This window comes from Emys orbicularis, chromosome 12 (genome assembly GCF_028017835.1).
Source record: "Emys orbicularis isolate rEmyOrb1 chromosome 12, rEmyOrb1.hap1, whole genome shotgun sequence".
Lineage (NCBI taxonomy): Eukaryota > Metazoa > Chordata > Testudines > Emydidae > Emys > Emys orbicularis.
In genome coordinates, this window is record NC_088694.1 from 5460142 (window position 1) to 5582037 (window position 121896).

General features: G+C 44.9%; 1 protein-coding gene across 1 annotated transcript; it reads left to right on the plus strand.

The window, feature by feature from the left end:
• Nucleotides 1–47205: 47205 nt before the first annotated feature.
• MYT1 (myelin transcription factor 1) lies at nucleotides 47206–100915 on the plus strand. Its single transcript, XM_065414695.1, has 21 exons — nucleotides 47206–47260; nucleotides 52995–53097; nucleotides 53834–53896; nucleotides 54807–55054; nucleotides 56211–57086; nucleotides 58706–58840; nucleotides 60621–60711; nucleotides 64218–64331; nucleotides 65921–66135; nucleotides 68706–68830; nucleotides 70281–70550; nucleotides 72292–72446; nucleotides 76427–76489; nucleotides 76650–76718; nucleotides 84323–84385; nucleotides 84940–85023; nucleotides 94714–94935; nucleotides 95554–95645; nucleotides 98108–98211; nucleotides 98877–99020; nucleotides 100775–100915. The coding sequence occupies exons 1-21, from the start codon at nucleotides 47206–47208 to the stop codon at nucleotides 100913–100915; spliced, it is 3432 nt and encodes a 1143-aa protein (XP_065270767.1).
• Nucleotides 100916–121896: the final 20981 nt, after the last annotated feature.

Genomic DNA, 121896 nt, shown 5'->3' on the forward strand with positions numbered 1-121896 from the left:
ATGTTGTGATCTGGAGTTGGGAAGACGATCCGTTCTGCTCCCTGCACGTGTCAGTTCATGCTGCGCTCTGCTCCCTGCAAAGGGGACCCAATCTACAGTCCCCAGGGGGAGATTCGGCCTCTAAGGCAGAGGAATAACCGGGGGGAGGGGGGGTGTCTGGCTTTGCAATGCGAGCTTCCAGTAAATGTCGGCAGTGGCCTCGGCTCGGGTGAACTCATCCCGACAGACACACACTGCATTTCCCAGAAAGCAGAAAGTCAGCCGGCGCAAAGGCGTAGCGCGTTACCCATGCTGCTGTGAGGTCAGATGTTTGGGCTGAATTGCAAAAGGGATGGGCCTGTTCCGTCTGCCTGCAAGGAGGGTGGCAGACCCACCCCGGAGAAAGTCAGCGCTGCTCGAAAGAGCACGAACTAACTCCTGAAAGCCGGGAAGTTTTCGGTGAAAGCAGCCGGGGGCTGTCTCGCTCTAGCTCGGGGATAGAGCAGCAGTTACTGGATGTTTCAAGGACAGGTGGACAGGATCAGAGGGAGGAAATTGTCCTTATCCTGGCCATGAGCTCCGGGTATTAACCTAGACAGACAGACGCCACTTAGATCTGTTAGCGGTAACTACCTCCTTCTCATTGTACGTTTCTATACGTAGGATCGTGAATACATTGTAAACTTTACAAAGGATAATACTACACGTGAATACTACGTTGCTCTTGTCCAAGGATTTCAAAAGCCAATAAAGTGGTATTAATGCCCCTGTTCTGCAGCTAGGGCAATCGAAGCACAGAAAGGTTAGGTACTGGGCACAGGACCTAAGTACTAGACATCACTTCACCCACCACTGAGAGGCAGCCACCTCTGGGATGGATTGGGGCAGCTTTTGAAGCAAGGCACCACTAAATATCAGTTTATAAAGAACATTGTAGCAACTTGAAAGTTATTTGACTCTACAAGGGGACTTGATCTTTCAATGAGTTTTAGTAGCCTGGAGGGTTGGGGATATCATGCTATGAATAAAGAAGCCAGGCTGTACCTGCAGACTAAGGCCTGGTCTACACTAACCCCCAAATTCGAACTAAGGTACGCAACTTCAGCTACGTGAATAACGTAGCTGAAGTCGACATACCTTAGTTCGAACTTACCGCGGTTCAGACGCGGTCCACACGCGGCAGGCAGGCTCCCCGTCGACTCCGCGGTACTCCTCTCGCCGAGCTGGAGTACCGCAGTCGACGGCGAGCGCTTCCGGGATCGATTTATCGCGTCCAGACCAGACGCGATAAATCGAACCCGGAACTTCGATTGCCAGCCGTCGAACTACCGCGGTAGTGTAGACCTGGCCTAATTCACTTCTAAAGAACTACTGCTAGAGTAATAATGCATGCATTGTGTCAAGTATCAGAGGGGTAGCCGTGTTAGTCTGGATCTGTAAAAAGCAACAATGCATGCATTGGTACATCACCCTTCCCCAAGGACTCTCGCTACCTATTAAAAATGTAATTAAGGGATAAGGGCCACATTTTTTCCAATGGCAAAAAGAAAACCCACTCCTTTGTCATATCTTTTGCTGGGGGTGATGAAGAGAGGCAGGTAGGTGTGTGTGTGACCGAGAGAGAAGGATGCAAATTTATCATCTTGATGAGGTGATTCCATGGAAACTAGTTGCAACTTATTATATAGTCCCCAGATTTCCTATAGTCTCTTCTATGGATGGTATTATCTACCCTTCCTCTGCTTCTGAAGTTGCTTACATGGGATATCTGCACATTTGTCACTCTGCCTTTGGGGTTGGGAGGTGAGGCATGAAACTGATCTCCACAGCATCAGCCTCTCCCAAAACTCACTGGGATTTCCAATTCCCTGCATAAGACATTTTCAGCCTTATAAATCAATCAATCAATCAATGGAGATAGCCTATCTCCTAGAACTGGAAGGAACCCTGAAAGGTCATCAAGTCCAGCCCCCTGCCTTCACTAGCAGGACCAAGTACTGGTTTTGCCCCAGATCCTTAAGTGGCCCCCTTAAGGATTGAACTCATAACCCTGGGTTTAGCAGACCAATGCTCAAACCACTGAGCTATCCCTCCCCCCTTCATAAAAGATCCCTTATCTTTTGATGCTACTTGCTTCTCAAACCTGCTGTAGGCTTGAGGGGTGTGGAGGGCTTCTGGCAAGCCCAGACAGATCCACAAGGCTGCACTCTCTCTACCATGGGCTATTAGGGTGGAAGAGAGATGCACTGGGGAATATTGTGAGAGAAATAGGGTTCTGCCCCCAGGTATCAGCCATCTATGAATAGTCAGAGATTGGTAGGATATGCATGAGTTATGAGGGCTGTGCCCCTTGCCTTCTCTGACAGGTTGGCATTCCCTTGACGTGTGTGCACATCACATTGGCTGGATGAGCCCATGGAAACTCCACACAGGGTGACACTCATATTGTCCAAACTTTCCAGTTTTGCCACTGACTTCGGGGAGGCCAGGATTTTATCCTGGGGACCAGATGGTTGCATTCAGATTCCCTGCTTCCTTCAAAATCTCTAACTCTCTAGTGTGGCTTGTTAAGAGCGAAGTATCAGTGGTTTAATTGCTCTACGAAGCTTGTGTTCCTTGCTTACCTGCCCCATTGTCCCTTAACAAGAAACCAGAGCTCCCACAGCTGGATGGACGCTGGGAGAATGTATCTAACCAACTGGTGGCTTGGAAGGGCTGAGGCACAGGTTCTGGGGCCTAAGGCAGCTGGACAGCAGGGTCCCACTGCCTTAGAGTGTTCGGCATGGGGCCTGCACTTGGGAGCATGCCTGAGAGACCCAGAGCTAGGAACTAGTCACTACTCAGACCCAGGGGAGTTAGATGCATATGGACCCAGGAGTTGTCTGTTTACAACAAACTAGTGCCTGTCCAGTAGAAGACGGGTCCAGGGTTTCATGTTTGGTTCCAGTAGATCACCCCTGGAATACTGTCTTCCGATACCCACTGTACTGCCTGCCTCAGAGTTGCCCCTGTGCGTTGCCTGTGTGTGGTGCTAAACTTTGGAGGAAAAGCTGAAGCAAGGGGAAATTGTGACTTTGAAAGCCTCTATAGTGAAGGTCTTGGCAAAAGTTCCAGTGTAGTGTGGAAAGGAGGGGAGAAAGGCAAATGGGGGTTCTGTGAACACTTGAGCACACTTTTTATTGATAAATGGTATGTTGGAAGAGAAGGAGATCAGTGTCTCTGTGGTTAGACTATTTCAAGCAATTGTCAAGTCTTTAAAATAAAATAAGTGACACATTGCTTTAATACTGCCCTTTTTCTTTTTTTAAAACAAAACGAAAATGGAAAATATAATAATTTTCACCTGAATTAAAATGCCTTTGATCTTTGTCTTTCATTGAACTTTTTGCTTCAGAGAGAATAGATTAATAAACACTTTCAAATGGAAAAATATAGTTTGAAAAGGTCCCCGTTTTATCTTTAACAGAAAGCTTTAATGCTAATCTGTATATGGGCTCCAACTCTTCCCCCCCCCCTTCCCTTTTTATGTTAACAGTAATACATTTGCTTTTATTGTGATCACACTGGTCTTTCCTGGTCACCTTTTATTCTTTTCTTTTTTTCCCCTTTTTTAAATTTTGAAGTCAGCAGATTTTTTTAAAAAATTGCAATGTTATTTGAATCAGACCGAATGAAAGAGCAAAAAAGAGAATTTTAATCTGCCCCAAGCAAAACTGCCTTGTACATCTGTCATGTTTGGGATTAGTGGAACTCTTTAAAGAAGCTGAAGACTTTTTAAAGGAAGTATTAAACATTTGTGACCTGATTTCCATTCTGACAATATTCTCATTAATAAGAGTGCAGGCTGAAAGACATCTGTTAAGCCTTGGTTGTTTTATGAATATTGCAGAATTAAAAAAAAAAATCAAAATGTAACAGTTAGGGCCACAATCTTTTAGTCAGTTTCAAAATAGTGATTTTTCGAGTAGCCACTTGAAGATGTTTTAAAGGGATTCCACATCCTGTGAAAATTGGGCCTCTTTAAGGTGTTTAAAGATGAGCACCTAAAATCATTGATTACTTTTTGACAATTTAGGCCTTCCGTCCTTACTTAGGATAAACATCCCTCAAAGTCAGAGAGTTTTACCTAAGTCAAGAATGCATGTTTTTGCCCTCGAATTTGCTTTGCGGGAGGGAAGAATTTACCTCTGTCCCAAAATGGAAGGTTGTAAGAAATCTATTTCTTCTGTTTGAAAGCAGCACTTTACAACTCCAATAAAGCCTTTTCAAGTGGATAAACGCCTAACACCATACAAGGCGTAGCAGGCAGCAGAAAGCAGGGCCCTAAGGAGCTGTCAGTGGAGCAGACTAAGGCTGGGAGGTGCTTAGCGTTCTCAATTTACATTGATTTCAGCAGTAGATAATGGCTCACAGTATCTTGCAGGGCTAAGTCCTATCAAAATAAAAACCAAGGAGGGAGACATCCTTAGACACACATGCAGCATATTTGAATGTACCCAATGTTGCTCTTGATCACAATAAAACGGATTAAAAAGAAAGTCCTTTTGGGGGTTGCTCCTTGTGTTTTGTCTGATAACACAGATGTAGTAAACAATTCAGTTCAGACCCCGAGGAAAAAACATATGTGCTCAGTAAAGCACTTGCTGAAAGAATCTTTCAATAGTAACACAGGTACCTAGTTTAAAAAGGAGGTTGCTGTCGACGGCAGTCTCTGCATCCTGTTTATGCTTGCTGGGTAAAATATTAACTAAAGCATCTGAACATAAAGTTCTGGTGTGAAAGGATATCAGCAGGGGAGAGCCATATGGTGCCAGCATGCTAACAAAATACCAAACGTTGGAGATTCCTTTTTGCAGAAGACTAAAAACTCTACTTCCCATACATAATATATGAGTTCACGCCTTTGATGACTAATGTTTAGAGTACAAATGGTATAGGCAACTCCTTGGAACAGACGCAACTTAGGGCATGCTATTTTCCCTTCTTCCGCTGTATAAAAGAAATCAATCTTGAGCTGTTAAGATACATTTATCCAATATGATGTAAAACAATATGTTTCCAGAACTGCTGCATAAGCTGCCTTTGCTCCAATTAAATATAACTGCAATGGGACTTAGGCAAAAAAAGAAACCTACCACCTTGAAACCATTTGGGATAGCTCAGTGGTTTGAGCATTGGCCTGCTAAACCTAGGGTGGTGAGTTCAATCCTTGAGGAGGTCATTTAGGGATTGGGGCAAAAATCTGTCAGGGGATTGGTCCTGCTTTGAGTAGGGGGGTTGGACTAGATGAACTCCTGAGGTCCCTTCCAACCCTCATATTCTATGATTTGGAGCTGGAATAAATGCATCTAGGGCAAGCTGGCCTTTCCAACTGAGGCTGGGCTACTCTAGTGGGTTTGATCAGAGCCTGTTTGAAAGCAAAAGATTAGAAATAAAACTGTCTCTTGCAGCAGCACCTCAGACTTGTTTACGTAAGTGTTCTCTGCCAGCTTAGGAGTCAGGTGTATTCAGCAGAAATGAATTCAAAACCCATGTTATGGAGCTCCCATAGTGAGTGTTGTTATAAGGTACATGAGATGTCTCTGGGGGAGGTTTCATATATACACTACTTAAAATACTTAAAATCCAAGGTATCACTGGCTTAATCTGCAGGTAACCCTTACTGTGTGCTTAATTTTATTTTATTTTTTTAAATCTCTCAAACGCAACCATTTGACATTGAATAGATATACTGTGCACTTGTCCCCGGGATGTCCATGTAAAGCTTGCTGAGTTTTCTAGCCAAAATAATTACATATAAATGCCTGTATGTTGCACATAAGATAATTAAATAGAATGTCACCAACTGCTTTGGATAGTTTGAATGGCCTAAAATGTCCTAGAATCTGAATTTGCCATATTTTCAGCACCTGTGACTCTTCATTTCTCTTGAGCCTGAAGAGGGGGAGTTCTGCTCGGAGAAAAGGAATGGTTTATCTAGCAGGAAGGCATTTGGGACCCAATTTCGGAAATCCAAATCTCGCAGGTGAGCACTCAGATCAGCATTTGGGCACCCAGCAGCCCTTGGAAGAACTCTAAATATCAATTGTAGCATCTACATTCAGAATTTTGCTCTCCCATTTGGGCACTCACATTTCAAACTTGGGCTTCCCTGTGTAACCTAGAGGGAGGCCGCCCCAAGGACTTGCAGACTCGTGGTAACCAAACACTAGAGATGGACTAGTGCCACAAAGATGTGGATCCCAATCCAAAATTTCTCCATGCTCGGGGTGTTTGGAACACAGGTTTTGGTTCAGCCTATTTGTACATATAGGCACCAGTTGTGAAGTTGCCTATAATGGCATATGGCCCATCCGTGACTCCTATTAGCAAATATCTCCAACAGGCAGAGATAAGACACTAGAGGGGAGGGCTCTGATTACTGCAGAGAATTCTTTCCCAGGTCTCTGGCTGGTGGGTCTCACACTCTGAGTATGTGAGCAATGGGGATGCCATATTTGGAGTCAGGAAGGAATTTTCTCCCAGGTCAGATTGGCAGAGTCCCTGGGGGCTTTTCACCTTCCTCTGCAGCATGGGGCTTGGGTCACTCACTGGTTTGAACTAGAGTAAATGGTGGATTCTCTGTAACTTGACGTCTTTAAATCAAGATTTGAGGGCTTCAGTGACTCAGCCAGAGATTATGGGCCCTTTGCAGGAGTGGGTGGGTGAGGTTCTGTGGCCTGCAGTGCGCAGGAGGTCAGATTAGATTATCGTGATGGTCCCTTCTAGCCTCAATGTCTGAGTCTAAGTTGGTGGGGCAGATTCTCTGCCTTGCACAGGTTCTGCTGCTTGATGCATCACAGTTGGGATGCGGGACTGTTGGGGCTATGTGGAGGAAATCATAGGACAGTGTTTCTCAAACTGGGGTTGCTGCTTTTGTAGGGAAAGCCCCTGGCGGGCCGGGCCAGTTTGTTTACCTGCCCCATCTGCAGGTCCAGCCGATCGTGGCTCCCACCGGCCGCGGGACATACTGGCCGTCGCTTCCAGCAGCTCCCGTTGGCCTGCAGCGGCGAACCGCGGCCAGTGGGAGCCGTGATCGACCGGACCTGCGGACGGGGCAGGTAAACAAAGCGGCCCGGCCCGCCAGGGGCTTTCCCTACACAAGCGGCGACCCCAGTTTGAGAAACGCTGGCATAGGAGCTTGTTTTGTCAGCTCTACACTTCTAGAGACTCCCTTAGGCTGAGGGTTTTCCCAGCAAGGGTGTTATGGGACCTTTCAGCTCCCCTTTGCTCTGCCTTAATGATGCAAAGGGAGCGGATTGGGCAAAAAAACAAATCTCCCACAGCACCTGGAACTGTGCTGATTGGGTGTGTTGGTTCTGACCTATCTCTGTAACACTGTGATGCCGGTATCACTCCTATTGACTCCAGTAGGAACTGGCCCAAACACTAGAAAAGCAAGTCTGTAAGCGAGCCCTGGCCATGAGCTCAATTAAGAATTCTGATGCTCTTGCTATTATCAATCTGCATTCTCTATATTACAGGAAACCTATTGACTCATTGGTTGGAGCCCAGAAAAGAGCGAGGGAAATGATCAGGGGACTGGAGGGATTAATTTACGAGGAAAGTGCAAAGGAAAATTTGTGTGTCAGTTGGCTAAACAGTGACTTCTGTCTAAACTACAGACCTCTGGGGCATAGTTATGTCGGTCAAGGGTGTGAAGAGGTGTGATTTGTGACAGACATAGCCATGCCATCGGAAGCTCCTAATGTCAACCGTGCTTTTACCAAAATAGCTTGCCTCACTCAGAGTGTGTGTGATCCGGGCTATATTGGTAACCGCGTGTGAGCTCTGCTAGTATAAACTGTATTGCTTTCCTGGTATAGGAATACTGTATATTATACCAACAAGCACTCCTGGTGTAGATGTGGCCTCTGATGGGATGTGAGAACCATCCATAGTGGTGTAAGCACCAGGGAGGGAGTGGAATTATCTAGGGTACACAAGGGGTGTAACTGGGAGTAATGGGATGAAATTAAGAGAGGAACAATATAGGCTGAAATATTAGCCTTTCTTGACAGGGAAAGGGTCTAGAATGTGAAATAGCCTCCCAGGGGAAGAACATTTTTTATTATGACCATATCAAACAAGGATCTCTTGTGGTCTTCTCCAAATATAGGAAACACAATGGAGGAAAACTCTGCAAAAGGCTATGCTAACCCCTCAGGGGTCTAGAGTGACATCCCAGACTACTTCTGCTTTAGCTTATCATGGTTACCACTGTCCTCAATCTCTTGCCTGCATTTATTTACATGTGAAGTAACTCTCCAACTCCATCCTTGCTTTCTGTTCTCCATGTGTCTGTTTAATCACCATTATGCATGCATGTTTATGCATCAAAGTAGAACATATACCTCACAGTGCAATGAATAATGCCTCGGAGGTGTGGTACACGTTTTGGGTGGGGTTCTGAAAGGCAGGCAGCATTGGTTTACCTCTACTTTGCTAGCTGTCAGCAAAACTCCCAACTGGTTTCAGTGGGTCCAGTTTACTCTGGTATTACACTGGCTGATTACAGGAGAATAGCACTGGTGTAAAACTGGAGTCACCCCGTGGCAACTCAGGCCCAGCCCCTGTTCTAGTCACAATTGAAAAAATCACAAGTACAGGAGTCAGAGAAGATCAACTACCTGGCAAAGACATAAATATTACTGATTTGGTGAGAGTGGAGTGTCTTAGGGGGTGTGTGTGTGTGTGTGTGTGTGTGTGTTTTCAGAAGTTAGCGTCTCCTAAGGTGTTAATATAGACACCTGGCTGGAAGGAAAGCTCATGCTAATGTCTAGAGAGAGATGCTGTAGTTGTATTGCCTGCTGGATAGTAGCAATTCTACAGTCTTAAAGCTTCAAAATTATGGAAAATAGATGTTGTATCAACTGTAGAAATTGTGTCTCACTAGCTTCTGGCAAGTGGAATTAAAGTTTGTTTGTGGGCCCAACGTTTTGATTTAATTAGCAAGTGAGCAACTAGCTGCTTTGCTGAGAGAAATGCTTTCTCCAAGAACATAAGTGACAGGCAAGGATTGGTAGCCCTATAGAGATAGCTGCTCTGTTAAAAAGTGGCTGGAAGCTGTGTAGTTACTTTAAAGAAAAAATGACAGCCCGAGCAGTTAACTTTGCCCCAGGTGTCTCAAAGGAGCCCACGATGAGTTGTCATCTCCTCTCACACTTCCCTTAGAAACTTTCAGCTACACGGTGTTGAGAATGGAGCTTTCTGACTGGCAGAAAAACAGATTGCTGCTGGAGTGGCAAAGGATCCTTGGCATGTTCACTCCATCCATCACTTACTTTGCAGGATTCTAAACAGGACTGGGTGGTTGGATTTTTTTGTTTTTGTTTTTGTTTTTTTGTTTTTTTTTTAAAGGATAACAAGCATATCCAGTGATAGTAAAGATGTCGGGTTTTTTTAGGGATTTTGGAAGAAATATAAACTTTCATGCTCCAGAACATGAGACAACCTCTAATTAGCAAAGGTCAGGAGGAAACTTTCACTAGGGCCAGGATATCACATTACTGCCACCTGCAGGGTTTCGTGCACCTTCTTCTCCAGCAGCTAGCACTGGCCACTCAGAGGACAGTGAACTAGATGGACCCTGGTCTGATCCCGTACAGTAAGCCCTATGTAGCAATATTGCCCTTTCAGTGTTTGCTGGGAATGTAACAATTGCAGAGTGAAGAACAACATAGGTTTGATTGTGGCCGGATCTCAGAACCCCATGCAGGGGGAGGTGCAGCGTTGTACAGCTCTGGAAGGAGATATGGGAGGCTTCCTACCCCAGGAAGGAAAATGGCTCTAGGAGCCAATGTGCCATCCTTTTGAATAATGCTGTATGCTCTCCCCAGGTACCAGGATGGGACCGCTCAAGGGGCACAATGGTCCTGCTTTCTCTGACCCTTTAGGAAGGCCAATATTGTGGCTGCTGGCCTGGTGCAGTCTTTGCACTCAGGGAAGCACAAGAGAATGTCCTCGTGCCCTTTTTCCATCTGCCTCAGCTCCTCACAGGCAACTTACACACCCATGCCAGCCTGGCCTCTGATTCATGCCCAGTGATCAACTCTTCAGTCAATGGCTGCTTGATCAGACAGGTAGAATGTTGGTGTTTGTGAGGCCAAGGCAACTGGGGATGGGCTGGCCTGGCTGGAGGTCCTGCACATCCCAAAAGGAGCCTAGCTGGGCAGGATGGGGACTTTTCTCAGGCCTTTCCCCATAGAGCACAGAAGCTGGGGGGGAGGCCAGGACTAGAGAAAGTTCACGCTGCACCTTTAAAAGGGTTCAGTTCTGCAAGCCCCTCAGAACCAGAACTCTCACTGCTCTCAGCTGAGCTGCCATTGACTTCTGTGCAGCCCCATAAAGAAGGTCTAAAAGCCTCTTCTAAGCATGTTCCCCACAGCACCCTGGAGGCATTCTGTCTGCTTCAGCGCTCCGCAGAGAGAAGGCTTCTGGCTACTGCTCCTGGTGCCGTACGTGTTCCCCCTTCCCGGTGTGAATGCTTAATCATTAGCCTATTAACTCTACTTCACACTTAAAGAGCGATCGCGGAGTCTCCGTATAGCCTAACACGATAGATAGGAAAGTATCACACTTTCCTATTTCATTTCAATTAAGGGGATCTCCAGGAGCACTGAAAATGGCACCACAAGGAAGATGAAGTTAACCTAGCTGACGATTCTTCTTGCTTTTAAATAAACTGGGCGCAGCTCCGTGTGTGATGATACTGGCAAACTGGTACTTCTGTTTGAGGCTCCCTTTTTAATGTCTAATGGGGTCATTTATTGACTGCATGTGCCTAAAACTGAAACACGCTTCAGCAGCCGTACCAAGTGTGGAAACGGGGGGTGCTGTCGAGAGATGATTGACCCTCTTGAAGGCTGAGAGTCGTAGGGTGCTGAGTAATGCTAAGTTACCCCAAGAGAGTGATTATTTCATGATGATCTCACCTCCCATTATGCCTTATTGCTTCTGTCTATTTGACTCTATGACACACACTGATGTGTCAAATTTTCACTTCTTATATGACAGGAGAGAGAAAAGGCTTGATATCATAATGACAAGCTGACATTTTGGAAGGAGCCCACTTAGTCATCTAACTTTACGTCAGTGGCATGAACAGCCAGTCTGTTCACTGGCTGCTTAGCAGCCTGCCTTAAAGCCAGCCTCTCTGCTCCTTTATCCTTTCAACAACTGATGTGGCATCCAACATATACACACACAAAAATCTATTGGCTGCAGATTTTATGTATGGAACCTTGCCAACTTGACTCATAGGGAAATTTTCCCCAGTTCCTTGGGCACGGGTATTTGGTGGAGCAAAAATAGCAGAAATCTGTCTGAAATCTCGATTTTTGACTAATGAGGAATGGATCAGATTTAAGAAGCAATGAAGTGTGTCTCTGAAATTACTATATGTTTGCACGATAGGTCAACGTCTCAGTTGGTATAATTGGTACAGGCCCACTGACTTTGGTGAAGACACGCTGATTTACATGAGCTGAAGATCTGACCTGTGACTTTTCTTTTTAAATCAATCACCCTGTTTTTTAAAAAACTAAACGAAAACAACCCAAAGTATTTTATTGTTTTTTGTAAAACTGGATTTATCTATTTTTTTGGCTGTCCGTAAGAATGTTCTGCAGTTCCCTACAGTTTGTATAGGTCTGTCTTTGCTAGTAAAACATGGGTTGCTGGGGATGCTTGCACAGTCTTGCTATTGTCAGTACTGACAAGGGGTAAGATTTTCATCCTCTACTGCAGCTCCTGTGCATGGGGTAGAAGGCCTAGAATGGTATAAAGAAGCCCTGGTCCAGCTGGGGAGGACTTCCCCATGCAGGCATTGCAGGGCTCAGCCGTAAGTTGGCCTTCTGAGGGCCCCCTTGCAAGCCTTGGCATAGGGGATGTGCCAGACATAGGGCTGGGGGGGCGGGGTAGGGGTGTATTGGGCATGGAAATACAGCACGCAGGGCTGCAGAGATTCTGGACGGTACTGGGGCACATAAGGATCTAGGGATAGGCTGTCATAACTGAGACAGGCACCAAAACTGCCAGGGGCCACAGAGTCAAGAGGGGGGAAGGGTGACTTAAAGCCACTTTAACCTAGGGTGACCAGATGTCCCGATTTTATAGGGACAGCCCTGATTTTTGGGTCTTTTTCTTATATAGGCTCCTATTACCTCCCACCCCCGTCCTGATTTTTAACACTTGCTGTCTGGTCACCCTACCTTAACCTCCCCGTCCACAAGGCTGGGAGTTCTGCGCTGTGCCACTTAGAGACTCACCCTGGAAGTTGGAGGTTTTGCTCTGTGTGGTTGGCAATGCCCTTTTTTCCCGTCAAAGGCCTTTCAAGCAGAAGGAGACCTGAGCAACACACTAGACAGGACTGAAATTTGAAAGGGGCTTGTAGGTTTGGATAACGAGCATCCGGACTTAATTAAGGTTTTGAAGACCGCAGTGGAACATGCAGTAGTTTTGCTTACGAGCCATCGACTTTCTTCACGCTCACTAGTGTGTTAGGGATTTCATTTATTATGCTAAACTCCTTAGGTGCGGCTTCCCCCTCAGCACAGACCCACACTCGCTCAGGACCACCGCTACAGCTCTCTTCCTTTCCCCCGGCTCTTATATTGACAGCTCAGATATACTGTGCCAAATTCTCAGCTGAGTCAATGGGCCTCATTCTGATCTATCGGACATCAGCCTAAATGGGGAGCTACTCCAGTGAAATCAATGGCGCTGCGCCCATGTAAAACCAGCATGAGAGAGAAGGATTCAGGCTTCGCTCAAAGCTGATGTAACTTACACCTTCTCCTTGGCAGATTAGTTGCACTAGTTTAGAGACGCCCGGAGGCTGAGTGGGCTAAACTTACAGGTGCTGTGGAAGGAATGTAATTTATACGTGTGTGAGTGGAAAGGATCGAACACAACTGGAGAGACCCTAGCTAGATCTAAAGTGGTATCTCTGACATGCTGGATGAGGCTGGAAGAAGGCATAAGCTGCCTTCCTCTCAACTTAGCCCACTCTTCCAAGGGAAGGGGAAAAGCTGAATTCGCTGGAGGTTTTGAATCTGAAATATGCCTGAGGTTTTTTGGTGGGGTGGGGGGGAGAAGGTGGATCTTCCTATGGAAAATCTTTTGAAAAAGAGACCCCCTGTGGAAGTGTTTTAATGCCAAAAGCAATACAACCCTCATCTCCTTTCTTTTCATTCCCCCTCATCCCCAGTTTTCTGACTTTGGCTCCGGTGACTCTGCCTTCCTCTAATGCCACATATCCTGACTCGGCCAAAGTGGAAGCAGCGTCCTCTCTGCTTGGCTCTGTTTGATTAGGATGTAATCTGTCCAGCTCCCATCTCTTTTTTTCACCCTGCTCTTCTTGTTTTTCTATCCCCTCTGTTCCTCCCCAATTCTTTTTGCCCTCTTGCCCGCTTATTTAAGAACATAAGAACGGCCATGCTGGGTCAGACCGAAGGTCCACCTCGCCCAGTATCAGTCTCCCAACCGGGGGTAGTGCCAAAAGCTTCAAAGGCAATGAACAGAACGGAGCAAGTGTCCAGTGATCTATCCTCTGTCATCCCGTTCCAACTTCTAGCAGTCAGAGGTTTAGGGACCTCGCTTCTGTCTCTTTGCATTCTCCTTTCTTTGCCCATTCTCCACCTCATGAGTTATTCCATCTCACAAGAGTCTCTCTTCATGGTTTCCCCTCCTCTCCGCCCCCTCACATACACTATTGTTTATTGTTTGTATTACCACAGCACCTCAGAGCCCTAGTCACAGACCAGGACCTCATTGTACACACACAGCACATGTATGGAGGTGTCTTTCCACACCTAAGGTGTGAATGGCCCCTTCATATGATGCCCGCACCTGTGGGGTCAGGTCCTGTAGCACTTCTCATAGTGGCTCCTGTCTCTGCGCTGTGTGACGCACGTCTCCAGCTGGGTGGGGAACAGAGCGCCAAGCAGAAATTCCACAGGAGTCGGGAGGGCCCCAAGAGTGCTGAAGCTGTGTAAGGGAGGGGAGCTCCCACGCGGCAGATCAGTAGGAAGCCAGAACAACTCTCCATTCACGAAAGGGAGGATCATCTATCCCAATCGCCCTGTCCAGATATTCGCTGCCATAAAACGCATGATATAAACAGCATTTTGTTAAAACAGCAGGGACCACATCCCAAAAGAATAAGCTCGTACCCTTGCAAACCACCTGTCTTATGCATGCAAATTGGCGGCTGTATGCCGTTGCCTGGCTTGCCTCCCTGACTGCACATTTTCCACACGCAATTTGCATCCGTGTGCACGCTTTCCCCACTCAGTTTGTGCATCCTTGAACTCAGTCATGCAAAGTCATCCAGCGGGCCTGGACTCTAGATGTGTGCGGCAACAGAGATGCATAAACACATCCCCTATTTTAAATACACTGCTGACGCGCACAAGTCTCTATATGAGACAGAGCACTGGACTGGAACTTGGGCGACCTCGGTTCTATTCCTGTCTCTGCTACTGGCCTGCTGGGTGACCATAGTCAAGCCACTTTCCCTCTCTGTGCCTCAGTTTCTCTTCTCTAAAGGAGATAACGATAATGCAAAGCACTTTGAGATCTACTGATGAAAATACTGTATAAGAGCTAGGTGTTACTATGATACTTTCTGTATTGTCAGGTCTGTGTCAAACTCACACATATGTCTTATATAACAGAGGAACTATATGGTGCTTTTCACTGAGCCAACTGGCTTCTTCCTTCAAGAAGCACAATCTCATGGTGCTGGCCACGTCCCCAGGAGTCCACGACATGCTGGTCTTCCTAAATTGTCCCTCAAAATCTATCGGCAGGGAATTCTCCTGCTGTGTCGACATATTGGCTCCACAGAGGCTTTTGATTTGGTATGAAAAGTAATTATTATCGTGGTGCTGTTTAGCAGTTGTTTTTTACTATGCTGGTAAGGTTAAAAGAAATAATAATCATATAAGAGAGACTCAGCCAGAGTAACTGCCTGCAACATGCTATTTGCATTTTTAAGGAAATACTTCTTTGAGACAGCTTGGGTGAAAGGTCAGTATTTGCATATAAATGGAAAAGAAAGTGTATGAGGCTGGAAGTTACAGCTATATTATTTTCTCAGCAGTGAGCTGCTCTTTGGGAGATTAAGGGACAGGGCTTGTATTTGGCTTTTATTGAATAGAAAAGTTACCCGGAAAGCCAAATTAGAACAAAATAATGAGGTAAATGTGCAAGAATAAAGAAGCAACATCCCATTACTCCCTTCCCAGACACACTCATGTGCAAACAAGCGTGTAACACATCATGCATACACAGGTAGTGTACAAATGCCCCGACAGACACCAAGAGGAACCACACATGTAAAAGGGTATTGGAGGGCAAAGCAGGTTACAAGTAGGGACTGTTCTGTTTTTCCTGTACCTGGCAGTAGAAGGTATGTTGCGAATAATTGTCAGAAAATGATAAGCCAGTAGTTTAAATTTTGTTCATGCTCAGATCTGGTCAGTTGGTAATTATCCATGTGCTTATAGAAGGTTCCCGCGTTTGTGGTCAAAAGGGACAGGTGGGAAATCTAAGCCGCTGTTTGTTGCTCCCAGGTTACTAGGCTAATGCACGAGGTAGAGCCCAGGCAGCAGGACTAGGTGTTACCTAGAAAGCAGCGAAAGGTTCAAACCAAATGTCACTACTGTTGATCTCTCGTTGTCCCACAGAACATAAAGAAGGTCTCTAGGGATGTGGGGAAAAAATTAACTGGTAGGTTTAATATTCCTTCTTTGTACTCTTCATCTAGGCAGTCCTCTCCTAGGGCACCAACAATGGTATCTGGGCCACGCTTGCCTATAAACATGTTTAAATGGAGGTGCTAGTGGAGAAATCATACCAAAAATGTGCTATTTGGAAACAAATTTTAAACAGGGCAGCCAGTTAATTTATCTCTCGGGTTGCGTTAGATTTCCACTTTAAGCCCCCGGTTCAGCAAGCACTTTCGGATGTGCATAACTCTTACCCTATAGCGTTCGATGTGGCTACTCTCCTGAGTAAAATTAAGCATGCGTTTAACTGTTTGCAGGTTTGGGAGCTTACTTAGCCAAGCCCAGTACCATCCACTGTATAATAGTAGATTTGCTGTTCCTGAGCCCCACCTGAAACTTCTGTAACTTATATTTTCCTGTTCTTTGGCTTTTTCCCCCCTCCTCAGAAGGTAGAAGAGCAGGAAAAAAAATGCTGAAATACCAAAATTCTATTCACTAGGCAAAATGGTCTCTGTTTTTTTTTTAATCAACATATCTGAGAGAATGACATATAAATAGAACTGCTGCCATGCGCATGAAACATTTGTTCCCCCCTCTTGAAGAATGTGTGAGTGACGTGAACATCAGGGAGTGCAAGGAGAAAGATGTTGGGTTTGAACCGTATATAGCCTTTTTAAAGGTATTTCTGTCACACTCAGAAAAAGGTGTTGTCTATTTAACTGTTCAAGAACCCTGGACCCTAAATATCCTTGCTAATGAGCGGGGTCTATAGCTTCATTTGTTGTTTTGATATTGTGGGAGCATTTAGGACTCCATTCTGCTACGTGGTGTGTAAAGACAGCACAAAAAAACGGCCCCTGCCCCCAAAGTCTTACGCTTCAAGTGTAAGACAAGAGACAACAGATCTATACAGACAGCCCGGAGGACAGGACACAGTGAGACAAGATTGGTCAGCATTACAGGCAGTGACCTCAGCACACCCCTGGCCTATTCATTGTCAAGTTTTTTGTAGGCATCATGGCAGAGGCGACGGATTCTTCCTAAAAGTGGGGGCAGGCATGGGGGCCCTGCTCCCCAGCCAAGCTGGAAGCCAGAGCCAGGCTGGGAGCCCGATCCTTTCCACCTGCCCGGGGTAGGGGGGCCCGAGAGCAGCCCCAGCTTGTGTCCCTGTCCCCAGACCCGCCCCCCCAACCAGCGCAGGAGGGTCCACGGCTGCCCTGGCTCCCTGGGCCGCTGTTACCTGGGCCGGGCTCCAGCTTCTGGCCTGGCCGGGGTGTGGGACTTTGAGGGGGAAGAGGCGGGGCAGGAGGCTGGCCCCATGGCGAAAAGTGGACAGGCCAGACCCGTCCACTTTCAAAAGCGGGAGGGCCATGGCCCCTTGCCCCGTTCCGGCAGCCGTGCATCATGGCAAAGGAGGATTTGAAGGAGGACAATGATGTAGCATTGGGATGTTTATGGGGAGGTCCTCCTAAGTGTCAGGAGCAGAATAGGAGAAAATACAAAGGTGTTTGTTTAAAAATGTAACCAGTTGGCTATGAAGGTGTATTCCATTGTCTGATCAGAGGCAGGAGTCAACATCTCAGTAGTGAATAAGAGAGAAGTAGCGTGAGGATAGGCCATGAAGGGCTTTGAAAGAAGATACTTAGCTTATGTTTGATGTGATAGAGAAAGGGGAGCCCGTGGAGGGATGCAAAGAAAGGGGTGATGTGGTCAAAGTGATAAGCTAGGAAAACAATCTTTGCAGCAGCCTTCTGAATGGATTCGAGTGGCGAGAGATGGAATTTGTCAAGACCAGGGAGAAGGATGGTGCAGTAGCTGAGATGAGTCTGTGTGGATGGCTCGGAAAGGCTGTGTCTAGAGATGTCATACAGAAAGACTCAGCCTAGAAATCAGGATCTGAGAGAGGCCTGAGTAGAAGATGGTGCCCAGGTACAGGCCGGAGTGACGGGGGGATGACAGTGTTGTTCACTGTGATTAGGGCAGGGCTTGGGGGCGGGGGAATTAGAAGTTGGTTTAGGCCATGTTGAATTTAAGGTGATGGCTAGGCATTCATGAGATCTCAAAGTAACTGAATGGAGGACAACAGGGTGATGCTTCTGGCGCTAACGGAACAGCTGCATCCTGGTAGCAACAAACTCGTCTCTTTCCCTTGACACGGCCAGCTAGAAGCCCTTGTGTTCCTCTCTCTATCCTCTCACCCTGGTGCCTGCAGAGCTGAACTGGATTATACCCAGCTGTCAGCAGTAAACACCTCTGAGCCATACTTCTGCTGAGCTGATTGCTTAGTTGATAGCAATGCAAGCTACGCTGGGAGCATACGTTCAATGCAGAGAGAGTAAAAAGATCTGACCCTACTGAAATTGCAAACCTTTCCTTCCCATGGGGAAGAGGGAAGGAAAATATTCACAGATTTCACCAGCTTTGAATCCCCAGAAAAGTTAGGTGGTGGGTTAACATAACACTATTTCACCTTTGGAGGAGCGCGCTCAAAACTTAAGGCCACGAGTGAAATGATTTTGTTTGTCTCACCTTGATCCTTAATGGGCATTTGACTATGACACAGTTTTGCATAATTCACCAAGGGCATAGGAGATGCTGGGTATGAAGTAGCGGGGAGGGTAAGGATCGTGCTCAGTTGCATTGGCAGGCTGCATAGGGGCCCAGGACTATGGTAGCAAGACGTGTCAGATCAGGTATAATGTACACTGACCGAGCTGGGAGAGTCAGTGCCCAGGACGGAGGTGCTTTGGTGTAGAGGTCTGGGGGGGGTTGTCCCATGACCTCTGAACTATGTTTCTTGTAAGTGGTGTCTGTATTTCTTGTCAACGTGAAAGTCATTTGCCTAATTGCTTTCAATGAGATTTATTGGTCAATAAATAAATAAATAAAAGGTTTTGGGATGTGGCACAAATATTGTATGCAAAAGAGATGAGCTTGTATCTAAATGTCAGCTGTGCATCGTGGGGAAGTGCCCATACACATGGCTGTCCACTGGTAATGTGTACTGGAGAGCCACACTGCGAGGGCATTCCCAGAAGCACAGGTGAGCCCCAGCAAACCTGAAACTTCTGAGTTTGAGTTTCATACACGGTGCTCCACACCCTAAACACCAGCATGGGCTGGGGACCTGTATTCTGGGAGACTGGGGAACTGCCTGGGAGGGGAGGAGTTCAGGCCCCAAACTGGGGCTTGCATTTACAGAGCATGAGCTTTTAGAGCTACAACTTCTTCTGGTTCGTCCCCACCTGGCCACTGGAGAAAGGGGCAGTACCTCACTCACAGAAAGAGATGAAGGATTGTCTCACAGTTAAGGCTCTGATCTGGGTCCATTGCCCAGCTCAGCTAGAGACTCTTTGTGTGATCTTAGGCAAATCACTTAATCTCTCTGTGCCTCAGTCCCCCAGTCTGTAAAATGGGGATGATAATCCCTTCCTTTCTCCCACCCGTTTTCTGTCTTGTCTATTTAGACTGTCGGGTCCTTGGGGCTTTCCTAGGCGTACAAAGACCTACCAAGACTCAGCTTCTCCTAAACAATTGACTAGGCTCCTCTCCAGACAGGCCAAAGATGATGAACACATGGAAGAATCACCAGAAAGCTAGAACTACTAGCACTTCCATCTATACATCTCACTCTAATCTATTTCTTAAATCATATTTACTGATAAAGTAAGAGATCTGTATCTATTACATGGCTGTTTAACTTCAATTAGTGTTTTAATGATTGGTCGTTTAACCGGGTAATATATAGTTAGCATCCTGTATAAAATCTTAAATTAAATGCATGTTTGGGAAGCTAAATTCCAAACACTGGGCACTGCTTTTCTGCAGTACACGGGATGATATTCACATTGGATGGGAAATAATTGTGGTGCTTGAAAGGGGGTTAAACCTACATTCGCTGAGCCATGAATGGGAAGAATGGCTAAGGTAGCCATCTCTGTTGATTTTGAAACCAACAGAGGTTTTAATTCAGCTCCCTTGAAAAAGCACCCTGATGCAGAGCGGCTTTGCTACCGCATTCTTGAAGGCTAAACTGATACATGCACTCACAATGTATCAATTCAAGCAAATCTGTGTTCCCTGCGTGTGGGGATTAAGCAGGAGCATGGAGAAATGTAGTCGCATTTCAGGCTGGGTTTCATTGTGCTACGTCCTGTCGACTGTATAAGAGGGGTTCAGTTGTGCAGTTAGGATCCAACAGACAGCAACCTTAAATCAGTGATGAAAGGATCATTAGTGATGCCTGCAGGAGCAAAAGCCCTCACTACACCATGGCTTTGACCACACAGGAAAACAAATTCTGGTTAATAATGTTCTCCAGGTAGCTGGAACTTACGCTGCTGAGAACCAGCCTCTACCTGGTTGTAAAGGGCAGTGAGGCGAAGCCCTGTTGCTTTCATTTGTGGCAATCTTTTCACAACATTTAACACATCGCTTTATAAAATATTAGGAAGGTGCATTAATAATTCGAGGGTTTTCAAAAGAAATCTGCATTGTTAATTGCAAAGAAAACAACCAGAACTGCTCTTAGTAATCCCTTACCTTCATGCAGTGCGTGTGTATGCAGTTTATTACACAAATAAAGGAATCATCCACCACTGTAATGCAGCTGCCTCTGGTGTGGAGTACAATAGCGGGTGGTGGTTTTTGGTGGTTGGTTTGTTTTTTGAAACAGTGCACAGCAGCCATGTCTGCATGACATTGCTGGAGGGATTTGAGTAAGTATATTGTCATTAAATGCAAAATGACTCCCTCTCCTTCATGCCCATTACCAAAGAACAGTGTTCAGAGCACCTCTATGGTAGACTCTGGGAACCTTTCCATAAAGGGCACATAGGCTGCACGTAAAAAAAAGGCCTAATCCAGAGCCCATTGACATGAAAGGAAAGGCTACTGCTGAGTTCAGTGGACTCTGGATCAGGCTCTAAGTGCAGCAAACAAAAGTAATATGCTGCTTAGAGAGTTTTTTACACACAAAATGAGATTCAGTTTCTCTTGAGACATACCTAGCCCACTCCCATTTTATGAGTTCCCCAACGTAGCCTTCATAGCGCTTCTAGATCAGCTTTGGGAAGGAGGCCTTAATTCACCTCACTCCAGCTTCCGATCCTTGGCCATGCCCTGATGTGTGTAGTATAAGAATACAGCCTGAATTTTCCAGACTGAGGTGTGACTGGCTTGGCTGAAGCATTAAATAAACCCTCAGAACATTCCAAGTCATGCAACCATAGGGCTTCCCTTTGCCACAACAGCATCCTTGAATAGCCATGTGGAAAAATCTCATCCTCTTCCTTCATTTTATTTTTTTTCTTGTGTCTGTGGGAATAAAAGAAGCTTGATGCATACTTAAAAAACAAAAAAGGTAACCTGGTGCCAACGCTGTGGTGCTATAAAGTACTGGTTGTCCCTGTGCTGAATGGAGTTGGGTAGGGTGTCATTAGTTGCACATAGAATTGCAGGCTTGCTGATCTTACCCCTGGATTCAGCAGGAAGAGCTCTCATTTTGAAAAGGTTTTCCTTCCACTCCCGTTTCTTTCCTGGTTTTCCTTCCACTCCCGTTTCTTTTCTGGATGCTCGTTGAGTTTTTTACGGTACTGATGACAATATATCAGCGAGGAGAGACATGGTAACTGGGAGTCAGGAACGCCTGATTTCTAAACCGGTGACTCACTCTCTGTGGTCTTGGTCAAGTCGCTTAAACTTCCTGCCTCCCTTTCCACAACTGTGAATAGTGGGATGGAGCAGAGAATTGTCAGATGCTACGGTGATGGGTGGCAGTATAAAATCCTAGGATAGATGGATGATACTTATCTACCTCACAGGACATTGCACTTTACTGTGACATAAAATGTGTAGAAGTAGCAGTAACCCTTTGCCTTTAAGGAGTTGTCTTAAACACTCGATCATTTATTAAACCACCAGACACATTTAGCCCATGTATACAGTGACTTAAAATCATGCCTTGAAGAAAGATTGTAATGTAATTTGCTTTATAACGGTGCCTTACAACATTTTCCCCTTAACGTATTACTAATGCCTTTTATAACACCCTTAAAAGGAAGCTCCATTTCCAGAGGGGCTGCTACACATATTTGGAAGTAAAGCCTTTCATAGTGATTGGTATTGCCAAGCCTGTATGTGGCGGCCACCTTGTTTTTAAAAACAAAACAACCCCCCCCCCCAAAAGTGTGATATAATTTGTGACTCAGGCAACGTGGACACTTGATGCCTTGCGAGGGATCGCACATGAGATCCCATCCTGCTTGGTTAGTTTAACAAGCTTAAAATATGTTGTTGTGGACTAATCAAACCTTTTTCATTTTGAAACATGAAAACTTTTTAATGCTTGCTGTATCTATGGGAGCTTCCCCAGTGCAGATATGTACAGAGGGGGTAAATGGGACTAGTTCTTTGCCATATGCTTCCACGCAAGGAGCAGAGGGGATTCTGGAGCTTTCACTTGAGGAGCCGGCCCCCAGTGTAAATGCAGAGCAATTCCATTGAAGTTGGTGGAGTTAGACTGGCGTAGAACCAGTGTGCAGTCTTGCCAACTCTTGTGACTTTTTATCGGGGACTCATATTGGCTTTTCTCAAAGCCTCAGCTCCTGGAGTCATGTGAACATATGAGAATCTTGACTTTCATTTAAAAAATAGTAAGTTTCTCGACCTTGTGGTTGTAGATCCAGACAGAGATTAGAAGAGCTAGCGAGATTGGGAGGAAAAGTGGAGCCATGATGCCACAGCAAAACAGAAGTGTTTTTTTGGCACGATGCAGTATTTTGTGTGATCACAGGGTACATATTTTTATAAAATAGAGAGGAGCCCAAGCTGTGAAGTTGGGGTCAAGATCTGAACTTCTTCAAAGTCATTTGGAGGTGCCAAGATCCAGGGTTTGAAAATGAGCCCATGCCGGAAGGAAAACACAGATTGTGGTGATGCATACTGCTCCTAAGGGAACACAAGGAGAACCCCGCCCTACACGATAGATGACCTAAGGCAGCACAAAGCAGGGATGGGGAAATTAGTCCTATGAGTGGCAGATAAGAATCTGGATATTATGCAGTTTCCCCCATCCGCTGTCTGGCAATGATGCTAAGTACCCACAAGAGCCACTGATTTCATTTGGAATTGTGTGAGCTCAGCACCTCTCCATATCAGTCCTTAAATGAGTTGGGTAATGTGTCAGATCATTTCTCAGTGGGCAATTCCATACATCCCAGAATCTCTATGCCACTTGGCAATTAACTTCTTCAGTTCAGCACTTTCTGCTTCCCCAGGGAGACGTGTGCTATAAAAATCAACCCGGCCTTAGTCCATTTTGAACTAGAAACTCAATGCAGGGTTGCATGGAGTTCTCTGCACAGCTTTTCAGCATGCTTGGTTCACTGCAGCCTAGACTATTTGCTTATTCTACGTGGTGTTTTTTTTTTCTAAAATGCTGAATGAAATAAAATACCTTCTTGTATCTTTTAGAGGGGAAGTTTTACTGTTTAACTTTCGGGGACATCTCAGGGAACTGGATTAGCTGACGAATTCCTGGGTGAAACTTATTCTGTATTTTATTTAACAGAAATACCCCAAAACATTTCTATGGCCATGGTTCAAAATACTGTAGGCCAAATTCTGCCCTTGGCTACACATGCACAACACTGCCTGTTAAACACTCCAAGTAGGGTCACAGCAGTGGGCTGGACCATGATGGAATAATGCTGGGTTTTTAAAAAAATAAGGGGGATTCCATCTGACTTAAAAGCAACTTGACAGAGTTCAGAGCTGCTGGAAAGTGGGAGGAAGGTCACAAGGCACAGACATTGAATCTGATTCCAGCTCACCCTCGTCTCAGACAATCTCTGAAGCTCATAGTCCTGCAGAGTGCAAACAGCTGCCTCTCCTCTGGGGTGGTCTGGGAAATTTGCTAGGTGTAGGAGGGACCTCCTTTCACACCTTGCAACGGTAGCCACGTGAGCTGTGATTCTGCTGAATCCAGAGTTTGGGGGTGAGGGAGGGTGCAAGCTGCTGCCGTCTGGGGAGTATCCACGTCAGCAGTAGGGATACAGGAAATACGATTAATGTGTTAACAAGGTTATCCCAGCTAACTAAATTCAGGATGGGGAGATGAGGGCTGGAGTGTAGTGAGCTCATTGTGACAAGCAGCTCTCCGACAAAACCTTTCTGGCTGTCAGGGTTTTCCTAACACACATTGCCCGTTCCCTTCCCTGCTACTGTTCGATCACATGGCATGGCCGAGAGTATAAGGAGGTGAAGATAGGGTCACCTGTACGTGTCAATAACTGGCCAATGGACGTGGAATTGTGGCATCAGGTGGTCAGATTTACCCAGGCAGTTGCCTAGGGTGACAGCTGTGTCATTTTTACCCTACAACTTGGACACATGTGAACAAAGCAGGCCCGTTGGGGGTGGGAGCTATGCTTTTTCCTCCTTAAGGACGTCTGACTCTTATAAAGTCTGAGGCTTTTTGCAAACCCCTCAAGCCATGTATAGGGGTTGCAAAGACATCTTGAGTCCATGAACCTTTTTTTTCTGTAATTTAAGCCCATTTTCCCCAAGAGTGATTGTTAGTTTAAAACATGTATTTGTGGTTTAAAGGGAAATCTGAGTCAGGTGGAGAAGGACACACAGCTCCTCTGAGATAGGCTGGGACATTTGGGTGCCCTGTATATGGTGTATGACCCGCATTTAGTTTTCATTTAACTTTTGCCTTAGTTTTCATATATCCATCCCTCTCCCTCCACTGTCCCACAGTGTCTTGTCCACTTGCTGCTCCATTTTCACCCCACTTATGCCATCTCTCTTTCTTTGCTCCTCTTTTCATAGAATCATAGGACTGGAAAGAACCTCGAGAGGTCATCTAGTCCAGTCCCCTGCACTCATGGCAGGACTAAGTATTATCTAGACCATCCCTGACAGGTGTTTGACCAACCTGCTCTTAAAAATCTCCAATGATGGAGATTCCACAACCTCCCTAGGCAATTTATTCAAGTGCTTAACCACCCTGACAGGAAGTTTTTCCTACTGTTCAGCCTAAACCTCCCATGCTGCAATTTAAGCCCATTGCTTCTTGTCCTATCCTCAGAGGTTAAGAAGAACAATTTTTCTCCTGTCTCCTTGTAACAACCTTTTATGTACTTGAAAACGGTTATCATGTCCCCCCTCAGTCTTCTCTTTTCCAGACTAAACAAACCCAGTCTTTTCAATTTTCCCTCATAGGTCATATTTTCTAGACCTTTAATCATTTTTGTCACTCTTCTCTGGATTCTCTCCAATTTGTCCACATCCTTCCTGAACTGTGGCACCCAGAACTGGACACAATACTTCAGTTGAGGCCTAATCAGTGCAGAGTAAAGCGGAAGAATTACTTCTCGTGTCTTGCTTACAACACTCCTGCTAATACATCCCAGAATGATGTTCACTTTTTTTACAACAGCATTACACTGTTGACTCATATTTAGCTTGTGATCCACTATGATCCCCGGATCCATTTCCGCAGTACTCCTTCCTAGGCAGTCATTTCCCATTTTGTATGTGTGCTACTGATTGTTCCTTCCTAAGTGGAGTACTTTGCATTTGTTCCTATTGAATTTAATCCTATTTACTTCAGACCATTTCTCCAGTTTGTCCAGATCATTTTGAATTTTAATCCTGTCCTCCAAAGCACTTGCAACCCTGCCCAGCTTGGTATCATCCGCAAACTTTATAAGTGTACTCTTTATGCCATTATCTAAATCATTGATGAATATATTGAATAGAACCAGACCCAGAACTGATCCCTGCGGGACCCCACTCGTTATGCCCTTCCAGCATGACTGTGAACCACTGATAACTACTCTCTGGGAATGGTTTTCCAAACAGTTTTGCACCGACCATATAGTAGCTCCATCTAGGTTGCATTTCCCTAGTTTGTTTATGAGAAGATCATGTGAGACAGTATCACAAGCTTTACTAAAGTTAAGATATACCACGTCTGCAGCTTCCCCCCATCCACAAGGCTTGTTACCCTGTCAAAGAAAGCTATCAGGTTGGTTTGACACGATATGTTTTTGATAAATCCATGCTGACTGTCACTTATCACCTTATTATCGTCTAGATGTTTGCAAATTGATTGCTTAATTATTTGCTCCATTATCTTTCCGGGTACAGAAGATAATCTGACTGGTCTCTAATTCCCCGGGTTGTCCTTATTTCCTTTTTTATAGATGGGTACTGGATTTGCCCTTTTCCAGTCTTCTGGAATCTCTCCCGTCTTCCATGACTTTTCAAAGATAATCGCTAAGGGCTCAGATATTTCCTCAGTCAGCTCCTTGAGTATTTTAGGATGCATTTCATCAGGCCCTGGTGACTTGAAGACATCTAATTTGTCTAAGTAATTTTTAACTTGTTCTTTCCCTATTTTAGCGTCTTCTGATCCTACCTCATTTTTACTGGTATTCACTATGTTAGACGTCCAATCACCACCAACCTTCTTGGTGAAAACCAAAACAAAGTCATTAAGCACCTCTGCCATTTCCACATTTTCTGTTATTATTCCCCCCGCCTGCATTGAGTAACGGGTCTACCCTGTCCTTGGTCTTCCTCTTGCTTCTAACGTATTTGTAGAATGTTTTCTTATCACCCTTTATGTCTATAGCTCGTTTGATCATGGTTGATTTCACGGTTTCTGCAAAACCGACTGTGATCTTAATAACTCCTGTTTAACTTTTGACCCCCATGCTATTCTGAGGGCTTCTAATTGAAACAAAGCAGCTTCTCTCATCACTCACTAATCTTCTGAATCCAAATTTTGGAATGAAATCTCTAACTTGGGGGTTTCTGAGGAGTCATTGATGCAAAACCAGAAAAATAATCTGACCAGATGACCTAACAAAAGTCATATTTAGGACAAACAGTGGAAAGGTCGCCTTATGGTTACTAATCTTAGGTCCCATTGGTCGCCGTTACCATAGTATGTGAGCACCTCACAACCCTTAATGTCACAACACCCCTGGGAGGCAGGGCAGTGCTGTTATCCCCATTGCACAGGTGGGGAACTAAGGCTCAGAGAGGCTAAGTGACTTGCCCATGGTCAGACAGGAAGCCTGTGGAAGAGCAGAGAACTGAACACAGGATTCTGGAGTCCCTACCTAGTGCCCGAACCACTGGTCTGCCTTTCATCTCGCAATGGCTAAGGGACCAAACTGAGACTCGAGAGCTCTGGTTTCAAATCCTAGCTCTGCTACAAACTCCCTGTGTGACTTTGAGCAAACAGTTTAATCTCTCAGCGCCTTAATTCCCCCGTGTGTAAAATAGGGAACATGATCCTTTTTCTCTCATGCTTTTCTGTTTTGTCTATCCAGACTATAACCTCTTCCAGCAGGGAGTAAAATTTACCTTGTGTATGTGCAGCACCTGGCACAATGGGGCCCAATCTCAGTTCGGACTTCTAGAAGCTACTCTAATAATCAGGGTGACTTTCAGAGACACAAATGGGAATTAGATGACCAACTCCCATTGACTTTCAGTAGAGGATTGGCACCAACTGTCCCCGGTGTCACTTAAACTCTCCTCCAGTAATAGACATAACCAAGCCTAGAGAACATGGAAATGCACCGTGGCAATAGCAAATGCAACATATCCCATTAGCTCTTCCCCAGGCTATAAACACCTAGTGACGATTGAACTCAAGTACGGAGTGGAGGGCTTCCCCGCCTGGCACATTTCCTCCTTTTAATCTGTAGGTTTCTTCTTTTGTAATTCCTCTTACGTTGGTGGAAGATAAATGGAGCAAGGCTTGTAAAAAGGGCAGTAAATTATTCAGCATGAAATACCATAGGGAACCACAGTTAAAGATTCAAGGGGAAGGATCGTAGCAGAATCGCCCAAAGCAACCACAGTTTGCCAAGGTAAGCTGTGACATTCAGGGCCCTGAGGCCAAAAACTGGGGGCATCCCTTCTGATCTGATTATGCAAAGGTATAACTGAATACAGGGGAAGGAAGGCAGCCTAAGAAACTGATGCTGCAGCTCGCACATAGGAGCAGATCCTCAGTTGGCGTGAATGGGTGTAGATCCATCGATTTCAATGGAGCAACTGCAATTTGCACCAGTTGAAGTCGTGGCCCACAGAATCTATGGGTATATCTACACTTCAGGCTGGAGATATAAATTGAGCTAAAGCTGTGATCCGGTTAGTGCACTAAAAACAGAATGGTGGAGGGCTAGCTGCCCTGCATACATACCTAGTGTCTCGGACACTACATACTGGGGACAATTAGCCCCTCCCACCACTCATCCTGCTGCAGCGACGCTCTGGTTTTAGCGCTCTAGCATGATTGGAGCTAGTGCAGGTATGTCTCCATGAGCTGGAATTTACATTTCCAGCTCGAAGTGTAGACATACCCAAAGTTAGAATAGATGAAGGAAAAACATCCAAGAAATTGCCCCTCTTACTCAGGTTTCAGGTACCCCCTGGTATTTTTCCAAGTTAAAATGCATACAATAATAATAACTAGTTCTTACATAGCACTTTTCATCCATAGAACTTTAAGGAAAAGAAGTAACAATCCCCATTTAACAGATAAGGGAAGTGAGGTGCCCACGGTCATGTAGCAGAGCCAGGCATAGAACTGAGATCAAGTGCATCCCAGTCCCATCCATGGGGCTACCTGCTTTTCTTTAGAAAGATCTCAGACCTTCAAGTTCAGAAACCATGGGTGTGCGAAGCCCAAATGTAATGGAACATGGTAAAATGCCTTTTATTATTTTTTTTTGTATTGGGGAAGGGCAGGCGAAGGATTGTTTCACTGAGTGTATAACAGCATTACAAAAAATGCTGCTGCTGTCAACAAACGGAAAAGGAAGTTGAATTGTGCTGTTTGTGGTATAGTACCCTTTGTGCATTTGATCCTTGCCTTTATATCCGGATCTTTTTGATACTGGGTGTTCTGGAATAATTACACACTCCCTTTTCCAAGTGGACTTGATGCTTCTAATAGTATGTTTCTATCACTGCTTTCCTGCCCAATCCAGTGTTGGCTATGAGATCACTCTGGATGGCATTACAAGTGCAGGTTATGACTCCAATAGTAGCAGCTCTTGCAGCTCAGGATTGAGAAGAACTGGTAATGACTGGTCCAGGACTGGACTAGCAAAGCAATAGCAGGTCCAGACTGAGGTTTAGTGGCAGGGTTGTGAAGCGGGCCTGAGCCAAGGATGGAATATTATGGGCGCTGCAGGCCTGAACCGGGAGATATGGCATGGCACAGCCATGTGTGGAGAAGGTTTACATGGAGCTGTGCTGTCCCCGCCTCTAGTCAATGCTGTGAGTCCCTCATAAGAACCAAATCCACTCTAAAATGGGGGTGAAACAAGGAGAAAGCGAAGGGACTAAGCTACATGGAAATGGGGGGGCCGAATGGTGGCCAGCACAGGTGGACTGGGCTGGTGAATGGGGAGAAGTCTCATGAAGCCCCTTCCTGCTCGAGTGCTAACATGCAGGGGACATCGATGTGCCAGCCTGAGTAAAGCCGGGGTGGGGGGGGGGAACCTCAGCTTGGGTAGGGGTGAGGCCAACAGGCCTTCCTGGAGAAGTGGTGGAACAAGGGGCAGGGCCATGGTTCAGGTGCGGGAGGCCCCCCCAATTCTAGGGAGAGCAGTGCTTCTGGGTGAGGGGGTATGTCGGCAGGGGTTGGGCCATGGGTTCCCCTCTTCCAGCATGCCAGCAAGTGCCAGGAGGCTGATGCTAGGTGGGTGTAGGGTGACCAGATGTCCCGATTTTATAGGGACAGTCCCGATTTTTGGGTCTTTTTCTTATATAGGCTCCTATTATCCCCCACCCCCTGTCCCAATTTTTTACACTTACTGTCTGGTCACCCTAGATGGGTGTGGGAAGCTATCTTTCTCCTAAAGGCGATGCAAGAGTCAATAGTGAGTCTGGTCCTCCCCTATTCAAGCAGGAGGCTGCCAGCCAGCCTCCCATCAGCCGGTGGGCTCGGTCCTCCCTCGCTCCAAAGTGGCTGTGTCTGCAGGAGCCTTCCCTTTGAAAGCCCTGGTTTTGTATTTTTAGCGTGGGTTGGTTTAATGACCCGCTCCCGAAGTGCTGGTCTTGTAAAAGACAGTTGTCATGGAAACCTGGGGTGAGAATAGGGACGCCACATGGCTCTTTGCATTGTCCAGTGGATGGGCTCGTTCTCTGCTCAGATGTGTGAATGTTTGTGAAGGATTAAAATTCAACGGGATCTGTGTCAGTGGGGAAAGGGATTGGCAGCAGGAGCTCAAAGACCATAGAGAGGAAATCAGAGGGTCAGCCGTACCACAGACCCTTTGGTGTGTTTTGTCAGCAGCCCCACCCTGGAAGGCATCATTACATTTCCCAGGCTGATGTGGGAAGTACCATCTCCCATCCTTAAAGCTGGTCTGCACAAGTGGAATTCACCACTGAAGAGATGAGTAGGAGCAGAGTGCTCTTTACCTAGGTTATAAACTCTTTGAGGCAGGGACCATCTTTTTGTTCTGTGTTTGTACAGCTCCTGGCACAATGGGCTCCTGTTCCTGACTGGGGTCTCCAGGTGCGACTGCAATAGAAATAATAGTACATCTAATTCTGCAGCTTGTCTCCTCTAATTGGTACGAATGGGTGAACTGCAAATGCTCGGTTTTGCATTTGAGTTTAAATAAGCCAAATTTTCCCTCAAGAGCCTCTGGCCTGCGAGACGGGGCTGACCTCTCATGAGACTGGTTTATCTCCTGTGCTTTCTAGCAGAGTTGGTTGAAAATGTCTGAATTTGAATCACCCCACGTCCACTACAAATCAGGGTCATTTTTTTCGCCAAACCTTTGGTAAAAAATGTGCTTATTTTCAGACCTGCCCTACTTTTTGATAACTTGAAATGCTGTGAGAATATTCCCCTGGAGTTGTGTGGATTGGTCCCAGCTTGGAAGCTACAGCAGAACAGTACCAAAAATCCCCCCAAATCCTGGAAACATAAAGGCTAAATTTCAGAACAGTCAAAGTTTAGTCCAAGTTTGGCTCCAGGCTCAGGGCTGGGAGTTCTTATATTTCTGGACCTGACGGACCATCCTTAGGACCATATCTTGATGTCCTTACTCAGTCTTCATTCGTGCCAAACTCCCTTTGACTTCAATGAGCATTTTACCGGATTAAGAAGTTAGGGTTGATCTCCCATGGGTTTCACTGTGGAAAGGGATGGTGGACACTGGGCCAGCAAATCTCCACGAGGACCCCCTTGCAGACCATCGCCTTCTGCTGCCCCACTGGGGGACAGGTTGCACCTGTGCTGTAAAAGAAGGCCCCAGGGCCTACCCACAAACCCAACAGCTCTTCCCGTATCCTTAGAAACCAAGGCCATCTGCCTGGAGGCTCTGTGCCTCTGGCATGCATCAAGGCCGCCGCTCCAGCACTGCCGGTGACCGCCCCCTGGTGTTGGCTCCCAGTTGTGGTGGGCTCGATGGTAAGGATCAGACATTCCCAGGCCGTATTATCTCTTCTGACCAAGCTCCACAGGGCGTATGTATCCACCCGATCTCCACCCTCTCCCCTGGCACAGACACCAGGCCCACCAAGGTCTCTGTGGATTCAGAGGGTGGAGGGACTGAGCCATGTTAGGCCATGCCCCTCCCTCCATGCAGGTTGGGGACGATCCCTGTATACTGGGGTCGCTCCGTGACTGGACTGATTTCGCCTTGAGGGGAGAGCTCCGGGGCTGACTCTTAGCAATTAACCATAATGCTTTGGAGGAGGATAAATGCTCGATCCAAACTTGTTATGAATGCAGGACCAGTGACAGCAACAAACCCAACAAGAAACCTTCAAGTTATTAAGAGGTGGGCCTAATGTGTATAATGAAACGTGTCACCGGGGAATAGCAGCATGTAAAACACCATTTCCAACATCCTCTTTGCCCAACAACCCAGCACAAGGAAAATTATTTGGTGGTGGTAAACATAATTTGTTTTTTTCCAGTCATCATCCTGTCTTTGTGCTTGGGCGGCGAAATGCTGAGGCAATTGTAGTAGGCTGGTTTACAGTTCTCTAGCTGTTTGTTGGTTCTCTCCCTCTACCATGTGTCAAGCTGTAGTCACAGGGAAGGAAATTCTGCTTTGCCGGTTCTGGGATGTCGTTCCCACTGTCGAGTGCCAAGAGGATGTCTTTGTGCTAGAAGCCAGTAGCATGTAAGCCCTTAGGGGGAGGAGCCATCTTTATGTTCTGTGTATGTACAGCACCAAGCACATTGGGGTCCCAGTCCAGTGACTGGGCTCCAAGGTGCTACCACCGTACAAATAATAACTACGGTTCCTCTTTCTCAGTCCTGATGGCTCTGCTGAAGTGGCGTGGCCAGTGGCCACAGGACTGGTTTTGTTTCCTGACACTGTATTTCTCTTAACCCTTCAGAAAATGAGTTCCGGGGCGAGCTGCTGAATCAAAGGTGGACACGTGGAGAAAAGCTCAGCAGTTGTGAGACAGCAAAAAGCCTACACAGCAGACACATCAAGGTGAGCAGGCAGGGCAACCTTGCCAGAGCCTAGCAGCAAAGCAGTCTAGAAGTCCTATTCCCCCTGCTTTGTGGGACTGTAGACTGCACCATTAGAGAATCGTATTACCTGACCTTCCCTGCAGCATAAAAAGATGAAATACACACACCCTGCACAAAGGCCCATGCACTGTTTCAGGCTCTATGGAGGCTGTGGGTTCTACTGATGTAGACAACCCAAAGTGAATTGTCTCCAAAGCAGGAATTAGCAGAAGTGCCTACCCATCATGAATCCCAGACACCAGGTATAAAAGGAGAGCGGGCCTCCAGCTGTAAAATTTGGATCCAGATCCATGTCTGGAATTTTTTCAATCCTTTCATCCCCCATGACCCGTCGTTTGGGTATTCTTGGGTCTGGAGATCTGGGTAAGGCCCATCTCTGATTAAAAAGGCTCTTTCTCTAAGACACAGGCTCATTGGAAGAAGCCCCTTGTACACCAGGTGAAACCTCAAAGCTTTAGAAGGAGATAAATGGGTCATTCATTCATGAACCCAGCCTGTTAGACGTATGAGGGAGAGGAAAGCAACTCTGATGTTCTCAACACAGCAGCTCTTTTAGGGAAAAGTGTCGCAGCTGTGACGCTGTGAAACACTGTCAAAACTCATGGCCGATTCGAAAGCTTTAATTCAACATAAAACCGGGCTGCTCGCTATACAAATGACACTTCCTGCTTTCTCTTTGGCCCTACCAAGAATTGTCTTGATAACAAAACATCGTCATGTGATGGACTATCAGTCCATTCGAATAGCCGAGAAATCCCCCTGTAACTGACGTTCATTTATTTCTCCCAAATCGAAAATTAAACCTATCTGCAGAAAAACCTTCTCTGCTTAGCAAATTGTGGGCTAATGGTTAGTGCTGTCCGGAATGCTCATGCCCTGGGAAAGCAGAGTAAGCAGACGTTGCTATATTTAAAACGGGTTCATTATGACTTTGATACTGGACCTGCCAGATAAGCACTTTCTTTGGCTTTAATAAGACTATTGTGTGTGACTAAAACAAGGATTAAAAAAAATTATTCCTAATAATACTTATCATTCAGCATTTGCAAAGCAAATATTCACTGATTGTCACAACACCCTAGTTGTGGTGTGTTGTTTATCCCCATTTTGCCAATGGGAAAAGCGAGGCAGAAAGGTGAAGGGATTTGCCCACGGCCACAGGATAAATCTTACCACTGGGATTAGGACTCAGGAGTTTGACTGAGGACTGACAACTGGTAGATATCTTAAAAATACAACCCCACAACTTCAAAAGTTCACAGGCAAGTCAGGAAGTGGTCATGATAGGATTAATGGGTTTACCCAGAGTATTATGGAATGGAGTCATTTTACTTCCTGCTTCGTCATTTGTGAGGGTTGAGCACCCACCCCTCTTCCCCATCCTTCCTGTGATGCAGTAAAATAAAGCAGCAAGTTTGCAGCCTGCAATCCTGAGAGTGGATTTATTTTTTGTTGCACGGAGCAGTCCCTTAAGGACTGCATGTGCTCACCTGCCCATGTCCATGAACAGTTACATTGTGTGTGTGCAGAGGTTGGGCCTGGACACACATATGCGCACACTTGTGCAAATTTGGACCTGATCCTGCAAGTCCCTACTCATTGGACCAATCCTTGCATTGGTAAGAACTGCTCCCCTAGGCAACAGTTTGCAGGTCTGGTCTTATATTATTAAATCTAAGATAACCTTTACTAAAAGGATTGCCGGCTTTTCAGACAGCTTTCCTCTATATATCACACCTCTGAAGTCAGGTTAGGAACACTTTTAAAGATGTAGCTCCGCACATCAATGCAATGAAGTATCCATATACTGTTACGCAGCTACGTAAACCTTATGGAAGCCCAGCAGGAGATCGTAGTTTGGACTCGGATAAAGTGTTAGATTTCATGTCTGTGTTTATGCAGATATATAAAATATAAACATCTCTTTTGTTATGAGGTTCGGTTATGATTTGTAGTCCGTAGAACGGTGCAGCGGAGAAGGACAATGTGTTGTGTGGTGGGTTTTTACAGGTTTGAAATGAGCTATCAGAAGAGTGATGGGTAGAGTTACTCTTTAAACAGATCCAGCTGAGCCCATCAGTCTGGAAACCACAGTTCATAATTGTCCTGGGCCCTGGCACAGCATAGGGAAAAGAATCTCTCTCCTTCTCCCCTTCTCCACCTCTTAATTCTTTTATGATCTTGAATGCCAGGTGAACAGACTATTGAATAGCAGGACGTTTGTGTGGATGAAGGCTGGTAGAGATTACATGAATAGGCCCATCAGAACCCATGCTTTGGCATAACCTCCTGGCACTAAACCTGGTGGCAATTTAGGGGAGGGACATGCAGCAGCATTGTGACAATTTCCTGAGCTTGTACTACATGGGTGGTGGGGGGGAACCTTATGAAAATGCCAGCTTATTACAGAGCTTGAAAACAATGGTGTTGAAGAACTGCAGTTTCCCTTTTAAGGATGAGAGAATTGTTTGTACATCCTAAACCACTCAGAGCCCTGGGAGGATGAAGTGTTTGGATTGCATGTTGTAGCACTTTCAGTAGGAAACTATATGTAAACCTAAGCTACCGCATAAGAAATTACCTTGGCCTAGTGCCTAAATGTCAGCCCTGTGAATGCAGATGATACAGCTCTGGCGATGTCAGATGTGATGCCATGTAGCAGCTTTTCTGGTCTGTTTCCCCCATGCTCTGCTCTTGCTACAAAGCATTAGCACTTGGTAAATGTTTCATTTGTGCCGTAGGTTTTAGCAAATGAAAACTGACAGTACAGCTTCATTAGGATGTTTATTATCCAGCTGTAATTTTTAATTTGGGGGTTGGTATGAGCTGCAATCTTACACATAAAGGTGTCAAGGAGAAATCCTCCCAAGACTTGAAGCCGGAGAAATCCACGCGGGGTGTCCTTTCTCTAAAGCAGCGAGGGAGCAAAAAGCAACCGCTAGTTTATTCAGCTGCGAAGGGGACTCACAATGGGTGGAATGTCAGGAGGATTTAAATCAAGCAGCAGGGAGGACCCTAAAGGGGAAGAAGAGGGAGGGGGGAACCAACCTCTGAGTGTGGTTACAAAATAACAGCTGGGAGCTACAGGGCTGATGTGCAGGCTTCAAGATACATTCTGCTTTTTAAAAGTAGAGGGGGCTTTAAGCTAATTCCCCCCCCCCTGCTTTTTTTCCTTTTAATTAACAGCTACAGCGGGCCCATGGTGCCAAAGTCATTATCATTTCATGGAATGTTTGCTGGAAAAATACTTTTGGGGGAGTGGGAAGGGAGGTTCTTAGAGTCTGATCTTTAAACTTTTGGTTGATGTAATGTCATTGGGCCGCCTTCTGATCTCACTTGGACCAGGTGTAACTGCATTGAAGTGAAAGGAGTGATCCCTGGTGTGAGGGTGGGGAGGAAAAAAGTGAAATCAGAATCGGGTCCCTTGAGCCTTATCCTGGTGGTTGCACACTTGTTCCAAGGGACATTGTTGATTTCCGGATGCAAAGCTAATTCCCCAGCAGGGCAGATAACTGAAACTCTAGCTATCCCTATTCTAGTTGACTCACACTGATAACGTCAGGAGGCAGAAACTAAGGGCTTGATGGTGCCTGGTGTTGAGCTGCCCCAAGAGCTCTTCCTGCCAGATGCTGCGTGTGTTAGTTACCTGCACGGCCAAGCTCGCTCCCCTCCATTCAACCTACTTCTGGGGACAGGCCCAGAGCTTCAAATGAGCATGTGCCTGCTCTTGGAGGGGGCGCGTGCTGGCCTGGGGCCCTGTGATAGTGCCACCTCTTGGGGCGTGGGGGACATGTGCACACGATAGCGCTGGCTGCTTTTGAAGGAGCAGGCGATACGTTAGTAAAGCTTAATGAAGCTGCCAGTTAAACCGTCCCCCCGTCTAGCAATGTTTTGCAACCAATAAATTATCTTAGCCCAATTGTAATGACATATGTAATTTAAAAGCGTCAATCTATTAACCACTTGTGTGGGTTGATCAGTGCTTTAATCTTCTAAGGGCTCTCCTGGAGGATGTGGCACTTATGTGAGAAAGCGGCCTGGCTCTCTCCTTCCTAAATAGGATCTGGGCTGGCTTACCAAGGGCTGGATTGTGGCCTGGGGATGGAGTGGCGGGCAAGCTGCATCACCCTGGCAGGCGCTGTGCCTGGGACACACCCCTGGGAAGCATAGCTTCTCCAGAGCGCCCCTGTGCAGGTGGAGACGTGGGGAATACCATATTGCTTACTGCAGAGATGCAGCTCTCTCCTCTCCAGGCTGTTCCACTGCTCAGCCTGGGGGAGTGAAGGGACTTGCCCACCCCTCGGGGGGAGGGAGGGATAGCTCAGTGGTTTGAGCATTAGCCTGCTAAACCCAGGGTTGTGAGTTCAATCCTTGAGGGGGCCACTTAGGGATCTGGGGCAAAGTCAGTATTTGGTCCTGCTAGTGAAGGCAGAGGGCTGGACTCGATGACCTTTCAAGGTCCTTCCAGTTCTAGGAGATAGGATATCTCCATTAATTATTACCCCACCCACGTGCTTAGGGAGGCGCAGTGGGGAACAACAGCTGCACTGAAGACCTGAGATATGTAACACCTGATCGAGTGGCGCTACTTACTCCCCCTTGCTCCCCTCCACAGCTGGGTTAAAGTTGGGTGTAATATTACTGCCTCCTCCTTGAGGGAACTGCCAAATGGCCTTTTGGGGTAGGGACGGGAGAAGAACTGAAAACATCGGACCAAGAATTATTATTCAGTCCGTTTTGCTGGAGAAACATGATGTTTCTTGTATCATTTTCCTTATCAGCTTTTGCTAGGCTGGTTTCAGGGTTTTTTTTTGTTTTTTTTTTTAAACTAAAATGAAAACTTCCTTTTCTGTCTGTAGATGAGACCTAGGTTCTTGTCAATGGAATTTGTATATACCTACAAATGAACAGTAATAGAAACTCTGTTTTGTTTTTTGCTTTTTCTTTCCATTTAAAATCAATATTCCATTCAGAATCCCCACCCCTCTTTGTCGAAACGAATGCTTTCTAAGTAGGTTTATTTCTTCCAAGCTCTGCAGTGCTCTTGAATATACATAAAGTATTAACGCTGACCTTGGGGAATTTCAGCATGGCCCTTAATGATATATTTGCATAGAGCTGTCAAAACGACAACAGGGGCTCCACCCGATGAGTGGTTGAGAGGTGTACAAAGGCAGTCACACGTGGGTGTCTTAAAGAACAAGAGATGGAGCATGAGCTTAAACAAGTTCAAATCGTGTTTAATACTTCCGTTAGCACCAACAAACATTTGGTGATTGTTTCATTGGAAGATAAATGTGGGTGTTTAAAAAAAAAAAAGAAAAAGAAAAAACCATACATATTTCATCAATTTAAGCTTCAGATCTATATTGTATCATTATTATTATAGCACTAGAGTAGTGTTTTAATTATTATACTCATGTAGTACTAATGTGTGTGTTTGTTTACTATCAGTTTCGATTCATGCCTTACTCAAGCAAAACTCCCATAGAAGTTTATCTGAGTAAGGGCCTCATGGTTTGGCCCTATAGTATTAAGATGTTATTAACATTATTCAGCTTAGGGAAGGGCCAAGGGGCCCCAACCCACATCAGGGGTTCGTTGTTCTAGGAAGGGGAAACAGAGGTGAAGTGACTTACTCAAGGTTACACAGCCAGTCAGTCAATGGCAGAGTTTGGGAGAGAGCCCAGGTTTCTTTGACATCCAGTCCCAGTACCCTATCCACAAGGCTGTACTGTCACATAGCACTGGGATAGGAAATCCACTAGGGACTTTGCTATTGGTGTTGATTTTACATGGAAGTTGCTCGTATATTATGGTAATAGATAGCCCTATAAAATTCTAAGGTAGGTAGCTAGTTCTATAGTGTCCTTGTGGTATTATGAATAGGCTATTGAGCTCATGTACTATGGGGTTAGCATTCTGTAGTTCTTTAGTGTAGTGCAGTATTCAGATCATCAAAGCCGTGTTACATCATTACAAGATCCAGGATAAAAGATTGTTGCAGTGCAGGGAAATGCCGAGAGGTTTTCATAGAGGGGCAAGGGAGATAGTTCTGTTTTTTCAGTCTAAGTTAAAATAATAATAATACAAATCTGGGTAGCTTTCCAACCGGGTTATTATGAACACTAGTGAGAAACCAAATGGAAATACCCTGTCAGTCTCCAGGACTGCCAACATGCTCTATGTGACCTGAAATTTCATGTTAAAATGATCTGTCTAGAAGACTTCTCATTGATGAGGCAAAAACTAAAGGACAGTGGTTTCGTATAAGCCTCATGCATGTGAGCCTGACAACACTGAGATCTCAGGATGTTCACAGTTGGCACTGTCAGCTTAAGCCACCAGAGAAAGGTATAATGGGGCTCAAAGGAGAACGCTTCCTTGTATTTTTGCACCTTGCTGGGAAATGTCACCCAAGAAAAAACGGTTTATTTTCTAGTCTAATGATCTTTAAAAACCTGACAGATGTTTGTGTTTGCAGGACTCTCATTCCACGCTGCTTTATGGGCTCCGGGTATGGGCAGAACTCTATTTCAGACAGGCCCACCATTTCAAAAGTGCATGCCTGTGCGTGCATGTCTTCCAGAACTATTAGCCTCCATCTGAGCGTGCTATTGGAAATCCATCAAATTAGGAGGGCAGTGTGCCATATAGAGGCTCTCCCCTTTCAGCACTCCACCAACAGGCCCCCTGATAATCCAGTAACCATTTAAAGGGGCTTTCGTGGGCTCAGGGGAAAGGCACATGCCATGCGGCTATGTCTCCTTCCCCTACATACATTAAATCTCACGTGTGTTGCATCCCCAGTGTAAAGCAGAGGAATACATCAAGCTCATGCTTGTAAGCTAGAATTGGAAGTCAGAAGGTGATGTTTTTATCTGACTCGAGCAGAGAGAAACCAATGATATGAAAATACTGGTGGGTTTTACAGATGGAGAAGAGAGCAAGAGAATTCTCTTTCCAAGCCAATGCTAGCACTGACAAGAGCTGGGTGAAATTTGTAAGACGTCTTTTTTTTTTTTTCCCCCACCAAAAAATGCATATTCAGATTGACCAAAACATTTCACCAGTCGCCAAATTGTTTTTTTGGGGGAAAAGGGCACGGGAGGGGGGAATTAAAAATTTCAAAAAAGAGTCGAAATCTTTTATTTTGACCGTTTCTAAATGAAATGTTTTGTTATTTCCATTCCAAATGCCCTTTTTGTTTTGAATTCTGCATCATTTGAAAGTAAAACCCCTCAAACTAAACGGTTCATTTTGAATGGAATGTTTTGTTGGACTTTTTGACTGTCGTTTTGCAAATAAAATAGTCATTGTGAGTTGACCCACAGTTACTTTTTGTTCGGTTATTTTTGGTGCAGCTACTGCACCAAAAAATCTGTTACTTGCACAATTCCAGTGCTCCCCTAGGATTTGAAACCATGTTCCTCCACAATAGTAAGTGTCTAATGTAAAATATTGGGCTAGAATATACAGAATTTAGAAAGTTTTTAATTCTGCTTGACAAAACATGTTAAATAGGTAGGTAGTTGAAATATGGGATTGTTAATGCAAGCCACACCCTAACTCATTACTGCCCCAATGCCCACAGCAAATCTTATTAAAGAGCTCAAAAAGTCTATTTATCCTATTTTGATGAGTTCCCCAGTGCTGTAGCCATGTGAAGCTCTTATCAAGAAATAGAGGGTCTTATCCATGGGAAAATGTGAAAAGGATACATTGCAAAGCCAGCTGATCCAGCCAGCCCATATAACACTTCCTCATTCCAGTACTTGCAATACCAGCAGGTCAAACTGCCAATATCCCTCTGCCTTTTCCACTTGTGGTCATGTGATGGTCCGTCCAAGCTCTATACAGTTATTTCTTGTAGTAGCTGCAAAAAAGCAGTGGTGCCAATGATGATGACCTGTATGTGGGCAGGAAAGCTGGGTGGCTTGCCAAACCTCTCTTCCAAGTCCCAGTGGGATGCATTTGCACCCAGACACTTTGTGCATGCTCCAGCCCTGGCCATTCAGAGTTCCGGCCTATTTTTCATCCTGTGTAAGTGATGTATGCGTTCTCCTTTGAGGATCGAAGCCACTGTGTGTCTGCAAAAGAGCAAAGACCCAGAAGTCCCTCCTGCACTTTATGCAAAAGGTTGTTTGAAAATATGGGCCGCAGTGCATACTCCTTCCATCTCAAAGAGAGGGTCGGTAGTTCAGTCTCCATGGTGACTTAATCCATGGTCTATCTTCTGAGTTTGCTAACAAGAATGGGTTAATTGGTGACTGGCTTTCTGAGTGATTAGGAGCATAAATACGTTGCACATACTGTGTATGAGGGTACCAACTTCTGGGCACTAGCAGTGCTTAACTGGCACAGTTATGAACACGCTATCTAGGCTCCAGGCTCACTTTCCAGTCTACCTTCCTCAAAAGGCAGGATTAAGACCTGAATTTTTGTCCCTCTGTATTTTATTCCCTTTAAATTGAAGCTTTTCACACCAAAGCGAAGAAATGCTTCCTGTTGTCCTTTAAAAAAAAAAAAAAAAAAAAAAGTCGATACATTGCAAATGGCAAGGTGCTCTGGAAAAAGGAATACCACAGCTGTTAGCTCCATCAGTAGGAGTTAGCAGTTTGCAAGCAGCGCCCATTACGCTTTCTGCAGCCCTCTCTATTCTCTGCTTTTTGAATAATTTATCTGCAGGAAATCCAAATTGCCAAGGCCCCAACAGAATGCTTGCCAATTTCTCTGGGAAAACTGACAAAAAAAAAAAAAAAAAAAAAGCTCTAGATTTCATTTCAGCTGAACATAGCCGCCTAGCAATCAAACATATTAGTTCTATTGTACAGCATGCATCGGAAGGCATTAGCAAGCTAGCTGAGAGCACGGCACATTTGAAAGGCTCATAAATGTAATGAAGTCCTGTTGACACCTGCTCCTCTCCACACTTTAAATGTGAGCCATTGGTCCATGGGGAACCAGGGCTTTAAAAATAGAAATTATAGTAATTGTCTTCTGGGTTATTGGGAAGGTTGTAATAAATGTAGAAAATAATGCTCTGGCACCACAAGACTATAGCTGACAGGATGCATAAATTACTCCAGGTTTTGATATTTTCCAGCCCCCCAACAAATGACATAAATCACTGGATGCTAGTGCTGCGTTACCAGGGGGCGGAAGGGAGGGCTACGCGGGGAAATTTCATCTTGCTGATTTGAGACCTTTTCTTCAGCGGTGGCACCTCAGGGGGCTTTGTCATCTCCTGGCTTTTAGAAACTAAAATAAACACCTTCGTATGAAAAATACAGGTGCAAATCGCACTTTCTGCCCGTTCACTTCTTACAGTAAAGAAACACACACACACACACACACACACACACACACACACACACACACTTTTTGAAAGGATACGTTCAAGAACTTAGGCAGAATTAGAGTAGGCATTTTGAGTCATACAGCCTCTCCTGCTCCTCATTGAAGAACAGATCACGTGGCCAATAGCTGGCTCTTGTGCTGGGCTTTATTCCAATGAGGAGCCAGCATGCTTTGTTTTCATTATACACTATGCCGGCAGAGCAACAGAAAAGGGAAGCAGCACCATACTGCTCATTACAGTGCATGCTCCAGCTGCACTTTCCAGTTCTGTTCCCTTCCTTCTCCGTTTGAATGTATTTAACCAATGCTAGGATTCCACACACCCGCTATTTAAACCGTGGTTTTAGTTTTTCGAGCCACTTCATTTTGTTACATTGCAGAAGCTCATCACATGATGGCCAGCAGGACTTTGTTGAGATGAGAACACTTAGTCAGGGACATTCTGTGCAGAAGGTAATTCACCCTTATTAGGACAAATCGGGTTTGAATGTTCTTGTTCTCTCTCTAAACCAGACATGTATGATAATCATGGGGATGGAAATGTATTATCTTCTCCCTCCTCCTCCATGCAGCTGTTTTAAATGGACACTAGAATCCCAATTCTCTGCACCACTTTGATAACGTTAAAGATGCTTGGCTAGCCAGGAGTTCAGGTAATCAGGAGTCAAGGCATTGCAACAGAAGCAGAGTAGTTCCACACTAATGCCTGGTGTCAGGAGACAGACTGACAGCTCAGTGGAAAAGGAAGTCCGGCAGTCCTAATCAGGAATCCACTGTACCTCATCATAAACACTTACATCCATATTAAAAAAAAAACTTGCTTGGTTCCTGCTCCGCTTGAGTCCATGAGAACAGACCTCTGCCTCTACATGGAGTTAATAGAAGATCAGGATCCAAATTGATGTGTGTGTGGGGGGGGGGATCTTGCTCCTGGTTACTTCTTTATATATCTGGATTGGAGCCGATATAAAGAAGTTTCTAACTTCATACATCTCTTTGACCATCTTTAGGATGAGATGTAAAACTGATGCCCTGCACGCTTTTGAAAGTTTTTAAAGATCCATTGGTGTGTTTCATAAGAGCCTATTCCTATTCTTTTAGCTTCTAACTCCTGTTGTTATACTCTGCCTATTGAGATTGCTTGCGAGAGGGCGCTGGTTTTTACTGGGGACTGCAGGTGCTGCTGTAATAGAAATAATTATTTCTCCTCATCCTGCCTAAGCTGTTGCATGGTACTGACTGTTCAACAGATGCCCGCTGCACCCCAGAGGTGGCTGCATGGCAGCTTTCACTACTTCACGGTTTGTTGTGATGCTTAATTAATTAACGTTGAGCACTTTGAAGTCCCAAGTATTATTTATTCATGTTGTCATTCCCTACTGAGCATAATATTTGATGTCCACAATCTAGAGGTCATCAGGATGCCTCCTTCCATCTGTGTAAAATTTCTCTGAGTGAAGGTAGAGGGGTGCTGTCAAGCGCGCCAAGGAAAAAGCTACACAGAAGATGCTATTCATAGTGCACAACAACAACTTTATTGAATATAAAGACATATGAACAATACAACATGCCCTATACTCTCATGCCAATTGATGGCGATTTTTATATACACTAACGCTCTACAAAAGTGCAGATGCCACTTTTATTGTCTAGAAATTTCATAATAGAGGGAATTCATTTAAGGCTGCACAGAGCAATCTTCAGAGCTTGTGGTTTTAGACAAATAAGCTATCTGTCCTAATCTTATTGCTCACTCAAGCCCCTGCTTGCAGCCTGCCAACAATAACAGCCTTGATCATCTGCTTCTCCCACAAGCATCTCTGTGCTGTCTCCCACAAGTCCCCTTGTGGGTAAGATAAAGCTCCCAGTCAAAATACAGCCACTGTCTTACCCGCCTTCAAAACCCTCCTCAAAACTCACTTCTGTTGCAATGCACACAGAAAGCTGCCGTCTGCTGGAAGCCGGGCAGATGGCGAGTTGCTATTACGGGCGAGACAGTGTAGCCTAGTCGACAGTGAACTGGATTAGGCATCAGAAGACCAAGGTTTTATTTCTGGCTCTGCCATTGGCCTGGTGGATGACCTGAGGCAAGTCACTTCATGCCTCAGTTTCCCCATTTGGGGTAATGGGATAATGACTTACCTCCTTTGAGATCTACTGATGGAAAGTGTTACAAGAGATAGCAGTTATTATTATAACCACTACTGATTGGCTGAGAACTGCACCCACAGCTGGGCTGTGCGAAACCATCCCCTTGCATTTGTTACCCGTCTTCCTCCGTACTTTTTAGTCTTATCCACCTGATATGTCTCATCTTGTAAACTATGAGGGGTACAGACTGTCATTTTACTGTACGTTTGTACAGCACCTAGCACAATAGGGCACTGACCTGGTGGAGATTTCTAGGCGCTACACCAATATAAACGTTATAATAATAATGCCTGTGCAGATCCCAGTGACCTATTAAAATGATGACACATACATGTTAAATAATACTCCTTAAAAGCATATGGAAAGAGTTGCATGGCACCTTGCTGAATTTTTTTTTCCAGACATGAGCCCCGCTATGTCTGATGCAGTGCTGGAATATCCACATGACCCAAAGAGGGAGTGAAATGCCAAAAATGTGGTGGTTGCATTCAGATAAAGTTCTAAAAGTTTAGATGCTAATCAGAACCTCATCCAAAACTCGCTGAGGCTCGGTCTTCACCGCCAAACAATAGGGACCGCTTTGCATCAAGACCGCTAATGCCATGTAAAATCCTTGTGGAAACAAGGCACAAATAGTTATTATATTGATGTTGTTAGGCAAGGTCAACCCTCACCTAGGGTGAACATAAGAACATAACATAAGAACATAAGAATGGCCATACTGGGTCAGACCAAAGGTCCATCCAGACCAGTATCCTGTCTGCCGACAGTGGCCAATGCCAGGTGCCCCAGAGGGAGTGGACCTAACAGATAATGATCAAGTGATCTCTCTCCTGCCATCCATCTCCACCCTCTGACAAACAGAGACTAGGGACACCATTCCTTACCCATCCTGGCTAATAGCCATTAATGGACTTAACCTCCATGTTAACGGTGAACAGATATCCCGATATTATCAGGACCATCCCAATATTAGGGGCTTTGTCGTCTATAGGCAACTATCCCTTCCCCCTCCCCCCAAAAAACAGTGTCCCAATTTTTCACACTTGCTATCTCTTCACCCTATCAACACCCTACCCAACTTGGGATTGACCTCAGCTGGCTACATACAGGTAAAAACTACTGTGCCTTGCCTCAATTAGGGTTTCACACCAATTTAGCTGTCTCTCTGGAAAAGCACACACTTTTCAGTCAAGGCATAGCCTTGTCTGCAAACCTGGGCCTACTGAAGTCAATGGGACTGCTCCATGTGGGTAAAGGTAAGCATGTATGCTTGCAGGATTGAGACCCTAGTCTGTAAATCTCACGGGAATGGGTTGGCTTGCAATATTCCCAGGAGAGACTGGTTCACGTCGGGCTTGGGATAGTGCAGTATAGCCCTCTTTGCAGGTGTGCCAGCAATTCTGGGGGACGTGAAAGCAGGAAGCACAAAGGTGCATGTATGTGTAAATGTTTTTCCAGAAGGTCTGCTCTAGTACAGAGAGGAATTAATTCAGGGAAGTCCTATGGCTGGCAGGATACATAGGCTTGGCAGAATTTGATTTTTATTTTTGTATAATTTTGATGGATAATATTGATATTTGTTTACTTTTAAGGCTCTTTTTTAATTCTGATCAATTTAAATGTTCTGAGTTGGACAAAATTATGGGACATCAGGATTTTTTTTTTCTATTTTTATTGATTCAAATGTTCACTGTTGGGGGAAGTTATGGGAGGTCAGACACTAGGGGGGGTCTGACACTAATTATTCAATGACAGTAGACAGTGAGATACCAAAAGTTAAAGCTTTATAACCATTAAAACACAAGCTGTCAACATGTGTGAAAATATACAAAGTAAATATCTTGAAATCAAACTCCAAGTTCTCAAGCAGCGTTTTTCTTACTTTGCCTATCAGTGAATTTCAATGATCATCGATAGGAAATATTTTGTCATCGGTTTGTGTGTGTATGATGAAATCAACATTTACCAATAAAAATCCAATCCTTCCAAGCCGAGGCATCCAGGAGGTCAGAAGAGATGGTCACCCTAGTCCCTTCTGACCTTAGAATGTATTACATTTTTCTGAAGTTAACTGAATATCTGGTCATTTATAAAAGGATTGATTTGAGTTTGGGGGAAAGGTTCTGATATTCCCTAGTTACCATGTCTGTTAATAGAGCAGGATTGTTGTTTGTGAAGGGAAAATGTCTTTGTACCTTAGTCCAGCGATTACAACACTAGGTGGGGTTTTGAAGACCTGTGGGTAACATTTCCCCTGTGCAGAGGACCAACACAAGCCCTCTTCACCTCTTAAGTCTCATTAAAACCCTTACAATGGGGTTTAATGATACTTCCAGGGTGCATAGACCTGGAGCTGGGCTTGTGCAGAGGGGAGAATTTCACCCATTATGATTTTACTCCGTTCTAAAGTTCATCTGGTCATGCTGAAGTTCATCTGGTCCCTCAAGGCTGTAGCTATTTTCCTTCATGCATGCAGCTGGGAAAAGAAGTTGGTAGGTTTTTGGATAGAGATTTAGGCCCTCATCCTGTGATATGGCGTCGCTCTTCCACTCTCGCTGCCTTCAATGGTTCCTGAGGTGCTGAGTACCTCGCAGGCCCCTTTGCACAAAACAAAAGCCGCATCTTGACAAGCCTGGCTCAGATGAGTAATCTTTGCTCCTGGGAGCAGCTTCCAATAACATCCATGGAAAATCATTGCTCACAGGAGTAAAACTTTGCAGGGTCTGGCTCCAAAATGGTGTCCTTATAAAGTCCTTTCCCCCACCTCCCCCCCAGGATGAAAACATGCAAGTTGTTTTATACTTGAAGGGGCAAACACTCAGCTGGTTCAAGGAAGTCAGTGGAACAATGCCATTTTGCACAACCCCTAAAAAGCAATGTCTGCAAAACAAAGCCAGCTATTTACTTGGTGGGCCAGAATATCATATCCATTCTCCCACTGAGCAGCACCTATCTTAGAAGTCCTATTGACTTCAGTGAGATCACTTGGGGTTTAAAATACTATCTGATGATCATCAGGGTATCACAAGCTGACCAAACAAATACTTTGGGTGAAATTCTGGACACATCAAAATCAATGGTAAAATTCCCACTGACTTCAATAAGGCCATATTTTCAGCCGTTTGGTCCACAGAGCAAGAGAAATGCTATGTTCCTATTGGGTGAAGTCTTTATCTGATAGGGAAAAGACAAATCAGGGCTCCTTCCCTTAGAGTCAACCCAGCAAAGTTAGTCTGGCCTTAATTTGAAAAGTAATACAATCAGTATCTTTCTCAAAAAGACATTACAGCCTCCCCAGCTCCAGGCATTTATATTGGGTAACTGTTTCCAATACATTCTATGTGACTGAGACTTTTTTTTTTAAATGCTAATTTTGTCGCTGTTTGATTCCAGATGAGTTTAGAAAATGATGATAAGAGAGCACGCACACGATCAAAGTCTATCAGAGGTGAGCCATTTATTCTCCTGTGTGGAATTACATACATTGGCTATATCTGAGGTTAATGTGCTCCGGTTTTTCCAAGCAGGCTCTCCTTTCAGACCCAGAATCTCATTCTTTCAAGTTTTTAAAACACTGCTTCCCCGCCTCCCCCCAGCCCAGGAGATCTGTTCACAAAAACAGCTCTAGCAACAAACACTTACACCCCACATAGTATTTAACCTTCCCTCCTCCCCCCTGTAAAAAAAAAAAAAATCCCTTCCATGCTTAGTTCTATAGGAATCGTGATAGCTTCAGATCACTTCCAGAGGCTTTCATCATGTATGCTCTGCTAGAGGCTTTGAAGTTGAACATCTGAGAGTTCCTGGCAGAGGTTGTACATGCTGCAGAAGCAAACAGGCCGTCTCTTGGCGGGGACTTGAGGACAAATGACTTGTTAATTTAAAGCTTGATTGCTATTTATTTTCCAGCTTTGCAAAAAAGTGTATATTTCATCCTCTAGATGCCTTTTCCCCGCAAAGAAGGAAGGTGCTGTCATCTATACTGCAGTGTGTAAAGTCATATCCAGATCATTGGTACCCTGTGTAATGATTACAGCTCAACCTCTGAATTTATTTTTTCTCTTTTCTGTGTGTATGGATCTGATGCAGTTCAAAGGTCACTGAAAGAGAGGAACTAATAGCACTGGTTAAAATGAAGGGTGATGTGGGAAGGTATTTATGCAACTTCATCCACACAGCTGGGCCATTGTGCCTCACTCCATGCTGACCTACATCATTCTCCTTCTAGGCATTTGCATCGCTCAGAAAGCAGATACAGCCAATTGTGCTGAATCGTGCCACATTATGTGGTAGTTTTGGTAAGATATGTAATGCTCATTAGGGATTATAATGAGACCAGCCTGATTCTGCTTATTTTCCCACCTTAAACACACTTAAAGCTAGGTCTTCCGATGTGAAAAGGTAATTTCTTGGATACACCATGCTACGTACTGTTGCCTCCAGTTTGTTGAAGTTTGTGAGTCACTCCATTGAGATTTGGATCCCCCAGAAACCCAATTAGCTCAAATAAATTGAGCAGCTGTGTTATGCCTTTTACCCTGTGCCACATAGCATTTTTTTTTCTTCTTCTTCTTTTTTTTCCCTGGCTGTTTGGATTCCTGGCTGGACATCAGGTTTTCAGTAAAGATACAGTAATGTCATCTGTATTATTCAGAAATGAAGAATCATCCCTAAAAATCTAGATCGGGGTGGGCTAACTTTTTGGCCCAAGGGCCACGTTGGGGTTGCAAAATTGTATGGAGGGCTGGGTAGGGAAGGCTGTGTCTCCCCAAACAGCCTGGCCCCTGCCCCCTATCCACCTCCTCCCACTTCGCACCCCCTGACTGCCCCCCTCAGAATCCCTGACCCATCCAACCCCCCCTGCTCCTTGTCCCCTAACCGCCCCCTCGAGGGCCTCTCACCCCTAACTACCCCCTGAGACCCCACCCCCATCCAACCGCCCCGTTCCCCGTCCCCTGACTGCCACCCTGACCCCTATCCACACCCCCGCCCCCGACAGGCCCCCCGGCACCCCACGCCTATCCAACCCCCCCGTTCCCCATCCCCTGAGCCCTATCCACACCCCCGCCCCCTGACAGTCCCCCCAGGACTCCCACGTTTATCCAACCCTCCCCGTCCCCTGACCGCCCCCTCCGAACCTCCGGCCCTTATCCAACCCCCCGGCCCTGGCCCCCTTACCATGCCACTCAGAGCAGCATGTCTGGCAGCCACACCGCCTGGCAGGAGCCAGACACACTGCTGCACTGCTCTGCAGGAGCACGCAACCCCACCGCCCAGAGCGCTGCCCGCACGGCGGCGTGGCTGCGGGGGAGGGGGGGACAGCAGGGGAGGGGCGGGGATAGCCTCTCCGGCTAGGGTGACCAGACAGCAAGTGTGAAAAATCGGGACGGGGCTGGGGGTTAATAGGAGCCTATATAAGAAAAAGCCCCATATATCGGTACTGTCCCTATAAAATCGGCACATCTAGTCACCCTATCCCCGTCCAGGAGCTCAGGGGCCGGGCAGGACAGTCCCGCGGGCTGGATGTGGCCCGTGGGCCGTAGTTTGCCCGCCTCTGATCTAGAGCCTGTGCTATCGTTACAAAAGGGATTAAAATGAGAAACTAGAAAAATGCAATATTTTAAATGCATCTGAACTGCCAAAAAACTGAAGAGACACGAGATAACTCATTCAGTTCCTTTACCGGTAGCGGTCCAGATCCTGAGCTGGTTTAAATCAATGTCGCTCCCTGGATTTCAATATTGCCACGCTAGTTTAAACCAGCTAAGAATCTGGCTCAGTGTGTGTGTTTGTGTCTACATAGAGATGTAGGCCCTTACCCTGAAAACACGACATGCCTAATTGTAACACGCTTAAAGTTAAGCAAGTGTGTAAGTGGTAGCAGGCTGAGGGCTGCAGAGAGTTTATGCTTTTCTATTTACTAGGTAGCCTTGCCTATTTTATGATCTAGGATGGCTTAGCTCAGCGGTGGCAGAGGAATCTGTGTTTTTACTAACAACCTTGTGTTTCTTTCCACTTTTGTTTCCTGTCCCTCTGCTCAGTGCCCACGGAACTCATAGGACAGGAGGTGAGGTAAGAAAAGTTTCTTCTCAGCCCCATAACTTGGGGAGGGGGAGGGATTCTGGCGCATTCCTTAGAGAAATAAAAGCTGTGGAAAGCATTAGACGGGGCAAATCTATTACCAGGCCCAACCCTAACTCCTCCTGCAGCCCCTTCTTCTGCCCCTCCCACTTGGCGGGTCCCATTTTATGGCTATAGGGAAGAAAAATGAACAGGATTTTAGCTGTGTTACAGTTCCTTGTACATCATGTAGCCAGACACTCAGGGCTTGGCCCTGGGTAAGTCCCCTTTGCACCAGCCCAGAGCACAAAGGGACCCCAGGAGGGTTATAGCAGAGTTATAGCAGATTGAAACAGGAGGGGAGAGTTCTCATTGAACCAGTGTAGGGGGAGCTGTAAGGGAACACTGTTTACCCACGCCAGGCAGAAGAGAGGGAGCTGCCCTCTGCACTTCCCCATTCCCACTTTCTTTAATGGCGGGGAATCTGGCTTTTACCATTCACTACCCCCTCCACGCAAGGTGAATTCTATGGTGGGCTGAGGGCGGGAGGCGGCCGGATAGGGTTGAGAAGGAGCAATCTTTGGCTGGCAGGGAAGCCCCTAGGGGACTGTTCCAGCTGGTGTTAATTAGAGCGGCCCTGTGACTGCCCTATTGCTAGGCCCCACTCCAGCCCATAACCAGTCCCAGGAGCAGAGGAGGTGAAACGATGCTCAGGGTCTCCTCTCTCTGGGCTGCACCAAGGGCGAGGTCAGCCTAGTATCCAGTCCCCAGAGGGAACTGCAGCCTTAAATAATGGCACTTGAAAAAGTATCGTTATGTACAATGGTTAACAGCAAACCTCCCCTTCTGTCTCGGGTGTCCTCCCCCTGCTCCCATTCCTGGATCATCCGCTGGTTCCCTGCCCCTCTCGTCACTTTGGTCCTCCTCCCCTGTCCATGTTCCTGGTCTCCATCTCCCCTTCCATCCTCTCCCCTGCCTTACAGCATGGATTTTAAAATTATTTAGCCCCACAGGTACAGGATAAGATTTTCCATCGGTACAGATCTGATGCCCACACCCCCACCCATCAGCCTGGCCATCCCATAGCCCGATGCCTGAGATGTTCAGGCGGTCCTGTTGTTCATTTGGTGTCGCTTGCATGCCAGCAACAGCAAGAGAAAAAAACTGGCGCAAACCTTTGCAGTCTTACAAAGCTTTTTATTATAAATCACAGGCTCCTGGATCTCTCAGATCTCTGTAAAACTGACATAAGTGCTTATGCAAGAGGAGGATTCACTAACCTGGGCATGTGCTAATGGCTGGGGCTGCATTTCCTATGGCCTCTATTAGAAAGCTTTCCATGTCAAAGAGTAATTGGACCTTAACTGTCCTAATTTCGTAGAGTTTCTGCTCCTACGCTCTGCGATGACTCCTGAGAGACTAGCATGGGGGATGCTGGGCATTACACTTCCCTAACTTTTATTGCTGAATACTTGAGTGGAGGTGGTAATTGAAGCAGGTGACATATTTCAGGGGCAGCACAGAGTGCTCCACACAGCCATCTCTGCAGCTGTCACCTAATTGCCTGATTAACTGGACGATTAATCGACTAATTGGAAGCTAGGCATCGTCTGCATGACAATAAGAAGGCTTTTGTAAAAGTATTAAAGCTGTTGAGAAAGAGAGAGAGAGAGAAAGAGAGAAATTGGTGAATGTTACAAAGAAGGGGGAACCATTAACAAACCACGGAGCCCTTTGCCACCAGTGACCCCTGCCAAGATGTAAGAAATTTCCATCTCTAAGGATTTCACAAATCAAAGTCCTAGACCAAGATAAAATGACCTGGCATTCCAGAAAGCACTGAGTGCCCACCCTCTGAATATTGGACACCTTTGAAGTTGTCTAAAGCTAGGCACCAAAAATGGGCCACCTAAAATCACTAGTCACTTTAGATACATTTGGCTCAGAGCCTCTGGGCTATTCTCTCTCTTTTTTTTTTTAACCACAGGCTGTAATTTACTGCCTTAAAAAAGGGAATCAACCTTAACTGATTTAGCAAAGTTTAGAAATGCCCATAACATCTTCATCAGAGCTGTTCTTGTTCCACACTAAATAAGCCTTTTTATTTTTTCAGGCAAGTCATTGCTAGCATAACCACTGCTCCGTGTCTCTGTGTGCAGTCACTTAGAGTGTGTCTGGGGCTGTTCAGAACAGAGCGATCTCAGTCATGACTGAAGGCAATTAAAATTAAATAGACTTTAAGATCATCAGTAAAAGGGAGGGGGACCCTCTTCCAATTATGCACATTAGCCTGGAGAGATCTTCTTATGTATGATCTCGAGCACATCACTTGGAAGAACCCTCTGAGCTGCCACTTCCACTCAGCCGAGGCACCCCGTGAAAGGTGCAGTTTGGTTTGAGCGTATGCACCGTACAGAGGCTAAGAGGCTAAAGAGAACGCTGGGCATCCTCCCAGTTGATCGCGTGAGTTAAAGGAGAATCATCAGCTCAGATATAAAGCAGGTCACAAGTCAGCTTATTGCAAAAGGCAGCCCTGGGGTTTCAGTGTTACAAGGACGTGTAGCAGGACCAGGAGGGTTTTGAGATGAGATAGGTCTAGGGCCTCTCTGGGAGTTCAGAGTCTCTGGCTTCGGCTTTCCTTCCAGTCAGCAAGCTCCCAAACACAAAGTGCTGCTGTTCTCCTAGGGCTCCCTGCCCTGAATTTTGGTCAGCAAAGCGTGGCACCACATCTGCTTCCATCTGGACCTTGGCCAGGAGTTAACCCTAACGACCTCAGAAGTGCCTGGCTCAGCTGGGCTAGTTCATAGGGACACCCGCAGAGGAGGAGGGGAGGGAGGATCCTGAAGAGTTGCTGCAGTTTCAGCAGCCAGCAGGGGGCAAGGGCCTGGCACAGGGCACGCTGCACGTGCAGAGCAGGCCGCAGCACCACTCCCCGCCGCACCGTGCACGGATGCTAGTTACGAGATCACTATGCGTGCGGCTGCATGTGCACCCAGCCAACCCCCACCGCCCCCCGGCAAATTGCATCTCGTGACCAGCAACTGGCAAGAGAGTTGAGAAACCAGCCAGCCCTGTCAAAAAGTGGTCAAGCCGTGTCCCGGGTGGCCCCCCTGGCTTTGCAGCCTATGGCAATAGCCAAAGCCTAATGTACATCCGCCAGGCGAACTCGCTGAAGCTGCTTTTCAGCCTCTGGAGCCCCTGTGATTCCTGGAGACTGGCCTATCTGTAGGGGTGACATTTACCAGGGCAGAGGAGCTATGCAAAGCAGCATGCACCACTTCAGTCTGTGTTAAGGGCTTTAGAGGGCACAAGTCGTGCCTAGGGTTTCTGGAGCCCTCTGCGCTGAGACTGTCGCTTCAGCTGAGCAGAAGCCAGGGCAGGGGAGCTAGTGAATTTTGTCCAACATGCTCTGACTCCTATCACCAAAGGCCTGACTCCCCGTGTCCATTCCTCAACCTGGCCTTCTCAATAGGTCCCCCATTCCTAGCATCCTCAAACAATGCTTGTCTGACAAGCCATAACATGAAATTTAAACCATGATTTATAAATAAATAAATTTATTTATTTATTTTGTACACTAGTAAAAAAAAAAAAGAAAAAGAAAACTAAACAGTGGCAGTGGGAGGCAGGGTACGGTAGTTGTCTGGTCTTTAAAGGCTTGCTTTTACACATGCAAATCTTTAATTAAACATACTCATAAAACTATAATGAACCGTTCATTTAATTAAATGGGGTGACTCATTTCATTAATTTTTAGCAAACTGCAAAGCCGCCATCCTGCCCTCCTTGCTTGGAATTCAAAGGGATGAAATGAACTATTTAAAGGAAATTATCTTCCCTTTTGCAGTTTTTGTTCCTTCTGCACAGATTCTTTTTAACTCTCCCACAGTTTATATACTTTAATTAAAACGCATTCTTCAAATCATCACCGTTCTTGTTGCTTGATTGTTTCCCCCTCAAGCTGCCCTACCCCAGGATGTAATGGCTCAGGACACATCCGTGGAAAGTATGCAAGACACAGAAGGTAAGATTTGGTCTGGCGGATTTCCAGTCTAAGGAACCTGAATGCCAGTGGTAGAGAGACGTAGGAATCAAGACAGACTGACACTGATCCAGCTCCATTGACTACAATGGGAGTTGGATCAGGTCCTAAACGAGCTTCCCCAAACTCATGGCCGATGCAGAAAGGAGGAGGCTGTGTTGCTATAAAATGAGTTTATTAATTCTGCTGAGATGTCTTCAGGCTGAGGACTTGGTCTGCTTGCTACTTGCGTGCATGGTGGAGGGAAGTAGGGTGGGAAATACCAGTTTGTTGCCTGCCTTGGAGTCCATTCTTCTGCTAACAGATTTTTCATCAGTGCATTATACTATGCAGATCTGGACTCCTGGTGCCCATGAGTTAAATATGCCACAATGGCTGGATCTAAATACCAGTTCTTCTGGACTCCTGGTGCCCATGAGTTAAATATGCCACAATGGCTGGACCTAAATACCAGTTCTAGTTTTATAGCTAGAAGCAACCAACAGCCTTTAGTATCCAACAATGTCCAGGTTAGAAATAACTGGGCCTAGCGTAAATTGTGATGGCAGATATAAGATGCAATAGGACTAAATGTTTTTACTGGGCCAGGCAAACTCCCAGTGATCTCTGAGCAAAAACTGAGTAAAGGCATCAGGAGCTGGTCCATTCATAGGTGAGTTTCTTTAGAGAAGAGTGAAAAAGAATGAAGGCCAAATCTTCAGCTTGGTCAACAAAGCTAGGACAATGTAAACCAGCTGAAGATCTGGCCCTCCCTATGCATTGCCCAAAGTTGACCCGTTTCTCTTCAGTCCTTAAAGGACTTTTTTACCCCTTGCTGCATTGAATAAAGCATCCATTTCTGAGGTCTTTCTCAGACATGCTCCCTCATGCAACGAGTCCTCTTTTCCTCTAGTTTACAAAGCTGCCCTCTAGCAAAGAAGAGGAAACTTCAGGACGCTGAGGCCGAGCATCTGGTGTCAAAGAGAAAATCCCATCCCCTGAAGCTGGCCCTTGACGAAGGCTACAATGTGGACAGCGATGGGAGCGAGGAGACGGAGGTGAAGGAGGAGTCTGTCACTGATGAATCAGAGGGGACTTTGGAGGAGGAAGAGGCAGAGACGATAGAACAGGAGGAGACCCCCAGCCCTGAGCCAGCGGAAGGTGCTTTATCATTATTGATTGCAGAGCTTATTTTACAGATGGAAAAAGGGCAGTGAGTGTTAATAATGAAGAGTTATAGTGCTTCTAAATTATGTATAGGATGGGTTCTTCCATTATTATATTCAGTGGAAGAACAACAGAAAAACCCTGTTTAATCTGAGAAGGGCTGTTCCTGGCTATGCTGGTCACAGACTGTCTCCAACATCTTAAAAATAAGAGCTTTCCCATCAGTGACGATTCCTGGGGAAGGAACTATGGAGAGTATAAAAGCACTTCTCTGTGCGGCTCAATAGGTAAAGCAATGGGAAAGGCACACTGGCGTCTTGGAGCCTGATCCAGAGACAAGTAGTGAGCTTTTCTGTTGTCTTCAACCTGTGGAACTCATTGCCGGAGGATGTTGTGAAGGCCAAAACCATAACCGGGGTCAAAAAAGAACTAGATATGTTCCTGGAGGATAGGTCGATCAATGGCTATTAGCCAGGATGGGCAGGAATGGTGTCCCTAGCCTCTGTTTGCCAGAAGCTGGGAGTGGACAACAGGGGATGGATCACTTGATGATTCCCTGTTCTGTTCGTTCCCTCTGGGGCACCTGGCATTGGCCACTGTTGGAAGACAGGATACTGGGCTAGATGGACCATTGATCTGACCCAGGATGACTGTTCTTATGCTCAGTGGTCACAGAGTAAGGCCCCTAGGCCCAAATTTATGCCACTCTCATTGGCTTTGGGAGGAGGTATATGTGCGTAACCCGGGCAGAGTTTTGGTCCTGTGACCTTAGCCTTCTCCCTTATCTCTTTCCTTGTAAATGTATTTGTGTATCATGGACCCCTGTTTATTGAGGCAGTTTGCATCAGCCTCCAATGGGGTGCTCTTTAGCATGAAAACATCACCTTGGGCTAGTGCAGACAACGTGCAAAAATGTGTAGCTGATGGTTTCTGATGGTTCAGTGGAGAAAATAGATATGTGAAGGTGTTACTCATCTTATCAGTGGGAATAATTTTAAAATGGAAATCCCTTTTTATACCTGCCATTACTAAATGCAATAAATCAGGCTTCACCCAGGGCATAACAGCAAAACTTGGGGTTCAATTAAGCTGAAAGGAGACAAAGAGCTCTTTATGAGCTTATAACGTTTTTCCTTCTTCCTTTTTGCAGTAAGAAGCCCAGCAAAATCATCACACTATGGACAAAATGCAGCTACCAGTACACCCGGCCCTAGCAAGGCCAATTACAGCAGCTATCAAGAAATCATTGCCAACTCTCTCCTAAATCTAGGCCAAATAGCAGAAGAAACCCTTGCAATAGAGGGGCAGATGCCTGAAAATGAACTGCAGGTCTCCAAGCCTCCTGTTAATGTTGTGCACCTGGTCCATGAAGGGGCGGAAGAAGAGGTGGTCGAGGAGGAATGTGACAAGGAAATTATCATCCAAACTGAGGATGCGGAGGAAGTCATTGAGGTCACTAGTGAACGTAGCAGTGAATTGTGTCCAGAGCATCGGGACGATCTGAACTGTGAGGAGTCCTGCAAGTTGCAAAAGGCCATGCAAGCAGAAGCAGAAGAGGAGGAGGAGGAGGAGGAGGAAGAGGAGGAGGAGGAGGAAGAAGAAGAGGAGGAAGAAGAGGAGGAGGAGGAGGAGGAGGAAGAGGAAGAGGAAGAAGAGGAGGAGCTGGCAACTGAAGTCATCTGTGAAGAAACTCCTCAGACGTCTCGGGACTCCCAGAAAACCCACTGTGAAGGGCGGTTCAGCCCAAAACCTGAGTACTCAGTCATCGTGGAGGTCAGGTCAGACGACGACAAAGATGACGATGCTCGCTCCCAGAAATCTGCCGTGACCGATGAGTCTGAAATGTACGACATGATGACCAGAGGGAACCTGGGGCTACTGGAGCAGGCCATTGCGCTCAAAGCCGAGCAGGTTAAAATCATGAGGGAGCCCAGCCGCCTGCCAGGGGAGCACATAAAGCATTTCCAGGTGGACGAAAAACAAAGCAAACCTTTGGACACTATCAGAAAAAACTACTACAGCAAAGGTGGAGTATCTGAACAAGCTTCCATGCACCATCTTCCTCCCCAACAGCCTTGCACTGTGAAAGAATCTGAGCTTCACTGCTAAGTGTCCCATGAAAACTAGCTGGTTGTGGATTTTCAAGCTCGGTTAGGTGATTGAGCCATATAGTTCCTATTACTCTCAGTGGGAATTGCGTGGCAAGTCCCCTAGTTGGCTTTGAAAATCTCAACCTGTACCTCTAAAACAGAAATGGGAAAAGCGATGCAGAGTGGATAATCTGGGAGACTATTTATATTCATTTTATTTCTTTCCATTTATTAAAATGTTCCCACCCAGTCTTTTGGCTATAAAGTCTTCCCAGTGACAATTAAGACCAAAATCCATAAGCTAGGACCCTCCAAAATAAACTCAGAATAAAAACTCTCCCACCAGTGCCACCCTTCTAGTCATTCTTCCCATTCCAGAAAAAGCCTGTGAGACCAGATACTATGGACCTTGTAGCCTGATTTTAAGGGCATTTGGGCTTTGGTGCCATATTTTACTTGAGCAATAGATAAGTAGAAGCCTTCTCCATGGGGCCATGATGAAAGTGTTGAATAGACACATGGAGAAAGTTCCATCAATATCCTCAATCCATCAATTTCATCAGAATCTTTAATCAGCACCAGTTTACTTTTAAATAGATTTTTGAACTAAAACTACAAAGGAAAGCTGTAGACAGGAACCACCTGATTCCATGCACACCTCTCCTACTGAGAGTTTGTCATCCTCTTTCCTAGCATAGGGCAGGAAAGTGGTGGTGGGGGGGAATATTTGCAAACGTTTCCCCCTTTTCATTTTTAAATTAAAAATTTTAACAATTTTTGAAATTGAAACACAAACAAAATCAACTAGCTCTATCAATTTCCATTTGAAAAGTGACTGAAAACTTTCATGAAGAATTTCATTTAAAATGTTCCTAATTTATGAATCAATGAATTAACTTTCAAATTTCAAAACTATTAAAATTTGAAAAATTTCAACTACTTCTGCATAGGACTCATATGAAAATATCAACCTGAAAACTAATGCAGTTCACGTATTTTTCAAGCAGGGTATCACTTGCTGAGCCTTTCTGGATTCTGCAGGAAGTATTAGACACTAAGTGGGCAGGCCTATAGAAACTGAAGCCTGGCCTAAGATCAATAATTTCTTTTGGCTTGGCTTGGTCCATGATTGAAGATGAGCCAATGGGATTATCCTGGCATAATTCTTAGATGACCTCACTGACCTTATATAGCACATTACACGATACATTTTCAGTCACACTGAGCATGGCCTCCCTTTTGTATCCACCCGCAAAACTTGCACCTGTATTTTTAAACCTATAAAAATGTAATTGGGTGTGCAAATCAGAGTATTTGCACCACTAACTACCTGATGTGCTCCAACAATCAGGCAGCTAGTGATGTGAATATTCAACCTTGGACTCTCACTTGAACTACAGATGCAAACATACCCCGAAATCTTGGCGATAAACTCTATCACAGCAGTGCTGTACAATAGCTCCTTTTCTTTTATCCAGTCATCATGATTTGTACCCCGTTGCTGCCCTTGCCTTGGGTAATATTTTTCCCACATCCCCCTCCCCATATTTCCTAGATCCCTCAAGACCTGAGAAGCGAGAGATCAAATGTCCTACTCCAGGTTGTGATGGCACCGGTCACGTCACAGGCCTCTATCCTCACCATCGCAGTCTGTCTGGTTGCCCACACAAAGACAGGATCCCTCCAGAGAGTGAGTATACTGTAGAGATTTCCACACCGCAGAAAAAGGGCTACCTAACCTGGGGTGCCGAGGCACTTAGCAGGTTTGCACCTTAGAGCACATCTGTATTACAGTCTTGAGTATGAATGGGAGCTTGTCTAGATGCATCCACACTAGCTGAACTCTAGTTAGGCCACTAAAAGTAGAAGTGAGGACACAGTGGCAAGGGCTTCAGTGCAGGTTGCACAAGTGACTATGTACCTGTGGGGTGGGGGGGAGTCGGGCAGATTTGTGCAGCTCACCCTGCAGCATCCTCACTTCTATTTTTAGTGAGCTAGCTAGAGTACAGTTAATGCAGGTCCGTCTACACAGGTTGCCATTTTACATCCCTAGCTACAATGTAGATGCACCCTTAAAGTGAAATTCACCCCTGTGCGGAAGAGCCCCATCACAAAGCCAGGGCACCACTGAAGTCGCACGTAAGCCCTCCAAATACAACTTAAGTGGTGCACAGCTCATGTGCCGGCCTTCTGTCCTGGCGTAATTTTTGCCTTAAGAGCATTGTTTAATTTCTCGTGTTGTGTGATGCAGTTACAGTGTCTTACCCTTATGATGACAAAAGTTATAGCTACCCTTACGGGAAAGTTCTGGAGAATTTAATAGAAAATAATAACTTTTTTATAGGCTTTTAGATCCATCCCATACAGATCTCCCTACTATAGAATTCTATAGGGTGGCTTAAAAAAATGCTACTTTTAGAAAGGATCTCATTCTCTGTTAACTTCTCTAGGTGTTGTCAGTAATTTCTATAGAACCCTACTGATCTTCTGTTGAACCATGTCGGTTTGGTCCCTATATTGAATCCCACAGATTTTTTTCCCCCACTATGGAATAGCTTGTCGGGAAGAGGGAAGAAGGGTGGGGGGGGAAAAAAATCTCTACAGCAAATTTTTTTTTATTGTATAGCAAAAAAAAGTAACCATTTGATATGTGCACTAGAGTCAAATCTCTTTTTTTAATTACTCATGACCCTGACAGTTACAACATACCACATAAAGATTCATATATTCTGCAGAAAATATTTATCATTATGCCATTGGCTTTTTTTTTCGAATATAGATTTTATTTCTATTTGTACCAACATCCTAAATAGAATTCTCTGTACATGTAAATAAAGTTCAGTATTGTGTGCTCATGATAATGGAATAATGGCCAAAAAAACCCACAACCGCTGCCTTATCTGTAATTTCAGAGGTTGCAGACCTGCCATAAACACAGAACTGCAGGAGACAAGGCGAAAGTAACAGTTATCTTCACACAAATGTGCATTCAAAAAATAAAATAAAAAAGCAAGCTGCGTGCTTTCTAAAGGCTTGCAAATCAAATTATTTTCTTTACTTTTAAGGTCAGCGCTGCAGGGAGCAATAATCCTGAAGATTAAAATTTTTAAAAATCAAACAAAGACTAGTCCTAAGGATAAAAGCATAGATACAACTCCAATCACTTAAATCCACCTGAAATGGGCAGGCATGGCTCCGGAATGAAGGGGGAGGAGGAAAAATGGATTGCAATCAGCTAACAAGGAAAAAAGACCAAGCTGGCCTGTGCAGAAATGCTAATCTAGTGCTGACCTGAGCAGTGTTGGCTTGTAACTCTTTTCTGTAGGCAGACAACTTTTAATTGCACAGTTTCATATTTGCTGATTTCTAGGAAGCCACCATCAAAACTTGACTATTTGTCTTTTTTGCTCTGTTTTTATAAAGTTGTTTTTACTTCCCTCCCCTCTTCCCTTCCTCTCCTCGCTACAAAGTCTTGGCTATGCACGAGAATGTGTTGAAATGCCCAACACCAGGCTGCACAGGACAGGGTCATGTGAACAGCAATCGCAACACACACAGAAGGTACTTACTTCAAGTTCTAATCAATAACCGCAGGGGCTGAAACGTCGTCAAGGCAAACAGCAAAAATTACATTGGTTTTATCCCTGCATAATGAACTTCACACTGAGATATGGTGTAACTAAGACAGATTAATTATAGATGGCTATAAAGAACTGGAAATCAGACAGAATATCAGGTATCAGATGGAAATGGGCAAGAAGGCAGAGCAGAGTTTCTTGGTTTAGGTGCAGGCATTTAGTTAGACTGGAGTCAAGGAGATGGTATTCAGCTGTAGAGGAAGTTTAAGATGAGGTTCTAGTCCAAATGAGGGTTAGCGTTTGATGGAACAGAACACTTGTGAGGTTTTTGGTTGGTAGAAATATCATACGATCAGCTATTGTCACATGAATTTCTGCCATCTCAGCATGAATTTCATCTGTAGCTCCACCAGAAGTGAAAAATAGCCCCCATCTAGTTTTGGATCTCATACAGAACTAATCAGTAGAGATTGGTTCAGATTTGGAGATCTGAAATTGTACGTACCTCAAGTTCTGGTTTTGCCCTCGCTCTAGTGTAAAGAAGGTTATTGGTGGAGGAGAATTCTGAGGTGATCCTCAGAAGATGTTTCATTAGTCAGGAGGGCTTCTAAGAAGCTTGTTGTGCAAAGAAATGCCAGTGGTGTTGCCTTGGACAATATAGGCTGTATAACAGAGTGCTGGGGTTATCTAGCTCAAGCTTAGGACTGTCTTGGTCAAATCATTTGACTTTAATGGACATACAGATTGGCTGACAGAATCATAAATGTTAAATTCGTTTGCAGGCGCTAGGTGAGTTTGCGTAATTATTTATTCATACGTTGTGGTGAGGTCATGAAATAAATTGATGTGATGAATGCCTCCTCACAGCCTGAGAGGCCAGAGGAAAATGAGTGAAATGTTCTCACTTAATTGAGAAGACCCACTTTTCATGCACACTAACTAGCAGGTAGCAGTGAGCATCTGCAACGCAAGTGGAAGCATCCACCGTTACTGACAGATGCGCGTAGGTGGCAGTTGGCCCAGAAAAGAGCAGCAAGAGAAGTTCATTTTCAGTTTACCTGCAGGTCAGCCCAGTGATAATACAAGGGACTGTCAGGTGTTTTCAGTCTGATAGTCGATGTTCAGCGTGGGGGGGGGGGGAGTGGTTGAGAGTTGGGTTCGTGAACTAGATTTGAGTCTAGTGGCCTGAATTCAAATGCTGGCTTGGGTCACTGGTGATAATAAGTACGAGGGCCTTAGTCAACATCACAAAACTGCCACATAACCTCTGCGCAAAAGATGTCTGTGACTGGAATAGCAGGGGTGAGCCCGGCCAGTATTGAGGTTCAGATGCAGAGCTCTGTAAGGGAAGATCGTGGAGCGCCTCCTGTACTATGCCTGCTCAAGCCAGCCCTAGCAGCATCTCTCCTAAAGGAACGCTGAATTCACAGAAGTCAATAGAAGTTTTGCCTGACTCAGGACTGAGTAAACATGGAGGGCCTGGAGCCTGTCTCCATGGGAACAAAGCCTCTCCACCCATAATTCCAGTCAGACCCTTGCACAAGGAGGGGAGCAGGAGTACTTCCTTCAATAAGCTGAGGTTCCATGCCCCTCAAAGGCATGAATCCCCTGAGACCATGACAAAGAGCATCTGTACAGAGGCCCTTTGCGGCTGCATTAGTGCCAGGGCCCGCTGGCTCCCACTTACCCTGGAGAGAATCGCTTCTACAGGGGCCAGGTTGCTAATGGCTGCCTTGGCATCAGCTACTTCAGAGCCATTCTTTGGGCTTGAGGGGGATGTTTTCCAAGCCACTGAGAAGGGAAGCCATCTAAGTTGCTGCAGACTCTCTCCACAGGAAATTCCACCAGCTTCCCCTGCAGGTGTGAAGGGGAGAATCCAGTGTCAGCCTGCGGGCTGCCTACGCCAGGCCCTACCCTTCACCTGTTCTTGCCCCGCCAGCTCCATGTGTGTGGAGACTGAACCCTGCAGAGTTCTGACAGAGGAGCTTCCACAGTGGGGACAGAAGAGGGGTGCTTGACACAGAGGTGGCCCAAACCTTCCCAGGACCTCCGCGCCCCCAAGCTAGGATAGGAAGGGGCGGGATCCCCACTGCAAACATCTGAAGAGGGGGTGGTCAAGGCCTGGAGGATCCAGCTGTGCTAAAATGGGAGCCTCTCCTGTAATACTGAGTTACAGCCAATCATAGCAAGCATTTCAGGATCTGCCTGGCCTAGGCTGTGAGTGGCTCCTCTTCAGCCTTTCCAGGGCAGAATGGGGAGTAAGTAGCTTCTCCTCCCCACCCCTTTCATGGCTGCCCAAAACAGCAGCCCCTTCACTCCCTACACGGGGTGGGCGTGTTCTGTTCCCCTGCAGAAAACAGGACTCCACAAAGGGTCCTGGCTCCATCACCCACCCTTGTAGCAATGGCCCATGGAATTGAGCTCATGCACTCAGGGGTGCAATCTGTCCCATGTCCAAGGAGCTGCGCCAAGAGGGACTGTGCCTCTCTCAAGGCAGAATCTTTTTGGGACTCCTTTGGGACAGGGCAGCGCCACACCACAGCCTGTAGACAGCTGTGGCTTAAAAGCCACACTCAGGCCCCATCCATGTAGGTCCTGGCAAACGTGTGTAAAAGTCACACTCAAGCCCCCCAGTACAAGTAGATGTTGACACAACTGCACATCTACAAAGCACATTTTCCATTGAAATCATCCCTGGAAATGTTTGCTTAAGCAAGGAACCAGAACAAGTAAGGAGAAGGAATTCCATTTATTTATTAAAACTTCTCCAAATGAACCATACCTCCCTCATTCTCTCTTTGAGGAACTCGACCCAGTTTATTGATATTTTTTTATCCATATCCTGGTTCTTTGAATGCTTCTGAACTTTTGTTTCTGAGCAATGTCACTGTGGATGCCTGAATGCTTTACAGGTTGCCAAAAAATAATAATAATAATAATAATAATAATTAATAAAGTATCAGAGGGGTAGCCGTGTTAGTCTAGATCTGTAAAAAGCCACAAAGAATCCTGTGGCACCTTATAGACTAACAGACGTATTGGAGCATAAGCTTTCGTGGGTGAATACCCACTTCGTCAGACGCATGTAGTGGAAATTTCCAGACACCATCAGCTCAGGATTAAACAAAGACTGTGAATGGCTAGCCAACTACAAAAGCAGTTTCTCCTCCCTTGGTGTTCACACCTCAACTGCTAGAAGAGGGCCTCATCCTCCCTGATTGAACTAACCTCGTTATCTTTAGACTGATTCTTGCCTGCCTCTGGAAATTTCCACTACATGCGTCTGACAAAGTGGGTATTCACCCACGAAAGCTTATGCTCCAATATGTCTGTTAGTCTATAAGGTGCCACAGGACTCTTGTTGCTAATAATAATAAAGAGATTTTCTCATGGGCTCAGTGCATATCCTGGTCTGTAAAGCATATGGAGATCTTCATCCCAGTTCCTCATGCTTAGCTTTTTCTTTCTTTCTCTTTTAATTCCATACAGTTTATCTGGGTGCCCCATAGCCGCTGCTGAAAAATTAGCCAAATCTCATGAAAAGCAACAGCCGCAGGCCGGTGACCCCTCTAAGAGTAGCTCCAATTCTGACCGGATACTCAGGTATGCTAGATTTATAACAAAGGATTTGCAACAACATTTCTTCCAACCCCAACTCCCACCCAAAATAAAATAATGTAAAATCTGTTGCAAAAAGCACCCTGTCACAATCCATCCATGTACTGCTGTATCTTGGTACTGCCGATGCCTGTTATTGTGATCATAGGTCTCTCCAAGGTGCGGGGATATTTAATTGATGATCCCATGGAGGGCATCCAGGACAATGAATTGCTTCTGTAGCATCAATTAATGCTGAGGCTACAGGCCAAAGGGTTTTAACAGTACAGCAGAAGGCACTTGTGCTGATTACACTACAATGCAAACTGCCTGAGAATTATGGCTATTATATTAGCATTATAAGTAGGGGGTTGGTTTTTTTTTTTAAGGCCACATACAAATTATTCAGTCGCAGCTTTTTTTAAATAAACCTCAACACTTGTCTTTCTTTGACTACATGGCTTGCAGAAATGGGACCCCGTTGGTTCGAAGGGAGTGTAATCATTTTTGAATGATTTGATTGATTTGTTTTGGTTTTATCTGATCTGCCTGGGATGAGGACTGGCCAGCACTAAGGATGTCCCTGATGATTCCTTGCCTACACAGTTTTGTGATTCATGATGCTATACCTGGATTGTAATATGGTTAGTTAGTTTACAATGAGAGCACTAAGGCAAGACTGCTGTGCAAACCCTTCTAAATGTTGATGTGCCACAGCCCAGCGAAGCATCAAGCTCTGATGGTTTTTTTTTTTCTTTCTCCAGAACAGCTGAAAACTCAGGTCAGCTGGAGTTGTGAGTGCTCAGCATCTTTGGAAGAAAAAAAAAAAAAGACCATTAGCATTATTTATTGATTTATTTATTTATTTGTGGTAGTCCCCACTATGTGCTAAGCCCAAGGTGCTCACAGTCTAAGGAATAACCAGTGGAAAGAGGTTAGAGGAAGGGGAATAACAATAGGCAATTTATATGCAAGCCAAATTGATTCACTATGGGCTGCACAGCAGAAGTGGGTCATTAAAAGGGACTCTGCAGATAGGGTAGCGGCCTTCCCTTATTGTGTGTTCATATTCACTGTGGAGTCAAACCTACAGTGGTGACTTGAGCTTAACTCTGCTCTCTGTGTAATATTTAATGCCATTTCTTTTCAGCTCTCCCAAAGGACAGCACTACCCCAAGATTTTATTTCTATTGGCAAAGAGAAAACATAGACACTGTGTCCCACAATAAAAGGTTGCATTGTGATTTATGCAATTAACATCACTGGATCCAGTGCAAGAATTACGAATGTGAAATTTCCAGCCCTACTCTTTAGAAGCTCAGGGTCAGATTCTGATCTCTGTTTCTCTGGTGTGAGTCTGGAGGAAATGAAATCAGAATCTGGCCCACATCGTATTTTGTAAGGAAAACCTGATAAACCCATGAACGGAGTTATGAAGAAATGATCCTGCTTTGTTTTGGGCATAATATTCGTAAACCATTCTCTGGAGAAAAGTTATGGCTTGGCGCTTTCACTGTGAATCACTTACAAAGCGGGGAAATGAAAGAGAAGTATTGTTGATTGTTAGGTTTTGGTTCTTTTTTTTTAATCTGCAGGCCTATGTGCTTTGTGAAGCAGCTGGAGATTCCTCAGTATGGGAGCTACAGGCCCAACATGGTTCCAGCAACCCCTAGGGCCAACCTGGCCAAGGAGCTGGAGAAGTACTCCAAGGTCACCTTCGATTATGCAAGTTTTGATGCTCAGGTTTTTGGCAAACGCATGCTTGCCCCAAAGATTCAGACTAGCGAAACCTCACCGAAAGCCTTTAAATGTAAGTTGGGACGAGTGAGGGGTTTGGTGCTGAGTGCTCTGTACTTTATCAGCAAATATCACAGGCCAGAAAATACTGTGGCTCTTGGGAGGGTGTGTTTGAGTGAAAGGGATGGGACAAATAAGAACAGCTGTCTATGGAGTCCTTAGCCCAAAGGACAGTTTCTTTGGCTTCAGCTTTGGGGAGAATTGCATCCAGCCTTGGGTACGTTCATCTGAACAATATCTATAGGTGGGATAAATTACACAGTAGCCTCCAGTTTGTCCCCAATATCTTACAACTCATATATATTCCTCCATTCATCCATCTGTTTCTATTCTAGCTAGTTGGCTTATATTTTATCTCTTCTCTATCTGATATCTAACTAAGATATTCTGTTTGTCTCATGTATTATATTGTATTAATCATACACCGTCTAGCCATCAGTTATCTAACATCTTATCTATCTTATCTACCTACCACTCTTATCTACCAAGGATTTTGCATGACTTGGCAGAGCCATTGACCAAAGGAAGCCTCCAATTAGATGCATGTATAAAATGAAATGATCAAATAACCCCCCTGAGGATGGACCTTTAGGTGTAGGAGTTGAGATGGACATGGTGGGCTAAAATTAGCAATCGTATGTTACACCTCTGTAGTGGATGGCCAGTGCAGACTCATGCGGTTTCACTGTTTAATGTTCCTACTCCGTTAGTCTCCACACATGCATGCTGAATCCATCTTTTAAAGCATAAAAAAAAAAAAGATTTAGGAAACCAGTTTGCAGAAGTCAGTAGCCTCAAGAGGGCTTTCTCTTTGTAGCTAATCCCACTTTCAGAGTCCTGTTTAATCCTGACGCAGCTGCTCTCTAAAAAGTGCTCATGCTTGAAAGCATCCTGGTTGTTGCACTACAATGGAAGCTCCCTTTTATTACAGTACTAAATCTGTAAAGGATCAGACAATGAAATTGGATGGAGGCCAGAGAGCACAACTGCCACTGTCATCCTGGGTTAGGGCTGATGGAAAAGTAATTTGTTTCCCAGCACAAGTGATTCTGCTGCTGAATAGATTGTGTTATTTGCAATATTCGCAAAGAATTTTCAGGGTAATTGTACTGACAAAAATAATTCCAGCAGCCCCACTAGGATAATCCCTTCTATTTTTTCTCATCACTCATTTTTACTAATTTGCTGATTGCAAGTCCATTAGTGCTAGCAATACTTATGAAATGGAAAAGCATCGCTGAGTGTACAGTGTGAAATTGAAATTGGCATCTCACCATTCTGGATATTGTCAGGTTATGCTTGCAAATACCCCGACCCCACCAAAATACATGGATTAAACTGGACTGAAATTAAAAAAAAAAAAAAAAAGTAACGCACCAGAATAACCATTTGGGCAAGACTCCCATGGGTTAATCAGAGCAACAAGATTAATATGATTGCCAATCATAGCAGGCAAATCTGTTCCTTTCATTAAGGACTTACTTTAAAGAGCTCTTCATCCAGAGGGATGTGTGCACATAACTCCTATTAATGTCAATAGGCATTATGCACACACACAATGAGGGGGGAAGCGGTCCTCGAAAAGCTTAGCAGTTTATATTGTCTTATTTTTAGAGTTCATAATGGGAATAATAAAATCATTTTGCTTTGCTATGGCACCTTCATCTGAGCTTGTCAAGCTGCTTCGTGAACATAGGCCAAATCTTACAGGCCTTTCGCAGGCAAAACTCCCACTGACGTTAATGGGAGTTTTGGTTGGACAAGGGCAAAGGAAAAATTGACCAAGAACATCAGGATCTGGCATGTAAATTTGGAAGTACAGAGCCCATCCTGCAGGTGGATCCATGTGAGAAAACCCCTCCGCCTACACGGAGACACGGAGTTTCAATGGGAGTCGAGGGTGCTCGGCGCCTGGCAGGGTCAGACTCAGTATATAGTAATGTACAGGGCAATGTAGTTCTAGACAGCATGAATATATTCTAGGAGATTTAGTTCAGCTACACCAGCTGTCAGAAGAGCCATATTTCACTGCTGTCATCATCAGAAAGTCACATTTTATAGCTGTGATTGGCATGGTTTTGCTGTTAAAATGTGATTTTTTAAAAAAAAAATACAATTATATATGTTTGTATAATTATATGATGTAAAAGTTTTGAGAAAGCAAAGGAAAAAAAAACAGGTGAAGATTCACTGTTGTTTCCCCTTTGAAGCCCTCAGGATAGTAGAGGAGTATGGTTTTAATGAAGAGGGCTACAGTATTCTGGGAGTTTGATGGTGCAGTCAGTTAATGCAGGAACCTTTCACCTTAGCACACCTGAGCTTGAGTCCCCAGCTATTAGCACCTTCAGTTCCAGGAGCACTACATTTGCTGACAGGTTTATAAGAAGTAAAGGGTGGCCATTGCAGTATCCATATACACTGAAATCAGTGGCATGGGGTTGATTTGCCTATAACACTCATGTGTAAGTTATATATCAGCCCTGTATTGTTCCCTTTTTGCAGCTAAACCTTTTCCAAAGGCCTCTTCCCCCAGCCACAGCCCTTCCAGCAGTTATGTGAAGAGCACTTCATCTTCCTCTACAGGCTTCGACTACTCTCATGATGCCGAGGCCGCACATATGGCTGCCACCGCCATTTTAAATCTCTCCACCCGCTGCTGGGAAATGCCAGAAAATCTCAGTACCAAGCAGCAGGATCTTCCCAGCAAGGTGAGCTTGACTGCAAGGAAATGCAGGGGGCTGAGGGAAAAATCCACAACAGCAAAGACAATGTAAACGACACACTGTTCAAAAAAGATTTTCAGGTAATTAACTTCAATGTACTTAAAACCAGAGCTGGTTGAAAATCAGAATTTCTGGCCTGAGGGAAATGTTGATATTTTGACATCAGTTTTCATCCCGAATCAGGACAAAATGCCAAAACTTTACACAGAACAAAAGGCTCTGAAAAGTTTTGATTTCTGAAATGGCAGAGGGGAGACCCTGATGCATGGTGGGAGATGTAGTTCTAGTCAGGAAGCCCAGCCAATAGAGGAGAACAGGAACAGGAGGCATCTTAACTACAGCTCCCATGAAGCACCACATCATAAGAACATAAGATTGGCCCTACTGGGTCAGACCAAAGGTCCATCTAGCCCAGTATCCTGTCTTCTGACAGTGTCCAGTGCTAGGTGCCCCAGAGGGAATGAACAGAACAGGTAATCATCAAGTAATCCATCCCCTGTCACCCATTCCCAGCTTCTGGCAAACAGAGGCCAGGGGACACCATTCCTGCCCATCCTGGCTAATAGCCATTGATGGACGTATCCTCCATTAATTTATCTAGTTCTTTTTTTTTAACCCTGTTATGGTCTTGGCCTTCAAGTGAATGCAGGTTATTGTCAAACTGACCCTCAATTAAATGTTTCATTTCAATTTTTCCCAGTGGAAAATCAGTGTTTTTTTTGTTGTTGTTGTTGTTGCAAAATGGAAAATGTCAAATTTGAGGAAGCCAAATTTTCTGTGGAAAAAACATTTAGAGAGAAAATTCCTGACCAGCTCTACTTGAAGCCTAGATGGGACTGGTACTATTGGAGCTTGACTTCACAGGCCCCTGGTATGGCAGGGAGTGGAGCACTTCCTTAGTAGTAATGCATGCTTGTACTTCTTAGCACCATCAAAAGGCACTGAGCACCTTGCAGAATGAGGCCTAAACTGAAAAATTGGGAGTAACACGCTGGCACGCTAAAATAATGAATGCCTGTGCTAGCTCCGTTGCCACTTTTGCTGTACACTGTACATCTTTTGCCTATTCAGTATGTCCTGTTTTGAAGAAAAAGTCCTTGATTGTTCATTTGGAAAATAGGTCAGTATCCACAACAGTGTCTGTAGAACATGGTATGGAGACGTGACTATACAAAGTCCCTGTCCAAGACAAGCATCCCTTCCAAACAGATGTTGCATTCACTGCTGGGACATATTCACGTGGGACATTTCTGAGAGGAAATCCCATTCTGCTCCATTCCATCCCATTGACTGTCAGAGCTTGAAGAAAGCGGGTGGCATGCTAGTGCCCACTATTCCATATTGCTTTAGGCCCCTGACTGCCCTGTAAAGCAAAAGACACACTCCGAAAACTGATTGCAGTGGCTCATTTAGAATCTTGTCCCCAATCTTTCAGTCTATGGACATTGAGGTGGATGAAAACGGGACGCTGGACTTAAGCATGAACAAGCATCGCAAACGGGAGAGCACCTTCCCCAGCAGCAGCAGCTGCAGCAGCAGTCCCAGTGTGAAGTCCCCAGATGTGTCCCAACGCCAAAATAGCACGAGTGCCACTAGCAGCACCATGACCTCACCCCAGTCCAGCCAGACCTCCCGTCAGGATGAATGGGATGGCCCCATTGACTACACCAAACCAAATCGTCAGCGGGAAGAGGAGCCAGAAGAGGTGAGCAGTGATGGGACCTTGCAATTAGGTCCCTTTTCCACTGAGATGCAGAGAGTGATCTGTAGCAATAAGTTTCCACTCTAGAGACCAGGGACTCTTGGCTTCCTGAGGCACTTTACACCCATTGACTTCAATGGGGGAAGAGTTAGGCCAGTGCTGAGTACTTTGGAAAATCCCACCCATACTGTATTTAGTTTTACTTTCTGTCTCTCTCTCTCTCTCTCTCTCTCTCTCCCTGCCTCTCTATCCTTTTTCAGCCTCTCTGTGTTCACTTTTCACTCTGCCCACTCCATTCTCCAGTTCTCATTCTGGTATTGTTAGTTGTTTTCTTCCTCTTTCTTGCTCCTTTTCTCACCATCTCTCCCAAGCAGAATGCAGACATGATAAGGTTGAAGTTGCATGCAAATTTTAAACCCTCTGGCCCAGATCCCTGGGTCCAGTCAGACTGCACCCAGCACAGGATACAGGGTGAAAGGGGAAACAGCTCTAAGCCACCTTTCTGCCACCCTAGTCCTGGGGCTGAATCAGCCACCCAGCATAATTTAGAGCAGGGGTCGGCAACCTTTGGCACACGGCTCGCCAGGGTGCTTACCCTGGCGGGCCGGGCCAGTTTGTTTACCTGCCACGTCCGCAGGTTCGGCCGATCGCGGCTCCCACTGGCCGCGGTTTGCCGCTCCAGGCCAATGGGGATGGCGGGAAGCGGTGCGGGCCAAGGGATGTGCTGGCCGCCGCTTCCCGCCGCTCCCATTGGTCTGGGCTGGCGAATCGCGGCCAGTGGGAGCCGCGATCGGCCGAACCTGCGGACGTGACAGGTAAACAAACTGGCCCGGCTCGCCAGGGTGCTTACCCTGGCGAGCCACGTGCCAAAGGTTGCCGACTCCTGATTTAGAGCAACCTAACAGCTGCTCTAAATTATGCAGATTGGAGTGATCCCTTAGGGACTGTTCCCCCAGGCAGGGATCACCACAGTACAGCATGCTCAGACCATGCCCCCTCCTATCCCAGCCTGCTCAGGAAAGCCCCTCTGCAGTAGATGGCATAAAGGTGGCTATGCCTGCTTTGCACCCCCTAGGAATTCTTTAACGTCACATTAGGGCCCTTCTCCTTCTCCTGTGTGTCACTGGAGTGGGGCGGAAAGGCTGGAGCTGGGGACCAAGATCTGACCCAAAATGTGCAAGTGGCTGCAAGGTCAGGCAAAAAAGAGTTTCCCCACTCCTGACTGAGAGGACTGCAGTGTGAATTAATGAGCCAAGCGGAGGGGAGAAATAATCAATTACTATAAACCCAGCGGCCTCATTCTGATCTCAGTGACATCAGGGTAAATCAGCCGCAACTCAAGTGAAATTACACTGGCGAACATCCAGTGGGAGCAAGACCTGAAGCAGGCACTGGACGTTTAGAATTCCTGACAGGAAGGATGATCCAGTGAGTAGGGTGCTTGCCTGCAACTTGGGACACCTAGGGTTAATTCCCTGCTCCACCAGAGACTTCCTGTGTGACCGTAGGCTAGCTGCTTACCCTCTCTGTGCCTCAGTTTCCCATTTGTAAAAACGGGCTAAAAGCACTTCCCTGCCTCCCAGAGCTGTTGGAAGGATAAATATACTAAAGATTGCGAGGCGCTCAGATGATGGGAGCTATTGAAAGGCCTGCGATGGATAGACGGACTCTTTTGATCCCTCAGCCCTGCCATGTTCACAGGATGTAGATCAGTAAAGGTATTATTCCCGCTGGTTTCTTACAGTCAGAGCCCGCCGCCCATTCTTTTGCCTCCTCGGAAGCAGATGAGCAGGAAGTGTCAGAGGAGAACTTTGAAGAACGGAAATACCCCGGGGAAGTTACCTTAACCAACTTCAAGCTTAAATTCCTTCCCAAGGACATCAAGAAGGAGCTACTCACGTAAGTCCTGCCTCTTTGACGGCAGAGCCAAAGTGAAATGTATAAAATGCTCAGGATTGCCGGGAAGGGTGGGGAGGTGGGACTCAGTTTAAAAAAAACCACACAACTAAAATGTTCAACATTGTTTCATACTGTGATGGTCTTATTTAATCCAAACACTTCAAACCAAAAGCTTCAAGAGAAATCTCATCCTCTGACTACTTCTCATTATCAAGATGACGTGTTATCCCAGATGGTCTTCCTGGAACTGTGTAATGATTAAAAGAACCTAGTTGAAAGTTCTGTAGTCCCAGGATTCATGAAAGTGTCTGTGAAAACGTAATTTCCGAGACCATTTTCCCTATATATTCCCCCTTAAAATTAATACTTGTGCAGTGACCGAGGGAAAGAGTTTGCCCAGCACCCTGCCTCCTCAGGTATGAGATGCTAAACTATTCTTTGAAGTCAATGTGGCCAAGGGATCTTGGTACCTCCCAGCTGGTGCTCAGAACCCAGTGCATCATGCTCAGAGTTGAAAAGGCAGGTAAGCAGGCAGTTTTGCAGCCATCTCAGCTAGTGGAACAGTGTTTTCTGGCAACACAGAGCAGTGAGTACAGTCCCCTTGAAGAAAGCTATAAAGCCCCTACAATGTATACTATTGAAACAACGCAACTGTATACTATTGCACTGTGTGCTACATTTGAGAGGGCCCTGAACCAAACCCCAGAGCTGAATGCCCGTAGAAACTTGGAAAGCTTGGATCCAGAACTTTTCAGCTGGATCCCTCTCCTTAGGAGAAGATGAAGCACCCTGGATCCGTATTGCTCATGTGAACAAAAGGGAGAATTCAGATCCTGATCCAAACACTGCAGCTTGGACCCAGCTCTACTCTAAAGGAATGCTGGAGTAAACTGTTCAGATGCAAGGTGTGGCAGGCTGATCCCCAAAGTAAAGTAAACTTGTCAATGGAGCTATTATTCCTAGGCTTATTTCCAGAGTAACTCTGACCTTTGTAAATATAAGGTAGGAAGGGCTCAACAAGCTTTCATTTCGCTAACCTCTTTCAGTCTAGCTCATTATTTGGCTATGCAAGTGGGAGGTTTGAAGGGGAGTATTTGATGCTGGGAGGAAACGGGGGATATGTGGAAGTCCCAGGTGAGCAGAGGAAGAGGGGAAAGAATACTTCCTACATGAGCAAGACACATAACGAACCCCATAGGCAAAATTTTAAAGTTTTTTTTTTTCCAGAAATGGTGTGAGCATCAATTTCTGGGGTGGGTAAGCCAAGTTCTCCCTGACCCCTGGCAGTATTCAAAGAGAGACTGTTTCATAGCAATGAACAACTCTGGAAAGGAATCTTCCTGGTGTTCTAGGCAGCTCCAAGCTTCCTTTCCATACCAGGGACACAAGTCCTCTTTGATCCTTCTGCCATGAACTACATGCACTGGATGCAGCCCATTCATGAGCAAACTCACTTGTCATGTAGATTTAAGTTTTCATGTCCATGTGCTCCCTGCGTCACCTCAAGATGCTGGTAGCAAGTGTCTGGGAAAGTGTTGCCCATTTCTGTCATGTTTATGGCCACCGTACCCATACAAGTTTCTAGTGCCACACAGCAATGTATATTGTTGGTTGAACATCTGTAAATTAATTGTAGTTCCAGTGATGATATTTTTTTTATTACTGTGAGGGGGACTTTAGGTTGATTTTCCTTTCTGTATCTTGGTGTGAGTAACCTTTGCATGTGCCCCTTGTCCCATAATGCAGAGGGAGTGGAGGCAGCAACAGCAGAGGGTATAAAACAAGTTGTTTTGTGGGGCATCAGAAACGGGAGTCCCAGGACCATCATCATGGACAAACTATGAGGTAGTTGTCCTGCCCTAGTACTAAGAATCTATCCAGTTCCTGTGCACTGTGTATTGATGTGGGTTGCTTCTTTCTGTGTTCAGAGTATAGCCATCTCCTTTCCCCCAACCCATTCTTGATATTTCTACTCTCCCACACCCTCAAAGGTGCCATGTTTTTCAACCCTCTGACCAGATCCTGTAATTATTGCTTTGTGCATCTACCATGGTTGCTCCAGGCTGATGCAAGACACTCCCTCCCCATAAGGGTTGGGGGCATTGTCTTTGCAGAACTCCCACAATCCCTTCAGCTTGGGCAGTTAGGGATAGGACCAGGCCCCAAATTTGGAACCATGAATAATAGCGTCTAATGCTACCATTAAGTCATTGGGCTTGTTTCTATGTAGAGAGCTGTACCATGGCTGGGCAAGCTGTGCTATGGAAGGGCAGGGAGGGAGGCCATATTACAGGAGTGCTGAGGCAGACACAATGCCTGTGGCCTGCTGTGGGAATTCACTGAGAAGCAGATCTTGCACCTCTCTTTGGAGGTGTAGCTTGTGCTCCCCCAGCACTGGCCTGGAGGCTGGTGGGCTTTTCCAGCAGCCAGGGAAGGGAAGCAAACTCCACACCCAAGTCCTTCAGAAGTCCCTTTCCTCGGGGTGCTTTTTATTGTTTACCACGATAGTCAGACAACAGAATAAAACAGCTCTGCTGAAATCACTGACCATAATACCCAAAGGCCTCAAGAGGTCACGATCTTCCCTTGTGATACCTCTGGACCCAGCTTCTTCTTCCTTATATACTCCACCCAGACATGTGACAGGCAGGGATCTCTCAACCCTTTCCAAGTTGCTGCTTTTACCTGGTCACATGGCCTCATTCCACTAGCCATGGCCATGTCCCGACCCATTTGGCATATTGACCACTGCTAGTGGAACTCTGGCTCTCCCAGCATTGGTCCTTATGGAGCACCAGGGATGGAGGAAGATGGCTCCCTAAAACCCCCAGCGTACCTTGCAAACCCATGCAGGGGGAGCCAGAATCCAGCCCAAAGTATTTCATTAGCGCTAATTCCCAGATATGGTCCTGAACCCAGGAATCCATATTTGAAGACTGTGTTTGGCTACTGTTATAGTAAGCCCCACCGTAAGCAAATGTAGCTGTGCAATCACATGCAGCATTATGGATTTTATTTCCTGAATACCACAAACCACTACATGTGTCCCATTGCCTATAAGATTCATTGGGAAGCAGTGGGAAGGTAGAGAGATATAAAACAAAGCCAGGATAAACCATCTGTCTGCAGTATGGCCAACTCGAAGTATTCAAGAATGATGAGTGAAGCCCCAGATATCATGAGATTTATTTTTTAAATTGAGGTCTTTTAATTTGCCTTCAGGTGATGGAACATTTAGGATTCACATTTTCAAGCTTTTCTCTGCAGCCTTGAGCGCTAGAAACTGAAAGAAAGCAAGCTGTAATAACTAGACCATCACTTGTCAGGAATGGTCTAGTTATTTATCTTAGTCCTGCCTTGAGTGCAGGAGACTGGACTAGATGACCTATTGAGGTCCCTTCCAGTCCTACACTTTTATAATCCTATGAAAGCTGAGATTCGCAGATAATCACCTGATTCCAGCAGCTGGGGATTCTAACAAAATGTCACAAGACTGCGATAAAAACCACGAGAACTGGCAATACTGAGTCTGTAAAGCTGGTTTTCCATTTACAATGCCATTCAGGCTGGTTTAGTTCCTCCTTTTACAAGCACAAACAAAATACCCCAAGCAAACAATCTTTTTACTCATTCTTCATATTTTGCCACAAATTCCTTCAAAGAAGGAAAGGTCGCCATGGCCTTTTGGGAACAAAGGGAAAGAGAGCAGGCCAAAAAGGAAGCAGTTGGGTTTTTTTGTACAGATTTCTACCGGCTGCTAACACTAATAAGTAAATATCAAGGCCAATGCTAAGTTGTGCTAACAAAATCCAGAACACACACCGGTATTTCACCTACCCAAAGAGCCCTGGCCCACACACCAACCAAATTTCTTTGATTTTTCAACCAAGAAAGGTTTCTTCCCTGTTTTTACCCATGCATGAATCTTTCAATGAGTTTATTTCTTTTTGGCACTTACACTTTTTATTATTTTTGTTCAGTTGCCCTACCCCAGGCTGTGATGGCAGTGGACACATCACGGGAAACTATGCCTCTCACCGCAGGTTTGTTGACCTACTGTTTCAGGTTCTGACTCTTTAGACTACATATTTTTTTAATCGTGTGGATGGTTTGGTTCTGTTTCCTTCTCCCCTTCCTTCGCCCTTCCCCTCTTTTTCTTAATTTTTTTGGGCTTATCCAGATATTCCATCTCTTCTCTTTCAGCCTTTCTGGTTGTCCTCTTGCTGACAAGAGCCTCAGAAACCTCATGGCTGCCCACTCTGCTGACCTCAAGTATGTTTGCGCTAAACTCAAATCTCCTTTTTTTTTCTCCCTTGTGCTATGCTCTTGCTTTCCACCTACCCCTCATCTTTAGAAAACCCAATCAAAATCTGCCTGCATGGATCCCCAGTGTGTGAGCCAAACATCTTCCCTTGGCTTGGGGAGGAGGGAGAAAGGTTGAGATGGGATCTTGGTCCATGACTTGGGCTCCTAGGCGCTGTGGTAATACAAATAATAAATTATAATAATATTAATAATAAGACAAGAGCATCAATGCTCAGAAAGTCTCATTGTGAAAGATGAAGTTCCATGACGATGGTCAGATGTATGATTTTAACCCCGAGGCAGATTTTTGTTGGCTGCAGTGGAAATGTGCTGTTTTCTTTTCACTTGATGTCTCCTTCTGAGCTCCTGTAGCCTATGTAACACTATTATCTTTATCCTAAAACACTTTATATAGTGCCATAGCTGTCCTGTACAGAATTGCTGTTGGTAAAATACTTGTTACCCATCAGTATCAGAAGGAAGCTAGCTCTTTGCAAGCAACCTGACAACCTAATTACATGCAAAACGTTGGGTGTTGTTCACAGGGGTGGCTCTATGTTTTTTGCCGCCCCAAGCAGGGCAGTCAGGTGGCCTTTGGCGGCATGCCTGCGGGCAGTCCGCTGGTCACGCGGATTTGGCGGCGTTTCTGCGGGCGATCTGCCGGTCCCGCGCCTTCGGCGTACCCGCCGCCGAAGCCGCGGGACCGGCGGACCTCCCGCAGGCATGCCGCCGAAGGCTGCCTAACTCCCGCCCTCATGGCGACCGGCACGCCGCCCCAGGCACGCGCTTGCTGCGCTGGTGCCTGGAGCCACCCCTGGTTGTTCATTACCAAATGGGAGATAATTCCATACTTTCAATGGGAATTTGATTTGAGAGAGAGGGAGCAGAAGCACCATCATTCATAGGGCCAGATTCTCAGCTGCTGCAAATAGGTACAGTTTCAGCAAGGTCAATTAACTGGCCCAAATCATTTCATTGGAGTTCAGATTTGCACTGTTTTCATATATGATCCTGAATCAAGGAATCCATATTTGAAATCTGCATGCAACTCTACTCTACCCACGGTTTCACCCCTCCCAAATCCTTATTAACCTTCATGGAGCTACACTGAGTTACCCAAGCTGAGGTTCTGGCTCAGAATCTTTAATAAGGGTCCTAAGGCTTATAGGAGAGTTTGTCAGGTTTTGTCATAACTTCTCTCCCCTAAGGAAAATTCAGGCCAAACCTCTAGATTTTTTTTTTCAAAGGTGTGGCAGGATACTTAATATCCCTCCAATAAACCTGGAAAATAAAGCGTTGTGAATCATTATTCTATATATATTAGATGGAGCCAGTCTGTGCCGTTTGTTTTCTTGTTGGTTGATTTTTCACTTCGGATTCAGCAAAGCTTTGTGTGGATATTATAATGATTATTATGAATTGAATTTGTATTACAGTAGCATACAGACGTCTCGGCTGAGAGTGGGGTCTGTTTGTGCTAGGCTCTGCACAGGCCCATAGCAAAAGGCTGTCTCTGCCCAGCAGAGCTTACCATCTAAATAGGCAAGACAGAGAGGATAGGAGGGGAAACAGAAGAATGGGCAAATTACTTAAATTTTCAAAGGTCACATAGATGGTGAGCGGCAGAGCGGAGAATCAAACCCAGATCTCCTATCTATACACTACCTCCCAATAGATAATTCAGTCAGGCTGATTGAAATTTTTGCGTTGAAACTGTTTTTCTATGGAAAATTGGGTTTTCAACTAACTGAAATTTTCAAAAACCTATTTTCCAACCAAATTTGCAATTCAGCCTTATCCTAGGACATGTCTAAGTTGTGAGCCTCCCTTGGATGAAACAGAAGTCTAATTTATATAATTATTGGAAAGCTCCTTACTCCTGCTGAGGCATAACCTACTTCTCTCTCCCCCCATCCTAACGCATGTTGTGCCTTCTTTAACATCTGGTCAGCTATGTATTCACGCTTACCTGTTTAAATACCTCTAAACGTTCTAGTTAAGAAATATTGAGAGGCTTAACAGATACTCAGGTGTGTCTTTGGGTGAATGTATTATTGACTCAGAATTATCAGGCTCTTCACAATCACTTTTTCTCTCACTTCTGATCCTACAGTATCGAATTTCCAAACATGGCTGCCCAACATGTGGCTGCACAAACAACAACAAAAAAACTGAGTTTATGTGAGCATGTGCAACAAATGTGCCATATGAGCAAATGTAAATTGGTCAATTGCATATAAGCAGCCGTTGTATCCACAAATACTATAACCACTTGAAAATACAGTTTTATAGGTGGTCCTTGAGGCTTACGTGTTAAAAATGTGGCCCCATGTCATGTTAAAAATAAAAGTTTTATTACAACACGAGGGATTCTTCCATAGTCAGACTGGTGTAATTCCTTTCTCTTTGCATTTTTCCTCATGTCTGTACAGCTTTTGGGGCCTCTTCCAGAAGTGCCAAGTTAAAAATAGGGACATGGCTTTTAACTGCACTGAAATACTTTGGGCCAGGAATGCTTAATGGAGGGACAGGAGGGGAAAATGGTAAATATTTTATTCAAAAACCTAGAGACTGTCCTACCTAATTAGGGATGTTAGGTATGCACAGCTATAGCTGCTTTACTAGCATGGTATTAAAACCTATTCCACCCCCTTAACAACAACACCCTCCCCCCCGCCATATCCTAATACTACCCTTTATAGCAATACCACCTTGGAATCCTGAATCTGAAATGTGTTTCCTCATGGAATTGGTTTTTTTTCCATCACAAGGTAGGGATGGGTAAAAGTAGTTTGGATAAAATAAGAACTGAGCTGAAACATCAAACTAAATCAAATTCAAACCTTTTCTGAGATTTGAAAAGGTGGTGTTTGTGGTGTTTTTTCATTTTGTTTTGTTTACATATGTTTTTCTGTCTTATAAAATGGAGGGGGAAATGACTATCTACCTCACAGAAGTATTGGGAGGTTGAATTAGTTAATGTTAATACCCTGTTATGGAGGTGGAAAGCACAGTATCTATATGGTCAGTGCTAAGTACAATACAGATAATATTTTTTAAGATATCTTTATTTAAGCAATATTCCTCCGTGCTTTATATAGTAGCCCAAAGAATGATCACTGGATTATTTCACCACTGCTAAAAAACATTAAATTTTATTAGGAACATTGACCATATTCGCTGTGGATCAGCAAAAAGGTATTGGCTGCAAGTGTATCTGAAACTGTAATTTATTCAGAAAATTTGTTGGTCAATGGATACCCCGAATTGACATTTTTCACCTGAACACATTAATGGTCTGGTGCTAACACCAACCCGTGATACAAACCAGAGAAATCCTGGCTAGCACTAAATCTCCAAACCTAATACAGTATTATTATTTGTCTGTGCTTCTATGCTGGTTTAGCACATTTATAAAAGGGGAAAATAGATTCCAAAGATATTACTGATATTATAGTGTCACCTTTTTCACAATTCTAGATAAGGCTATGTCAGCACCATTATAAATTCTATTTCAGGGGTTAATCTCTCAGATATAAAAAATTAGCTGCAGGCCAAAACATCCAATACAAGGTATCTGTCAGGGATGATTTCTTTGAAGATAATTAAAAATAAAAACCAGATAATTCTCTTCACCTCTTTAAAGGCACTGAGAGGCAAGAAGGAATTAGACGTCAGTGATACATATCTAAAACAATCCTAGAACTACAGAGAAATAGCTCTACTTTCAGATTTTAAAATGCAAAATCCTGGTGCCCTGTAGTCTCCCAGGCCTGTAGTTTGAAAGTTTTAGACATTCCAATCCCAAATCACAGCTGGTTGAAAAAGGTGAAATTTTCTGACAAAACAGGGATAAAATTTTCACACAAAGTTTTTTTATTTTCCAACCAGCTCTAGTCCAAATGCTTAGGCAGCTTTCAAAATCTCAGCTTTAGTTGGTCTGGACACCTATAGAAAAGGTATGAAAAAAAGGCATTTATCTTAGGATTGTGCAGCTTTAATCATGGTAGATTCCACGCTGACACTCAAATGTATTGCCAATAAGCCAGAGATGTACATCGCGGTAGTAGGCAAAAACGAAATTGTTGACTGTGTGGGATGTGACTATGTAGTTGTGTTCATAATAGATTGGGCTCAGGGGCCACATTCATGTTACACATTTGAGCAATATGTTATGGGGACATTTTGGAGATATTTAAATAGCTGGACATTTAGGGATGAATTCTACTCCCAGTGAAGCCAGTGGCAAAACTCCCATGGGGTTCAGTCACACAGGATCTGGCCCATATGCCTTAAAAGGAAGGGACTAAGAAAATGTCCAACCAGTGTAGCAAGGTTCACACAACACGAATAAATGGTAAGATGAAGGGTTCACCGTCTAAGGGTTTGTCTACCCTGGGGATGTGACCCAACCACAGCCACCTGGGTAGCCTGAGCTGGTGCATCCCTAGTGTAGACAGGCAAAGCCACTATAAGCAGTAGTTTGTAGTGGTGCAACCTACCCTGGCAGCTAGGCAGGGAGAGCTGCATTCGTGTAAATTCTGGCTTATAGCACTCTGCCTGTCTACACTAGGAGTAGGGTCTACACCTGTAATTAGCCACCAATGACTGTGTTCTCTAGTGTAAACAAGCCTAAGTGTAGGAGACTGGATCTTCAGGAAGGAGTTCTCTCTCATTCTCTCTCTGGTATTCAAACTCCCATTGGAAATGAATGGCAAACCTCCAATTCATTTCACATATCCCTAGTGAGTTCTCATTCAGATACTGAAACTTGACTCAAAACTTTTGTTAGCTAATTTGCAGGCTGGCATGCAGGTAAATCATTTCCTCTGCTAAAGCTACTCGCATCTTTTGTGTGTCCCCATGACAACTTTTATTTCTGCCGCATTACCTACAACATTCGCAACAGAGCGTTCTGCTCATCACAGTTCATATTCCAACACTTTTTTCACTGCTTCCATGGCCCTAATTACTCACTGTTCGACTTGCTCAATTATCTCTTGCTTGGTAACAGTTTAAGCCAAAGCCAGCTTTCATGCCATTTTAAATGATCATAGAAAGGTTGGGAAATGAGCTGCATTGACGTGCTCTTATTTTTTTCCTTTCATGCTTTAATTTCATTTATGTTTTTGAATGTTGGATGCTGTACCTTCAGATGAAGAACAGCTGGCAAAAGCTGAGCATAAATGTACAGCCAATAATTTCTTTATAGCTGGTATATGAAGGATTTGCAGTATTGCAATGTTAAAAAAAATCATAAAAAACTCATGACGCCCCATGTGAAGTGACTCGGGCTACAGCTTAGGTCAATATAACTAATGTCGCTCAGGGGTGTGAATAAGCCACCCCACAGCACCCCGAGCAACGTAAGTTACACCGATCTAAGCACCAGTGTGGACAGCGCTGTGTTCCACCAGCATACCCCCAACGAGCAGCGGTAGCTGGATTAATTAAGTCGACTGGAGAGCTCTCTCCTGTCGGCTTACAGCAGGGGTCTCAAACTCAAATGATGACGAGGGCCACATGAGAACTAGTACATTGGCCCGAGGGCTGCATTACTGACACCTCCCCCCGTGCCGCCCTCGGCCCCGCCCCCACTCTACCCCTTCCATGAGGCCCTGCCCATTCCCTGCCCCCATTCCAACCCCTTCCCCAAAATCCCCACCCCAACTCTGCCCCCTCCCTGCCCCCAGGGGGTACAAGAGGGTTGTGGCAGGGGCTCAGGGCAGGGAGTTGGGGTCTGGGATGCAGGAGGGGTGACAGGTGCGGCAGGGGGTCAGGGTGCAGGAGGGGGCTCAGGGCAGTGGGGGGAGCTGTGCGGGGTGGAGCAGGGGGTTCAGGGCAGGGGGTCAGAGTGCAAGGTGCGGCATGGGGCTCAGGGCAGGCAGGCAGGGAGCCTGCCCTTCCCCCGCTGCGCATCAGGCCCGACCCGCTCTAGGTAAATGCGGGGGCGGGAGGCCGCGAGGAGCTCGCGGGCCACAGAAAATAACCCCGCAGGCCGCATGCGGCCCCCGGGCCGCGTGTTTGAGCCCCCTGGCTTACAGCATCCGCACTGGCAGCGCAACAGCGGTCTTAGTGCCAGCTCTTACTGAGAACGGTTCCACAGACGAAAGCAACTAGGACCCTGATTGGTAGTATTACCAGAAAGGAAAAGGACTGAATGAGCATGGAGACTGAACTAGCCTTTCACCTCTAGATAAGGTACTGTCAGACCAGCGATAAGGCACAGTCACAATCAAATGGTCTTGTGGTTAATTTGCGGGCTGGGGATTTAGAGATCTGGGTCCCTGGCTCTTCCACAGAGTAACCATGAGCAAATCGCTTGACTTCTCTGTGCCTCGGTTCCCCATTTGTAGAATGGGGATAATAATATTTCCCTGCCTCATGGTGGCACTGTGAAGCTAAATTCACTGGCATTTGTGAAGTGCTCAGTTACCATGGTGACGAGTGCATACAAATGATAATACACACATAAAAATGACAATTAGATTACAGCAGGGGGGACTTGCACTCTTGCAGCCCTCACTTTACCTGTTCTGTGTGTAAACTTCAGTCTCCAGAGTTGTCCGTCCTGAGCTGAGACCTACTCATCAGCCTCCTCCTGGCACTGGCCAAGATGGTCATCTACCAATCCACGAGAAGGGAACTTGGCAGGGAGGTTTTCTGTGACTATGGGGCCTTCTTCCATTCCCTCATCTTTTCGTGTCCTCTGGGTGGCATCCACTGGCTCCTTGGACTCCTTCACCGAGCAGTGGGCACTGTTTGGGGTTCTCTGCTTAGAGTCCCCATCCAATACCCTTGTTTTGAACCCTGTATCATTTGTTGTCCCATGGAATCAGTTGTTTTCTGGGCTGAAGGAGCGGGCCTTTTGTCCTGGTGTATTTAGGGCCACCCTCCATAAATTCATATAGGCCTGAGCCGAGACCTTCTCATCAGCCTCGCCATCCATCAATCCAGGAGGAGGGAAGCTCGATGGGGAGGTTCTGTGTGGCTATACAACTTTTTTCTAGTCCCTTGTACATGCACAGACCTGGGTAGAGTTACTCTGGGTGGTATCCCCTGACTCCTCAGGTTCTTTCTTGGAGCAGTGGGCATTGTACAAGGTTCTCTGCTCGCCTTCTGATTTCCCTTATTTTCACCCTATGACCTGCATCCCCAGCCCTGTTCATTTGTGTGTGTGTGTGTGTGTGTGTGTGTGTGTGTCTTCCTGCCCCTCACTCAATTGATACCTGGATTCTGTTCCCACAGCTAAAGAAACAGGCCTTCTGCTGTTTTGGGCTCCACCCACCAATCCCCATCATCAAATAGGCCTGAGCCTTTCACTTTATTTTTGTTTAAATTGTACAACGCTATCTACCAGTTTTCAAATGGTTTCCATTTGGATTTGCGGTGTGAACAACGTGGGTTGTGTATTATTACGAACTATTTTGGAGGGGCTGGAGGGAAGGAAAAAGAGAGATGCATCCAGTTGGATGCTCTCCAGTGCTTCCTTTAAAAAGTGGGCTATCCTAATGTTTCCTTCAATCAATCTGCCAAGCCCTTGCTAATCATTGTTTCCCATTGTTCCTCAGGTGCCCAACTCCTGGCTGTGATGGTTCTGGTCACATAACAGGAAATTATGCATCACATAGGAGGTAAGAGCTTCACTGAAATTAGTTTGTTCCATGGCCTCTTTTTATATTTTTCCTCTGCAGTGGGCAGAGTTGTAAAGTTCTGAATAAAACATTAATGTTACTGACAACTGAAGCCTATTTTTGTCTCTTTAATCTGACTTTTTTTTTTTGATGTTTCCAGCATTTGATTAGAAGCTCTCTTCAGCAGAATAAAAGACAAAGGGTCAGATTTTAGCTGATGCAATGTTCCTGTTGATAATGCTGCCTATTTATGACTTCTATTATGACTTTAGAACATTAATAGAAGAGATCTAAGCCTTCTGTTTCAACAATTCCATTAAACATTGCAGTCTGTTAGCAGATATCGCCTTATCTAGACACCATTAATTACTATCCATCTCCCTCAAAATGTGCTCTTTTTTCCCCCTCCTCACTTCTCCTCATGATGTGAGACTCCGAAATGAGCGAGATCAAAACACTACAGTAAATTCAAGGGAAAGATGAGTGAGGCAGGGGAATATTAGAAGCGGTAATTCTGCCAATGAGACGGGCCTTTCTTCTCTTTTTAAACATAGTCTGTCAGGCTGCCCCCGTGCCAAGAAAAGTGGCATCAAGATAACCCCCACGAAAGATGACAAAGAAGACCCGGAGCTGATGAAGTAAGTCCCGAGGAAGTTCCTGAGTAGATCCTTTCAGGATTTGGAAACTGATCAATTTCAATAACTCATGCAGCATTACATAGATTTACACACATGTGTAACTTTACACCGTCCATGGATGTCAATGTGAATTCTCGCTGTGCCTAATGTTAAGCATATGCGCAAGTCTTTGCAGGCTCAGGACCTTAATTTGAAGTGGTGATTGGGGAGAGAGGTAGATATTGTAAAATATTTTCCATTTTTTCCTGTTTAGTCTTCCCCACAATCCAAAGTACTTTTGAAATTTGAAGAATTTTGACTAATCCTAGAGCTGGCAACAAAAAAAAAAAAGGGGGGGGGGGAGGGAGAATTTGTGGTCAATTTTTCCCACTTATTTTCCAAATTTGAAATGTAGAAAATTTTTCACCAGCTCAATTTATTCATTTCCTGTCACCTTTTCTCTTAATACTTCATAAAGAAATTGCTGTTCTTATAACTGACCAGAGTTTCTGTCTAAGGCTACATCTACACTACAGGGGGGGGTCGATTTAAGATACGCAAATTCAGCTACGCGAATAGCGTAGCTGAATTCGACGTATCGCAGCCGACTTACCCCGCTGTGAGGACGGCGGCAAAATCGACCTCCGCGGCAAAATCGACCCCCGCTGTGAGGACGGCGGCAAAATCGACCTCTTACTCCCACCTTCGCTGGTGGAGTAAGAGCGTCGATTCGGGGATCGATTGTCGCGTCCTGACGGGACGCGATAAATCGATCTCCGAGAGGTCGATTTCTACCCGCCGATTCAGGCGGGTAGTGTAGACCAGGCCTAAGTGTTCTAGGCTTCCGTCCTGGCAAAGAGCAGTCCACGGGCGATGCTGAGTTCCCTCAACTCCCATTAATGCCAGTGGGAATTGAGGGCATGCAGCACCTCACAGGATTGGGCCCATGACAACACTGAACAGGACTTAATTAGTTTGGCTATTTCATGTTGTTAATGTATGCTCAAAGAAGCGCTCCGCCCCTCCCCCCCCCCCTGCTCCCGCACTTACAATAGGCCCTAGAGCAGTGGTTCTCAGCCTATTTACCATTGTGGGCTGCATATGCAGCTCTCTGTGTTATGTGAGCTGCATCCACACAATATATATACTACCTGTATGGACCTGAGGATGTCACGTGGGCTGCAGCTGTGTGCTGATTGGGCCGCAAGTGGCCTGCGGGCTGCAAATTGAGAACCACTGCCCTAGAGTCTCTGGCTGAGATTTTCAAAGCATGTAGGGGATTGAGGAATGGAGATTCTAAATCCCTTAGGCCACTTTGGAAAATCTCATTGACTGTGAAGTACCTTGTACTAGTTTATAATAAATGTGTGACACACAGGAGTAGTGGTAAGTAACTGAAATTTATTTTCTAGCCTCTGTCACCTAACATGGGTTACAGAAGGTTAGACCTCTGACACGTGACAAGAGTCAGATACCTTAACAGACAAATCTTACACCTTTGTACCAGAATGACCACAAAAAACAGCTGTTTCAGAATCCCGCAACCCTTTTGCGGGAACCAGGAAGCGTAGAGGCAAGTGAAAATAATAATGAGCAAAAACATTTCAAACCTCCAAACAGGTTTTTGGAAAATTCTGTGTTGCCAACTCTCTTGATTTTTATCACTGTGCTCATGACATTTGGAGGGTGTTTTCTTACGACTCAAATCCTGGATTTATTTGATTATGAGACAATCTCGGTTTTCAGTTTTTTAGAAGTAAGTTACTAGCCATTGTGGTTGCAGAAAAGTTAGAAAACATAATCCAAGTGTACCCTAAGGTCTCAAAAACTGGAAGGCAAATTAAAAGCACCCCATTTTTTTTCATTTAAAAAAAATCTCATTATTTTTAAGACAATCTCATGGTTTGGAGGGGCATGACTCATGATTTTTGAATATATGAGGTTGGTAATACCGTATTTTAGCCAAAACGATTTGTTCAACTCTAAATGGAAGTACCTAAAATGGGCATATTTTCTGTTGGCCTGAGTTCTGGCTTGTGTTTTTGCGGGTGTAAAGTTTGTCCTTGCAGCATGTAATGCAGGTGAGTAAATCTGAGTATTTGTGCCTCTATATTTCCAATTTCTGCCCTCAGTCAGGTTGATAAATTAGCAATTTGTGCTCCCTTTTCAGCTGCAGGTGCAAACATGTGGATGTGTAATGTACCTAAAGTGCTGTGCAACGTCCTGTCATGAACAGGGAAAATGACATATTGCTACTCACCAATGGGTGTCCACGGTAAATAGAGATGCAATAACTGATAGGATGTTTAAAAACTAGATGATATTTGAGCCATCTGCTCTGTTTTTAGTCTTCAATCCACAGGAAGAGAAGTATTTGGTTAAATGAGCTGTGTGATAATTAGCAGGAGTTTATTAAAAATTAAGCAATCTATTCTAAAATCTTCAGAAAAATCCTTTTTTGACATAAATGTTCTAAATTGCTAAAGGGGAAAAAAATCCATAATCTGATTCCATTAACCAATGGCACAGAGAGGGGAGTGAAAATCGAAAGACAGCACTGGCAAAGTGCTGACTGGCTCAATTTTGGCCCTGTAAGCACAACTGGCAATCAGCTACGCCGTGTGTGCCATTTTGTTTAAATGTTTACTTCGCTGAGTTTGTCCCCTGAGATCTAAAATAGGGCTGATGCTGCATGAGTGAAGACACAGGACATTCAAATGAAGGCAGAAGTGTGGGCAAAGTATGCACAGGAAGCACAGTATAAGGGATCCATGGGAAGCTCCAATCTACGCATATGAAACTTACATACACCCACAAATATATATACAGAATAGATCACACATCAGTAAAAAGGAGAAAGAGGTCCTTGGTTGGACCATTGCATCATTTTGCAGTTGTTGTGCATGTGTGCACACACTCACACGTGCAAAAACATACATACACACTTTATGATGGCAGCTGAAATAACTTATATAGTCGAGCTGCTTGGAAACCAGAATTTTGACATTTTGGGGGGAAAATGGTCCGAATTCTGAACAAAAAGCTGAAATTTTAACATATCCCACAAAATGAAAATTCCAAAGAAATTCTGTTCAGGACCATTGAAACATTTTGTTTTGATATGTTTGAATCATTCTGTTTAGATAAAGTCAAAACTTTTCATAAGTCAAAAACGTGTCATTTCAATAATGTTGAAACTTTTTGTTCAGATTTTATCATGTTGGTTCATTTCGCTTAGACTTTTATTTTATAAGAAAATATTATTAAGTATAATATGTTCTGTCTTTTTATAAAACATACTATATACAATATTAAAATTAATATTTTAATATACTATAAAAGACTAAACAAATCAAAATGCTAAAGTTGGAACAAAACGTTATGCCACTCCTGAGAAGAACTATTTTGATGTTAACAACACGAGACGGTTGAAATGATTCAGTTTGGCTTTTCTCCTTCACAAGTTTTATTGAAATGGAAATGTTTCAGTTTTAGCAAAGCTGCACTTTTTGATGGAAAGTTCTTCCATAAACATTTTTCGACCAGGTCTCTCATCTAGCACTTTACAGGTTAGATCCTCAGCTGTAAGTGAGAATTGCTCAGTGCAGCCGTGGGGGAAAAAGGGGCTTTGTGCTATCCAAAATCATGGGGCCAGCAGCCTGATTTATTCCAGCTGTCAGTGGCCCCCAGGGGCCATTTCAGCAGCAGCTCAGTGAGGCAAAAGGAAACCATGGTCACACTCCGTGCGTTGCACCAGTTCCCAGTGGAGGGGTGTGGCATAGGAGTTGTTATGCTGGCCTTACGCTGCCTGCATATTCCCCCCCATGCAGGGGGAGCCACAGGGAACCAGATCTGCCAGCTTTAAGGTGCATTGCAGTGCTGGAAACAGCACAAAGTAGCCCCACCTGGCCCAAGGATCTGGCCCTTTATATTCAAAGTGCTTTACCAAGTTTTTCTAATGACCATCCCAAAAGCTCTGTGGCATAGGAGAGTAAGAATTTGACCCCACTTTTACAGAAAAGGAAACTGAGACAGGGGAGTTAAAGGACTTAAGTGAAAGAGCTGGGATTTTCTGACTCCCAGCCATACGTGCTGGATAAAACATTGCACCCAAATGGGGTAATGGGGGAAGATTCAGGACCCTCCTCCCCAGACTGGCATAACCCTTCAGCCCGCAATCTGAGCGGCTCATCTGCATTTGCAAATATGCCCTCCTGTGTAAGGGTAGCACATTTGTGCACTGCCCTAGGAGCAACCCAGGACTTCTCCCTCCCCCCCCCCCCCCCCCCCCCCGCCACATTGCTCTAGGAGGAGAATAGTTCAGATCACTGTACCACACCACCTCTGCTAGCAGCATGTTGTTGGAGGACAGAGCTAAGCACCACCCACTCCATGCCCCTCCCCTACTTGGTCAGGGGAGTATCAGGCTTGCAGACCCGGGGCCCAGGAAGGCCATGCCGGGCTGTAAAGGGAAGCGAAATCCCCCATTATGCCACTGTATGGGCTTCAATATCTGTCCGTCCCTCAGTTCTTAACACGTGGAAGTGGCAATCAGAATAAAGGGAGCCCATCGGAGATGACTTGGGGGCAAAACAGCAATAAGAGGAAATGATCCCTTAGTTGCTGAGTTACCCTAGTCCTTGGGAAGTTAGCATTTTGTCTTCTATAACGAGGTACGCTCTGGTGAAGGTCCCAGCAGGTTTGCATTAAAGAGGCTTAACTGTAATTCCATTACTCCATCTGTGTACCAAAAGGCACTTGGAACTGATCCGAGTTTTGCACATTGCCACCGAGGAGAAAGTAATTTAGTCCCTGTTGTTTTGTTGCTCATCCTTCAAGTAATTTACTACAGATGTGATTGAACAGATCACCTCAACCTTCAGCCTACCCCGGCATTAAAAAACAACAACAGAGAATGGCTGTCTAATTGATCAGCCATTACTAACACTTCAGTTAAATAAAAAAAATTGAAGTCCAAGCCAGCTGTTTTGCACAATAAGGCTCTGGTTTATTTTTTACAATAAAAGTGTAATGAAAGTTAAATTAACAGTGTAAAATATGTAACGGTTGGGCCATAGAGGCTGCATTCTAAATGCTGGGGGGGGGGGTTCTTTCTTTCTTTCTTCTCTCCGCCCCCACCCCTTTTACTCCTGGGGATTCAGTAATTTGCTTGTGATCATATAAAAGCAACGCTGTTATGAATTTAGCAAGGCTCCTGCTGGCAGGGATATTATAAGTGAATTGTGCTGCATTTGCAGATGATTAAAATTGAGCTCAGCGTTTTTCAAATTATCTTGGAAAAAAATGGGTGTATAGCTCCCTCCTCTGCTGTCAATTTCTTTTTATACAATATAAAAATAATAAGGGTAATCATTTCATTGGTGAAACGTAGGTTGTGATTTCCAGGAACAGCTCAGTGAATATTTTGATAGGAATGCTTGAAATCCCTAATTACGTTCCCAAAGAGGATGAGGGGGTTAGCTCTGCCATTTCATACCTACTTTTTTTTAATATATGGCATTCTCCCTTGAGTAATAAACTTTTAACTGTATTTATAATTGACTAGCATCTTTAAACAAATGCAAACCACAGCAGAAACCTTAGCAGATGCACCAGGTTTCATTGAATGACTGCTGAATTTAGTTAGCATGCCATTAGCCAGTGAGTTTGGAGGCGGGGAGGGGGTGAGAGATTCCTTTGTATGGTGGCACTTTTCCACATGGCTACTACTGTAAGTTGTGTCTGCACTTCCATTATGAATCCCTACCTCCAGAACTTTATAGCCAGCCTTAAACATTTGCTGAAACATGGCCTGCAGAATTGCCACAGGGTCACAATCCAGAAACAATAGCTATTATTACTTGTATACATCTTTTTAATGTATCCCCTTAGATTTTTTAATTCTGAGTGTCAGAATAAAACAATGGGGCCCCAATCCGAAAATCACACCTTTGTACCTGAGTGGGTCTGGCTGCATGATGAAGGTCTAAACAAGTGACTGATCCATGGAAATGTTTGTGTTTCCACAACACAAAAGTAGCTTTTAACAAATTATGATGATGCTAGTACTTTCAACCCCCCTTGCCTTGACCTTTAGCAGAATTCTCAGCAATTATTGTCTTAACTGTGCTTGTTTTGGGAAAAGGGATTTAAAAGTCTGGATTTCCTGGCAAGAATGTCAAGTATGATTTGCTGTAGCTATGTAAAAACAGGTGCCCATTGGTTTAGGGTTACCGTGGTGTCCATACAATCATTCCATCACCTACAGATAAAGTCCAGTTTGATGAGTGACTGTCAATCTTTGGAGTCATTGATGTAATCAAGATGTGTGGTTTGAGGATAAGGATTCTGACCTGGGTTTTAGTTCTTCTGTTGGAAGTTGAAAAGGATTAATGCTAATGTTCTCTACCGAAGGGATTTTTCGGTTATCCAGTTAACAGATATACTCCAAATCTTTTTTACTTCCTTTTCTTACCCTCCAAGGTACCTCTCTTCCCAGACCACAACCCAGCGCTGCCTCCCAATGTGTCTTACTCTTTCCACTCCTCAAGACGGACCAGCCTTGTCCCAAATGTGAAGAGTGGCACAGGAGAAAGAGGGTCACATTTCAGGAGAAACTTAGTCTGGTGTCATGAATGCAAGCCATGGCCAGGCTGCTAGCATACAAACTCTAGAGCCTCCAGGTGTAACACTAGCCTCTCGGCATCTTTAATCAAATTCTGTGCCCGGCAACTCTGTCTGCCTGATCTGTCAACTTATTACGAATGAAACCTGTAAATCTTTGTCTCCTGCTCCCCACCTATGGGGAGACAGAGAGGAGAAGGAAAGGAGAATGTAGTGAACTGAATTTGAGAGATGTGCTTTCCATCATCCATCCATGTACCCTCCATTTGCTCTCCAGCCTATCCACCCTTCAATTTCCCATGCCACTCCTCCTCAGTTGTGATCCGCTCTTGGTCAACTCCCCAAATAACAAAAACTTGCTCACCCAGCAAATAACCTCACACTTCCACCTCTCGGCTGACAGCAAATTGAAGTGCTCTTGATTAATCTGTAATTTGGCCAAAAATCTACAATCAGTTTATTAGATTAAAAAAATAAAGGAGGGGGGACAAAATTCAGATGGTTTCCACAATTGCACCCCACGAAAATTGGCTCAACATCTATTTTGTGTTTGTAAAACTGACGCATTGGCCAATGTTGCCATTGTAGTTAAGGAGATACCCCATCACTGTGGCCCTTTCTATGATGCCTTTACATTTAAACACTCATTTATTTTTTAAAAAACAAACTAGAACAGTCAGTCAAAGTAAACCCTGAAATTGGTTTAAACATAAGTTACGGTCATGAGAAGGAGAAGCCACCGGAACGTTCAAAGATGAGACTTTCTCTCTGTCCCTGTCTCATGTTGTTCCTCACGTCCCCCATTTCTGAGCTTCCCTGTGAATTTCTCAGTGAGTGCCAAACGCCTCACTGAAAGCAGTTGCGGATGTTAAATGATCACTAGTACGTGATGTGATGTTCATTCTGAGCTCTGCGTTGCTGTCCCTCTATATACAGGGTAGCCAAACACTCAGGGCATTATGGCCACCCAGTCATTATAAATTGATGCTGTGGGCCCACCGTTGTCTGGGGGCTGCTGCTCTGTTCTTATCTACACATTGCACCACCTCAGGCCACTGTTTCTTTGCCTGCCCATCCATTGTAGTTCTTATCATATATTCCCTCTGCTCACAAAGCTCTCTGTTATTTATGCTTTGTGCTGGACCCATCCCCTGCTCCTATTACTCTTTACCCTTGGCAACAAAAGGAGCCAGTGTAAGGAGATGACTTATCGTTGGCTGCTGCCCTGTGGAGTAGCTGCTATGCAGAGGGCCACACATGCCGAAATCTCTACAGCACTATTGAGTTATGCACTAGGGCTGCATTAGGAAAGCTGGAGGCTGTGTCACAAGAAATCCCTTGGCTATATCAAGATCCATGGCAAGAAGACTGTAAAGCCTCAAGACGACAGTATTTAGGCCCCAGCTCAGCAAAGAACTTAAGCAGGGTGAGATTAAGGCCATAGGCCCCATAGGCCCATAGCTGGGGGGCCCTGGCTCCTGCAGGCAAGTGATCGTGACAGAATCTCAGCTTTCATTTAAAAACAATAGAGTACGTCTCTAGCCCTTGTGGTTGCAAAGAAAAGTCTGAAGCATGAAAGGAGCGTAATGGATGTAGTGGTGTCTGCACAGCAGAGTGTAGCCGATGGTGAGCCACGCCCCACCCAGTTTGCACCCAGGCCCACCCAGATCTGAGCAGTGGTGTAGCGCTTCCGGAGCGGTCTGGAGCATCGCTCCAGCACCTGAAATCCAGGACGGAGCAATGCTCCGTCACTTCGGAAAGCTACGCTCTGGCAGCTCTGCCTTGTCATTTTCTAAACCACCCCCTGCTCGTGCCCCTCTGAGCAGGCCGAGCCCCCTGTCTAGCGGTGTCAGGGCCAGGGAGGGGGTGGGGCCCTGTGGCACGAGGGCCCCACTTGCACATGGGCCTGCAGGTCACCTGATGCTGTGGCAGGCTCCTTTGAGTCTGCGAGAGCCCACAGGCTGGACTGGGGAGCTGTAGTGGGGAGGGCTTGGTCTCCAGCCTCCCAACCCACCCTTCAGGCTTCCCCTCCATTCCAGGCCTGGATAGAAATTGCACAGTGCACACCCCCACACACACACACACCAGGGAGCTCATCTTATGCGCACAAAGAGACCTTCCCCACAGAGCTGGGAGCCTGGTCGCTCCCTCCATCCCAATAAACAGCTGCCTTCACAACAAGCAGAACCCTCCCAGCACACATCCCTTCTCCTTGTGCAGGTGTCAGGGCAGCTCCTCGGCCTCCAGGGGCCCAGGCTGCATCCCATCCCTGTGTTTGTCCCCAAGAGGCCACAGCAGTGTGTATCGGGGGCCGGCACCTGCTTTAGCCAGTTTAGTTTCTCCTGCTTCTTCCCCACCTCACACCCAAGGGTCTGGGTGAGCTTAGCCCATCCACCATAAATGAGGCCCAGCCAGATTTCTACTCTTAGCTACGCCAACTGTTGCCTGAAACAGTATCTCTGAGGTGTGAACTGCCCCGTGCATTGCAAGGATTTGTTAACTCCAAGCACCACAGCTATTGAGGGTGCGGGGGGGGGGAGGCAACAGCACCCTTTGGAACACCCTAAGCAATTCCTCACCCTCCTTTGGTGTTTAGACTGGTGTAAATGGTGATGGAGCTGTGACCGTTTACTGCAGCTGAAGATCTGCCCACTCCAGTTGAGATGAAGTTCAGATCCAGTGGTATGCCATCTCTGTATGCAAGACATGCATTGCATGCCCCAGAATTCAAAAAACATGGTCCAGCTGGCAGCCCGTAGGCTGATTTTGTCTGGCCCCTGATCGTGCACTGAAGAACAAAATGGTGTCCTCCGCACAACATGACCTCTCACGCACCTTATGTGAGAGGTCACGCTGCATGGAGGACACCATTTTGGACCTCTTAAGGCATGTAAGTGTAGAATTGCATGCCTTACGAAAAAGGTCTCGGCACTCCACAATTTAAATGAGAATCTTGGCTTTGGAGTACTCACCTCAGAACCTTATTTGGCTTTCCCCATCACTAATTTTATCATAAGTGTGTTTGCACCTTTAAAATCCTGTTTGTTCCCATTTTCATTATAACTTTTTGTAATTCTCTGTGGTTAGGTGTCCGGTTCCTGGCTGTGTTGGGCTTGGACACATCAGTGGCAAATATGCCTCTCATCGCAGTGCATCAGGATGTCCTCTTGCAGCCCGCCGGCAGAAAGAAGGATCACTCAATGGCTCATCGTTTTCCTGGAAGTCACTGAAGAATGAGGGGCCTACCTGTCCGACCCCTGGCTGTGATGGCTCGGGTCATGCCAACGGAAGCTTTCTCACTCACAGAAGGTAATAACTGGGTACACAGCAATCCTATGCACAACTACACTCAGCAAGGAAGTAAATGTTGTCAGGTGGCCTTAGTATTTTTGATTTCTTCCATCCTTTCTGGAGATGGTGGGCTAAAAATATTCAGACCTTCAACCACAAAATAGGCTGGAAAAGTTCACACTTTTGGTCTTAGGTTTTGCCCAGTTTCTCATGAACTTGAAAGGGGTTTTCTCCAGCAAAACAAATAGCCATTGTGCTGTGAAAAATTATGAAATCTGACTTCGGGCAAATTGTGAAAAATGATAATTTAATTGAATTAAATTAGCATATCATGGCATATTTTTGACACTTTTGAATGTCTTTGTTAGTCAGAGCTGTCCCATAATCTGTCATGTCCACTCCTTTAGGGGATTTGCATTTCCTAATCTTTGCACAACAAAAATCGCTCTTGTTTTATAGATGAGGATGATTGTGGTGTTATTCATAATGCAATTTCCTCTCTAACCTTTAGTGTAGGATGTTTTTAGAAGAATCGCCTCATGGCACAAACTCAGCCAAATGGTGTGAACCATTGTTGGGCACATAAACATCCATAGATGCTAAGAGTTTATGAAACCCATTTTTACTTGCCTTTAGTTTATCAGGGTGTCCAAGAGCTACTTTTGCTGGAAAGAAAGGAAAACTCTCAGGGGATGAAATTCTCAACACTAAATTCAAGACCAGCGATGGTAAGGATATTGCACTTGGTTGCTTTATCTTGCATATGTGTTGATAAGCTGACTATTTGTGTATTGTATCCATATTGTATTATTATTAGAATCAGATGACTCATGCAAAAAATGGCTATTTTGCCAAATGTCATTGTTATCAATTAATTATTGAAATAATTGTGTTCCATTCTATTCTATATAGGTCCTTACACTGCGCTCATGAGTCTAATATCTGAGCACCTGCCACTAGTACTTAAGCAACATGACTCCACAGTTGTCACTTGTTTGTTCTGTCATCTTCTCCCCGAGGGGAAAAGTACGTGCAGAGCAGTGTCTTGTTTTGGTAGGGTTTGTTTATTAGTTTTTGTTTGACCAGCCATTGACCAGCAGAGAAATGCAAAAAAATTATTTGGGACTCACTTCTGCCACCTTCTCTCACTTTGAGTAGTACTTACTCACACAGTTAGTCCTGGTTTGCTCAGTGGAACTGCCTGCATGAATAAGGGTGGCAGAGTCAGGCTTTTGATGCATAATTTATTTAACAAATAACAGCAAAATTGGCGAATACATTTGACTATCTCTAATAATTATCAGCCTTTGATCATCAACATATGAACTTGTTGTCTTAGTATAGTGATAGCCCTACTATTCGTTCAGCTTCTCCCTCCCACAAATTGATCAGTTACATCATTTCTTTGCATGCTCACCCAATTTAGGGCTAGATTGTGCTCACCACCGTGAATAGGGTCGCTCTGTCTACACTTATCCTGCTATTTCTTCCTCCACCTATACTCTTATATTGTTGAAACTGGAGATTGCCCCAATTTTGTCTTTATGTTGTCATAAAGCTCAGTGTCAGATATGCAGCGGTCACGGTCATATAATATTTATTTAAAAAATAGATATACAAGTCTAATGTGCAGTACAAATTTCTGAATGCTAAACAGAGCTGACGAGAGTCTTCACGATGAGAAAAGTCCTTCTTAATTTGTGATACTGCGGAAATTGCAGATCCTGCAATATTGGGCTTCCACTGCAATTTTGATTTTAATTAGCTTACTTTGCACAGTCCACAATTTGGCATACATTTTGAGGTTTGCAACATATACTTTTTTCTCCATTAGTACCCTAGAATCCCATTTATCTGAGCTGATAGCAGCTGGGGCTTGAGCTGTCAGTCCCGGTCGGCTTGGGCTCCTGCTGTCAGCCCTGCACACTATTGACTATAATGTAGTGGCAGCAAAATGTCCTTTTACCCCCTCCCCCCAAATAAAAAATTAGCAGGCATAACATAATACTTGAGTGTTTATATTGTTCCACCAAATTTTTCTTAAACAAATCGATCTTCTCAGGCTTTTCCAAATTAGCCCAATAAATAAAGTTCCGTTATTACTTTTCCGCTATTTTCCATATCTTGTCCACAGCTCAGCTGCAACTACTTTACAACCATCCCACAGTTCAACTAGGACCTTAACTCTGAGTGATATTTGTTATTAATTTAGCTCCACCTTTTTAGCAAATCATAGGCAACCCCATCCTGATTTCTGAGAGTTTATTCGTTAGACATAGTGTACGGCACAGAGCGTCAGCCAATAATTTCCAGCCTGCTGACTGCTAGCAAACTGTTTGCTGTGAAAATTCATTACTCATGTTGTGAAATTGGTTGTCTAAGACACTTGGTGGTGTTGCTGCTGCCGGACTGGATGACTGAAAGTTAAGAAAAGAAATATGACAAACAATGAACTGCCATTGTGAATTTTCAGATGAAAAATCGCCAGTGCCAAAATTCATAAAACTTTCGAGAATTCAGAAACATTTTCATGAATTCCTGCTAATCTTTCAAATGCTCTCACATGCTCAGGGCTTTTACTCACACAAATATTTGCAAATCAGGATTTTTGTGGTTGGTTTGTTGGTTTACTATTTGATCAAGCCCTACTACTATACTAGAACACTTCCTTCTTTCTGATCCAAGGAAATTCTACACAGTTCTAGAAATATTGCTCTAATTTATACTCCAGCCAGTTTATTACTAAAACACATTAGCACTTGAAACGAGAGCCTCACAAATTCAGACTGCACACGGTTCAAACTAGCAGCGTGCCGAGCAGAACATACATCAGTTCTGAAGAGCTTGTGAGTAGGAGAGGCTCTAGATGGAAGAGTCCATTATCTGGTTCTGGTTTTACACATTTATTATATTATTTATTATTATTATTACTGTAGTGCTTAGGAACCATTGATCTATGAACATAATTAACCGTGATGCTATGGAACATCTAAAACCATGTGAAATGTGAGCTCGCTTTAGATGTGGTGTTAGGAAGAATGTAAGCATTGCCAGCACTCTGATGCGTATATAAAAGAAAGTCCCAGAGCAGAAACCTCGCATTCATCAGAAAACCCTGCCTTCCCATTGCTTTTTTCCTCATCTGTGAGTCAGAGCAGCAGGTGACTCACTGCAGTTTTCCCACCTGCAGTTCTAGAGAATGATGAAGAAATTAAGCAGTTAAACAAGGAGATTACTGAGCTGAATGAGTCCAACTCGGAGATGGAGGCTGCCATGGTGAAGCTGCAGTCACAGGTATGTGAGTGTGGACTCTTACCAAGCTCTGTAATCATAGAGCTTGAGCCAAAACTCATTGGAGTCAATGGAAAGTGGAGGGGGGAATCCTCAGCTGACCTTCCAGGGCAGACTTAAAAAGCAATGCAAAGTGACCTCATCCAAGGGCGGGACCTGCCTCATTGTCTTCCACTGATGTCCTAGGTATGTAAATGATTTGCAGTAATTTATCTTAGCAAAGTAAGTAAAGAAGGGAAGGAAGTGTCATTAACATCAAACCCCTGATTAATTTTTTCTAATCACAATAGCAACTTACAAAAATTCAGAGTGCCTATATATTTGAGCCCTTTGGGAAGTGGTTTTTTTCCCCCTGAGAAAAACTGGCAAAAATGGGAGAAAAATTGTCCAAATAAAAAATTTTGATTTTTTTCATCCAAAAAATAAATAAATAAAATCAGCCAAAAACTGGGGGGGAGGGAATTTTCAGCTTTCCGATGAAAAATCATACCTGTTCCAGGAACACAGACTCCTTCCATGAAACCATTCATTTAACTGAAAACCCAGCTTCCCATTGGAAAAAAGTTTCAACAGAAAATCTTTGACCAAGCCCAGGGCGTATTATATGGAGCGACAGGTTGAAGGAGAGGGCGAGGGCAAATAACTTTGCTGCACTCTTTGCTGTGCAGATATCAACCATGGAGAAGAACCTAAAGAACATTGAGGAAGAAAACAAAATCATAGAGGAGCAGAATGAAGCCCTGTTCTTGGAGCTCTCAGGTCTGAGCCAGGCTCTTATCCAAAGTCTTGCCAATATCCGCCTTCCACATATGGTAAGGAACTTTTAAAGTGTTTCATCAAAATCACTGTGATCAAATGAGCCGCACTAAAACCATTTTCATGATAGGGTTTATATACAATTAAAGATTGGGAGAAATAGCTAGAGATGGTCATCTCTTTATTCACACATCTGCCTTTCGTAACATCAATACCTATACTGTATCTCTGAAGCATATATTGTTATCTTCCTTTTGTTGTCACTTTCTGCTGATCTCCCTTTGTATCTATTGTTCTGTCTCATTACATCTAGTAGCTACATCAGAAAATAGGAACTTTATCAAGGGCGCATAGCGCCTTTCAGACTAAGACAGCACAAGCAGAGATCAGGAGGGATTCGATTTCAACGTCAGAAAGATCTTACAGCTCTTATTATAATGCAGGTAGTTTCAATTCAGTTTTGAATAGCTAGCAGCCAAAGAATAGCATCCTTAAAGAGAATGTATTTTGTTTAATTTAACAAGGTCTAACAGGACACAGCATGTTGCCATAATGTTACTGCAAAATGAAAAGACTACATTAAAATAGAAAAACCAAAAAGAGCTATTAATTACCTTCTCGCTAGTCCCAGGAAGTTAATTATTATTGTCTAAAATAGGTGTGCAGTATGTATGTGAGCTGGGGGGCAGATGTGGAAGGCATCTGATTGCAGATACTAGCGAGATGATCATAGAAATGAGCTTTTGATTTATGGAATGAGCTTTCCCATCACCTTTTTCAGTATTTTTTTTTCACCAAGGTTTGGATTTAATTTTGGGCTGGTTGGATACTATCTGTTCTTCAGCAGAGAATTTCCTTGACAAATACTTTCAGGCTGTATTCACACAGCTCTCCACCTGGCGAAAAACTATTCATTGAATTGGCTATTTGATAGGTGACGGTCAAATAAACCAACCAGCGAATATGTTTTTAATGTGTTCAACAAGCTCCAAATCAAATGGTGTCCACAAAATGTACACACTCATATTACTAATATTTCTTCATCTTTCTGCTCTTCCTCCTCCCCTTTTTCTCTCCCTCTGTTTAATCTGATGTGTCTATCTGGGGTGTTCATATGGTAGCCAATCAGTGTGGTGTCTGGACTGGTGTGGCAACATGCAGTGCTTAATTTGTAATGAATGAGGTGCCAGGGCTTTTTTACTTTAATAACTGATGCGGCAAGCCCAGAGGTGCCAGGGGGCTCTGAACTGCCAGGCCTAGAGGTGTCGGGGGGCTCTGAACTGCCAGGCCCAGAGGTGCCGGGGGGCTCTGAACTGCCAGGCCCAGAGGTGCCGGGGGGCTATGAGCTGACAAGCCCAGAGGTGCCGAGGCTCAGCCCTGGCGCAAATTGAGCACTGGGAACATACTCGAGTTGATAAAGCATGATGCAAGGACTCAGGAGACTTGGGTTCTAATCCTGACTCTGCTGTGTGCCCTTAGGCACGTCTCCACCGTTAGTCTGCCTTCTCTATTTAGACCTCAATCCTGTAAAGATTTATGCATGTTCCTAAATGTATACACTGTTACTAGTCCCATTGCAGTCAGTGCATAAAGTTAACCATGTGCTTAAGTCTGGCACAATGGGGCCCTGATCTTGTCTGGGACCCTGTAGCTGCTGCTGTAATACAAATAATGATTAATAACAAATATTGATAATCTCAGCACGACCCCAGGAGAATTAAACACAGTGATTAGGCTCTTTTTTTCCTTCCTCCCCCTCTTCATTGTCTTTTTAACAATTTATATTTTTGTTTTGTTTTATTGGATTCAGGAGCCAATCAGTGAACAGAACTTTGACGCTTATGTTAATACCCTTACCGACATGTACACCAATCAGGAGTGTTACCAGAACCCTGAGAACAGGGACCTGCTAGAAAGCATTAAACAGGCTGTCAAGGGAATTCAAGTCTAGTGCCGTGGGATAACACAAATAAACAAACTGTAAGAAGATGGAACCTTCACTCCGAGTATTCAGGTTTACAAGTTATATAACGTGTCTCATGAATGAAAAAAGGACCAAAATTTAACCAAGAGGCCATTTACAAGAAGCAGAACTGAACTGAACTCCATGTTGTCGTTTACTTAACTTGGACCTTCTTGCAAAGCGTGGGATTTTCTACCCGTACCAAGAGGTAGATGAGAATGGACGATGAGACACTACAATAGGTTGCAGGGCTTGGTTGCTGGTGGAGATAAGGCATCTTCATGAGTTGCCACATTTTACTGATGAGAAAGAAGGCATTGTAGCCGAATTAATCCAAGGGTTAGTACATTAGAAGAACAGGGTTTTGTCTGATTTAAGAACAGAGTATGACTGGCTTCAATCCTCATGTTGTCTATGGTCATATGTCCAGATCACCTACTCACACATGAATTATGTTATATGTTACTGTAAATGAGAAGCTGGAGCTGCAGGCTACCTGTAAATCTGAACCTCTGCTGGGCCTCCCACCCCTAAGGTATTCAGATATCCACTGGGTGTGGGAACTCTTAAGTATTATAAAGTAGCTTATTTTTATTTTCTGAAGAGCAGTTCTGGATCTCCAGTGGAAAGCGCAATGGAAAAAAGGTTCTCAGGGAAGCTTTTGGAGTTTGCAACTACAGTATTCCTTTGTCTGTCTTAAATATGAGAATAGCTATTATGAATAGACCAATACCAGATATTTCATACGGAAGAATTCTAAATGTGTCATGGTCCAGTGTATATGATTTTTTGGAAGTCTATTGGTGGACTGTTCTGGTTCTTTTCAATATTATGGTCATCATTACAGCAGTGTAGTACTGCCAGTGCAGATATCATATATCAATGCCAGAGAAATGTTTAAAATGATTATCAACAAAAATGAAAGATACTAATTGATGGCCAGCAAAGTGCTTATCTACCATGGACTGTGGTTGATTCCTTATAGATGTACATATAGCAATGGGTTTTTGTTTTGTTTTGCTTTGGTTGGTTGGTTTTGGTTTCTGTATTTTGTGCAAGGTTACAGAGCAAGCGTCATTCCACAAAAAGAGCATTTGGGTATTGATCTTCCAAAGAACCCTTTTGTAAGCTGTTGGTACATGCAGCCCACCGTGCACTTAAAAGAAGTACAACTATGTGAATGTCTTTGCAAAACCAATCTCTAGCACCTCATTCATCCAACCATCCAGCATTGCAGAGCACAGTGATTAAGGTATTTTTCAATCTGTAAGAAAGGAGTCGGCAGAGAGGGAGAGAAGTATTGGTCTGTCCCAGCAAATTGCAAATCCTGAAGGCTTGTTTAATAAACTCATCTCACACAAACATTAACTATCATTCAGAATTCTTTATCAGCCTGGTGATAACACTTTGGAGAAGAGGGAGATAGAAGCCTCTAGCACCCCAGTACTTGTCACATAAGCCCCCCACTTTCAATATCATTTCCAGTGAGGTGAGGGGTGGAGAGGAATTTGCTCACCAATAATAAAGTGAAGAATATTGTGTCATTATGAGCCCAATCCTGCAGATATTTAGGGGATAATGCAAAGCTCAAGGGAGATAATGGAAAGAGTCCCATTGATTCCAGTGGACATTGGATCAGGTTCTTAAGCACGTGAGTAGGTAGGTAGCTCCACTGAAGTCAATTGGGCAGCTGATGTGAATAAATTTAGTCACATACTTAAGAGTTTGCAGGATCAGATCCCATGAATTCACTTATTTTAGAACCCATTCCAAGTGCAAAAATAAAATGGAAAAAAATGTAATTTGATGTGTTAAAAACACAATTCTTAACATGTAAATAGAGTCCAACTTGCTTGTGACTACAATTCAGTTAGTATTTAAAAGTAGAGAAATTGCACTTCCTGGAAGAGAGAGAGACGGGGGGAAAGTAGCTAGTTTAATTATCCTGTAAATTATTTAATTTTGGCAAGATGTATGTAATTTATATTCACACCTTATGTTAACTTTTTCCTATTTATTTAACCTTTCTTATTTATTAATTTTATACTTATTTTAAACTGGACACCATACCATGGAAAAGAAAAGCAAAAAATAAAAAAGTAAAACTTTTTTTGACCATAAAAAAAATTTCCAAAAAAAAAAGAAGAAAGAAAGAAAGAAAAAAGGAAAAAACCCACGTATCTACAACTCCTACTTGTAATTTTGATGCAACCGAGTTATTTTTTATATATTTTGTTATTTATTCTTTTAACAATGGGAATTTTTTAAAGATATTTTATAACTGAGGCATTTTGATAATTTTTTGGTTTGTTTTTTTGAAGGGGTGGGGACAATGGGAGGGGAAGAGAGACTTTTAGGGATTTTGTTTTCATTCATATTGTTTCAGGCACTGATTAACGGTAAATGAAAATTCTGTATTTATTATTTATTTAATATTTAAGTCAAAATGAACTGTGCTCTTGTTGTATATTTATTTTGTCACGTTTGTGTGTTGGTTATGTGATGACTGAGTAATTGTTTATGTGAAGGAATACTGTTAATATTTAAATAATAAAGAGTCACATTGAAAGTTATAGCAGGCTACATGTTATTCTGTGAAAAATGAATACTGTGATCCACTTTCCTCAGGAAATGTATGCTGCAGACAGCATTTCATTATGTATTTGCAGGGTTCTTTCATAATAAAAACCCAGTTCTGTTTGTGGCTTTAGTTCCCATGGTCTTTCTTAAAGATATTGTTAAAGTCCCCAGTATTTTCTAAGAGCTTTGTTCCAATGCATGGGTAACCCACTGTTCAGCTGTGTTATGAATTTCTTTCTGACCCCAATCCCCAAAAGATGGGAGTCTGTTATGACCCAAGCTAGAGGGATTAGACCCAGTTTTTCAAAGATGTTTAGGCACCTGAAGATGCAGATAGTTGCCTGATGGGATTTTCAAAGTAGGTCAGGGCCCAGATTTTTGAAGGTATTTAGGTGTTGTTGGGCTCAGCGTTGCAATTCCTAACTCATTTAGGACCCTGTTTTCATTGTAGGTTCCTAATTACCTAAATTCCTTTTGAAAATGAGACATAGGCTCCTAAATCAGTTAGGCATTTCAACGCTGTGTGCAGCAACGCCTAAATGCCTTCAAAAATCTGGGCCTAGGCTCCTAGTCCTGACTGAAATCAATCGTTGCTTTGTGCAATGGTTATTAAAGGTTCTGCTCATTGCAAAGGAGACACTTCAGCTCTGTGATCTGGGTTAATGGTTGCAGTGCAGTGGGCTGAAGTAAAGCCCTCAGCTGTGTGCCTCAGCACGGTGTTAACTGGGAGGCAGGTGTGCATAAGAGAGTGGCACTCAAGGAGTCTTAAGACGGTTGAACAGAGGGGAGAGCAGTGTGCAACCCAAGCAAAGATGCATTCTTTTTTCCGTTGTTCCAGAGGCCTTTTACAACAGAAATGGCACAGCAATTTTGACTTTAGATTTGTCATATTTTTTTTGGTTTCCCAGAAGTTCATTATGAATACATACCCTTTAGCATTCAAATTTGAGCTGTTTTATGATTGGACAAGAAGGTCATAAGGTATGTTTCTGTTCCCCATCTGGATGACTGTAACTTTAGACCGAGGCTATTGGAGGGAATATTCGGAGCTGCAAATTTGAAATTCACTTTCCTCAAATATTCTCCAGTGTTTGATCACAACTTGTCAGCCACCATCATTTCCACAAGGGCATGAGCCAGTGCTCACTAAAGTCAATCAATGGACTCTCAGTGGTATCACTGGGCATTGGATAATGTCCTCAAGAATGTTCACACCAAGAGAACACATTCCAGGTGTCCATCTCAGCAGGATGCAGCCAACTGACACTGGGCCAAATTTTGTCAGTTTACACATGTGAGTAACTTTGAAGTCAATGAGCTACTCACATGAGTAATGTTACTTATGTGCATGGGAGTTTGAACAATTGGTCCCTAGCCTATACTTGTATTTTAATTTTATAGGTAGAAGGAAAATGCACAAATTATTCTGTAGACCCTTGTTTTACTAAGGCAGAAGTCACCCCAGAATGTTGCATAAATGTTCCCATGTGTCACGGGGGAGCTGGGCCATTAAGACATTCAGGTTCCAACTCTGACCTGTTATCTCCCCTGAGCATGCAACAAAACTTGTCTACACTTGTGGCCGCATGTAGGGTGCGTGTAGCTGCACGCCGTGGTGAAAGGCAGGTTGCATCTACACTGTGATGTATAGCTACACATGGCAGTGAAAGGCTCTGGTAGGGCGGCAGCAGGGACACTACACGGCTAACAATAGCAGTGCAGGCCTGCAAGGCACTGCTTGAGCATATAGAGAGCCATGTAGGGTATATAGGATTCTGACATGTCTCTACTGTACTCACCTAAGCAGTGCCTCACCGTCTATATACCTGTGCTAGCTGTGAATTCTGTACGCTGCCACAAGTGTCAACCTACCCTAAGAGCACATGACTGAGAGCCAAGCCTGCTGGGAGATATAAAAGGCAGCCTTTTCTGAATGGAGGGCGATCTGGCGGAAGAGTATTTCCTTATTAGGGAAACCTGTCTGGAGAGACTGGATCTTGTGTGGGGTGCTCCACCAAAGGGGCTAGGGAAGGTCTGCGAAGAGGTAGGCCACACCAGAACCCTGGAGGAGGGTTGAAGGCAGAGAAGGAAACTCTAGGATACTGTACAGTACTAAACTGTATGGGATGGAGGCCCCAATTACTACTGGTCCTTGGTTAGGCAAGCCAAGCCAGCTGTTCTGGAGAGTGGGAGGAAGCCACTTTTAACTCCTGTGTCAACAGAGACTTGATCACAATGGACCTTGGTGGGAGTTACTATTGCTTGAACTGAGGGAGGGCTAAGGAAGAGGCTACTACATCTGGTGAGAACTGAAAAGCCTTCAGCAATGCTGGAGCCTGGAGAAGGGCTAACAGGTTTGTTTGGACCCTGAGAAGACTTTTGTTAGATTTGGCTGGAAGACTAAACCCCAAATCACTCTGCCGGCCTGAGAAGATCATTATCAAGGGAGGTGACATGTCCTCACACTGAGCAGAGGTAAGCTGTTCCTACAATGTTCAAAAGCTGTTTCTTTTGTGTGGTTATTCAGAATGAGCCCCAGAGGCTACTATCTATAAAACAAAACAGTCCCTGTGAACAAAGGTAAATGTCTCATTGGATTTCTCAACAAATCTTGCAAGAAGTCTGCGGTTTCTTTTTTGAGGTTCATTTTAAGACATTGGAAGATGTTTATCTTTGTTTTTAAAAGCTTCTTATTTGCAGCTAGTTGGCGGTCATAGTCCTAGACAAAATTCATGGAATAACTGAGTTTGGCCCTAGTAAAACATATCTAATACTTTAACATGGTTATTGCCATAATGAAAGAGAAGCTATTGTAGGTCTTGGTATCGGAGACTTACACAGAAGAATTTTACACATATATCTCTTTTAAAAGTAACTGAAAAAAATATATTTGTGCCCATTTGGGGGGGTTGGATCCTTATAATCTATAAAGAAGATTGAAAATGCTTTATTAAATATGGGTTTTACCTTTGGAATATTGTTTTATTCTCCCGTTACTGAAGGACTCCTAAAAGGACTAGAGAACTGGAGTGGGAGCCGTCTCATCCCTCATTTGAAGAGATGGGGATATCATAGAATATCAAGGTTGGAAGGGACCTCAGGAGGTCATCTAGTCCAACCCCCTGCTCAAAGCAGGACCAACACCAACTAAATCATCCCAGCCAGGACTTTGTCAAGCCTGACCTTAAAAAGCTCTAAGGAAGGAGATTCCACCACCTCCCTAGGTAACCCATTCCAGTGCTTCACCACCCTCCTAATGAAATAGTGTTTCCTAATATCCAACCTAAACCTCCCCCACTGCAACTTGAGACCATTACTCCTTGTTCTGTCATCTGGTACCACTGAGAACAGTCTAGAGCCATCCTCTTTGGAACCCCCTTTCAGGTAGTTGAAAGCAGCTATCAAATCCCCCCTCATTCTTCTCTTCTGCAAACTAAACAATCCCAGTTCCCTCAGCCTCTCCTCATAAGTCATGTGCTCCAGCCCCCTAATCATTTTTGTTGCCCTCTGCTGGACTCTTTCCAGTTTTTCCACATCCTTCTTGTAGTGTGGGGCCCAAAACTGGCAATGCCCCTACTTATACAGCCCAAAATGCCGTTAGCCTTCTTGGCAACAAGCGCACACTGTTGACTCTCCTTCCTTGGAGGTTTTTAAGGCCCGGCTTGACAAAGCCCTGGCTGGGATGATTTAGTTGGGAATTGGTCCTGCTTTGAGCAGGGGGTTGGACTAGATGACCTCCTGAGGTCCCTTCCAACCCTGATATTCTATGATTCTATGATTCTATGACTCATATCCAGCTTCTCGTCCACTGTAACCCCTAGGTCCTTTTCTGCAGAACTGCTGCCTAGCCATTCGGTCCCTAGTCTGTAGCAGTGCATGGGATTCTTCCGTCCAAACCTTTAACAGAGAGATTATTCCCACGAGTGTCTGCTGGAAGTTTGAATGAAATAGGTGTTAACTAAAACAAAAACCAGAATTATAACAGTTTGAATAATAATGTCTTTTCCTGTCAGCTGCTCAGCTTTCTGTCTTTTACCATAATCCCCAGATGACCAGCGTGCTTTAGCCAAAACAGGGTAGACAATATGTAATATTTCTAATGCAGAAACAAGCAGGAAGAAATTCAGGCCCTCTTTATAAATGATGATGAAATAGAAACGGGGACAAACACACTGTTTTCTGTCTGCAGATCACACTTCAAAGAGGAAAGGAAAAAATCATATACTAAAAAAAAAAAAAAACCCACTTTCAAGGGGCCTCAAACCCGCCTCTATATTTTTGGAGTGGATTTTCTGCCCATATTTTTAGACAAAGAAAAATTAAAATAAAAGGTTTGATTAAATGGAAGTAGGATCAATAGGGAAGAGAGTTAGACCGGGACCGAGTGCTTTTTAAAATCCCACTCTTAGGCTCCATTCTTTTGTACTTGCAAATTTTGCAGGAAAAATTGCGGCTGCCATTTTACAGGCAGCTACTAAAAATGTGTCCCTAAAAGATGAAGTAAACAGACACATCCCTGAAGTGTAACGGTTGTTCAGTGAACATTGTATGCTGAGAGCATACATTTTTTGTTGCTTTGGCAGTGGCACATAGACCCTAATCATAGAATATCAGGGTTGGAAGGGACCTCAGGAGGTCATCTAGTCCAACCCCCTGCTCAAAGCAGGACTAATCCCCAGACAGATTTTTGTCCCAGATCCCTAAATGGCCCCCTCAAGGATTGAACTCACACCCCTGGGTTTAGCAGGCCACTACCCAAACCACTGAGCCATCCCTCCCCTAACACTAGACCTCTCTGTCTCTTCAGTCTTCTGAGAGACCAGGTGGATGAGGTAATATCTTTCATTGGACCAACTTCTGTTGGTGAGAGAGACATGTTTTCAAGCTACACTGAGCTCTTCTTCAGGTTATTGTGTAGCTCTGTGTAGCTCAAAAGCTTGTCTCTCTCACCAACAGAAGTTGTTCTAATAAAATATATTATCTCCACCACCTTGTCTCTCTAATATCCTGGGGCCGACATGGCTAAAATAACACTGCCTACTTCACTCTTCTCCAGGGCACTTTGAATTCTATGGACAAAAAAGGACCAGTTGAGTTGCTAATTATTCATTTTCCATGCAACACAGCATGGAATCATAAGGCAGATCCCATATTACACTTCACTGTTGATGGGAGTCAGCTTAAAGTCTTGGCAATTTGGCTTGGCTCAGCCAGCCATCCAGTCGTGACTAACGAAGAATTGATATGGTTGGGCTCCCTAAAAGAGCACATCAGTCATCCTTGACTAGATGGTGGCTGTGACACAGGGAATCAAGGGTGGGAGATGGACTTATGTGGGTCAAAATGATGGGAACTTTCGAAGTGAGGAGGGGAAAAGATATAGTGAAACTTTGATGGGTTCCACAGGTGGGGTTCTCTAATGCATTGTCTAAAGCATGTAATTCCAGTGTGAGAGATTGTGCAGCTTTATCTAATAAATAAAGCTTTATTACTTTATCAGAGTAATGGGTGTGGATTAGAGAAGCAAAAATTGCAAAACCAACGTCATTGACTCCTGCAGAAAGGTCAGCAACAAGGATTTTTCCACAGGCCCGTTGGCATTAAAGGAAACCGCATCAGTATCAGATGCTCATATCTCAATCAGCTTCATGCTACATTAAACTATCTTCATGGTGCAGGTTTAACTGCTTAGAACCGACTCGAGAACAGGAAGATCCTTCCTGGGAGGATCAGCCGGGCTGTCACAGGCACTTCAAACTGGTCCTTTAGCTCTTGTTACCGCCCTTGTTTGTTTTCAGGCATGGCTGATTTGCTACTATAATCTTCCCAAAGGCTTGTGTCCCTGATTTGTATGTTGTCAGGCTGAGGTGTATGCTGTGTAACTGACTCGGTTTCCTCTCTATTCTCCTGCCCCTCAGTGGACATGTTACAGAGATGTCAGCAGCATTCGAAAGTGAAAGGCATGGGCTGATAAGGACAATTGAACTCAGGGCCTGCAGTCTCCTACAATCAGTGAATGACAGCGAAATCGGGAGAGTTACTGGGAGCCATTAAACAATACAGCAGCAACTGTCAGAGATACTAGAGACAGTTTGATTCAGAGCCTTCCCGCTGACCCCAAGCTTGTGTGCAGGGGTAACAAATCTTCCCTTCAGCTTCAACCAGCATTTAGGTCTTAACACACTAGACATCTTGGGATGCACAGTGTTATGTCTTGTGCTTTGCTTGTCAGCCGCACAGCATTTGCCCATCATTTACAATCAGTCAGGAAGCAAAACAGTTCTTCAGGTATTTGTTAGGGACTCTAATGGATGTGCAGTAGGGATGTGAGTTTGCATCCCAAGTTCCTAGTTCCAGCAGGAAATGGGTCTGCTGCAAACCCAGGATGCACAGCCCCTGTCAGGCCTCATATTCCCTCTACAGAGGGAGTTACATGGACATGTGTTGACAGGATGCAAAGCAAGCAGACTGCAGGAAAGCCTGCTGCAGAAAGGGACTTGAGAGCCAGCTTTTGGGATCCATAAAATCCATGATTTAGGAGGGGCCTCCAGTTTATACCACAATCCTAAATTGAATGTCTGTTGTTGGCTGAACGTAGTGATCTAAGTGGGAAGGGGCAACAAGGGGGGAAAGTGCCTCCCGTCCCCCTGACCATCCTGAACTCAGCCTTGAATTTGAAGTAAGTGATCTCTCTCCTGCCATCCAGCTCCACCCTCTGACAAGCAGAGGCTAGGGACACCGTTCCTTACCCATCCTGGCTAATAGCCATTAATGGACTTAACCTCCATGAATTTATCTAGTTCTCTTTTAAACGCTGTTATAGTCCTAGCCTTCACAACCTCCTCAGGCAAGGAGTTCTACAGGTTGACTGTGCGCTGTGTGAAGAAGAACTTCCTTTTATTTGTTTTAAACCTGCTGCCCATTAATTTCATTTGGTGGCCCCTACAACAACATTCCTATTTGGTTTTGAGTTTTAATATCTTGTTTTCTCCAGAGCCCAGTCCCTGACTAGATCACTGCTCCAGTGCCGTCTGCTCCTGGCCACGCTCCCAAGAGCAAACTCTCATCCCATTGTTACTGTAGCCACTCTCCCCTTCTTAGCCCATCCCATCAGGGCCTTTGTCATTACTCTGTGTGGTCTTTCAAATTTAGGGCCCTATCCTGCATCCCTTAGTTACATGGTCCCTTAGACATCAGCAGAACTACACACAGGAGTGAGGGATGCAGGATTAAGAGCCCAGGATTTAAGTTCCTCAAGGCAGGGGTTAGTGTGATGCTGGCCACCTTAGCTGACGCTGGGGGCTGAATTGGGAACCACCAGAGCTAATAGCAGGAACTAAAAAGCCAGGCTCCCATGCTGTAACATTCACCCCTTCTGTGGATCAGGCACAGAGGGGGAAGCACCATTGTTCACCTGCTTTGTGCACAGAGCTATTGTGCCTAGCAATGCAATTGCAGCCATTTTGTGTGGGGGTTAGGCACGCAAGTCTGAAAACGGAGGCCATAAAGTCGGGGATCCTTTGTGTGGAAACCGCTCTGTCAACATAAACCAAACGCATCACTATTCCTCAAACACTGCACCATTCCTGGTTTGGATTTTTAAATGGCCTTATCCCTCTGATGAACCCTCCCATGCCTATGAAGCACCTTCTTGAATGATAGTGTCTCCTGAGAGAAAGCCTCTCTAGAGCACTGCAGTGGGAGGTTTGGATGATACAAATGTAAGGGGACTGTTGCCCCCTTACTAACACTCAGTGGGGGTGTTTTGATTGGCTTGCTCCCAGTACTAAAAGGGGAAGGGTCGATGGCAAATCAGGAGCCTGAGACGGACAGTCCCCAGGAACAATGGGGAGAGGCCAATGCTCCAGATCAGCCTGATTGACAGGGCGGGCAGGCTAATCAGAGAATCAGGAGGCGAGGGGGGCCCCGTCCTCCGTGTGAACTGGAATGGCTTGAGTCAGACAGAGTGGGGCCGAGCTAAGGAGAGAGCAGGGGCCCGAGCTAAGTTGCTGGAAGCAGAGCTGCAGCCCCAAAGCCAGAGCACAGCCCAGAGAGAGCAGACCTGCCCTGGGAGGAGAGCTGCAGCAACCAGAGCCAGAGGGGCTAGATAAGCAGCCAGGAAGCAGGTCAGAGCTGGGAGCAGAGTCACAGAAGCAGCCTGCAGAGCAGACCTGCCCTGGGAGGAGAGCTGTAGCAACCAGAGCCAGAGGGGCCAGACAAGCAGCCAGGAAGCAGGTCAGAGCTGGGAGCAGAGTCACAGAAGCAGCCTGCAGAGCAGACCTGTCCTGGGGGCAGAGCTGTAGCAACCAGAGCCAGAGAGACCAGAGAAGCAGCCCAGGGAGCTGAAGGCAGAGCAGCAGCAGCAGCCGTGCTGAGGCAGAGTGGAGCTGGAGCTGGGGCTGGAGCAGTCCGGAGCTAGGTGCGGTGAGCTGCTGGGGAGAGGTGGGGGACCCTGGGCAGTGGGCCCAGCACAGGGAGACGCCTCAGCCAAGAGGCCTTGCAGGCCAGACTTGGAGGGGGATCGTAACCCCGACAGGGCGGGGGCGACGCTGGGAAGAAGGGTCCTGCCACCTAGAGCCTGAGAGCGTGTGGCCACCGCCAGAGCAAGTGTCCAACCCGCAGCGTCTCTGCAGCACAGCCGGGGCCTGAGAAGGAGGCCCGGGACCTACAAGGAACAGACTGTGAACTGCCCTGACGTTCCAGAGACACTGCTTGTGATATTCCCGGCCACAGAGCAGGGTGATGGGTTTTCCTTTAACCTTTCCCATTTTTCCTTATTCTTTTTTAAAAGTAATTGTTAATTAAACAACTTGGATTTGCTTTAAATTGTATGAAATGATCAGTGGGTCAGGGAGGTGCCCAGTGCAGAGAGAGTACCCCGGACTGGGGACACCCTAGCCCCTGTCCTGGGTGACCACAGCAGGGTTGGGGGTCAAGCCCCCCAGGAATCCTGGGCCCAGCCTTGTCGGGGTTTACGAGGACTCTGCCAGACAGGAGAGTGGAAGGGGAGTCCTCAAGGGCAGGGAGGCCTCTGGGTAAAGGAAGTGGGAGCGAGGACTCGGATCCTTTCGCTAGCCCACTTCACCGGGGTAGTGCAGAAGCCAGGAAAGTTCCCCACAATAGCGGGACCATTCCCCCGCTTACACAAGGACTAGGCTTATAGGGTCTTATGCACTTCAGTAAAGGGGCAGCACATTTTTAAAGAAGGGTGTGTAATGGTCCAGCTAAACGGACTTTTTTTTTTTTAAGGGCGTATAATTGTTTTAGGCTTGTTTTACACAGATGTTGCATTGCCAAGCAGTTTATTGTGCCAATATTTGATTATGGTGATAGAGCTAATAGACATGCTAACTTGTCCTTTCTTAACGAATTGGCTTGTGCTGCATAATAGAACAGGTAGATTTGTGTTAAATTGCAGCTTTGGGAGCCATCATTGTGAGATGTTATCTTCTCTGAACTGGCTTCCTTTATCACAGGGAAGGGAATTGAATGGGTTTGCGATGGGTTATAGGTATGCTTAGGAGATGCTCAGGGTCTGAAAGCTGAAAGGCAGTGATGAGTGGCTCTCTTGCTTCAAGGATGCGAGGGAAAAGAGGCTTGTCAGTGTACGTGTGCTCCTAAACACATCAATAAACCATTAACCTACTACATCATTAGTTGGCATGGCAAATGGAGACAGTTAATTGTTCAAAGCTGATCGCTAAATACTCCCTCCACCCTTCTGCCAAAATGGTATGCTCCACTTGTCAACATTTACTCAGCCTCCCCCAGCAGGAGCATTTTTCATAGGTTTAGATGGTGTCTTTCATGTGCTAACAAAGAAAGTTTTCTTTAGCCTCCATTTTTCAGTTCCTTGGCCGAGATTATCAGAACATCCATGAGGAAGCTGCCAGAAGCAAATGCTGCAGACTTTAAATAACATTCCCAGGTGTGCTTTGTCCAGTTCCCATCCGACTCGTTTCCACCTCACTGAGTTCACCACCACAATTGACACCAATTTGCCCTTTTGTCATCAGTCTTAATAGGGAAGCCTTAGGAGCCATAGAGACTGGACTCCCCTTTAGCTCCCAGAGGTGGTTCCCCTCAGGTCTGGGTCAATAGAAACCCATGGAGCAATGTGTTGGAGTTTTTGCATCCACTGTCCACGTTCTGTGGTGAAAGAAGAGAACTTCATTCTCCGGGACTAGGCCCCTCCGCATTAAACTCACACACAGAAATTAAAAGAATGTATACATTCATAGAAATGTAGGGCTAGAAGGCACCTTGAGAAGTCACCATAGTCCAGCCCCTGCACTGAGGCAGGACCAAGTAAACCTAGACCTTCCCTGACAGGTGTTTGTCTAACCTGTTTCTAAAAACCTCCAGTAATGGGGCTCCCACAACTTCTCTTAGTCTATTCCAGAGCTTAGCTACCCTTGTAATTAGGAAGATTTTCCTAATATCTAACCTAAATCTCCCTTGTTGCAGATTAAGCCCATTGCTTCTTGTCCTACTTTCAGTGGGCATAGAGAACAATTGATTCCCATCCTCTTTATAACAGCCTTTAACTTATTAGAAGACTGTTATCAGCCCCCTCTCCCCCAGTCTTGTTTTCTCAAGACTAAACATGCCCAGATTTTTTAATCTTCCCTCATAGATCAATAAAAGCAGCAAAGAGTCCTGTGGCATCTTATAGACCAGTGGTTCCCAAAGTGGGGTTCGCAGAACGTTTCAGGGGGTTCGAAAGAAAAATTTCATTAATGGCGGCCAGAGGACTCTGCTGGGACCCAGTTGCAGGGCAGACAGCCCGAGCCCCAGGGAGAGCGGGGCCGGGCAGTTTGAGCCGGCAGCCCGAGTCCCGGCGGTCAGTGGGGGAGCCGGCAGCCTGAACCACAGCGCTCCGCGCAGGGCTGGCAGCCTGAGCCCCAGGGAGAGCGGGGCCGGGCAATTGGGGCCAGCAGCCCGAGCCCTGCCCCCGTCAGCAGGGGAGCCGGCAGCCTGAACCCCAGCGCTCTGCGCGGGGCTGGCAGCCCGATCCCCAGGGAGAGCGGGGCCGGGCAGTTTGGGCTGGCAGCCCGAGTCCCGGCGGTCAGTGGGGGAGCCGGCAGCCCGAACCACAGCGCTCCGCGCAGGGCTGGCAGCCTGAGCCCCAGGGAGAGCGGGGCTGGGCAGTTGGGGCTGGCAGCCCAAGCCCCGCCCCTGTCAGCGGGGGAGCCGGCAGCCCAAACCCCAGCCCGAGCCCCAGGAATTTGCCAAATCTCATCTAAAGCCAGAACCACAGCCCTCCTTGTTACCACCAGCCACAACCTCACCCGAAACTAGAGGTGGGTGAAAAATACCAAGCATTTTTCACAGAAAGTTTTGAATTTTTTTCACATTTTTCAAAATTCCCCAAGAAAAATTTACAAAAAACTGAAACGGAAAAATGGTCCATTTTCAAACACTGTTTTCATGAAACATTTTCTGATTTTTGAAAACCAAAAATGAATTTATTTTTATTCGAAACCATTTTTTTTTAAAACAAAAGCCAAAAAAACATTTTACAGAAACATTTTTGGTTTCTGTTTTTTCTATGTTCGTTAAAAAAAGTTTCAATTAAAAATATTTTTCAGAGGTTCATAGATTCCGGGCCCGGCAGTTGGGGCATCCATCACACTGAAGAAATTTAAACTTAAATCCCTGAAAATATTCATTTTTAGGAGGGGGTTCACGAGATTTCACAATTTAGTGAAAGGGGTTCGCGGGCTGTTAAAGTTTGGGAACCACTGTTATAGACTAACAGACGTATTGGAGCATGAGTTTTCGTGGGTGAATACCCACTTCTTCGGATGCATGTAGTGGAAATTTCCAGAGGCAGGTATAAATATGCAAGCAAGAGTGAGTCAGGCTAGAGATAACGAGGTTAGTTCAATCAGGGAGGATGAGGCCCTCTTCTAGCAGTTGAGGTGTGAACACCAAGGGAGGAGAAACTGCTTTTGTAGTTGGCTAGCCATTCACAGTCTTTGTTTAATCCTGAGCTGATGGTGTCAAATTTGCAGATGAACTGAAGCTCAGCAGTTTCTCTTTGAAGTCTGGTCCTGAAGTTTTTTTGCTGCAGGATGGCTACCTTTAAATCTGCTATTGTGTGTCCAGGGAGGTTGAAGTGTTCTCCTACAGGTTTTTGTATATTGCCATTCCTAATATCTGATTTGTGTCCATTTATCCTTTTACGTAGGGACTGTCCAGTTTGGCCGATGTATATAGCAGAGGGGCATTGCTGGCATATGATGGCGTATATTACATTGGTGGATGTGCAGGTGAATGAACCGGTGATGGTGTGGCTGATCTGGTTAGGTCCTGTGATGGTGTCGCTGGTGTAGATATGTGGGCAGAATTGGCATCGAGGTTTGTTGCATGGATTGGTTCCTGAGTTAGAGTTACTAAGGTGTGGTGTGTAGTTACTGGTGAGAATATGCTTCAGGTTGGCAGGTTGTCTGTGGGCGAGGACTGGCCTGCCACCCAAGGCCTGTGAAAGTGAGGGAACGTTGTCCAGGATGGGTTGTAGAACATCACTGGTTCATTACAGATCCAGACTAACACAGCTACCCCTTTGATACTTGACCTCATAGATCAGGTTTTCTAAACCTTTTATAATTTTTGTTGCTCTCCTCTGGACTTTCTCTAATTTGTCCACATATGTCCTAAAGTGCGGCACCCAGAACTGGACACTGCTCCTGGTGAGCCTCACCAGTGCTGAATAGAGCGGGACACTTCTCTCCTGTGTTTTATTGTGACAGAGAGTAGGGAGTTAACAGAACCTGCACTCTGATCACTCTGACACCCATTAGTACCTCCAGAGAAAACTGAATGGGGTAATTAAAGGTAGTTAGCTAATCAGGTCAGGAGGCTGGGTGAGCTGACAAGCCAATTAGCCCATCAGTTCAAGACTGATAAAGAGGCACAGGAAGGAAGTGGGGGGAAGGGACAGGGAGATGAGGACAGGGCTAACTGAGCCCAGTCTCACAGAGGTCTCAGGGAAGGGAGATCAGCTTGTTCTAGATTTCATCCAGCAGCAGCATGCTTTCTCCCCATTCTGGTCAGCATCTCCTCTTTAGGAGAGCCTGAATGGCCCATCTATGGGGCCAGTCATATGGCGCCCCCTGAGAACACTGAAACAGGGATTGTGCTCTCCCGATTATCAGTAAAACTATGCCCACCTTCAATTTTCCTTCTGATATGGGGTTGGTGTGATGGGATGACCGAGGTCTGGAACCGTGAGAGTGCTGTGCCCCCTAACTCTCCGGCCTCTGGTGTTTCTCGCAATGCTATGCCAGTGACAAACAGCAGATCCCTCCAGGCACTGGGATCACTCAACTATTAGCAGCGGGAGCCCCACACCTAGCAAAATTGCACGAAGATCTCCCTGAGCCACTCAGGAATCAGAGATAGGCACCAGCCTGTCACCCCAGCCTTGCACCCCAGAAAGATACCATCTTACACTGCTCAAGACTCCCTTTGACAGTGCAAGTTCATTAATTAGTTCACTCCTTCTTCAAAGGAAAGTGGACATGCACCAGCCTTCGTAATCTGAGTTGAGATTCCCCGAGCACTTCAACCAAAAATACACTGGGCTATTAACACCTGTCTGGCCAGTGATAGCTGCTCTTCCGTCCCTACTGAAAGGCCAGCTGTGGGCATTTCCCAACCTCACAGCATATTTCAGCAACACATCTAGCAATACTTCATAACTTCACATACAATGATAGTACACACAATTCAACAGGATATTAACATTCAAAAGATTGAGACTTTTAAAATGATATCTCACAAGGCATGCATTGTGCAAAACATATCATAATCATATGACGGTGGTGAATCTGGGGTTCCAGGGTGCTACTTGGAGGTACAGAGTGTCACAATTGGATATTACAGTGTTCGCGGCAGCTACATCTGCAAATTCTAAGGGCTGACTCCAACCAACAGCTCCTTTGTTAGGGAAGAAGATAGGTGGTGCCACTCTACCAGCTGATCTGGTAGCATGGCCCAGTGTTCATTCTCCTCTTGACTTCGCTGTTGCTAACTGGAAAATTACACGCCACTTGGGGTTCCCATTTTTGTTTTGCCTCAGCATGTGCTGTGTGACTAGGGATCCCCGGATTCATTCTGATTTCATGCTCTCTGCAGGTTCTGAGCTACAAGATACGCTCTGAGGAAGGATTAAAGAAAGAAACTTGCAAGTACCATGAAAACTGTCCCTGCAGAGAAGCTGCCAAATTATCTGCTTCCCACCACCGTCATTTTGTCACCTTTAGCACAATGCTTTTAAGTAGGAGAGTGAAGCTCTTATCATTTTCTGCACTCCTCATGCTGTTTCTCCTACATTCACTCAGACACAGAGAAACATGTAAGTGTCCCTGAAGTTTGTCCAGGCTGCAAAGCAGAATCAATAGCAGAAGATTCCAAATAACTCAACAACTCCCAAATGACCAGAGGAAGCAGAAGATACAGTGGAACAGCCTCCTGGATGTGGAAAACATTCTGCATGCTTTCTTGGACCTCCTCAGAGGTTTGATTCTTGTGCTTGTAATGTGCAATATATATATATATATATATATATATATATATATATATATATATATATATATATATATATATATATATAAACAGGACAGGCTAGAGATTTGCTTAAATTACATACATGTGTTTGCACCTTTATCAGATGAAACCTTTGTGTTGCCCCATGATGCGAAATGTGCACAGTCTCATACATCGTAGCATAGCGGCAAGTTGTAGTGGTCAGCAGGGAGGAATGCTAATCAGAGGACTCCCTCCATAATCAGCCTCCAGAAGATGCATGGTTTTAAGTCCTGATTGGGACGTTGGAAGCTTCCCAATGACCAATCGCAGCAGGGACTGAAATAATATCCATGTTCCTATTCTGCAAATGTAACACCCCACTGAGAAATCACTGAAAAGGGAGATTCTGACAAATCTCAAAACTTTGCAGAACCGCAGCTAGCCAAAGAGAAGGATGCTTGAGCTGCTGTTGATCTCCTGGTTCTGTGTTTATTGTGGAATGGAGGTTCAGAGAACTCGGATAGCATTAACAAAGAGTTTTGCATTCATCTCTACAGCTGTTTGAAATGGTATTACACACAAAGGACTGTGCCCTCATTAAATTTCTCAGAATGTCACCATTTGGACAGCAGAAATTTTGTTTTGTTTTGATAAGCAGCATGTTAATATATTCAGTATCTAAGAAGAGGATAATGGGCTGACAGATGGGAGCTGGACTCTAGCTTTCCTGGGAAAGACTCTTCCCAGCAGGAAAGCGGTAAGTTTCCCACCCAATCTTCTGCAACCTTCTGACTGCTAACAACTGTAAGAGCCCAAGTAATGGTAGTTATTAAATGAATGACTTCATCCCCAGCCAATAATAAATATTTTACAAACAGTTTTATCTCTTCACCCCACAGACTTCTCCAGGCTAAGTAGACTCTGTTTGTTAATCTAGCTACTGATTTTATGCTATTTAATTACTAAATGTGATCACTGTGGACTGTCCATCTGATTAAATGTCTAGCTGTGGGGATTCCCTAGCAAATGACAAAATACGGGGGGGCCTGATTCTCCACTCCCAGGAACTTTAATGGGTTTTGGATCAGGCACATCAGGAATGACTCCACTGAGACCTGTGGAATTACGCTGGTATAAAACCAGTATGAATGAGTGGAGAAGGAGGCCAAGATATCTCTGACAGTTCAACAAAATGATATCACCAGAGCTTAATTTGAGCCAGCGCTGAGCCCTGGCACCTCTAGGCTTGGCAGTTGATAGGCCCAGCACTTGTGGGCTTGCTGCGTCAGTTATAAAAGTAAAAAAAAATGGTGGGAACCCCAGCACCTAATAGCTTGAACCCTGGCACCTCTTTCATTACAAATTAAGCATGGGATATCACCGTTACATAAACAGAAGGAAGCTCCAATGGCTTCCTATGTTGTATAATAACCCACTTCCTGCTGATGGCTCTGAAAATCCGCCTCTGCACATGACACTATGGCGTGTACAATGCGATCATTTGTGAGTAGCATACCACAAAGACAGGAGCAAGGGCCTTTGGAATGATAAGAAATCCTGGACTGCAGAGCAGCGTTCTGTTTGTCCTTAGAGCCTCAGTCCCGCAAGTCCTTCTGCATAGCACAACAGGTGGTGCCAGGCTGTAGTGCTCCTGCACAACTGTGAGAGAAGGATGCAAGCAAAGTGACCTACTAGAGGACAGAACCTTGGATCCAGCCAAGCTGTGCTTGGCACTGGACCTGGGAGAATAGGTGTCTTAGTGCCACTTTTACTCTGGGGCTGTTTTATGTTACACTGGTTGGAAAAGCCCTTAGTGGCTGATATGCTGGCCCAGGATCATGAGAGTACAGTGCACTAGAATTATAGAACCATAGAAATGTCGGGCTGGAAGGACCTCAAGAAGTCATCAAGTCCAACCCCCTGCACTGGCAGAACCAAGTAAGCCTAGACCTTCCCTGACAGGTGTTTGACCAACCTGCTTTGAAAAACCTCCAATGATGGGGATTCCAAAACCTCCCTTAGAAGCCTATTCCAGAACTTACTTGCCATTATAGTTAGAGAGTGTTTCCTAGTATCGCCTTTGCTGCAAATTAAACCCATTACTTCTTGTCCTACCTTCAATGGACATGGAAAACAACACCATCCTCTTTATAACAGCCCTTAATATATCTGAAGACTGTGATCAGGTCTCTCCTCAGTCTTCTTTTCTCAAGACTAAACATGCCCAGTTTTTTCTACCTTTCCTCACAGGTCAGGTTTTCTAAAACTTTTATTCTTTTTAGTTGATCTCCTCTGGACTCTCTCCAATTTGTCCACTTCATTCCTAAAATGTGGCGTCCAGAATTGGACACTACTCCAGCTGAGGCCTCACCAGTGCCAAGCAGAGCAGGACAATTGTGTTTTACTTACGATACTCCTTTTAATACACCCCAGAATGATATTACCCTTTTTTTGCAACTGCATCATATTGCTGACTTATATTGAATTTGTGATCCACTATAACCCCCAGATCCCTTTCAGCAGTTCTACCACCATTTTGTAGTTACACATTTGATTTTTCCTTCCTAGGTGAAGTGCTTTGCACTTTTCTTTATTGAATTTTATCTTGTCAATTCAAGTCTAGATCATTTTGAATTCTAATCTTGTCCTCCAAAGTTCTTACAACCTCTTCCATCTTGGTGTCATCGGCAGATTTTATAAGCATATTCTTCACTCCATTATCCAAGTCAGTAATGAAAATATTGACTAGTACGGGACCAGGACTGACCCTTGCAGGACCCCACTAGATATGCCCTTCCAGTTTGACTGAAAACCATTGATAACTACTCTTTGCATATGGTCTTTCAACCACTTGTACAGCTACCTTAAATGAATTTAATCTGGACCATGTTTTCCTAGTTTGCTTATGAGAATTTCATGTGGGACCATGTCAAAAGCTTTACTAAAATCAAGATCAGTCACGTCTACTGCTTTTCCCCATCCACTAGGCCAGTAACTCTGTCAATTAGGTTGGTTTGGCATAATTTAGTCTTGACAAATCCATGCTGGCTATTCCATATAACCCTATTATCCTCCCGGTGCTTACAAATTGATTGCTTAATAATTTGTTCCAGTATCTTTTCAGGTATTGAAATTAGGCAGACTGGTATATAATTCCCTAGGTCTACTATATTTCCCTTTTTAAAGATAGGCGCTGTGTTCACCTTTCTCCAGTCTTTTGGGACCTCACTCATCCTCCAGGAGTCCTCAGAGATAATTGCTAATAGTTCTAAGATTGCTTCAGCTAGTTTCTTAAGTACCTGTAGTCACAGCTGATCTGCTGAGGGTCAGGCCTGTCTGTATCATTAATGCCCACATAAATGAGCAGCACGGGGTAGTGATCAGAGGGACAGATGAGCTTCGGCAACTTTTCTGTAACGTCTTGGACCCAGGCTCCAGGAAGGCAGCACACCTCCCGGGACATCAGGTCAGGTCAGCAGACCTGGGCCTACAGAAGGGGAATATATATATATTATATTAAACTGAGCTTGCAAAGGGGCTTGGGTTCTTTAGTGATGGATGGCACTGGATACCTGAAAGATATTTTTATTGTCACAAAGAAAGAGTGGAGAAACGTTTCCGTAGGGTCTTACACCCAGCTTTCCCCCCGAGACCATCCTTCCAGTGTAGACTGTCTCCGGATATGTCTATACTACAGTCATGGGGTATGAATGCAGTGTGAGTAAACATAGCTTACTGAACTAGCTCAGTGAAACCACAGCAGAGAAGCCACAGCAACACAGGCTTAAGTGCAAGCTAGCCCCGCAAGGAGTTACCCAGGGTTCTGGGTGGGTTTGTACAGCCTGTGCCGAAGT

What these genes read in the sequence shown, in the direction of transcription:
- MYT1 (XM_065414695.1), top strand. Translation starts at nt 47,206, where the DNA reads ATGAGTTTAGAAAATGATGATAAGAGAGCACGCACACGATCAAAGTCT. An exon ending in TCCTGGAGACTGGCCTATCT is followed by an intron (nt 53,098 to 53,833) that starts GTAGGGGTGACA and finishes TTCCCCCTCAAG; the next exon opens with CTGCCCTACCCCAGGATGTA. An exon ending in AGCTTTCTCACTCACAGAAG is followed by an intron (nt 94,936 to 95,553) that starts GTAATAACTGGG and finishes ACTTGCCTTTAG; the next exon opens with TTTATCAGGGTGTCCAAGAG.